The sequence below is a fragment of the Urocampus carinirostris genome, chromosome 8 (assembly GCF_059441175.1).
Source record: "Urocampus carinirostris isolate Australia breed hairy pipefish chromosome 8, RoL_Ucar_1.0, whole genome shotgun sequence".
Lineage (NCBI taxonomy): Eukaryota > Metazoa > Chordata > Actinopteri > Syngnathiformes > Syngnathidae > Urocampus > Urocampus carinirostris.
Window position 1 is genome coordinate 33,472,175 of NC_142356.1, and position 111,112 is coordinate 33,583,286.

The 111,112-nt window shown below is 39.4% G+C and overlaps 4 protein-coding genes and 2 pseudogenes across 8 annotated transcripts; 4 read left to right on the forward strand and 2 right to left on the reverse strand.

Annotated features, from left to right (window-relative positions):
* Window positions 1-437: 437 nt before the first annotated feature.
* Window positions 438-33,181, forward strand: mafgb (MAF bZIP transcription factor Gb). 5 transcript variants are annotated; one of them, XM_088342463.1, is made up of 4 exons: window positions 438-629; window positions 2,526-2,682; window positions 24,754-24,819; window positions 25,829-33,181. In XM_088342463.1, exons 3-4 carry the CDS (start codon window positions 24,784-24,786, stop codon window positions 26,297-26,299), a joined length of 507 nt encoding a protein of 168 aa, XP_088198589.1. In that variant the 5' UTR covers window positions 438-629; window positions 2,526-2,682; window positions 24,754-24,783; the 3' UTR covers window positions 26,300-33,181. The 5 variants fall into 5 exon arrangements, with proteins under 5 accessions (XP_088198589.1, XP_088198588.1, XP_088198590.1 ...); XM_088342464.1 differs by lacking the exon at window positions 438-629 and adding an exon at window positions 798-1,641; XM_088342462.1 differs by lacking the exon at window positions 2,526-2,682.
* A 4,771-nt stretch (window positions 33,182-37,952) lies between these two features.
* On the forward strand, window positions 37,953-61,029 carry cp110 (centriolar coiled-coil protein 110). The gene is given in 11 exon segments (XM_088342467.1): window positions 37,953-38,353; window positions 38,944-39,069; window positions 39,443-41,624; window positions 43,273-43,382; window positions 46,900-47,001; window positions 48,945-49,061; window positions 50,763-50,861; window positions 51,017-51,133; window positions 52,881-52,963; window positions 60,102-60,126; window positions 60,128-61,029. Coding segments are annotated over 11 exon segments (3,210 nt in total). The 5' UTR covers window positions 37,953-38,230; the 3' UTR covers window positions 60,254-61,029.
* A 3,311-nt stretch (window positions 61,030-64,340) lies between these two features.
* Window positions 64,341-76,214, forward strand: sirt7 (sirtuin 7). The gene is made up of 10 exons (XM_088342468.1): window positions 64,341-64,537; window positions 64,653-64,790; window positions 65,992-66,096; window positions 66,171-66,241; window positions 66,346-66,418; window positions 66,541-66,639; window positions 68,712-68,948; window positions 71,288-71,368; window positions 71,467-71,573; window positions 74,469-76,214. The coding sequence occupies exons 1-10, from the start codon at window positions 64,415-64,417 to the stop codon at window positions 74,656-74,658; spliced, it is 1,224 nt and encodes a 407-aa protein (XP_088198594.1). The 5' UTR covers window positions 64,341-64,414; the 3' UTR covers window positions 74,659-76,214.
* Window positions 76,215-79,855: 3,641 nt separating this feature from the next.
* Window positions 79,856-102,928, forward strand: pcyt2 (phosphate cytidylyltransferase 2, ethanolamine). The gene is made up of 12 exons (XM_088342470.1): window positions 79,856-80,457; window positions 84,511-84,599; window positions 84,683-84,844; window positions 84,917-85,068; window positions 91,969-92,010; window positions 92,840-92,978; window positions 94,090-94,172; window positions 94,255-94,332; window positions 96,901-96,966; window positions 97,159-97,224; window positions 98,119-98,207; window positions 100,749-102,928. The coding sequence occupies exons 1-12, from the start codon at window positions 80,324-80,326 to the stop codon at window positions 100,846-100,848; spliced, it is 1,200 nt and encodes a 399-aa protein (XP_088198596.1). The 5' UTR covers window positions 79,856-80,323; the 3' UTR covers window positions 100,849-102,928.
* On the reverse strand, window positions 87,606-87,695 carry LOC148361710 (U2 spliceosomal RNA; annotated as a pseudogene).
* Window positions 102,929-105,865: 2,937 nt separating the features above from the next.
* Window positions 105,866-105,999, reverse strand: LOC148361711 (U2 spliceosomal RNA; annotated as a pseudogene).
* Window positions 106,000-111,112: the final 5,113 nt, after the last annotated feature.

Consider the following 111,112-nt stretch of genomic DNA (forward strand, 5'->3'; position numbering starts at 1 on the left):
TGCGCCATTACATTCCCGAAAAGTAATATAAAAGTGAGATAAAACGAGGTAAAAGTGGTTATAGTAGCTACGGGGTGCAAATCTCGGCATTTCTTGGCATAACCCGGGCCACATGCAGCTCGCGGACTTTGGTTTGTTCGTCTCTGCCTCAAGTGAAATGAAAAAAATAAGAGCAAGACGCCCTCGTCCCGGCCCTCTATAAAAATAGAGCTTTTGCTATTTCATCCACTTTTTAAAATTCAATTTCTTGTATAGTAGGTCAGCCGTGTGAGACAGGATAGTGTCCCAGTAACCGAATTGAAATCTCGCACTTAATCCTCCACTTGTGACTAGAGTGTTGTTGTTGATAGTAAGTAGTGACTGAGCCGTGTCCCTTTAAAAGCGGGTTACGTAGCTCCTTCATGAATGAAACCACGTGACCCAAACATCACTTGACGTATCGCGCTCCAGTCCAGACCGAAAGCAGCGAGAAAAGAGGAAGACTGGATCCTAGATCTCACACGACGCAAACCACACACTTCCATAGCGAAGGACAGGGAACAAAACCTTGCTCCTAAACCACAAGACCACCTAACCGCCGGCCAGCGACGGTCGGCGGACGGACGGCGCCGGTTCCGTTCCCACTTCTGGTGAGTCAGCAGTCCATAACTTGAACCTCTCGTAAAGTGCTGATTTCAAGTGGCGTCGTTTTGCTGAGTCGAGCTGTATTTTCAAAGCCACACGGAGATTACGCTGAATCATCGCGACCCGGTCGGTCGTCGTGCGGTCGGGACCGGACAAAGGGGAGGGGGCACGCCGCCTACGATGTGTTGCCAACCTCGGGGAGAGGAAGCCATGTGTCGGAATGAAAGGGGCGAGGGCATGTTGACTGCAAAGGTCGGGGGTAACGGCGCTCGTCTGGCTGCCATTAGACGCGTTTAGCTCGGAGCGGGAAAAGTAACAAGTCGAGGAAAGATGGAGAGCGAGCGAAGCACTCGCCAAGCGGACTAAAAGCAACCGCGTGGCCGCGGCTTGTTCGCAGGTACGCGGCTGGCATGGTCGCGCAACCTCAGCTGTTTTGTTTGTTGTTGTTTGGTTTGTCAACATTTTGTCTTCGGCTTCACGCTTTTCGAGTTCAATTCGCCAAAACCGACGTTGACTTGTACAGGATTCGCTGCTTTAAGTGTGCGTTCGTGCGTGCATGTGTATGCGCGTGTTGTTTTTGACGTTTGCTTTGTGCCTTACAACGGGCCTTTACACCCCTCCTCTACCATTTGGGGGGATGTTTAGCGACACTCGTTAAAAAGACTACGTCTGTCTCGTCACGTTTCTGTTCCATTTTGACGCCGGTCGGTCACGTCGGAATTATTTGCAAGGCACGAGGGAGCCATGGCAACATAGCACCGGCGGGAGGCGGGCGGACAAAGGTTTGAAGCGAGGGAAAAACGTTCGCTTTCTATTGGGGAGGGGGGGACCTCGGGAATAAGCGCACCCGCCCACCGCGATGTGGACGGGGACGTTTTTTTTCATAGGTGGTGAGGATCGTCATCATTGTATCATGTATATTCGAGGGAAAAGATGAGTTGTCAATTACATTACAACGATTACATTATGTACCACCTGAAGCACGTTCACTTGTTCTACGTATAGTAGATTTTATGGGTGAGTAAAAGTAAAATAACTAAATGTACAGTGAACCCTTTATCATCACGGGGTTACGTTCAAAAAAGAATAGGCGTAATTTGTGAAAGCCAAACTTTATTTTTAAGTTCTACAAATTGTATAAAATTAATTCGTTTAACTCATTCATTGATATTAGATCTAAATACACTTTTAGAAGCATGGCAAGGGTACCAAAATCGTGTGATTATGTCACCAGAAACATCGGCGGCTGAAAAGTTCTTGCATCGTTCATGCACAAGTTCAGTGTTCTTGCAATCAAATGTTATTGTGCTTTCAAAGTGCTATTGTGTTTATGGAAACCAGCATTGTTTTGATATTGGAGATATCACAAATGCAAAAAAATAAGCAATGAAGTCAAAGTTCTGTTTCAAATGCATCCTTTCACGAAAAGCCCAGAAGATTTTTCAGATACGAGTATTTTCAAGAAACTTAGCAATGTTCAACTGTTGTTTACTAATCAATGGGAAACACTATGAACATACTTTTCTAATGAAAGATGAGGGTTCAAGCTTTCTTTTACATGTTCTATGCCTATATAGCTACTTAACTAAATGTTCTATAGTCCTTCAAAAATGAGTCAAGATGGCAACAATTGGCTGGTACCCAGCACTTCCCTTCTGAGAAAAACGTCTGGCATTGAATGAGTTCAATACTTGAAAAATTTGAGTGTAGTTACAAATTTATACGAAGTGCAAAGTCCTTTACTGGATACATGTTTTTTGAGCCTTTAATATGTCACAAAAGAAAAGCACGTAACATAATTGCCGCAAAGTTTGTTTTTCAAGAAAAATACAAAAGCCACAAGTGATGCAATACGTATTGTGTGATGTGTATAAGAAAAAACAGATCTACTCTCATTTCAGAATAAAAGACTTCCCCCAGTGAGGATCAAATATCAGTATAGTCACACACACGCTGCTGCCCGTCAGAGCCAAGATCCGGCTAATCTCTGAAGAGCAGCATGATGACTCTTTACACCGAAAAACAACAGCAACCAGAAGATGAAAGTGCTGCATCTGAGTCAGATTAGGAGGCTTCTTCTACTGTTAACTATGGAAACCAAATACTATCTGTTTCATTTGGGGAGCAAACCTCTACCCAAATAACCGGTCAGAGAAGGATGCGTGCCACCAGACCGGTCCTTTTCTAAGACACTCCAAAGGAAGTAGTACCTCGATGACCCTGGCAATAAAGAGACCTGTAAATTGGGATACCCTTAATACTAGTATTATACATTGAACTCAAAGAACAAACCCTTTTTACAAGCCCAAACATCCATTCAACAAATGAAAGGACGGTATATTGTACCTGTAAACATCAATTTATATTTTTACCAATACCTAGTCGCTTAGGAAGGGTAAAAAGAAAAGTGATTAGTTACTTTTTAAATGAAGTAGCTAGTAACTGTAATTTAGTTACCCCCAGATTGGTTGGTTAGATCCCTTAACCTCCAAGGTTGTAGGGGCGCAATTTCCTCGGTTGTGTCTTGGGCAAGTACAGCCTGGTAGAGCCCATCCCTCTCCAGGCCAACCTCCCAAATTTAATGACACTAAAAAGTGTGTTATTCTTATAGTAACTAGTTACAAATTGCCGTGTATACTTGCATTGAAGCTGACCTTCTTATTTACTTTATAAAAGCCGCGTAAGAAAAGAATTAGAAGAAATGTGTACACCAGGGGTCTCCAACGTGGTGCCCCCTAGTGACAGCTGAGGTGCCTGTGGACCTGTTCTGAAAATAGCTCACCAGTGCTGGGTCATTGTGATTGTCTGGTAAAATTATTATTTTTTTTAAGGTTGACTGTCTATTTAACCCAAGCATGTCCAAAGGCGGCAGCACGGCGGCGCAGTGGTTAGCGCGTGTGCGGCACAGTTCTAAGGTCTCGGGAACCTCTTGTGTGGGTTCAAATCCAGCTATCGGACTACCTGTGCGGAGTTTGTATGTTCTCCCCGTGTTTGCGAGGGTTTCCTCCGGGCACTCCGGTTTCCTCCCACATTCCAAAGACATGCATTTCAGGTGGATTGGCCCGTCCAAATTGTCCCTAGGTGTGCATTAGCGAGCGAGTTGTCTGTCCCTGTGTGCCCTGCGATTGGCTGGCAACCAGTTGAGGGTGTCCCCTGCCCTCTGCCCGGAGATGGCTGGGATGGGCTCCAGCTCTCCCGCGACCCTACTGAGGATAAGCGGTGCAGCTAATAAGATGAGATGAGAGATGTCCAAAGGCCAGAAACTTACCACAACCCCAAAAAGTCTTGTAAAGACAACCAAAAACAGTGTCATTTTTTTAAGAACTGTAAAAATTGGCTCTTTCCTACCAAACAACTCAGAAATTCGGATTAAATTAATTTCAGTTTTTGACCCAAGCTTTATTCTTTACTACCAACTACCCCCTAGTTATACATCTAAATGAATAATGAAAGATTCCACATTTAAAGCAACTATCTCTTGGGTGTTGCAAGTGAGTGCTTCCTCCTCATTGACTTATTATTTCATTACCTGCTGACTGGTTGCAACCTGTGCACATTGCAACTCAAGAGTAATAGGGAAGCTCTGTGGACCCAAGAAAACTGAAACTTCACCCCCTAATGAGTCCAAATCAGCAGCTTTAGTTAGAGTCAGCACTCTGCGGAGTGTATCAAAAGTATGTAGTAAGCAACTTGGCAAGTACTGTAATAGAGGGTCATAATGATGAAATAGTTGTATCAGTATTGGATAGAAACGCACCTCCCTCTCACTCTGTGTCTCTCGTTCTCCCGGCAACCTTTTTATACTTGGTATCAGTATTTAATCAGTGCTTGAAGTGCATTTCTCTGTCAAGTACTTTCCCCATCCTTCCCTGGTGTTCGCAGTAATTGAACGCTGACCAATGCTTATGTGTGCAACTTTGCTGATGGTGGCGGCAAAGGCGCATGGAGCAAGGGGGGGAGGATGAAGGAAGAATGAGAGATGGGATTTGCGGATAGATTGAGAACAAGGACCTTTTTGTCTTCAAGGCATTCCCTGAAAATGCTGAGGCGAAGCAAATGCTCCCTCGCTTGACAGATGGCGTTTTCACTTGTTACTTACCACAGCGAGTTTCTTTGACTTGTCTTGTGTGTGTTCGAGTTAAAACGTGTGAGTGAGAAGGTGAACAGAGTAAGTAGGAAATGCACTAATCTCACCGCCTCTAGATTATATGAGTGTTACTTTGTGTGCGGGCCATGCCCCTATAATTTACAGAGCAAGATGTAATTTTGGGGACCTGGACAAGGGCAGATTGCCTTTGTTACAAGGAAGAAAATGAATGCTAATTGTATCATTTATGTCAACTATCATAGTTTCCGGGCTATAAGGCACACCTACAAAACCCCAATATGGCCATAAATTTAAAAGTGCGCCTTGTAACCCTGTATAAACCACCGATATACCGCAAAAAAAACGGTGGATAAGATTGGAAATGCAAAACGTGTTTATACGTGTGCGTTACTACACAACGTTTTACAGAGATGTTTTGTGATTTTGGTCAGCGAAACTTAATTTAAGTGTATAAAGAAGGCAAAGGAAGTTCCTACTGTAGTTTTTTATTAAATGCGCCTTATAGTTAGGTGCACCTTTTATCTTTTGAAAATATATAACGATAGTCTATTTTTGGCGGGTTCGCCTTATAATTTGGTGCACTTTAGTGTGCGGAAAATACAGTAATAAAACATACAGAAAGCAACAAAAACAACTCTAATAAGGGTGTGGTATATTTCTTTTAAATCCCTCGTATTTGTAGTAATTGTTTTAAAAAACAAACTCTAGGGTGGGTTTTATTCATTCCAAACTCAAAATCAGTTCATTCTTACCCATTCAGATGACTTTTTTTTCTGAACATGCATATTTACTGCTGAAATAATAAAAAAATTAGATTCCACCTCAATAATAGACCTGTTTACGGCCATACTACCTTGAGAACCCAAATCTCGGGGAAACTAAGCAGGGTCAGGCCTGGTTAGTACTTGGATGAGAGACTGCATGGAAATACCGTGTGCTGTAAATCGGTCATTTGGTGAACACTACTGCGACAGAACTTACTCAAAATCTATCGAAAATGAGCACAATTAGAATTAGACATTTTTATAAAATTGAAAAATAAATTCTTACCCCATTGGCAAAAAAAAATTATAATTTCAAATTTCATCGTAGTGTATTTAAGATACTATTTTCATATTTTATCAAGTTGAGGAAAAATGTTCATTTTAAGTACGTCATTTAGTTAATGGTAGCTAAATGTGCTAATTTTAAGAATTGTTTTCTACCCACATGGGAAAAGAATACTTTAAATGTATATGAGATGCCCAATTTTGTGTATTTTTAAATGTACTTTTTCTTATTTTACTGGAAAAAAAAACAAGATCAAATACAATATGAGAAAAATATACCTAAAGCCCCAATGTGTAATTTTTGACCTCTAGATGGCACTGTGTATCCTGGTATGAGCGGGGCCCAATGATGGCACAGAGTGGTGGCATTCTGCCGGACAGACATAGCGCCGACTTAAGTGTAAAAAAAAAAAAAATGCTAATTTCTCGACCTAGGATTTTTTTAATAAGAATTAACATTCGTATGATAGTTCATGTATTTTTGCCTAGTATTTAAATCAATGTTTTTTACTGGATAAATGTTTTTTTGTACCACTAGGAGACACTAAATATTGAAAAATGTCCCTTTAAGTTGAGGAAATTCTTCTGCATTATTTTCACAGCTGTAGCTGCAATAAAGGTTTTATAATCATAAACTAATTGAGGGTTGGATTGATTCGGACTTGTAATGACTTAAAATATATTGGATAAATATTCTTTGTCTTTTAAAAAATGACATAATACTTAATATTATGATAATGATTTTATCTATTTCCCAATTTTATTTAAATGTTTTTACCTTTTGCAATATTACTAGCTTTTTTACAAATCTATATTTTTATCCGTCCCCCCTGTGTTTCAAGAAAGGAGAAAATGCACGAAGGAAGTAAATCGGCTATATTGCGGTCCCAACATAATCGATTTCTCATATCTTGTCTACTTGAAATGAGTGTTTGAGTATGTTTTAGTGGTTGTGTGTGTTGGGAATCTTTATTTATTGATTGAGTTTGCCACTATAAGGTTTAATTTAGAAAAAGTCTATTGTGAGTGAAATGAAAGTAACAGAAGAGAAATAAAAGACAAAAGTGCAGAGTATGTAAGGGGAAAGCAGTTGGGTGGATCAATAGTTGGGTGTTTCTTTTCTCCCTCCCTCAACGATAATGATGAAATATGGTGTAAGCAGATCTGGTGCATAATCGTCTGTGCTCCATAGTTTTTTTTTCTCTGTGTGTATGAGCCTGAGCTGCTCCTCCTTGATTTGTGTGTCGTATTGCAACGGTCCAAAGATGTTTACATACCCAAGGAAACAGAAAAGTTGAAAATAAAGACAAAACCAAAGAGAACTAGTAAATAGAAAGCTTGTTATTTCAGTTCCGTTTCAGCCACTTGTTTTATTGATCCAACATTTAGGGCTGAAATGATTGTAGCTAATTCAACAACCAATAATACAAAGTGGCTCGTATTTATCAGTATACTAGTCTGACTACAGTGTTTTGCGTCCTTGTATTTCTTTCAAGTGCCCCAGTGTTCGTGTTAAAGCTATTTGAAGTGACTTGTTCAGATGCAGAAGTGCTTGAAACTGCATGAGGTAATTTGCTATTCATTCCGTGTCGAAGTATTAGGACGGTGTTCAGCGTTTGAGATGCAAGGTGTTGGTCACAAGAGCATCTGTCTGAAGGGTTTGCAACCAGTTGCATCATCTTGCGCAGTTCTGACTGCACTGTGACGATAGGATACCAAAGTTGTGGTTGTGGTTATTTTCACAAACATTGTACCAAATTTAGAGAGAGAAGTGATGTATACATTTGTACACAAAGAATGTAACTGCTTGAAATAAATAAATAATTGAATTTAATTTGAAGGAAGGATTTACATGCATATCAATTAAAGCGACTCATCAGCCCCTTGCGTTGACAGTTTTTGGTGGCAGCTGCAGAATACTGTTGCAAGATTTTGTTTATTTGTTGAATTCTTGCAATGGGGTATGTGTATTTATTAATGTTAGTTTGGTCATTGACATCCATGTATAATGATTATGTTTACATTAGAATGACCTTTATTGTCGTAGTAAAAACCTGAGATGAAAGCTGAAAGAATGTCAGGATAAATAGGCAAAAATATTTACAAAGAGACTGGCCAAAGTTATAATAATAGTGCAATGAGATATACTGCATCGTTACAATATTTCTACGAAAAGTAGTTCAAAAACATCTTTCAGCATCAAACATTCGCAAATAAGTATACAGTATACGTTTACCCATTTTTCAAAGCAACTGGCAAAATACATATTTTTCACAGTTTTGCGCACTTGTTTAGGTTGGTGATGGCCATGGCGAAAGAAACAGTCTGTGAGCCTGTTAGTCCTTGTTTTAAGGGATCTGTAGCGCCTACGAGATGAAAACAGGTCAAAGCAGTGGTGGCCAGGGTGAGAAGAATCCCTTATAATGTTGTTTGAGTTCTTTATAATGTTGTTTGTTTGTTGTGGTATCACAAACTAGCAATCAATGTTTGCCATTTTGTGCTTGTACATAATTGGAGAAACACTTCACATATCTGCATAATGATTAGAGTAGAATAGAAATGTCTTTCATAAGTGCATCTGAAAATATTGCAAGGAAAATAGTACCCAATACTGTATAAGAATTTTATGCCGCAGATTGGACTATTGATCTACTGTATATATGTCAATGCCGGAGTGTGCCTGGCCATTGTTTTTGAATTTGTGAAAGCGATATATAGGATAGATGAATGTCTGTTTTTTTCAAGTCAGACATGTAAAGCGTTTTGCTTTCCACTGATTGTGTGCTGGCTCCGTGGCCGCCTCATGACCATGAACCTCCATAGTTTTACCTTCACTATGGCAGCTTTAAATTAAGCGCGTTCAGAAACGAGTATGTGCTCTAATTCTTAAGTGTTCACACACTCGTCAACAGAGAGCAAACAGTGACAGATGCACTTCACATTTCTACTGGGAGTACTCTACTACAGCAGTGTAATAACAGGATGCCATTATTGCTCGTTTGAGTGCGTGCACAAGCTTACATTACTAATGCAATCTGTGTAGACAGTTTTTACATTATTTCAGAAGCACAAACCTCGCTTTATTCAGGATGGCAATTTGCAGCTTGGGAGAATACTATGTCTCAACTCTCACTAGTACACTATTGCTAAATGTTGGTAATATTTCTGGTGATGTTCTCACTCTAAATGTTACTGTATTGCTGTACTCCGTTGTTTTGATCTGGGGGAGCATAAACACGGAGTGCCACTTGACATGGTTTCATTAGTGTTTTCCATGTAACACACTGATTGTAGATGCCAAATGAGAACCAGTTTGACCCAGGATGTTTTTTCCTATTAAAAAAAACAGAAGCAGAGCCAGGGCTCAACAGTCTGACGGTGCATTTTTTTCTGCTTGTGTGGGGAAAATAGTCATCACACTCCGACTTACTACCTGCAATAGGGAAAACGTGTTGACGCCAGGACTTTTCCTTCACTTTTAATAACTCACTTTGCACAATCACTGGCTCATAGAAATTAACTATTTTGCACATGTAGGTAAGCCAAAGAAAATTCTTGAGAAAGGTGATTACAGCGATCCCTCATTTATTGCTTGGGTTACATTACAAAAACAACCAGTGACAGTCAAAATCTGTAAAGTAGAAACCTTTATTTAATAGCCTTTTACAACTTCAATGGGGAATGTTTTTACTTTTAGGCTATTTGTGTAAAAAAAGTTCCCGACCCCTGGTATACATGTTACAATGCCAATTGTAAATTCTCTACTACATTGAAAAATAATGATATACAAAAGAACAATGCAAATGTTCCTCTACCTACAAAATGGTTTCTGAAAACTGCTATGTAAAAGAAAAAAATGGTAATTGGAAACACTTTTATCCTATAACTGGCCAGTCTAGTCCAAGGCGCCCAAAAGTCAGATATGTTTTTATAAATTATAAAGTAAAGAATTCATTTTTCATCCCGCCTTTATGCCTTCTGGGTGATTCATGGTTCACGGATCCCTTAACCGCATGGGTCGGCAGGGCACCAATGAGGAGCCAACTCTGGGCAGCCTTCTACACTGTTGACCTGTTCTTGGGTTGTGGCAAAGTTGGCACCCGTACGTTCCTTACTGTTGTCGGCCCAGTTTTTTTTTTTTTTTTTAGTCATCCTCTGCCCCTGCCCCTTGGACTTTGCCCTAGAGAATTATCTTGGCCAGTTCTGAAGATCTTGTGACGTGACCATACCACTGAAGTTTCTGTCTGAACACAGTTGACATCTGGGTAATTCTGGAAAGAGAGAGTAGTTTGGTTAGTGCAGTAGGAAAAGTATTATCCACAGATGTAATAACATCAATTTGTAAAGTTGCGAAAAACACTGACAAAAATGTTTTCCTGGGCTTCAAGAAATAAGAGTATGCTGGAAAAGCTTGGATGGACAAGCAACATTCCTAATCAATGTGATGCCAATAAGGCGCTGACCTCTGACAAATAGCAGTGCGTACGTCATTTTGGAAAATGTTTCGTTTTACGTAGTCTTTTTCAGAAGACTATAGGCCTTTCATTGGTTGGGAATTATATTTCAAAAAATGTATATACATTTGCTTGTTTTTAATCTTTCCCGAAGGACATAACCATATTACAATAGCAGCAAATAAATGTGTTGTAGTTATGTCAGTACGATTGCTGACAGACTTGCCACACTTTGTTCTTCTTAGTTTTTTTCTTCATACCGTGTTTTTATCCATTTAAACCACACCCTTTGAGTAAGACCCTGCCCTCGTGCAACACATTTGTCGCCTATAACACTACTTCTCAACTGGTTTGACTTCAGGACCCACCAATCAATATTCAATACTAATGACAAGCTCGACCCAAATTGAGGAAATAATTCCACTTTCCAAATGTATCCAATAAAAAGGTTTTGCCGTTTAAAGCTTAATGAGTAGAATACACCTTTTTTCACAAAAGCCCAGCTGAACCAAAATGACTTTAAATACTGTACTTGCATAAGAGCCTACATTGCATCTTAGTGACCCCCTAAAACAACTTTAATAAAGTGTGTACCTAAACATGTAGTTGTCTAGGTAATGAATATTAATGTACTGGTAAATGGCAAAAAAATATAACATTTTAAAAGCATTTACTGTACCTTCTAGCAGCGCTTTAATGGCGGACACTTGCACGCCATTTTCACATTTTGCAATTGTTTCCTTCTTCGACTCAATCACTGCTGTTATTGTTTTCCACTTTTCCTTCCCTTTATCACTAACCTTCTTGAGACCCATTATTATGGGCAGAAAAGGGAAATAAACACAAGAAATTTACAATGAATTAAGATGTGGTCCCTCATAAACGCACCGATTGACTGAACAGCTAGAAGAGATCGAGCTGGGCATAATCTCTATCTACTGTTTAGAAGTGTAATTGACCCTCCGTATTTTTCTTTTTCTTGGCATTTTTTCCCAAGGTAAAGGCCTCTAAAGGCGTTATTCTTTATAACTAATTACTTCCACCGTTACGTCATTATTGTTACTGACGGTCAAAAGCGGTGCGTTACTTTGAATAGAGCAATTTTCCGAGTTGCTCTTGTCTTTTGGGATCATGTCAACATAAAAATAGCGACTACCATGTAGTTAGTTCGCGATTACAGATACAGTAGAAAAGAAAAAAAGGTAAATGAGGGCAGAGTTTTTACAGCACCCGAGTCATGTCATATGCACTCGAAACGACTCTATGAGCCGGCTCTTGGAATGGGAGCAGGGTACCCACCAATCGAGAGCCAAGCCGGTTCCCTTCGAGACGCTATTTGTCTCTTGTGATTGGTCAAAAAAAAAAAAATCTGGAATTCTGTGCATTTGACTTTGTTGAATATAAAAAAGGTTAGAATTGTTTTGTATTTTATCTTTTTTTTGTACATTTATAAATATTTTAATTTAGTTTTCTCGTTAACTTTTAAGTGATATTTTTGCTTTACTTTGCCCTTTTTAAGTCATTCATAATAATGCATAATAAATGGTAATAAATTAATTAAACAACTAAAACAACTTGAGCCATTTGGGAGCCAAAAGAGCTGACTTTCTAGTGATCCAAGCCAAAAAAAGCTGGTTTTAGTCAAGACATTAATTTGTATAGCCCTAAATCAAAGGGCTGCACAGACCACAGATCATTGCAAACCACAGACTATTATTACACCATTCCCTGATCTAAAACCTACATGAGGGCAAGGAAAAACTCAAAAACCTTTAACATGAGGAAAATGAAGAAACCTTGAGAAGGGATCGCACATGAGGTAATCCCCCTTCCAGGATGACAGGCTGCAATGGATGTTGCAATAACAAATAATACACTGATATCGTCAAAAGAAAATATAGGTCATTCATAAGCTATAGAATAGAAGTGTGTTTTCAGCCTAGAGAGAGAGTGATATGACTTGACTAAAACCAGCTTTTTTTTGTCTTGGATCACTAGAAAGTTGCAGATCGAATCTCAGGGAGCAGAGCATTCCCCAACCGGGGCCAGGATAGGGAACGCTCTCGAACTTGCGGTTCTCTTCTTGGCTCTTGGGATCACTACTCGACCAAAAGAGTCAGGATTCCCTTCTTTTCAACGGACCATTCGAGTTAGATATATTAAACTCTGTATTCATTACTGCTGATATTTTATTACATCGTTTAACGTCCAAGCGGCTTGACAGATGAGTGGTTAGCGCGTCTGCGGTACAGGTCTGAGGTCATGGGTTCAAATCCAGCTACCAGCCTTCTTGTGTGAAGTTTGCATGTTCTACCCTTGATTGTGTAGGTTTCCTCCTGGCACTCTGTTTTTTTCCCCAAAATTATGAGTGTCAGGTTAATTGGCCGGTCCAAATGTCCCTAGTTGGAATGAGCAGGTGAGTTATCTGTCTCTGTGTGCCCTGCAATTGGGTGACCACTGCCCAAAGCTAGCGAGGATGTGCTCCGCTACCCTACTGAGGATAAGCTATTGGGACACACAAACTAAACGCTTATGATTAAGTGGCAGTCTGAGAATGAGGTTGTGGATATGTGCCCTAGAATAGTAGTTCTTAAACGCTTTTAGTGACGTGTCCTTGTAAAATATTACCCCTAACCAGAGCAAAAGCAGTTTGGTTTGTGATATTAAAAAAAAGGAAGTTATTTGATCTAATAGTTTTTGTTGAAGCATTTCTACTGTAGACTTCTTTTAATAATATGAAACAAAACAACATGACTTATAAAGAATGAAAGTTTTCTACATAAAAATATTGTACACTGCAAGAAGTCCAATTAGAATACTGAGTAAAACAAATTGTTAATTATTCATTCCAGGTCAAATATTGTTTTACTGCTTGCAAATATTTTTATTCCATTTAAATATGTTCTTCATTAAAAAAAAAAAAATTATTATATTTGCTCATGTTATCTTAATATAATGTTAAATCATTTTTATATAACAAAATAAGGAGTCAAATACTTATAATTTGCAAAATAAAATTGCTGAGCGAACAGGTTATTTAATTATTGCTATTATTTTTCACATACACAAAATGTATCACTACTGCATGTAATACATTTTTGGCAAAGAGGTGACTTCCGGGGATGAGAAAAGTACTTTATTATGTTGACGGCTCTGCTCCAGTATAGCAAGCCGGCAATGTATTCCAGACTGAGCCAATGATATTCTGCGCTGTGTTGATTACTTTGTATGTTTTTCTGGCTGCTCCCATGCTCCTAACACACCACCAGCTCTTTTTGGTGTGTCTTTATACAAAATGTAGTTTTCTTTGACATTTATACTGTAGTTGGTGTTTCCATTCATCCATCCATTATCTGCACCGCTTATCCTCAGTAGGGTGGCAGGGGTGCTGGAGCCCATCCCAGCCATCTTCGGGCAGTGGGCAGGGGACACCCTGAACTGGTTGCCAACCCGTCGCAGGGCACACAGACAACTCACTCGCTCATTCAGACCTCGGGACAATTTAGACCGACCAATTAACCTTACATGCATGATTTTGGAATGTGGGAGGAAACGGGAGTGCCCGGAGGAAACCAACACAAGCACGGGGAGAACATGCAAACTCCACACAGGGAGGTTCAATCTCTTGACCTCAGAACTGTGCCGCACATACGCTAACCACTGCGCTGCCGTACTGCTAGTTGGTATTCCCCAATATTGAGAATAATTCATCTTTAATAGCTCATTGATGGGCCAAGAGTTTTCGTTTGCTTTCTGTGTCCGATATGTTGGCATTGTCTTCCTCACTGTCTTCATTTCATTTCGCCTATTTCACGCTCTGCAAACTTCCCATTTAATAGCTTCTCGCTCTCGTCCCCCACATCCCACATGCACAGTAAGTCTACTTCCCTTGAATTTGCCTCCTCGCTTTGTGATCTTCACCGCAAAGACCGTTCTCTCACAGGTTGCCATCTCTGCTGATCTGATGCCTAAATCTCAATTAGCCTCACCACTAGAGTGCTCAACGTTAATTATTTACCGATGCTTCAGCCCACATGCAGTCGATCTATGAGGGCAAGTTTTGCTCTCAACATGTGTAGGTTGAGCTGTCAAAGTTGTAACTTCCTTTCTGTCATCTCCGGGTCTTGCTCAGCTCATGTCATTCCTTTCTGTAATTGCCCGCTCACTTGACAGCAGAGTTCAAATTGTTGTGTTGTAATGCGAGGATTACTCACTAAATATAGACTTGCCTGTGCACCACTTTACCAAGCTATTCTTAATCATTCTCTCTGTTTACTTGTTAGTGCTTGTGCACATCTACGCGCACAAGCCCTTGGGTTTGTATGTGTTTGTTTGTTAGCGGCAGAACCACAACACTAGCTGAGAATGGCTTTCTAGGAAATTCCTTTGTTGTTGTTGGCTCGCTGTAAAAGAAGTTTATTCTTAGAGGAGATTAATTTAAGTCAACAGAAGAAACACTCTGTACTTGTTGTATGCAGGGAATAGTTGGTCATAAGATCAAAATATTGCTGATTTTCTGGTTTTATTGGTTATTATGAGTTTGAGGGTTAAGTTAATCCTTTAAAAGAATATACAGTAATCCCTCGGTTAACACGGTTAATGGGGACCAGAAAACCCTTGCAAAAAGTAAAAATCCGCTAATTAGCCTCACACCCTCATAAAAGCCCCCACGGGTCAAATTTACATCAAGATGACATCCCTTCGGACTGAGAGAATACGACTGTAACAAAATAACAACTAGACAGTTTTTAAAGCCTTATGAGATTATTTCTGATTGAGGGATTTACAATTAAACACGACTTGACAAATAACACAGAATTGCAGTTGAATAAATTGTCTTTACTGTCACAATACAAAAAAAAATAAAAAAACCCATTTGGTTTATCCGATTCTTTATGCTCTAGATTTCTACTTAGGATATTTTGTCTTCTTCATTGGTGCCGCATTGAACTTTGATCCTGTTGGAATAAATCACTGCTCTGCAAAAAAACATTGGTTGTAAATGTTGCTTGGTTAGTTTTATGTTTTCTAAATAACAAGACATTTTAAATTGTTTTTTGTAAAATAAGACAATTTATACTTAACTGAAACCATCCTATCTATCCCATTGTAAATTATTTAAATTATCTACATGCTACTAGATAATTGCATATTTTAAGGATGATTTATCTTGTTTTATGAGAGAAAAAAGATATATCTTAAAAAAGGGACAAATATTCTGAATGGGCGAAACATTCAACAATTTTCTTTGTTTTTTGCAGTGTGAACTAGTCGGAATGGACTCTAACATTTGACCATTGGGAGTCGCTGTGTTGTGTAATACAACTGAAAATGAGTGCTATAACGCACAAGAAGGATTACAAACTACAAAGACCAAACTGCACAATCTTTCTAATCATTGGTTTGCCCAGCTTTTTTGGGGGGGGATACTCTTAGCATCAAGATTACGGACAATCATGCCAGCTGATGAAGAATTAATGCAAATATTTCACCCTACCCTAATGAAAAATAAATGCACGTTTATACGATCACGTATTTTTGCTATTATTAAAGATATTGTTTCTTTCAAATGGAGTTTCGTTTACCACCAGGAGGTACTAAATAATTACAATGTCCCTTTAAGTGTATTTTTCCATCTTTAAGATATTTTTAGGTAATTTATATTATATTTTTATGTTTTTATTCTTAAAGGAGCTGTACGAAATTTTGAACCTTTTTACTCACGGTTACCATTCCTTGGCTTGTGGCATCATTGCAGTCTCTGTCTGCTTGTTCTTGATGAGTGTTCAAGTGGGTGCATTTCTTAGACGTGCTCAAATAAACTTTTTTTTTTCATCTTAGGGTATGGGTTGGTGTTTGGACTGCATAATGAATTAACTCTTTTTTTTTTAATTTCCATTCTACACTAACAAATAAACACAAAAAAACCCATGGGGACGGGCATTACATCACTCAGAAGTACTCTCCTCTGCCCCCTTACGTGTTCCTCCTTGAACAGCTTTGCCAAAAGTAAGATCAAAGCAGATAGCCACAGTGGAAAAACATAGGGGCTCTTTGAACTCAGTTGGGCATTGTTAACTTTTTAAAGGACACCTCAAATGATGTTCCCAACCTCTAGATATTTAATCTTGTCCCATTTAGTTGTTTAAGTGCATTTTTAAAAATTGTACTTCTTTTAGTTTGTTAGTCTAGAAAAAAACAACCTTATAATTTGTAAAATGTTTTGCTGTAGGGGATAGTAGATGCGTATTTTTCTTATTTTACGATTTTTAGAATCCGCTATTTTCTATATCTACCAAATCAAAAAAAAAATCTTGACTTCCGAGTATTTACAAAAATGCACCTTCATATGATAGTTTATTTATTTTTGCTTATTATTCAAATCAATATTGTTTTCAATGAATGAAGTTTTTTTTAGGCGCTAGATATACAAAATGACTTTTCAAAGGAGCTGCAACAATTTTGAAGTTGGTAGTGGTGCGTTTAGGATTATTATCAGTGGAGTTTGCACGGACAGGAGTACTGTATTACACTTTTTTCATTCATTTTATCGAAAACTAAGGTCAGGGAAAGGAGAAAACGGGAAGTCGTCCTGAAAGATCTAACCGAACGCAAAAAAGCACAACAAGGGAAAAATAAATCCGGTATTTCCTCCTCACAGTTTTCACCTTTTTAAGCCCTGATCCATTATAATGCCTGAATAAAGCATAAAAAAGATGGACATTGTTAACACATACTTAATAGAGAAAACATTTAATGTTCAACTTTTTAAGGACACCCAAATGACACCCCACCTTGAAAGTTTGAAGTTCAAACACAACTAGTTTACAATGTCCCCGTGTGTATGCGCTTGTATCTGCTTGTGTGTGCTTGGATGGTCAGAGGTAGTTTCGTTGAATTGGATCATCATCAGAACTTTTCTAATTGGAGGTTATAGCCGTGATCTCTGCTGAGCTCAGTTCTTTGCGCCCCGACCCCAATCCCCCATCGTCGCACCCCTCTCCCACCACACTCTAACCTACCTCCACCCCACCTCCGTGCCCAACAGCTAAGCTCTTACAAATGTGTTGAGGATGCATTTTCACCCAAACACCCTCCCACCCTCTCTGCCTCCATCCCCACCTATGCAGCACCATCATACCCTCACTTGACCCCCCCTCCCCCCTGCTCAGGTTCTTATTCTTTGTCCCTTGTCATTTGCACCCCCGTCCTCCCTCCATACTCAGCATATTTTCTCAGCTGTGGGTGTGATGTCTCGGCCGTAGCGATAATCAGCTCTGGAGACGTCAGCGTTCTTTCCATCCTGCTTCACAACCTCCTCCAGCATCATCTCCTCTTTCCTTCTCGCAATCTTACCTCCTCTTGTGTTTTTACGCATCCCCGCAACCTGTCATCCAGTACGTGCGGGTTCGTGTTTGTGTGCGCTGTCTTCCAGCGTTAACAATAAGCTGCTCCGCTCTGAGTTGTCAGCGTTCTTTCTGTGGCTACATTAAAATACAGCGTAGCGCAGCAGAAAAGCTGTCTGTTTTAGCAAGAGTGGCCGCGGCATTGACCAAAGCACCGCGACCAACCCGCATGCACTTTGGGAAGGACGCCGCTGGCAAGCCCGAGATGAATGGCAATACCTTTGCTCAGCAGATGATCCCTAACCCGCCTGACTTACACGAGACCTGTGCTGTCCAGTATTTTTGGCCACGGTTTTTGTTTTACAAAGGCAAACTTTATATATGTGTGCAGTCCTTTCTAGAAACTCTGCACAGATGAACGTGTTGTAACGTAAACAACACCAATATTCCATGATGATAGAATAGTGCTGAGTGATATATATGATATATATATATATAATATATATATATATATATGATAACTATATTAAAAAAAATTTGTCTCACTTGCGGGTAAGGCCCACCCCTGTTCGAACTCTATCTTTCCTAAGGCATCTGATTATTATGGCCCTCGGGGAAAATGATTCAAGCAGCAAAGTCCATTGATTTATGTCCAGGTCAGGTGGCTGCCAGTGCCCAAGGGCTCTGCTTGGCATTGTCACATGCTCAAACTCAGAAAAATGGTGAGCTGTCAACTTTATCTGTAATCTGTGCTGTTAAATTATGCTTGTAATTATATAAGGAACTAGAATGGCTGTACGCCATTAGAGCATCACCCACATGATGGTATTGATATTCATTGTCGTTCTGGCCTAGGAGAGCAAAATGTCTCTTTGGGGGAAAAACGCTGAGTAAACAAAACCAAAAGTGCTGAGTCAGCTGTTTGTGGAAGATGGTGGTCATATCTAAACTTCCCCTTTTCTTGGGTGGACAGACGCATAAAGAGACAAACGGATAAACATACTTAGATAACAAAATAAAATATTGTCTTTGCGCACAGGTTTTAAATATAGTGCAGGACCTTTCGGTGCTCATTATTGTGTTAACAGAGGTCTTTTCACATTAATGATATACTTTTTACTTGACGTTGCTTGGATTGCGTCTAACTTGAAATTTGATTGCATTTGCATAGTTGGATACTTGCAGTGGAACATGTGGATATTATTGTGCCCCATTAGCATGGTGGCAAGGGAATGTGTTGGCATGCTTTTTGTTTGTATGTCGACGGGGTTTGTGGGGGTTGGGCACTGGGGAAATAAACCTGTGCCTGGCAGAAAAAAAGGCCTCTTTTTTGCCTCTCTGTTCTCACTTTGCCATCCATCTCTCATCCCCCACCCCAAAGGCACACTTAGTCTTCATGTCTTTGATCCTTCTATTGTGTGGTGATGATGCATCTCCAGCTGTGGGAGTGTACAATTTGTCCCAGCATATTGCATGCACAATATCAGAGAGCTATATTCAAAATTCTGCATTCACTAACACAGTTTTTCTTTGTTTTGATGGATAATCACAGATATAATAATACTATATGCTTAGTGCCGTGGGATCTTTGCCGAGCTTTTTTCTGCATGGTGGCGTGTGTATGCATCCCTAGCGGCTAAATACATAAATTGCAGGCGCTGGCAACCCTCACACAAAATATATTGCCTCCTGCCTTTATATCACTCTTTTTCATGTTTAAAGCCCTTGGGTGTAATATTTGACAACTAGATGGCACTGTATTGTCTAATGCAAACAGAAACCAATAACATAGAGAACAGCACAAGCTGCCAGACAGACATAGTGGCGAACTTAGCTAGGAATTCCATTATGTAAAAGAATACGATTATTTGGGCCTTTTTTTGTATAAAGTTTAGCCTTGGTATGATAGTTCAGGTATTTTTGACTGGTATTCAAATCATGTTTTTTTTAACTGATTTTTTTTTTTTTACCACTAGGAGGCACTAAATATTACACGCTGTCCCTCTAATCATTACTACGTTTTAATCGCCTGCCTATCTTTTCAATTATTTTGTTTGGCTGAAAAAAATAGTTAAATGCTGTCTGTGTCAATACCAAAATTGCTGGGGTTGCTCTTTCTGCTTGTTTTTTTCCGTAGTGTGACATCATCTAGACTTTAGATGACTCTAGATTCTAGAGCAATGGTTCTCAAACTTTTGCTGGCTGGCGACCCCTTGGCTCCCCAGTGAATTCAAATGTGTTGATATGTCATTCTTAACTATCCTTTGCAATTCACATCCATACTTAGCACACACTAAACTAAACTATAAACTTATCAAAAAATATTTGTTCACATTACATTATATTAAACTTTCCACAAAATTGGAGGGTACCTTTTTCTTCAAAATACAAACATTATGGTTTTTAAAACATGTCAGAACAATTAATTTTGTATGTGTGGGTGATACTATTTTCTCATTCTAACTTTTCCCCATCTCATTTTTATTCTGCTGGTCTGGAAAATTAATCTCCAGAGTACACATTATTAATGTAATTTGGAATTACAAATTTTGTGGTTTTACTTATGCAGACATTTTTAAGAAGTTGTGTCTTTTTTATTACTAGTTAAATATTACTTTGCAATATTGGTTTAAATAAGCAAAAAACTAAAAAGAAAAAGTTAAATACCAGTATGTGTTAAGTCGAAGGGTCTGCCGGGCAAAATGGCAGCCATGCTTCTGTCAGCCTGCCCCAGGGCAGCTGTGGCTATATATGTAGAGTACTGCCACCAACCGTGTAGAATTGTGAGTCAATAAATAATGCATTCATAGTAAGCGCTTTCAGTGTCTAGAAGAGCACAGTATAAATCAAATGCAATATTATAACCAAATGGGTTTACATCAATGATAATACCACTCGCACAGCATGGTAACTGTTTCATTCATTTTGCAGCGTTGAGGGTGATTGTTCCTTTAAGGTAGAAGCTGTTTTGCAATCTAAAAATACAACATACACGAAAAAAAAATCTCAAAATAAATACACATGAAATAGGTGGAAAAATAAACAAGTAAACAACGAAATAAATGAGAATACATAAATAAAAAAAAATCATTTATATCATATATGTTGGTTGGTTCCTTTAACCACTACGATCGTAGGGGCACCATTTCCTGTGGTGTGTCTTGGGCAAGTACAGCCTGGTGGCACCCATCATTCTCCAGGCCATTAAATGTCTCCAACCGGTCTTAAACCAGAGACATTTCGCGTGTTTGGTGAGCATGCTAACCACTGCACTACGGAAACACTATTTAGGTATTACGTATTTAATTTGTGTGTTCATTTATGTAAATGGCATATGTTTGTAGGTATTTATTCATTTGTACATTTATTTATGCATATGGCTGGATCAATCCTCCATACGCACAAACTCCAAATATCAGCAATATTGTGGTCCTGAGATTATTCCTTGCAGTTAATTGCTTGTCAACGGCAATACCGCATATTTGGCCCCTGTGTGTGTCACATAAAAACAGCATAACATGGGTTGGAACCTTTTTGACCCAAAGAGCCATAAAAACAAAATATTCTAGTTTTCTTTTTTGGGGGGAGAGAGAGAGTCGTGCCATATATTCTATGACAAAACCTGTTCTCCAGACAAAAACTAATTTTTCAGCAAATTTTATTTCATTGTGTGACGTGAGATGATTTGATGCAATTTAAGAAATAAGAATAATGCCAGAGCCTGTGTCCCATATCAAATCAAGTCACTTTAAACTTTAAACTCCATCCGACAATTAAGATCGATAAGGCTCTTTTTGCCCTTCATTTTTTCAATTAAATAATGGTTTCAAAACAAGGTGCGGGCAGAGTTCTTTTGTAAAAACGTTACAAAATATTGCAAACGAGGATAGTAACGTATTTACCTTGTAAAGTGTGCTGTATGCATAGTTTTGCTCAACCAATCAAATTGCTCTGTGTGCTTGGCTGGCATTTATGGCTGTTTACAGCTTTTCTGTGAGTTTTCATCATAAGATATCTCAACAGTGAACCTAAATTGTTTAATTAGATTTCATATAAAGTATTCCTTAGCCATGTAAAACCAAAACAAGGTCTATTGGTGTGACATCCTGACTGTAAACTGTAGTGGGGAGTATCCTATTTATATACTGGACCAAACCCAATAGATATTAGTGCTATGTCCACTATGCGTACTAGAATCAGTTTTGTGCTCACCAAATATTGAATGCTTTTGTTGAGATTCACATGAAAACAATTTTATTTCCAAGCCATATGTACTTATGAAACCAGCCATATATGTCTCACGAGCCGTAGATTCCTGACCCCTGCAGTATAAGGTGATCTTACAGAAAGTGACAAATGCAAAACCACATTTGTGGGGCAGGAGAGGAGAGAACGGGGAGGACGAGTGAGGCCAAGAATCTGCTGAGTCATCATGACTGCTCTCATGATGATCGCTTAGGTCAGAGCAGCAACAAGAGACACTTTTAAATGCAAACACACAAAAACAGACACACAAAGGTCTGCGAGATGAGAGACAGACTAGCACACCCAGACACAAAGTATCGCCTTGTGGAGAATTGCACTCTGAGGACTGATGTCATCTTTTGTACCCCTGTTTTGACTTCTCATTGCCATCCTTTTGTCTTTTGTTTCCACGTTGTGAGCATCCAAACACAACACACGCGTCCTGGGTACCGTATTTTCAGCACTATTAGCCGCACTTGACTATAACCGGGATATTGCACTTGAACCAGGATATTGCGCTTAATACCGTAAACGTTAAAACCGAAGAATCTTCCATTTCACAAAGTTATGGAAATGAAGCCAAATGTAAACATGTAAAAATATTGAGTAAACTAAATAAATTCAACTTTACACTTGCTGAACTCACCAGAATCATCACAAACAAACAACTTTATTTGGGTGCTTTAGAACAAAATTTTGAAAAATAAAATATAAGTTTTAACTGTGAACAGGCAATAACCTAACATAAAAACAAGATAAAACTGCTTGGCTGGGCCTTTTGAATCTGAAAAAATACTGCACAATATTATTTTTAAGATGAATAATAATAATAATAATAATAATTTCCTTGTATTGTCATTCTGTGTAACAATGTACACAGAACGAAATGTCGATTGCACCTGACCCGTTGTAGCGAGCCGATGCAGCCGCAGCCAACAGAGGGCGCCGCCGACCACTTTTTTAGTCTTAGGAATGACTCGGCCGGGGCGCGAATCACCGACCTCCCAGTCTCAAAGCGGGCGCCTTACCATCTAGGCTACTGAGAACCAGACTGAACACCAGCTCTTTTATGCCTTTATTGCTCTCTATCAGTGGGAAGAAGAATTTGGTTTGTATTTATTGAAAAAAACTTTTGCCAGACTTGCTTTTTTATTGACATACTCGGAAAAATTATGTCGGGCCGTATTAAATCATCCAACGGGCCGGATGTTTGACATGCCTGCTCTAATGCCTTTTTGTTTTTTTATTGATTTCTGTCAGCAATGATTATCGATTGATCATTCATCGCACAAATACAGTATAAAGAGATCCTTCAGTTCTCATGGTTAATGGAGACCCGATCCAGCTGCGAAGTAGCGTTGCACCTTCATTTAGAACAAAGAATCCTTGGTTTTCACGGTTGACGTGGACCAGAACCACCCGCCAAAAGTGAAAATCCGCGAAATAGCGTCGCACTTCCATAAAAGCCCCCAAGGGTTAAACTGACCTTGAGATGTCGTCCCTTCGGGGATGAATAAAGTATCTATCTATCTATCTATCTATCTATCTGTTAGACTTAGAGTATACAACCGTAACAAAAAAAAACAATTATAGACCTACAAATAACAATAAACAACATATAATTAGAGTTGAATGATTGGTTTTATATTTTTTATAAAGCAGTTAAACAAAATTGGAGGTCTTAAAAGTGTAAGAAACTAATTCAGAGACTGTCTGCCTAGCTCCGCGCTAGCACGAATTGAGCCACATCCCTGCAAAGATCAAAGTAAGAACCATTTCCGCTTTGTAGCTCCAGGACATTCATTTCAGGGCTAATGGACTGGGTGTTGGAAGGATAAAGGGTCCACAGCGATGGCTCAGCAGAGTTGTTAGCCTAGCCATTAGCAGTAGGCCAGACTAGCTAGGCTATTTCGTTCCCTTCCAACGCTGGTTCAGTTGATTCTCGGCCACGTTAACAATCCACATCGCACCTGCTGGCATTTGCGCTCTTCTGACTTTCCTTGAAGTCCGATTTAACTGTTGAATATATTCTCAATGTAACGAGCCGCTAAATGCTAGCAGTCGCTATGCTTCCTGCTTTGTTTACAGAGGCACAGCCAACCTATCATAGTCTCACACAGACGGTCACACCCACCCAAACACTAATCCGTTCCTGCTGTCTGCAGAACACAATATGTTGATATCGATAACAATAAAGACAAAATCAATCAATTCAAAATCTGTGAAGGAGTAAACCAGCATAACTGAAACGCTAAGAAGCGAGGGTTCTCTGTATTACTCTAAAACCTTGTGTAATAACACATCTATAAAGATACTCTAATTTCTAACTATATCCAGTGTATTCTGTGGTGTATATAAGGAGTACACTTTCAAATTTCTGACCAATTTGGTGTTTTTAGGTGCGCCTTAAGTTCAGCAAATACGATATTTTTTTGCTATGTTCATACATTTGTATTCCTGTCTGGTTGTAGCCTTGCTTTCTCGGATGCTGCTACAGGCTTGTTTGTGTGCGTGTGTGTGTGTGTATGTGTATGTGTATGAAAGGGCTGAAACAGTTGGGTTTCTCCTGGAAGCCTTCCCACAAATTCTATCACTTCCTCTTTTCTCAGTTGACATCTTAGCAATTGGCTTTAAGCCAGCCAATAACGCTTCAACTTGACAAAAGCAGTCAGCACTATCAGTCTAACGATCAAGAACCAGGAAGTCAGGGAAATATTGCGTGTCACTCTTACTCATACAACTTGATATTGATGCACAACATTTAACATTCAAACAATAGACCTCCATAACTACAACTGGATTTGGTTTTGCTTGTCCAGGTGTGTAGTGCTCTACAACTAAGTCTGAATTGTCAATTTAAACTGTGTTTTTAATGAAGCTATTATTTATATGCATGGTTGTTAAGTTTGCGTTCTGCATTTGTGCAGGTGTGTTCAGAAGAACAAGGCACCTGTGGCATGACGACGACAAACAAAGGAAATAAAGCCTTAAAGGTGAGGAAGAACATCCACCACCCACAGTAATGTTTGAATTAATCTATTTTGGGCTAGCCGTTGGACACCTAATCGATTTTGACATCACAATTACCGATCACGGCTTACTTTTTGTTTTCATTTTGATCATGTGATGTTTATAAGCAAAGCTGTGATTGTCCTGAACATTGCACTTTAAAAGCATGAGGTGGTAAAATGAGGCAACACCTTATATGGATTTTTATGCCGAAATTCTGGGCTTAATGGATATGCCTTACTAAAACTCACACCGTGGGAGTGAGGGCTGTCGGTTGGTATTTTTCTTATTTTTAATTGATAGCATTTAAATTTGAACTGTAATGCTTCATCGAAATAGATGAAACAGTAAATATCAATTAAAATGGACTTGCACCAGTAAAACACAATTTTGCTAATCGTAGGCATTGGTTATTTTATTTAAAAGTATTATTTTAAAAAATACAGAAAGATTGTATTTAAAAGGAGATTAATTATCTAATTTTTGATATCACATTTTGCTCATTCTGTTTTTTTTTCAGCAATGTATCCTAGTAAAATGACAAATCATGATCAAAAATTTCTGCTAATTTAAATGTAAATTTAGGGATTTTTTTTTATTCTTTGTCTGAGATAGAAGACTAATTATATTTTTGCTCCTTTATTCATTGTACTACGGCTAATTTTGCTCATTTAACGCATTGTTTTTATTTTTAGAAATATGTATTAACAATGATTCCTAGAACCATAAAACATCATTTGAACTGGGTACTGTATTTGCCTGTGGAATAAGAAAATGTGACTTGGAAATTGGATACTTTGGCCCTGTGACGTTAATTTTAGTATTCCTAAACACTCTTTAAAACTTCAATTTGACTCAATGTAAACAATCGTTTTAGAGTAAACTTTCCAAGATTTGTTGTGTGTTGAAAAAAAGCACATTGTATATTACTTATATTACTTAGTTTTATTTGTATTTGTTGACGGAGCTACATTTGATTGTTCCTTGATGAAGGTGAAGCGCGAGCCCGGTGAGAATGGCACCAGCTTGACGGATGACGAGCTAGTGACCATGTCAGTGCGGGAGCTCAACCAGCATCTCCGGGGCCTCACTAAGGAGGAGATCCTGCAACTAAAGCAACGGCGGCGCACCCTGAAGAACCGGGGCTACGCCGCCAGCTGCCGGGTAAAGCGAGTCACCCAGAAGGAAGAGCTGGAGAAGCAAAAGGCCACACTACAACAGGAAGTAGACAAACTGGCCAATGAGAACGCTTCCATGCGCCTGGAGCTGGACGCTCTCAGGTCCAAGTACGAAGCCTTACAGACCTTTGCCAGGACTGTGGCAAGAAGCCCCACGGTGGGTGTCGGAGTCAGGGGAGGAGGAGGGCTGGCGTCATCGGTTATTGGCCCGCTCATACCAGGAAAGGCGGCAACGGCGACGAGTGTCATTACGATAGTCAAGTCCAAAACGGATGCACGGTCTTGAGGGATTGTATAATTGGCCAATGAGTCTCCAGGACTGTAGAGGAAGAGAAGGGTAGCAAAGTACTGTATTTTCCGGACTATACCGCGCACCTAAGAACGGAAATTGGACCGTGAGCCTTTTAAATCCAGTGCGCTATATGTACAGAAAAAAATGGAAATGCATACCGGTTGATTCTTATATTTGCGCAATTATTGAACAGTCAATATTTATCACCGAACACAATTGCATAACAATGGTGGTATCAGGGATGAAACTAGGGGTGGGCGATGCTTGTGAATTTCCCTGCGGGGATGAATAAAGTATCTATCTGCTTTGGTATTTCGGCATTCATCCAAGTAAATACACGGTAGTATTGATTGATCCTGATCCGATCCGATACCTGGAAAAGTCATGATCATTGGATAATTAAACCCCTTGCCTTAGTTTGTATCTACGATAGCTAATAATATTTGATCGTTTATTAGATAACTACAATGCGAACTTCAACAGTATAAAAAAATCAATATTGACCGTTTCTGGACAAAAATCAAGAGAGTCAAACCAAAGAAACGATTAAAATACAAATATCACTGTCAACATGACAACTATACCATTGCTTGATATTTTGAAAATAAAGTCAGAAACTACAAATACTGTCAACAATACAAAGTTAAAAAATAGCTTAAACACTATAAGACATAAAACACTGATTCAGAACATAAGTCAAAAGAGTCTAGCCCCAACATTTTGGTACAAAATTACAAATACTGTATGACTCTGTCAACAAGTCAACTAGAATACTTTCAATTGCATAATATTTTGAAAATAAAGTCAGTGGTGCAAATAAGGTGTAAACGAAGTTGGATCAAATTTGAAAGTTATAACATATGTATAATCGTATGACCCACTAACAACATTATCATAGTGATAGTAATGAAGTGAAGACCGTATCAATACAAAGATAATGGATATTTGGATTCATCCGCCCACCCATTAAGCGAACCCGGATAGCGACTGAGCACCTAATCCTTACCACAAGGCAACTTGGGTCATAGATGATGCAGAAAATGCAATAGTTCTTATTTCAGTATCACACTATTTTTAGTCAGGGTACCAGATACAAATGGTATATTTATTAATAAATGTTAATAAAAGAGAAAACAAAAAGTGATTAAAAACCAGTATAGAATTTTATTTCACTTTTTCTTAGCCAACACAAAGCATTGTAAGTGCCGAATACATGCGGTCATGCGTTTATTTTTATTTTTCAGGGCGACTAAATTACTTCCCACAACGTGTTTATTTTCATTCAGTTCAGAATTTTGTGCGCTTTGTAGAGACTTTTAACGTCGGGAATACAATATTGTATTTCAGTCGTCCCCAACCTTTTCTGTTCTGATTTATTTGCCTTGAACACCTGTCTTTTTTTTTAGTTTTCAGAGAACTCATTTTCCTCTGAAATGAGTTTCCAGGAGTTTCGCCTTTGTGGGTTTCTGCTTCGGGAACTTTTTGGAGAAGTTGTACAGAAGGTGGCTACTGTGACTAAAAATAGTGTGATTATGACATAAAACCTAATGGTTTTTGTGTGGTTCCTGTTTCCTTAGTTGTTTAGTGGATAGGATCTATCACTTCTCCACTGCGATCCAGGTTCGAATACCATTACATCCAATATTTGCAATTGTGCTCAGCGATATATTTTGACTTATCAACCAATGCACAGAAATGTTACTTATTTATGTTTCGTACAACGCTAGCCCTTGCAGTAGTTTTTGATCTCTGCGCCTCAGTCCAGTGCGTTTTATATATTAAAATATTATCACAAAGGACACATTTTGGGGGGTGCGCCTTATAATAGTGCGGGAAATACGGTACTTGACCCAGGCAAGGTCCTAATCACAAAGAATCAGGCGACTGAAAGTTGATTGTTGAAACAGAACTATTTTAGTGGTGACCCAACGTTCCCATTCCATGTCTAAAACAGATGGTAATTGGATTTATTGGATAGTCTGTAAGATTATTTAAGTCTCGTGACGGGCAAAATTCAACGGCTGCAGATCAGTCCCATCTTGCTGCAACCTTTTCATATCAGTATGACAGGAAAAAAGTCCATATATATGAAACGCAATTGTGTTACCTGTATTTTTACTGTTTTGTACCGTGTTGTCATTCACATGAGGTTCAAAATGTGTTCTCGGTGTGTGAATTGTGATATAACAGGAATTCTGTGAAATTCGTGATCGCTTTGGTATTGTTTGGTTTGTTGCGTTGTTTTCTACCGACTCTTCTCATCGATGTTTGTCCTTCACTTCTTTTTAGTTCCATATGGCATCTACAGCCAGCAGATCAAGAAAAAGCCGGGAAAGTAGATATCCAATACTGATAAAAAAATCTCAACACATTATCTTGAGATTCTCTACAATTAGTCTACATGGTTTCCCCCAGTGTTTTATGAACCAGGCAGGACACCCAGCTTTTGTTTCCCCTCCCACCAGGCTACAAACAAATTTCCAATTGAAAAACCTTTGATTTTTCACCCAAACATAGTCATAAGCCATTCCACTAAAGGACAAATACAAAAAGACTTACTTCTGACGGCCACACCACGTACATCCCACTTCCTGTTGACCAATTTTTGACCAGGTTGAATACATTCCCAGCCCTGTCCCTGACTACCAGGCTTAGCAAGTTTAGAGAGTATTTGGTTTGAATTTATTTAAAAAAAATCATAACTTTTGACACAATAGACCGAGAGACTCGCTTCTTTTTTTTAAATAGTCAGAAATTTATAGTGGGCCGGATTAAATCATCCAATGGTTTGCCAGCCGTATGTTTGACATGCCTTGGCTAGAGCCTTGATCAGTTAATTATCATAACTATAAAGCTGTATCTGTGATCAACTAAAGTCTGTGAAACAAGTATCTGCTAGCCACTAATAACTAGAATAGTTACACCCATGCCATTTGATAATTCTAATGTACTGTATCCACTCATTTATTTGTTTTTCTACCATCACCCTAAAAAATGTTTCTTCACAAAAGCAAAGTATGTTCTCTGCACCCTCAATAAATAGTCTTCAGATGACATTCCTATTAATATTGTTTTTGTGGAATAAGGTTAGCATTGAAATCAAATTTTCTTAGATCTGGCTTTGTGGTAGCCATTTTGTGACTTTCAGTCTAGTTAAGATGGTATCGCAGTTGCGCAAGCCTATGGTTGCAGCAAATCAAAGTTCATAATATAAAACCATGTATATTTTGCTGCTTGAATATTCCACAATAATAATAATCACAGTCCTTGTTTGAAATAAAGAGGTCTTATAAAACATAAAAAGATGCCCCATCGTCTCAAGATAAGGAATTCTGAACATTAATAATGGTAATAATACTAAATAGCTATACAACTGCCTTTTATTCATGAATCGCATAAACGATGAGTCATTGACACAAGCATGACAAAGTAAATTTCCATTATGTTCTCTTAAAAATAATAATAATGTCGTCTTTGGTAGTATCTTACATTTTCTAAATAAAATTAGCTTTGTATAGTTTGTACTGACCTGAGAAGAGTAAGGTAACAGAATCAGTTTGATATACCAAAAGTGCTTTAAGAACTGAATAGCTTTGTTCTTTCTAGTGACTAGGCACATGTGTGTGTGTGTGTAGTCGTGAGCTAGCGTGTACCTTGAACGTGAGGGGAAAATACCATATATAACTTTTCACTGTGTTTGATGGGTATGGCTTTGATTCCAGTTGGATTTCAGGGCGGGTGATGATGACACAGCAGGCAACCAAGCTTGTTCTTTTAATCTAAAGTTTGATCATTTAAGATCCTGTGGCCATAATGACACTTAATTGTTTTCCTTTTTGTTTTAAAAGTTATGTCTATTTTATGTTCTCATTTCTCTAATGTTTTTGCGGCGTGCAAGGGTCGCTCGCTTCGAAGTTGTGATGCCTTTTAGTTTTACTTCAAGGGTAATCTGAGGTCAAGTTTCATTTGAATTCGCCCTTTTTGGTAACAGTTTCTAATGTGTAAAATTATTTTAGCATTAGTTAAGCATTTGTTTAAAAAAAAAAACCCAACCCTAATTGATTTAATCATTTTTTAACCATATTTTTGTCTGTTATGATTAATCATTAGGATGTAGAGTATTTTTCTAATTTTACTATATTAGTTTTTTGTTTTTTTATTACGATATTTAAACATATTATTAATGTGGAATCAATGAGCAATAAAAAAATGTCAGGTCATTTTTCTTATTTAAAAAATATTTTTTCAAACTAAGATAAGAAAAGCAATCCTTGAAAGCCACGGTAGATCATTATGTTGATGTAAGGATATTTTTTTAATTTCATGAATAAAAAGTGTTATGAATGAGAAACAATATTTAAACTGAGCAAAGTTTTCTTCAAGTGGAATAAGTTTATTAAGGATGATTCCTCCCAATAATATGTTAAAATGTATGTACGATGTTTAATTATCACGTTTAAAAGGCATCGTTACTTACTCCTAATTAATGTTGTTTTTGAAAAAGTGTGCTTTTAATCAAGTGTTCGTAATTCTTTGTATGAAATTTTCAGGAATGTGTTGTTCATTGCAAAAGGTTTTTTTTTTTTTTATTGCCAGACAGTTTTGCTCATGTTAAGTAATTCAAGTTTAAGGTTAAGTAATGTTTCCGTAATCGGAAACATCTTCTATGAAATGACCAAAACCGTCTTATCTAGCAGATGATAATTTTGCTCGTTTAAAAATCAATTAAAAAAAAATTGAAGATTAGAAGATACATAAAATGAGCAAAACTGCAACAAAAACAATATTTCTGTTTAAGTATATATTTAATTTTTCTAGGAGAGGCAGTTTGAATAGATTAAATTGAGAAAAATCTAAATAAATAAAAACCCGTTTAGAAAATTCTAATGAAATAAGCTTTTCCCCCCTGGTAGGGATATTTAGATGACATAAAAAGTATAACAAGTTCAGCTTTTTTGTGCTTCGCTTATAGGAAAAAGTGACTTTCAGCCTGTAGAAAATTGGTTAAAAGTGGGAAATCTCATTTTTATATAGATGTAATCTACAGGTATGAAAAAGTGCATACGATGCTCCCTTTATTCCGACCCTTAACCACTTGTTATGATTTTTCTTCAATTGTTGACATAGAACATACAGTTAAGCTGTGTTCAAAATAGGAAAAATTGGATGCCTGTTAGGGCAGCACGGTGTCGCAGTGGTTAATGCGTGTTCGGCACAGTTCTGAGGTCATGAGATCGAAACCTCCTGTGTGGAGTTTGCATGTTCTCCCTGTGCTTGCGTGGGTTTCCTCCGGGCACTCCGGTTTCCTCCCACATTCCAAAAACATGCATGTCAGGTTCATTGGCCGATCCAAATTGTCCCTAAGTGTGAATGAGCGAGTGAATTGTCTGTACCTGTGTGCCCTGCGACAGGATGGCAACCACTTCAGGGTGTCCCCTGCCCACTGCCTTAAGATGGCTGGGATGGGCTCCAGCACCCCGCGGCTCTACTGAGGATAAGCGGATAGGTGCCTGTTTTCATAGCTTGATTATGTCCGTACAATACTCAGTAATCCATGATGACAATGTGTCAGATTAAATAGAAAATTGATGTTATTCCCCACCCTGCCCCCAAATCCTGTGGAAAATACAATTGCAGTTTTTTTAAATGAATTTTTTCACCGTAATTTTGTGGTTTCCTCCCCTTGTCATGCCCCTTTTTCAATTCCTTCAATCAGCTTTTGACTGTTGTGTCTAATACAGTGATACTTTGTTTTGCTTTAAAAAAAAGGAAATATTTTGCTATTTATTTTTAATGTCAAACACACTTTCCTAACCTTCAGGGTGAATACAATTCATTGTGAGTAACAGTGTGAAAATGGTGTTTAGTTGTCTCTTAATATGCAAACAGTTTAAGGCATAAGTAGAACTCCTGTCACACAGGAGTCATACTACTGCTGTCGCTTGTGTCAAATTGTTCCAGTTCAGTGTGATGTGACAAGGTTAAAGAGTGTATATTCACGGTGTTTAGCTATATGTGACTGGAAAACAAATGTTTTTGAAATTTATTTGTGTATATTGACATTATGTGTTGTGACTTGACTGGCTTTCCTCCCTATGTAAGATTATATTTATTCATTTGCGTAGACATTATTTTTCTATGCACTTCTGTTTGAAAAACATCACTTTTCCTAATTGTGTTGTATCTTGACGGTCGTTCGCAATTCATGAAGTCTATGGAGGACCATCCCTGCCATATGTAGAAATGTATAAATAAATACATTCCATGTAAGTAAATGAACACTTTTACCATTAGGGCAACACACACATTTCACGCAGGGGTGCGTCGAGACGCAAAATCATTTTTGGGTGGCATTCACCTTTTTGGTAGGGACATTTGGCACATGAGATTGAAAAACCTAAACATTAAAACTGAGTGCAGATGGAGTCTACATAACGCTGAGTCAGCAAAACCAAAAGTGCAAAGCTGACTTTTGGGGGGGAATTCTTTCTACACACAGGTCAACTCTTGTAACTGTCTGAAAGACATTGTGTTAAAATTGAATGTCAGTATTCGGGGGCATTCATTTTCACCTCTATAGTGACTTACCTGATTGCTCTGGAAATATTGTGATCCTGGCCAAACTTGAAATTACAATGTAATTGTTGAAGTGTCCTTGGGCAAGACATTAAAACCCTAATGCCTCCGATATGCAAGTAGTTGCCTTGCTGACTCTGCTATTGGTGTGCCTGTGTGTGTGAGAGAATGGTAAAGAGGGTATTGTAAATTGCTTCGGAGCTCCTCAGTGACTGGTCAAGCGCTATATAAATGCAGTCCATTTACCATTTTCTGGGAAAGCTGCTTGGTCAGCACAACCCAAAATGCCAAGTCAGCTTTTTTTTTTTTTTGGGGGGGGGGGGGGGGGGGGTCTTTACATGACTGCCTGTAAAGACCAGTTGATATTCAATGTCGTTACGGCCTGGATGAGTTGAATATCTTTCTGGGACAACTGGTGGGTCAACAAAACCAAATTGCCAAGTCATTTTGGGGGCATTTTTCACATCGAACGTAACCGAGCCTGTGAAATATTGTGGTCATATCTAAACTCCACCTTCTCTTGAGTGCACAGACACAAAAACAAACAAGCAGACATAAAAACATACTTAGATCCCAAATGAAAACATCGCCAACCTTGCTTTGCTCGTGGGCGATAATCATGTGGGTAATTTCTAAATATATGACATGCAATATTTACATATAGTTATGCATTTTTTCATTTATTTCTGTATTGTATGTTAATTCTCATTTGTATTATCATGTATTTTGTCACAACAAAATGTTATTCAAATGAGGGAACAGTTTAAAGTGATCGAGCTTTTCGGCTATAGCTGATTTGTTTCTCACTGATCAACCAATAAGTGAAAAGCTCAGGCTACTGGACTGCCTCCTCGTTTGAATACTTTTTTTGTGACAAAATACATGACGATGCATGACAGATACAGGACAAAAATACAGAAATAAATCACAAAATGCATAAATAAATAAATTGCATTTTTTTTTTTTTTTAATGGCATGTATATATTATTTAGATATTTATTTATCGATCCATTTATTTCTACATATGGCAGTATTAGTCCTCTACATACAGCAAGTGTCCTGAAAATGCATTGGGACGTCTAGCCACTATTAAACAGGGTTTACCTTAACACATTTTATGAGCGATACATATTTTACCGTTTCCTGCACGGGCGGTTTCAATAACGACAAGATGTTTCATCACCAACCGAAGCAAGTAACTTCTAAATATTATACATGTTTTTACAGCATAGGAAATGTAAACAATGGTGACATATATGTTAGAACGCTCACGCTTTAAGGAACAACCTAACTGGGCCCTTGCGGAATACATCTGAAGATCGTGTAGCGAGCGTTTATCGATAACCTCTGATCATTCCTGACGAGCAGATCGATGTGTTGTCAATGGCGCCTCCAGGATAAAAGCCCTTCTTTCACCTCCAAAGTTGATCAATGGGAGTAAATGAAGCAAACATTCTTTGTTTGTTTGTTTGGTGTAAGGATCAATATTGATGTTTGCTTTGCTTCAGCTTGCCCTGCACCGGCATCGAATCATTTCAAAATATTTCTTGATGTTTTCTTTTCATCCCACTGTTGACAGTTTTCCCTTCAGACTACTGTTTGTGTATTCGTAGCTAATGGTGATGATCATGTGGTCAGATGATACATTTAAGATGAGATATTTTGGTCTCTGAAAGTTAATAATGGTCGATTTGAAGTTCTAGCCAAGTAGTGAGTTTGTTTAACCATGATGCAGCCTATTCCGAAAAGGTCCTGTAATAACGAATTGTGTGTTTTGTACTTTTTCTGTATGGGGTGTAATAAGTCATTATACTGTTCTTTCTATAAAGAAAAATGCTAAAAATGTGACTGTCTTTGTAAGTATGTTCAACTAAATTATTGTTTTTGTAGATACATAAGTGATGATGACGAGGTACTGGTACTTATGGAATAAATTGTTTCATCGTCAGTCTAATTTTTCATTTAATTTATTGATGTATATACTGTATGTTTGTCAATAAACAGTTTACTTTATTTTGTATATGACCAATAAACATGGTTTAAAATAAAAATCTCTTTTTTTTTACTGTAAGACTGTGAAATTTAATTTAATGGAATTGTCTAGATTGACGTCAATAACAACATACAATAGCAGAGGTGGGCCGATAATAGCAGAGTTGGGCCGATAATTCTAAACCCAATTCTTTACTAGTGCTACGTCTGAAACAATCCAACCCTCATCAACTATATAACTATTTTATTGCTTAGCGACTGGCCTAAGTTATTATATGGCTATAAAACAATTACTCCCAAGTTTTGTTATAGATTTAAGGTTAACATTTACGTTTGATAGAAACAGTGGACACTGGGATCATTTTCTTCACATTTTTGTTGCGATACTTCCATTACTACCGCCTAGTCATAGTTTGTGAAACCGGTGACGTTTCCCCAAGCCTGCTAGAAGGCGCTGGCTCGCCATCTCAGAAACTGATTGGCTAGGATCAATAGCTTTATTGTCACTTATTTTATGTCCCCAGGCCTGCAAAAATGATTGTAAAGACCTACGAGTAGATTTCTGGACAAGTAATAGCTGACATGTGATTGGTTAAATGCTAAATATAGAAAACACACATCTGGAAACAGCTCAACCAGATGGGGGGAAATCAATGAAGGAAAGCTGCCAATTTGGAATTATATAATAAATATTCATGGACAAAATATAATTAACATCACATGATTCAGATATATTTTACGTCAGCAGAGAAAGCCTTGCAGGGCCCGACAGCCTAACGCAACATAGTGAACGTTGTTTGCAACAAGTTTAGACATGGCAATCCAGGATAAACACAGAATAAAGACATACAGAGAAAAAAAAATATGAATCCCAGGAAAAATAGGCAGAAATATTTACAAAGTAGTGCTTGAAGACTGGCTTAATTTGTAATAATAGAGCAATGAAAAGCAGTGCATTGTAACAGTAGTGCAATTGCATTTACCAACAACAAGCATTCCCAAATAATTTGCAAGATAAGTATTAAGTATTTTTCACAGTTTTGTGCTCTTGTTTAGGGTGGTGACAGCCCTAGGGAAGAAACTGTCTCTCGTTAAATAGTGTTCCATTTCGGGCATAATTATGTTTCCACAATGAGTGAAGGATTAAAGAAACCTTTAGATGAAAATGCAAAGGCATGCTTGGTGGCTTGTGTGAGTTGTAACTGAGAACCACTTTTGATTCAAGTCTATTTCATTCCCACTTATGGGAATTCGAGAGGTAGATCTATCAAACTCCTTGAATAAATATTTTGAATGTAAAAGTAAATGTGTTTCACCGACTCAAATCAAACGTAAACCTCATCATGCAGCATATAGAGATACAGTGCCTCCCGACTGAATGCACAGTTTTACATTTGGCGCAAAAGTAATACTGCACACTACCCTGAAAACACTATCCCCACTGCCAAAAGTGGTTGTGGCAGCAGGGTTGCTTTTCTTCAGCATCAACTGGGAAGATGGATGGAGCCAAATACAGGGCAAATCTGGCAGAAAATCTGTTGGAGTCTGCAAGAGACCTCAGAATAAGATAAAGGTTCATATTCTAACAGGAAAATAACCATAAACTTGGCAAAATACACGGAAAATTAACAATAGAAAGGTGTAAGAAATGGCCAAACCGAAGTCCAGGTATCAATCCAATAGAGCATTTGTGGAAAGATCTGAAATAATGCTGTACAGAAACGATCACCATCAAACCTTAAGGAACATGAGCTGTTTTGTAAGGACAAATCTACAAATATTTCAGTTTCAAGATATGAAAAATTTATTGAGACATATACAAAAAGAGCACGGCGGCGCAGTGGTTAGAGCTTGTGCGGCACAGTTCATGTCATGGGAACCTGTCGTGGGTTCAAATCCAGCTCCAGACTTCCTGTGCTTGCGTGGGTTTCCTCCGGGCACTCCGGTTTCCTCCCACGTTCCAAAAACATGCATTTCAGGTGAATTGGCCGGTCCAAATTGTCCCTAGGTGTGAACGAGCGAATGACTTGTCTGTCCCTGTGTGCCCTGCGATTGGCTGGCAACCAGTTCAGGGTGTCCCCTGCCCACAGCCCTGCTTTACGTGTTTATCCTAGAGTGCAATGTCTGGTTTTGTTGAAAGCAATGCTCACTACGTTTTATCAATGGCAGTTAAGACTAGTGTAATTTATTCTATTCTTTTATATTCTATTTTATTCCTACCTGGTTTTATAGTTATAAAATATATTTGTTTTGCTTTTAACTTAGAAAATGTGCATCACATTAGGAAATTATTATTCAACTAAATTATTTGACTGGAAGAGGTAGAGAAAATAACTGAACAGTGTTTCAAAATAACTTACATTTAGTTATTGTAATTGGCCGGTCCGAATTGTCCCTAGGTGTGACTGAGCGAGCGAATTGTCTGTCCCTGTGTGCCCTGCGATTGGCTGGCAACCAGTTCAGGGTGTCCCCTGCCCACTGCCCGCACCCCCGTGACCCTACTGAGGATAAGCGGTGCAGATAATGGATGGATGGATGGATGGATGGATGGATGGATGGATGGATGGATGGATGGATGGATGGATGGATGGAGTGGATAATCGATAAAAGTTGTGTTTGATAAGTAAAACGTTTGCTACATGTTATTGCGTTTGGTGGATTTAATTTCATTTAAAAAGGAAGAATAAAACGTGTCTTCAGACAGTGGTAAAATTGTTGGGCGAGCGTTGATTTAACGTGAACGCAACACGCAAAGTGCGCTCTCTGGTAATCGAACTTTAATAAAAATAACACGTTCTGCCTTGTAGGGGGCAGTAGCGGATTTGTATTAATACCATCCTCCGCACCGTCCCTTTGGGAGCTTATGAAAATATGGGCTGGATTTTTTTCCTCAAAGTTAAGAGTGCGATTTAAAAAAATATATATTTTATAGTTTCGTAGCATTTATTGAGAAAAAACAATACATGAATGTAAATGTTATGATTTTGTCTGTTTTGGTTTATTTGTTTGGTACAGTGAATCCAATTCATCGTTAGATCTTTTCCGGGTCTTATCACTCTCCAAACTGTCACCGGTAGTTTATCCGGGAAGAAACGCGGGTAAAAGGGAAACACTTCATTAGCAACCATTTTTTCTACTTTTCTTTAGAAAGATAAACTGTTTCTGAGTGCTCCCTTGTGTTTAATTCTAGACTCAAAAGAACATTTTCTTTCTGAGTGACTATTCTATGAAACAGTGACTTGACTAGCTTCCTCGCTAGCTGGCTTGCTTGCTAATCATCGTAGCGTCATAGCTACCGTTGTCAAAGACAAAACAGCATCAGACCCAGATGTGACAAACAACAAGAGGATAAACCCAATGGAGGACTACGATACGTTTGTCCTGGATCGTTTGTTACTGCGGCGGATTGAGGACGAGGAGCCGAAAAAGTCTGTGTCCTCTGCAATTTGCTTCTATGGGGAGCCCATCCTTCCTCCTGTGGTATGAGCATTAGTTTCTAACATATATTTCATCCAACTCGAACCAAAGGTAGACAAACTTTTAGTTTAAAGTAAGACAGTCAGGTAGCTCTGGTGAGAGCATCCCAAAATCTTTCCTTGAGACTAAACTCTCATCTGAGGTCACTTTTTCTGGACGAAGTTGCAGGATAACCATATAGTACACCCCTGCGTAAACTTTCCTAATTGACTAATTTAACAAGGCTACAATTTGAATATGAAATTCAGATTTAAAAGAAACCGAACCAGTTATTCCGAGAATAGTTACAGTTCAACTTAGTGAGTGATTTCAATATTGTCACATGGGTAACCGCAAAATTACAAAACTATAGTGCCTACTCTCATCTCAGCATATACTGCATTTCAGGTAGTGCTTGTCCTGAACTTTCAACCATAAAAGGGATTCCTAAATTATTATAATTGGTTTGTACTGTAATCATTTTTGTTTACATAAATGTCCTATATTAAAAAACATTTCCTTTCTAATACAATAACTCAATACTTTATGATCATCTTCCATTATGCTTAAAAGGTGGTTTGTCATGTGTTGTGAGTTATTTATGTTTACTACAGCTTACAGATGCACAGAAAGAAGAGATGCAGCAGCACAAAGAGACTGCGCTAAAAGATGCTCGTAGTCGAAGGAATAAGTGCAATCATAGGCTGGCATATGTGCAAAAAGTTCTACAACGTGTTCAGGTTTGGTGTTTTCTTCTATGGCACACATTTTGATAAGGCTACCCTTGTTGAATGTATGATAATACCTGTAGATGGTCAGTTAGATGTAGTTTGATAAAGAGAATTTCAGAAAGATGGCTATCCAAGAATATGGTGCCCATGTATTTGAAAATAGCTGTTGTATGTAGGGTGCACGCTTATACAGTATTTATTCCATAAACGTTGCTATGTGATTCACAGATCATTAATGTATTTTAAGCGTTGTTGTTAAATAAAACATGTATTGTATTTTTATCAGTTGGCCTAAGGTGACCTCTTCCATGCAGCCCTTTGAGACTGTTTGTGATAAAGGGCTATACAAATAACCTTGACTTGACTTTTTTTTTAATTACAGATGCGAAATTCACCTACACTGGAGGACTTACTCAAGGAATTAGATGGCACCCCAAAATCTTTGGATTCCTCAAACTCCAGCGATTTTACTCATAAAAGTATAAACACCGTGGCAGAAGTGAATTGTGCACATGTTCAAACAACGTCATCAATAACAAATAGTGACTTTATCACATCTCACATGATGCCACAATCAAGTCACATGGAAGGGTGCCATGTTGAACAATATGAAAACCAACAATCTACTGAACCAAGCTTTAATGGCACAGACCACTGCTCTGCATCCATGAGTTGCATGACTAATGCAATCGTAGAAAACACATCTTGTGCTCCAGAAAGTTGTGACTCAAGGAATGTTTGTCCTGGTCCACAAGGAACTCCTAACACTACTGACTTTTTCCGTCCCAAAACCGCAAAGACAATTGGCAATATATCAGATATTATTAGTTACCCTCCTATTGATGGAGAAGAATTGGAGAGAAGTGGACAAGAGTCATCAGTTTGTCATAATTTTATGTCTATGAAAGACAGCTCTTGTTCTGAATTTACAGATGATTCAATATTCTACACAGAGAAATGTGTAAATGGTCAAATAAAAAGAACTGAGAGTCAAGATATTCTTCCATCTTCTCCTCCACCCAAGATAAGGGAAGGTCAAACAATTAAGCAAGTGGTGGTCCCAGTCCCATCTCTAGACATCTGTGCTTCTAATATTCCAATGTCCCCTCAAACACTAAGCGTTGATTGTTCATTAGCTACTCCGCATACTCAAATCAACCTAGAGAATACAGACTCTGTCAACACACAGGTGCCTCAAGCTCAATCACCATTTTCTAATCGGCCTAGCCTTCAGGACCTGCTGAAAAAATCTCAGGAGTACCGTGAGCAGCAGCGCTTGCTTAGAAACCAAGCCAAAAATGCTAATATCCAGGCAAAATTACAGGTGCAACAACAATCTGAGGAGAGGAGCCACTCTGATAAGGAGAATACTGAGTTTTGCTACAATGGTATGGAGGGAAGAAAATCTAAAGACAAGAGATTTGTCAAAACGGCGTCTTCTACTTGCAAAAAAAGAGAAAAAAATCAAATAGTTCTGGATGAATTGATCAGCAAAAAGGCAAACCGTAAGCCGGAAAAAGTATCTCAAGATCTCAATCTACCTCACCAACAGCCCTTCTCACAAGCCCAAAAGTTAAATCGCATGACCAATGATCAGGCAACCACAGACCCAGTTATATACCTGGAACCCCATTGTATCCCAGTTCCTAATTTTTGCAAAAGCCCTGTTCGTGATACGAGCTCAAAATGTTTACCATGTAAATTTAATAACTTGAGGAAGAAAGTTATGGTTAGCACAAGTTATAATGAAAGCATTGTGGCTGATGAAGAGTGTAACATGGTTTTACAAACCGATGTGCCAAGCAGCTTAATCCAGGGATCACAACACATAAACCAGCTTGAGTCAGGCCTATTCAGTTTAAAAGAATTGCTTTCTGATCTATGTTCATCCCTTATGCAAACTGACGGAAAATGGGACGAGAAGCCTAATGAGAACCACATAGAAAAGCAAGATGGAAATAACAAAGATGAACACAATCAACAATCACTTGACTCTCGCAGGGGCATGTTTGAAAACACGGACAAACAAAATGAAAACATCCTGTCAGTCTTGCAGGGTAAAGAAAAAACGGTCACCCTTCAGGACAAAATCAATGAAGAAGCATTCAATGTTGTTTGTCAACAGTTCAAGGGAAACCCAGAGCATCGGCTACCAGATAAAAATTTGCTCTGTGTGTCCAAGTGGATGCCAGTCTCAGATTTCTTCAGAAACGTTAAATCGGAACCCGCAAACCCTGGATTGGACAGCTATTCACATCATCCAGAAGGAAAGTGTGGATATTCAGAGTATAATCTTGGCTCCAATGTTATCAACCAATCATTCGACCGTGACACACAGTCTGAGCTGCAACTGTTTGATAGTTCAGATTCCGAACAGGACTCGGGCGACCAGCCGGTTCGGGCTAAGGGGCTGACTCCAGTGAATGTGGCAGGTTTTGGGGGTATGTCAACCAAGGTGAAACGAAGACTGCTCCTGAATGATGTGACAGACAACTTTGAGAGAGTAAAAGCACACAACATTGAGGACTTATCAGAGGTCCGATCCAGCTACACTACTTCCAGAGGTAAGACTTACGTGTCAAATGTTAAATCGTTGTCCTGTGCAAAGGGAAGACATTACATCCGCTGCAAATCTGAGAAACATGCAGATTTATTGGGCTTATATCTAAAATGGAAATAAATAATTCACACCCTATTCACAAAACATCGTTAATGTATTCGACCAGGGTTGGGTAAATTACGGCTGCGGGGCACATACAGCCTTTTTAATCCGGTCCGCTGAACAAAAATGTCAAAAATATAATGATAATATATGATACACAAATGTACCACTGATAAAAGCCCTAAGCCCTGCTGACTGGCATACTGAGAGAGCGAGGAAGAGAACAATTTGAAACCCAGTCCATATTTTAAATTGGTCTGTTTTGTTTATTTTTTGGGGGTGTTGGGGTGGGGGGTTTGTTCGATTTGTTTAAAGCACTGACTGGCCGACTTAAGAGAGAGAGCCAGAGATGGATGCATCGCTTCAGCGGCACGACTAAGGCACTGGACACAAGTTCTATTCAGCAAGATGAAGAAGAACGCAGTGCAGGTGTTTCGTGACGATATAGTATGAAAGAGATCTCAACTCAAGGAATGCTGTCTCATCGGCGTGAATCTTGGCTGTCCCAATTAGATGTTTTTTTTTTCTTGCAAAGGAGTGAACTAGTGATAACTGAAGTGAAAGTAGCGAGGGTTCTTAGTATGCCTTTATGGTTTGACATGGTCAGTCAAAAATGTTTATAATTTAAGGACTTTTATTTTATTTTAGAATTCCAGGTGCACCCAAAATCTGTTCTGTAACCGTTAATAAAGCTATTCTTTCTGTAATTTGGAACATATTTTGTTATTTCTTAATTCTTTTACACGGTAATTAGGATACAGTGTCCCTAATAGACAGTTCTTCGGTGTCCCTTTATGTCAATATTATCAATGTTTTTTTCTTCCTGCCCTTGCACTTCGGCAAAATTATTTAACCCAATGTGCCCCGTTACTGAATACTTTTGCCTAATCCGGTATTAGACCCATGTTGTACATGAAATGGTTAAAATACTTTAATGTAAATGTATTTGTTTATCGTTTCAACTCATTTAAAATATCAATACATCACTGGCATTTGAACATTTTGCAAAACTTCTATTTTTTAATTATTAACCCTTTAGTAAATTTTTGGGTGAAATACTTGAATTAAAATCATGATCATCCATAATGACTGAAAATTTAGCGATTACAATATTTGGGTACATCCCCTTGTCTTCGTTAACTGTGTAGGAAAATGTTAAACGAAACTGCAATTGGCTTTGTTTGGGGTGGAAATTATAAATAAATCACATGGTTTTTGTCACACTTTTGCCCCATTAACAAACATTTCAAACACCTGACAATTTTATTTCTTACATTATTTGATAAAGCTATTCTGATGTGTAAGGTAAGTTAAGAGTGATGTAACCCTATAATAAGAGTTGAACACATGGTGGAATATTGTATATTCTTTGATCGCTGGGAGGGGAGTTATGTCGAAGTTATCTGAACACCTCAGACAGTATACGGGCTATTTGTTATAGTCATCTTTTTATTGTTTTTTGCTCTGCCCCCCAAAAAAAAAAAAACATTTGAAAAATCTTTGTGAACCAAGGTTAATTCCCTTTTTTTATCCTCCTTTTGTGACGTCAGCGGCTTCACCGGAAATGGATCATTTTACCAAAAAATTGAAACAGGCCCAGGATGCTCAGGTCATAGCCTTGCAAGAAGAACACAGGAGACAACAAGAACAACTGCGACAGGTATGTTTGTCCATCTAAAATATTGATTTCTGTCTAAAATTGAATTAGCTTTCACTGCATCCGCTTGGTTGTTGTTCGAAATGTGTGGATGTATGTAGTTTCTCCATGTTGAAACTACATAAATATTTGTTCAACCCACCATAATACTGTCAAACAAAGCTCACCCTTCCCATCGGGCCACTCCTTGCATGATGTTGCATCACTTTTTATTCTGCAGATCTGAATTCCTTTTAGAGCTTCCATATTTCACTTACGCAAAGTCTGTGACTTTACCCAAAGTCAATGATACAGGACATTGAAGGATAAAAGTTTAGTCCATATTTACTTGGTAAATTAGATAAGTGTTGTATGAACTACAGCCCAGGACAATTGCATTCAATTTTCTGGTGCCCCCCACCAACAATATAATCAATATATCGGACTTAAAAATAAAATAATACTTTTTACTTCCTCCTCTTTTTTTGGACAGATATAAATTATCTTGCAAACCAACAGAATATTCTATAATATAAAACAATAACAAATCCAAGTGTTTGTCAAATAGCTTAACAGTAAACAAAAGTACTGTATTTTCATGACCACAAGGCGCACAAAAAAAGTCTCAGATTTTCTTAAAATTGTGTGACACCCACTATTCTGCAGTACGTCCTGTGTGTGATTGAAGTGGCGGTCTTGGCTAAGGACACCTAAGTGTGGGCGTCACCGCTAAATGGTGAGGTGTGGGCGTGTATATAAGCCTAGTTTCAAACTGCAGAGCTTAATATTCAAATTTGATGTTGGGGCGAAATCTGATGTTTTGTGAAATTGTTCGCGTTTTCAAATAAATGAAACTTGTAGGCAATCTCCTGTGATTTCTATGCATCTCCTGTGTGAATGCGTCAAGTCGCCCGCTTATGCAGACGAGGACGTGTGACGTCACGTCCATTGTTTGCGGCAGTACTCATGGATGCCATCCACGTAACAAATCTAGCAATTCGAAAGCTGTTGTGATACCCGGAGACTTAAAACGGAGTTGTCCCACACTTTCTCTTCATTGAATTCTTTCCGCTATTTAATAATGAATTGATGGTTCGCAAGTGGAGGATGCTGGAAAACGAACTCCGACAAATTTTTATCCATGTGTTTTACTTTGTAATCAATACTTAAATTCACAACAACTGACCTCTGTTTTTCTTCCAGTGTATTTTCAAATCCACACATTTGTATGGTTGTCTTTTTAAGGCGGCAACAGCAAAAGGCAGCTGGCCCCCTATCGTGCAATGCGCCCTGGTTATGTGTTTAATACAGAAATAGAACAAGCTAAGGAGACTGCGCCTTTTAACACGTTGGCCCTATGGTTTAAGAAAATACGGTATTCTACATAGAATTGTATGCTATACACCTGCAAATATTTGATTTTCTTTTTTAGAAAGTGAAAAATTGTAGATTGTGAGTATATTGTTGGATCAAGAGGACCATTTTGCACGTTTACCTTTTTAATTAGTTTTACTTGTACTAAAAGGAGGAGCCCTCAAATTTCATTATACTTGTATCAAGACAAAGGCCATTAATTCATTTATTCATGCATACAAATACCGTCTCGTCGCGCCCTTTACGATATTTTGTTGCAGCCCGAGGCACCTAACCAAATAACACATTTCTGAGGGACACTCAAAACCCAATCCGGGTTTTCTGCTGCAAAACATGCGATGATAACAGTGTTTCAGAAAACATGTGTAGTTTCCTGGAGGATCTGTGCCTTGTCACGTTTTCCTTGAAAATCTTTGTATTTGTGTATGCATAGAAAGGAGGGCGTTTTTTTGTATTTGTTTTTATGTACATTAAATGCGTTAATGCAGCATTTTAGATTGCATTTTGTTGGATGAAAAGTGTGTAGGAATATACTTAAAAGCAAATATCAACAATAAAAATGATTAGTAGGAATGCTAACAAAAAATTGTTGCGCTCTGACTTCGGCAATGGAAAGGGTGCTCGTGACTTGGGTCCAGATTATCATCTACAAGTACGTCTGTGTTCAACCCTCCCTAATAATTTTTTAAACCAGCCACATGTTTAAAGGAGCTGTACGGAATTTGGAACGTTTTTACCCCCTGCCGCCATCTCCTGTCTTGTGTCACCATTACAATCTTAGCTTGTTCATGATGCTCGTACAAGTATGTGCATTTCTTAAATGCGCTCGAAAAAACCTTTCTTTTTCATCTTTCTTGGGGTTTGGGTTGGCATTTCAACTCCACGTGATGCAGGCCTTTTCTTTCACCATTTTCATGCTACACGAACGAATAGAAAGAAAGAAAAACGCAGGGGGTGGGTGAGCATGACGTCAACTCCAGCACTTCCCCCTTTGCCCCCATATCTCCTACCTAATGTGTTCTGCCCGGAACAGCTTTGCTAAAGGTAATATAAAAGCAGATAAAGCATAAGGCCTCTTGGAACTCAGTTGGACATTGTTACCACATACTTAATATAAATAATATTCAACTTTATGAGGGACACTTCAAACAACACACCTCACCTTTAAAGTGGAGATAAATGCATGGGCAAAAGTCCAACAATTTTCAAATGTTTCGTTTTAGTAAATTTTCATAATCAATCATAATTTGGATATATATCAGATATGATTGTTATTATTTTTTTTGTCCGTAAGGACCCATGCATACCCAATTTGACCCACATGCTCTAACGATGCTGCAATACCTGGGTTCTCTGGGAAAGGTGGATTGTGGGCAGACTACAGACATCTGCTCATTACAAGAGACCTTCAATGTCCCCCTAGAATACCCACCCCTCCAGAAAAAACCTAAGAGTTTCTGACATGAATGTTTCATCACATCCCTAAGAGCTGAGATGCTTGCCTTTGAGTGTGTGTATATGCCTGTCAACCACTTTTTATAATCGCTATTGTGTATCTTTATCAAGTACACATCTCATTCTATTCAAGAGCGCTGTTCAGTTGATATGTCATTAACAACAATATAATGAACTTAAGCCAATAAATATAAACGCTCCCTTTCGCCTCCCCTCTGTGCCCTTTTTGTAATTTATGATGAGACTGAAGCCCAAGCTGGCTGGAGCCTTCTCTTGGAGGGAGGAGGGGAGCGAGGGCAACTGACACAGAAAAGGAAAGGATAATTTGTTTAATTCATGAGTGTCCATGGTTAACTGCCAGATTGTCCTGCCGTGTGCCACCGTTAATGGTCTTGCTCTTTTTTTTGTCTCTCATCCCTCTCTTTGTTTTGTCTCATGACTCCTCTACTGTTCTTTTCGCTCTCCAGCGGTATTATTTTTGCCGTCTGTCTTATCTCATTATGGGTGTTGCCCCCCTCCTATGCCACATCCCTCCAGTTTTCTCTCTTTCCTCCACCCTCAATTAATTCCTTCCTCTTTCCTTATTTTCTCTCCATTCCAATTTAATATTTGCCAAATTTGTCTTTTTTTTATTTTTTTTATAGAAGCTGGTACATGCACGCACACACGCCCGTATTGACTTTCCTTTTGTGACCTCTCCTGTGCTTCACAGGCACTTGCATTGCAGTATTGCCAGCTCCAGAGCTCACCCTTCCATCACACTCCGTCAGACTATCATTTTGGGAACATGGTGACACTCTCAAAGCTCTCTCAGGTATTATAGTTGCATGTGTTAATATGATAGATTCTGCTTTATATATGTTTATCTATTTTCAATTGCTTGATCATGTCAACCAAAAAATATTGGGAGTTCCATTAAACCAGTGTTGCCAAAGTACTGCACAGCTAACACTTGCGGCACACCCTGTTTCTTGGCTTACAACTTATACTAAAAATTGTGTTTAATGCAAGTATTTTTAATTTGTTTTGTTAATTTCCAAAATAACATTTTGTTTTCATAAAATGTGTGTGTATATATATATATATATATATATATATATATATATACACACACGTAAGCTACATTCTTTATTGTTGGACATTTTGTTTTCTGTTTAATGTTTGAAAACAAAATAAAAAATAAAAAGACAACAAATTTAGCTCTTTAAGCTTAAACAAACACTGTAAAATTTTACCACAAAATGGCATTGTGTTGTGTTGAGAAATTGAAATCAAGCGCTAAATAGCACAAAGAAAAATACAAACGACGGAGACTCAAAGTGACCAAACGGCACCATTTTTTTGCCGATCCTTTTATTAGGTTTTTGGGGTTACCTTTATTAGCAGGATGGCGGATAATCATGTCGGTTCCTTCCAAGTGAGCCTCATGTTATGTCAAATTAATACAAAATTCTCGTAGTACGAGTAGTTTTAAAAATGGACGTTTATATGATAGTTCTTGTTTTTTTGTTTGTGACTTTATTCAGGCACAGCACAAAAAACAACATTAAGCACTAAATCAAAAGGAGACACCTCAATATTTGTACGAAACAGCTCAACAATACAATTATATAATACATCACGGGTCTCCGATCTGGTTCCCGTGATCACCGGGTACCCCTCTACAAGCACCTTAGTAACCTGTGGTCTGGTTCTGAAAATGGCTCACCAGTGATGGGTCATAGTGAGTCTCTAGAACAGTGTTTTTCAACCTTTTTTGAGCCAGGGCATGTTTTTTACATTGGGAAAATTTTGCAGAACACCACTAACCAAATATGTTATAAAATGAAACTGAACAGTATGTTTAATTACAATATAATTTATAATACCCCCTGTTTTTAAAGCACATACACTTGACAATTACATAATATTTGCAGAAAATGATTCCTAAATGTTTTTTAACATTTTAAATTTTAAAAAGTGACATTGGATCATTTCTCACAGCACACCTGACGATCTCTCACGGCACAATAGTGTGTCGCGGCACAGTGGTTGAAAATCACTGCTCTAGAAAATTTGATTTCCAACTTTCATGAGAAATCATTGACCTAATCAGTGTCTTTAAAATTATGTAAAACTGGTTGAGGGTGCTTATTCCAACCCATCTTCTATTGATTACAAGCTGGTAATAATAATAATAATAACAATAATAACAAAAATAATAATAATAACAACAACATTGTAACTACATACTAATAACATGAGTTGCTATTTTAGAAATGCATTTCCAATCAAAACAAGAAAACCAAAAACAAAAGGGAAATTTGAAAAAAAAATAAGAAAAACAATTGAGACCTGCAATAATGCTACTAGAGACCCATATGACATATAATACCCAAACAAGGCGCTAAATAATAGAAGTCCCTCTAAAAGAGAAAATGGAAAAAAGAAAATACTTCATTTTTTGAGGATGTGACCCTAAGGAGGAACAGTTGAGAATTTCCCCACACTAACTATACTTTCTAGCTGTTAGTTTATTCTGTTGTGTTTTAAAGAAACGTTACCTTCAGAAGGCTGAACAATCAACAAGTGACAAGAACAGTTGTTTATGATTCTGAATGAAAGCATCGCACATGCACGGATGAGCTAAACTGATGTCAAGCAAAAGACCTTGAGAGTCTGGAAAATTAATTGGTTGTCACTGATGGAATTAGCATTCTCCTCTCCCCTCCTCTTTTCATTATTCACCCGGCTCATCATTCCTTCTCTCTTCATTAGCCCCCCGGCTCTCACTTAGACCGCTGGCGCCCCCTACTGTTAGCTGCCGTCAAAGGCTATCTGACGCGCCGTTTGCTCAGGACTGAAAGAGTGGCACAGCTGGTGCGCACCATTGGGGTGAGTCAAGCCTGACAGTTTGGCTTTTTCACATCTGCTCCAGCTAATCTGCCCATCTTTGCTTTGTTGAAATGTTCTTGTCACTTTTGCTGCTGTTGTTTAAAACTCGGTGCACACTACATACTTGAGCAGGGTTTGGGTACCCTAAATGTTAAAAGTGTAATGTATGTATCTATATTAGCCTTATCTCAATATCACTCATCCTGTGGAGAATGATGCACCAAGTAACTGTTCTGTTGTAGGATTCTCCTTCAGTTTTACTTCATGACAATATTTTTAAATTGCAGTATTGTTTCATTCATTTGATATAACTAAAATTGCAATAAAGATATCCATTTTTTGATGTCTTTCATTTTGAGGATTAAAATAAACAACAACATGATCGACCGTGCATACAGTATCCCTTAACTGTGGAACAAAAAGAGTACAATGAAACACAGCATGCATTTATGAAAAAAAAAGAAATAAAACAGCATTCCTTGAAAGAAGCAAAGTAAATAAAAGTAAATTAATACAGTTTAGGTTTGATTTCAGTGCAGATGTCAAACAAGTCAGTGTATGGTCAAAACGCAGCAGCAGCCTATTCTCACTCTCTTTGTAAATTAAAGGATGTACTGAGTTACATTGGGACGCTGCCCCTTTATGGGGTGAAGCTTCGGCCCCGCACAGCTCTGCTCCAACACAGGGAAAAGAGGAGAGAGGAAAACCAGCGGAAAAGAGATTCCCCAGAGTTTACATTACATTACAGTTAGATCCTACAGCCAGGAGTTCACGCCTGAAAGCTACAACTTCAAGTCACTATATATAACTTTGCTGCGATCGATGCGACATCCTGTATCCAGTGTTTTTATAATCCAGTATCACTGAGCGATCAGATTAAAAAAAATATTTCCCTCTCCAACCTTCTTTAATTGGTAAACATTTTTAGAAGGTGCCTGGGAGCCAGTATGAAATGAAATGATCTGAAATGATCTGCATTTATATAGCGCTTTTCAAGTCAATAACTTCCCAAAGCGCTTTACATTGCGCTTCACATTTCCCAATAGCGGCCGTGATCTGTGCAGCCATGTAAGGCGCTAACCTGCTTATTGGGGGTAATTGGGGGTTCAATGTCTTACCAAAGGACACTTCGACATGTAACACGGACAAGCCGGGATTCGAACTGGGATCCCTTAATCCTAAAACGATCGCTCTACCTCCTGAGCTACTGCCGCCCCAGTAGGCATCGCTAAGGAGCCGTATGAGGCTCCAGAGCCGGAGGTTGCCGACCCAAACAAGAGATAAGATCGAAGCCTAAAAAAATCTGACCCGACCCAAGCCGAGCCCGACCAATTTATTTAATTCATAGGACCGTTCCTGTAGCAAACCGGAAATTTCATGTTTTATGAGAGGTTATCATAACAAATTAAACCAGTCTTTTTTTTATGTGGACCACGGTCTATCGTCGCCAAAACTACTCCCGGCCTCGAAATGCCTCAGCCCATTGTGATGTTAGCGTAGCAACATCACAGTTAGGTAGAGAAAAACCCAACCCGAACGTAATGATTTACATTTTAGGTCAAACACTGGCCTGAATTTGGGTCCGACTAGGGCTTAGATCCTACCTCTACTACATACACACATTGATTTAGATATTTAGTTTATATTTAGAAAATAATTATTTCTGTGATTTGTGATTACCATTATGTATTTTTCTTTCAGGACACACAACAATTCCTGCAGGATTTCCTGCTGTCCCCTCACAGAGGGGATATCTGTAGCAAACAGGATCGTTTATTGCGACAGCGAGTCTCTCTGCAGGTATTAAGTCAGCCACATGTTATCACCATCTGTCGACTTGCCTCCTGCCAACATGCATTTATCCTTTAAATAGCAAATTACCCAGAACGGACAGCGAAATTTCACACTTTCCATTGAAAACAAGTGTCCCCTGTGTGATTATTTCTCTCTTGCAGTTGCGAGCGGCACGATACGAAATGCACGGTATCTTCTTCTGTCTGTCAGTTGAGGAAAGGATGCGAATGATTAGTTTCGACAGAAAGCTGTTAAGGGAAAAAGTCCTCAGACGACAGGTAATTCAAAGCTTTCAAACCATGTGCGAAACACTGCTGACACAGTCATTTTATGACCTTTCAAAAAGTTCTATCTTGATATTCGAGGGGAATGTAATGATAATGGCAATATGGTGAAATTGCATACTATATTTGCCACAATTTGTTGTCAATATTATCAGCAGCACTTATGCTTAAAAGGTGATTTCATTTTTAAAGTTGTAGCTCCCTCATGTGGCTGATTTATTAGTGTACTGTAGTTTGATTTTTATCTGTGCGACTATTTTCCCCGCATCAATAAGACTCCCAAATATAAATCATACCAGCAGTTTTTTTTTAACATAACCATTAAAAAACAACTCTTTTCTTCAGGATAACAGAACATGACATAGATCAGTAATTCCCAACAAATCAGACTTCAGGATCCACCCTAATTGCAATCCGCGACCCAAAAAAAACAAATACACTTCCTAGATGTATTAAAAGGATTGTGGAGTTCAAAGCAGAGATAGTAGAATATATTGATTTTGTTTAAAATCAAACAATATGACCAAAACCCCTTTTTCTCTTTGACTCTCAATTGGCTGTATATTGAAAGTTTTTAGAGTAACGTGTTTTTAGTGGGTAATATTTGACCACTCGATTCCGCTGTATTACGTGATGCAACCAAAAAAAGCGCAAAGAAGAATACAAACTACGGAGGCTCAAAGTGATCAATCGCACCATTTTTCTTCTCATTTTGTTACCTTTTTGTTATTGAGGGTAGCAGTAAGATGGCGGACAATCAAAAAAGAAAATAAAGAAAGAAAAAAGCAAGAAGAAGAAACAGAAAAATGACAGGTTTTTTGGTGGTTCCCGTAGCAGCAAGATGTCTGACAATCATGTCCGAGGTTCTCAAATAGTGGGGCAGCCCCCCCCCCTAGGTTAGCGCGAGGCTCCGTCGAGGGGGGCGCGGGCGTGTTGCCTTCTGGGAACTTTTTTTTTTGTTTTTGTCTTCCTAAGAATTGGACCTCCACTACACAAGGGAGCAGTGGGGCTCTCATTGGCAGTGTTTTGTTTACATTTAACCTCCTAAAGTATTGACTATTAAGTGTAGATACCCTCAAGTGTCGACTTGCAATTTCAGCGAACTATAGCCATCTTCATTTTAGTAGTTTAATTGACCCTCAGATGTTTTTTCCTTAGCATTATTCTGCCAAGGCAAAGGCCTACAACCCACTGAAAACAGGTTCGTGACCTACTTTTGGGTCCCGACCCACCAATTGAGAAACACTGACATACCATAATACTTGGCACAGGCTAACCAGTAATAACAGCGAGCAAGTGACATACCGTCACTTCTACTCTATAGCATATGAATAACCTATATTTTTTGTTGACAATATCTGTGCATTATTTGTTATTGCAACATCCATTGCAGCCTGGTCATCCTGGAAGGGGGATTACCACATGTGCCACATTTTCCTCATGTTGAGGTTTTTGAGTTTTTCCTTGCCCTCAGTAGGTTTTAGACCAGGGGATGGTGTAATAATAGTCTGTGGTTTGCAATAACTTGTGCAGCCCTTTGAGACTCTTTGTGATTAAGGGCTATACAAATAAAAATTACTTGACTTGACTTGAATTGACATAAAACTGGTAAATAGTACTCAACAGCACAAATGTGATTGTGTTTATTTTATTTTATTATTATTTTTTTTTAACTAATTTCTGTGTTGCATTCGAGGGAATTACACCAGGATAATTTGGACCGGTGTTTTTGTTTGTTCAGATGGTACAATCAAGCTGTCCAAAAGGAAGGAGCTCTCTTTCGGCCGAAACACGGAAGTCACTCATGAGGAAAAGAGAGATTTTGTGAGTATTCTGCTGTGGATATTTGAAAGAGAACACAAATACTCATTTCATAAGACTTAAAAGGCCAGCAAATACAAATATTGCCCTAATTATCCAAGAAACTGGACATTCCATAGCCACTGAATACTAAAAGTCTTCCGTAGTTTACTGCAGCAGTTTATAGCAAGTTACGAAATAATAATTTTCTGTTAAAACTAAAAAGTCTAGAAAAATCAAGCAGTGTTCATTTAAGTACAAAGATCCCTCGGTTTTCACGGGGACAAGAACCACCTGTGAAAAGTGAAAATAGCGGAGCACCTTCATAAAAACCCCAAAGGTATGAACTTAACTCGAGATGCCAACATTACCGACTGAGAGTGTATGACTGTAACAAAAAACAAATATAGATCTACAAATAATAACACACAACAAATAATAGCAATCGAATGAATAGTTTTATTGTCATTATACAAAGGTGAAACAAAGTTGGGGGACATTCGTCAAAAGCACCCGCAGCTTCCGGTATGAGGCGAAGAGCGTCCACTTACTTCAACATGCACGGCATGTCCACCCCTGTGTGGTTCGGACTTTATTTCCCCCCGACCTCCACGCAAAAATCAAAGGCTCGGACTGTTGGTTTTATTTTCATTATACAAAAGTAAAACGAAATTGGCTTTTGAAGAGTTGTTAGCCTAGTCATTAGCAGTAGGCCGGACCAGCAGCACAACTCTTGCCCTCTCCCAGACATCACCCGTGTCACATTTTGAACCCGATAATAATCCTACGGAGCACCTGCTGGTGACAGCATTTTTTGCGTTCTGCTGACATTCCTTAGAGTCCCATTTAATTTATTAATTTTTTTTTCACTTAACAAGCCGCTAAAAGCTTGATGTAGCCGTGCGCCGAGTTTGTTTTTAATCGGAGATGTAGCCTGCACAAACCCACTCTGGCTGTTTGACTGACAGCATACACGAGCCTATCACAGTTGCGCACACAGTCAGTCACACCCAACAAAACAGGGCGCCAACCTTAATTTGTCCCCGCTGAACACAATGCAAGATACAATGATATTAACGACAACAAAGTCAAAATCAATTCATTTAAAAATCCTAGAAAGAGTGGGCTAGCAATAACCGAAGCGCGAAGTAGCAGGGCATCTCTGTATTGATGATGTTTATTGTTAACAAAATGTTGATTGTTACTGAGTTGGTCTTGATGACCGTTCATTTACTGTATTTCTTTGGTTGTTTATCGTGCATTAATGCCATCTGCTGGACACTTGCAGTAACAGCAGGTTTGATGTGCGATTTCTTTTTCCTGTTTGTGATTGTTCTCGTGTTCAGGTCAAAGAGCGAGCTACACTCCATGTTGTACAATTTCTTTAAACCAATGCAGTCAAGTTTTCCATTAGGGCAATGTAGGTTCGTAACGCCACGTGGAAAATAAGATGTACTTCACTAAACGTTTTGTTTAAGGTGGTGTCTATAACTTCAAAATACTGTACTGGCTGATGCCATCTTCTGGCTGAAGTCATCATTGCGGCTTTTTCTTTTGTGTGTGTGAAGCACATTGTAAAGCGCTTTGGGAGGTCTTCATTGACTTGAAAAGCGCTATATAAATGCAGACCATTTACCATTACAGTAGACTCGTTCAAATAAGATAGATAGATAGATAGATACTTTATTCATCCCCTAAGGGAAATTCACATTTCCAGCAGCATCCCTGAGCTGAGAACAATACAATAATAAAGCCAAATAAACTCATTTTCATCTCTTTGAGGGTTTGGGTCGGCATTTGGGCTGTATTTGAAACAGTCCTTTTGTTACTTTCAACATTTCCATAGTAGATTTAAAGAAAACAGCCAGCACGCGCAAAATCACTCTCCTCCCCCATTGTCCCCTTTCCTCCAAGGTAATGCGCTCCATGGCTGAAACACAGATGATAAAAGTAAGATAAAAGCAGATAGGCGCTGTGGAAGAAAATATGTAAAGGCTCTTTGAACTCGGTTGGGCATCGTCAACATATGGAGAAAGCGTTTAATTTATAACTTTTCAAGAACACGTCAAATTATGCACCCCACCTTTGTGTTTCAGAAGTAATGTGTTGATATAAAAGTTAGATTCCTCTCTTATTTCATGACAAATTATGCACAGTTGCATTTGGAGATGAGCTAATAGGAATTTTTATTTATGTTTACAGTTATACAGATTATTTTTGTGCTCCATTTGGAAAATAAAGGGAGGAAAATACTTTGCTGAAACGCAACATTTCTTTATTTTGTTTACCTCACCTAACTTTATACAGGTTGGATCGCTAAATATGCACAACATTTAGTGAGGCTTGTACAGTTATTATTAAACTGTTGTCGTAATATCTACCTACCTACCCTGGTCATATCCCTCGAGAGGGGTGACCGACAGCAAGACAAACATACAACTTACTTACTTACTTATTGCTCCAGCGAAGGTCGGGGGGTCCCGTCCCTGTGCGTTGAGCCGACCAGATGAACCAGGTTTTTCCAATGCTGGCGGTCTTGTGCCAGCTGTTCTGCATCCTCTACGGCAACTCCGTGTTGTTGGAGGTCGCCCGCAACGACGTCGAGCCATCGAGTGCGGGGTTTCCCTCGTGGTCGTCTCCAGCCTGCGGCCTTTGGGTCAAACTGGAGAATGGCTCGTGTCGGATGGTCTGGTGGTAGACGAAGGACATGGCCAAACCAGCGGGTGCGGCGTTGTGCGACCAAGGAAGATGCTTGGGGCTGGCACGTGCGGGCTCTGAGCTCTTTATTGGAGACTCGCTGGGGCCACCTGATGTTCTCGATGGTTCTGAGAGCCCTGCTATCAAAACCATCGATTCTTGTGGCCAGGGTGTCGTTCAGGGGCCATGTTTCTGAGCCATAAAGCAGGATAGGGAGTACGGCGAGGTTGTAAATGCGGAGCTTCGTCTTGCGTGCGATGGTCTGGTGCCGCCAGAGTGGTTTCCAGAGAGACTGCAGAGCAGATGCTGCCAGGGCTCTTCTGCGGAGAATCTCTGGTTTTAGGTCCCCATTGTCTGTCACCATGGACCCCAGATATACAAAGCTCTTGACAGGCTCTACGATGTCGCTACCAATTTGGATGGGAGGTGGATCTGGTCCATCACCGACATACATGAACTTGGTTTTCGTCCAACTCACTTGCAGGCCAAGCCGCGCTGCCTCTTCGTTGTAAATGCCCAGAGCGTCTCTCAGCTGGCTGTAGGAAGTGCTGAGAATGATGGTGTCGTCAGCATACTCCAGGTCAGTCAGGTGGTAGTTGCCGAAAGACACTCCGGGGATGCGCTCACTAACCCTGAACATCAGATGGTCGATGATGCAATTAAAAAGGTCGGGAGCAGCCACACAGCCTTGGCGAACGCCGCTGGAGATAGCAAACCAGTCGGAGTCAATGCCGTTGATACGGACACAGCTCTCTGTGTTGCTGTAGAGCAGCTTGAACAGGGCTATGATCTTGGGTGGTGCTCTGAGAGCTTGGAGGATGTTCCACAGTGAAGAGTGGCAGACGGTGTCAAAGGCGGCCTTCAGATCAATGAATCCGATATATAGATGGCGATCTTTACGGAATTCACGGGTCTTTTCTATCAGCAAACGGACGGCAGAGATGTGGTCCGTTGTGGAGCGGTTGGGCATAAAGCCAGCCTGCTGGGGACGGCGGCAGCTTCTGATTGCTGGAAGGGCACGGCTGAGCAAGATCCTGGTAAAGACCTTGCCCGGGATGGAGAGTAAGGTTATGCCTCTGTGGTTTCCACAGACAAGCCTGTCGCCCTTGCATTTCCAGAAGGGCAAGATGACTCCTCTGGTCCAGTCGGTGGGCAGCTGCTCCGATTCCCACACCTGGTTGAATAGGCGGGTTAGCCACTCCACCATGCCATCACCGCCGGCCTTGAGCATCTCGCCGGTAATGGCACAGATGCCGGGGGCTTTCTTGGTGTTCAGCTTCTTCAGAGCAGCTCTCACTTCCTCGGGTGTTACGGGGTCTGTGCAGCAGGTGTCGTTAGGAGGTGCTGTGCTCGCAGCCCGTAGGAGGGTGGGATCAGCCGGGATGGTGCTGTGCTGCAAGAGGAGGCTAAAGTGCTCCTTCCAGCGCTCGAGGCAGTTGGCTTCTGTCATGATGAGGTTGCCGTCTGAGTCCTTTACCAGGGCTGTCTTTATGTGTGGGCCGCTACGGGCTTGGCGTAGTAGACTGAATACGCGGCTCATGTTGTTGTTGTTGGCCGCGGACTCAAGCTGTTGGGCTTCTGCCTGCCAAAACCTCTCCCTATCTTCAGCAATGGCCACATTGCGCAGGCGATTCAGTCTCCGATACTCTGTGAGGTCGCCTCGGAGTCGGGCCTCACGCCGCTGGTCTATGATGTTTAGTGTCCTCTCTGATATCCAGGGCTTTCTCGGGGAGGATCGCGGGCGTCCGAGGACATTGTGAGCAGACTGGAGGACACTTTCCTTGAAGGCCGCCCAGTCTGTCAGCTTGTCAGGAGCCAGGGTATCAAGAGAGCGGCGGATGGAGCAACTGAAGTCTCTGGCGATGTTGGGGTCGCTGAGTCGGGAGGAGTCGGGGCGAGGCAGAGTCTTGTGCTGGTTGGCTCGGAGCTTTAGCTTGAGCTGGGCCACCAGCAGACGATGGTCTGTGTTGCCAAGCTGTGCTCCTCTGAACACCCGGCAGTTGGTTACAAACGACTTCCAGCGTCGTGATATCAGGATGTGGTCCAATCCCTTCCTGGTTCTGCCATCTGGGCTGTACCACGTCCAGTGATGGATGCATTTCCGGGGAAACCAGGTGTCAGCAACACAAAGGTTGTTTTGGTGGCAGAGGAGGAGGAGGCGGTTGCCATTGTCGTTTGTTGTGCTGTCAACGAAGGTGGTGCCGACAGGTGAGCCGGGGGACCGATCAATGCTGGATAGAGTGGCGTTGGCATCAGTGAGGATGATGGTGACGTCGTGTGGTGGGGCTTGGTTGACAGCCTGGTGGAGTTGGTCAAAGAACGCGTCCTTCGCATCCTCATCAGCGACATCGGTGGGGGCGTAGGCGACGATCACTGTCATCTTGCCGTGATGGTGGAGGAATCGAGCAGACAGTAGTCTGTCACTTATTGGTGTCCAGCTGATGAGGGACCTCCGGAGGGCTTTTGGAATGGCAAGAGCCACACCGTAAAGGCCGGTCCGACTCTCGGGGCCACTCCAGATGTAGCAATGGTTGCCAGCTGTTGTTTCACCATTGCCTTGCCATCGTACTTCACAGAGCCCTGCCATGGTGATGTTATAGCGACAGAGCTCTCGGGACAGCAGGGTGGCAGCTCCGGGGCGAAGGAGTGTCTGGACATTCCAGGTGGCGACACGGGTCTTATGACGAAGATCGATCCGTACTCGTTGGTCGGGGGCAGGCTGGGGTCCGTTACCGTGTTGGTCAGTCCGGCTTCTTTCTCTGGTCAGTTTCGTAACAAAGTGTGTTTCTCCTGGGTGAGTTGTTAGCCCTCCGCAGGATAGTCGGTTGGTGGGGCTGCCACCTCACAGCGTACCGACACGCTGGGGTCTTTGTTTGTCTGGAACCTACCCCGGAGACCGGCCCGCCATGGGTGACCCTACCAGGAGCAAGCTCCCGACGGTATCGCTCTCCAGGGTCACTGGAACACGCAAGCTCCCTCGCCGCATCAAGGCCAGACCCATCCGAGGGGGACAAACATACAAAAACAAAGAAAATAAAAAGGGAAAAAAGTAGCATGGACCATGGCCAACCTAAACACCCAAACAAGTTAAGCCCCTCGGCACCCAAGTCGGTCATGCTTTCGTCCCTCCAGATGAAACGGGACACGAGAAAGCGGCCATGTCACTCGGGTCAGGGTGACACAACACACTCTTCTGTTCAACAACGGGGCCCGACAGCCTTCACTGCTTTACCCTTGCCGCATCATACGGGTGCCCTACTCATCCCTTAAAACGCGTCTAAACATCCCACTGTCCTTTTACAACCCCTCTCCACTCATTCCTATCACCAACAAGAGCTCTAGATTCCACGACCTCTTTCCTGTAATGCACTCATAACACCATCCATCCACGTCAATCGCGGCCTTCCTCTTGGTCTCCTTCCATTTACTTTTGCTCTGTAGATCCTCTTCAACATTCGCTCCTCATCTATCATCTCCATGCGTCCAAACCAACCGAGTACTCTCTTATCCACATGCTGGCCCAGGTACATCACTACTCTAGCTCTGTCCCTCACAATTTCCTTTTCTCAATCTATCCAATCTTGTTAGTCCTAACATATTCCTCAAACACTTCATCTCAAAAACATTTAATTTCCTTCTCAAATCTATGTTCAGGCTCCAAGTCATACAGTCCCCTTTTAACAACCATACTCATACTCCTGTTGCTCATCACTCTCCTCAGAGCACCCAAAACCTTGCTTCCTTGATTCACTCTGTGCAATACCTCGCACCCCATTCCACCAACTGCAGCCACATCACAACCCAAGTACCTAAAGCTTTCAACTTCTTCCACCACCTGTCCATGCAACCTTATTTCCAACGCCATGCCCACTCCATCACGTGAACACCTCATCCCCTTACTCTCGCAACATTCACACATAACTTACACCTATCACACACTCATCCAAACTCCATTACCACCCTTCTCAATTTTTCCTCAGAATCGGCCACAAGTGCTGTGTCATCTGCAAACAACAACTGACATACCTGCCACACCGTTCCACTGTTATCCATCATCTCTACACCTTTGCCAAACACTCTTGCATTCACCCCTCTCACCACACCTTCCATGTACTAGTAGTAATATAAGTTTAGTATAATAAGGTTAATAATCTACTTTGTTGTTTGGAGTTATTTAGCATTGTCAAAGAACCACTTATAGCCTAAAAATAGTGCTCTTACTTTCTACTGGGAACCAAATTTTCTTTCATTTTTGAAATATTTGTTTGGCAGCAGGACTACAAATGTACACTAATAGTGCTACGTGAACTACAAATTGACTACTGTAGCAAAGTATCCTTTTTTTCAGCGTTGACTCATAAGTATTAAGCTAGATACACTTATGCAATTTACATGATTACAAAATAAAATGTTTTGCAGAGATTTGTCAGCGGGCAAACAATTACTGTTTTTATGTACCTTCAAGGATTCAGAAGAAGGCGTCAGAAAAATCACAGAGGAGTCGACACACCTAAATACAAGACCGGATTCTCAAGCAAGCAGCACCTTGGAAACCAGGGAGAGCGATTGTGCCCAAAGCTAGCAAGCTCTCAGAGCTTTTACTACTGCAAACCCTGATGACATGAGCTTCACTGAAAACTCGAGTTTCCTTTTCCCATAATGGATCTTTTGATCTACTTCAATGACTTATAAGCTATTTACGTCAGAGTTTTGCTAAAGGTCAATTTTTTGTTTTAAATTGAGGAGGGTAAACCCATTCAGCTAAATTTTTTGGGTTAATTTTATTTTAATATTTTTTACAGTTTATTAAAATTTCAAAGTTAAAAGGCTTAGCACGACAAAATGTTTATCCTATAAGCCCCAGTGCGTAATATTTGAACTCTAAATGGCCACAAAGCACAGCGTAGCAGCAAGATCCCAGACAATCATGATGGCGACCTCAATTTAAAAGAAACACAAATTTCTCAACCTGTAGTTTTTTTAAATATAAAAATTAACATTGATATGCTGGGATGGGCTCCAGCCCCCCCGCGACCCTAATGAGGATAAGCGGTACGGCTAATGAGATGAGATGAACATTGATATGATAGTTCATGTATTTTTGCTGAGTATTTTTTGGACCACTAAGGAGCACTAAACATTACACACTGTCCCTTTAAGAGTTTTGGAAATTCTTAGTCAATTATTATATCTTTAGGCCTTTATTTGGACAATTGTGCTTTTTAAATATTCTCATGAAGCGTTGCCATCAGGCCTTGGTTATTGCTTTTTATTGCTCCAAAAATTAGCCTCTACCTTTGTTTGGCTGAGAGCATATTTTATGTGTTATTTATATTTGTACAAATGCCTTTTTCCCCTTTTTGAGTGTTAATAAACATTTTTACAACATGGTACCTGCGAGTCCTCTGCAGCCATTGCCTTTCTTTTGCATTTTGATAAACATTTTTAAAATCCGTAACTGGTAAGTATTTTGTTTCCATCTGTCTTTAATATTGGACCCCTGCAAAGGAAATTGCATCAGATGCCACAGTTGTTTGTTTTTTGTCTATTATTCTTTACTGTTGTTATTTTGACTATCATGCGTATTTTACATCATGGTCACATTTCGCCAATTATCTCGCTTACACCCTTTTGTGGCAAATTTGCTATTTGTAACCTAAATCAATAAAGAGAACAGGCTCACGGGGGCACCTTTAGAACAGCTGGAATTTTCTTCAGAATTGTTGTACAGCCCTTTCCTGTTCTCCTTGCAAGTTAAAAATTAAAAACAAACCAGCAGAATAAACTTATTCGTAATTGTGTACTGGAAGCGGACAGCTTACCATACAGACTCGTTACATTTATTAAGGTGACTTGAGATTGCTACCATTGAACGATGTTTGCACACAAGAATTTAAAGAAAAAAAACACAGAAGGCACGCTTTGTTAGATCTTTATTTTGTGGGTAGAAGTGGTAATCATTTATCTAGGGTGATTACAGAAAGTACCTTGCCCAGCAGTGTGAGACGGTGACCACAGGAAGACACGAGAACTTTTTATACGTTTGTTTTAGGGTATTGTGCTCATCATTACAGCAAGTAGTCTGATTTTTAGACCAAAAATTTCTACTAGTGATCCAAGAGCCAAAAAGAGATCCGCAGGTTTGAGAACGTTCTCCATTCGGGCCCCAGTGCTGTGGAATGCTCCTCCCCCTGAGATTTGATCTGCAACCTCAGTGGAAATGTTTAAATCTAAGCTTAAAACACACGTCAATTTAATAGCATATGAATAACTTATATTTTAAATTGACAATATATGTGTATTATTTGTTATTGGAACATCCATTGCAGCCTGGTCATCCTGGAAGGGGGATTACCTCATGTGCGGTCCCTTCTCAAAGTTTTTTCATTTTCCTCATGTTGAGGTTTTTGCTTGGCCTCATGTAGGTTTTAGATCAGGGCATGGTCTAATAATAGTCTGTGGTTTGCAATAATCTGTGGTCTGTGCAGCCCTTTGTTACTCTTTGTGATTAAGGGCTATACAAATAAACATGACTTGGTTTATGAAAACGTATAAATGAAGGAGGTTATGGGATAAAGCCCTCTTACATCCCCTTTCAATATTTTGGAATTTATAGGAGAATTTAATTATACCGAACGAAAAGTAAGTGTATTGTTTTGTGTTGTGTGTCAGAATTACATTTTTCCAAAGTAAAATGTCAAAAAGTATTTTTCTGACAAGAGTTGTAATCGTTGATACCAATTATACTAATAATACTAAATTTGTTGATTTAGAGAAGGATATTCAAGTATCTATAGATGTGATGACACAGATAAGCACTTATTAGAGACTGATACAAGGCAATTTTAGGCAAACTACGGTCTGCGGGCCACATATGGCCCGTCAGGCATTTTAATTTGGGCTGCCAAACAAAAATGGTAAAAATCTCATGATATGATACATTAGGGTAAAAAAATACTACTAATAAAAATAATGTTGTTTGGTTCCACTCTTGTTGACGGTGTGCTTTTTAGAAAAATATTTTCAATGAAGCATTAACTTGTACTATGTTCAAGGCCAATATTCAAATAGCTGGTTGTGTTTTCTGTACTTGCTATTTTTTTAAAACCATTTGGTTATTTGGCAAGATATGTATCAAATTCTTCTGCATTTTAAATTTATTGAATATTATCCAATTGACTTCTTGAAATGGTACATCATATATTATTTAGCTTTAATTCAGAGTCTTTAAAGCAAATTTGATTAAATGGTTTATTTATAGATAAATAAACAATGAATTATGACATTAATATGCAGATACTGTACCTGCATGCATATTTATTTGTAAATCCCATATGAAACTAATGGCTGTGTGTCAATAATCAGCCGCTTTGAGACGCAAAACCATTTTTTACCCCCATTTCAGGATTTCAGTCACCATCTGGACTCAGTCTTACTCTTTTTGTTTTTCATTCTGGCCTAGGAGAGTAGAATGTCTTTCTGGGAAATAATTTAGGTCAGCAAAACTAAAAATGCAGAGTCAGCTTTTTAGGGGGCAGTTTTTGCATCTGGGGTGACCTACCTGACTACCTGTAAAAGACTGTTGATATTCAATGTTGTGCTGGCCCAGGAGAGTCGAATGTCTTTTAGGGAAAAAATGCCAAGTAGTTGTAAGATCTGGCCTAGGACAATTAAGCCCAAGCTTGCCAAATTTACTTGGTTTGAGGGACGGAGCCTGAAGCAAATCCGAATTTTCAATCTTATTTGTAAGGGCTCTGGAGGCGGAAGGGTGATCCGACGAGTGCAAGCATCAAACAGCGCACGCGCCAATAAGCATAGAGAACAACTGACAGGTTGATGATTGGTTAAAACAAAAACAAAAAATCAGCCAGCGAGAAGCCTGGCCTGGCCTGAACTGAAATGTACTGTACGTTTGACATTTCAGGCTGGACTTCGGTTTCAGCTTTTTGAGGCTTTTCACATCTAGGGGAACATACCTAATTGGCTGTGAACAATGGTGGTCATATAAAAAATCCATCCCCTTGGGTGGACGGACACACAAACAGAAAAAAACATATTTATTCTTACTTAAATCACAAAAGAAAAAATCAGCACCCTTGCTACACTCGCGGGTGATAAGAAAAAATTCTTTAGGGCTTCATTATCTTTCATCCTCATGTATGGTATCAGTTTCAAGACTCTATCGGCAATTACAAAAGATCATCCATTATCTGCACCGGTTATCCTCATTAGGGTCGCGGGGGTGGTTGAGCCCATCCCAGCTATCTTCGGGCAGTGGGCAGGAGACACCCAGACAGCTCACTCGATCATTCACACCTAGGGACAATTCGGATCGGCCAATTATCCTGACATGCATGTTTTTGGAATTCAGAGGAAACATAAGTGCCCGGAGGAAACCCACACAAACACGGGGAGCACATGCAAACGCCGCACAGGAAGGCTGGTAGCTGGATTTGATTCCATGACCTCAGAACTGTGCCGCCGCCTAACAAAAGAGCAAATCAATTATTTTTTTCCCTCCTGGTCCTTATGCTACGTTTTTAACCCCACACACATAAAAAGTCTGCCCCCCTCTAGTAGAGAAGGAAAAAATATTTTTTTTATTATTTATTTTCATTGTTTTTACGACACTATTGTAAACTATTGAATAGTTGCGACAAATTGTGTTCATATGCGCCTTCCGAAGCACAGGAGGCGCTAGCCATTTCTTGTACAACTCAGATCGGCATCCGTCCGGTTGTGGTTGAAGGGAGCTTTGTTTTGAAAACGGAGGCACTTATGCTAGTGAAACCGGTAATGGCGAACGAAACATACTGTGGTCTCTCTTCCCGGGCGGAGAGAAAAGCTCTACAAAAGGCTAATATACTACAACGAGAGAACGAAAGGGAGATCATAAGACTGGTAAGATAAATAACAAATAAAATCGGACAGGCAAGCTATCAACGAACAAATTGAATTGGCGCTCAACGTTACTGAGTTATCCCTAAACCGAGGTTTGCCGTCTCTTCGAAACTAGGTTGGACGAATCTTGAAAAAGCCTGAGGCTGAGAGGTCCGAGGAGGATGCTTCCATGCTTGTGCTGCATAGAGATACAGTGGAGGAGCTGTGTAAGAGAAAGATGCGCAGGAATGAAGTCAAGAGGAAGCAAGAGGAGGTTAGTCAATTAAAAGGTTGACACATTGAATGAAATGATCTTTCTTCCGGGCACTCCGGTTTCCTCCCACATTCCAAAAACATGCATTTCAGGTGAATTGGCCGGTCCAAATTGTCCCTAGGTGTGAATGAGCGAGTGAGTTGTCTCTCCCTGTGTGCCCTGCGATTGGCTGGCAACCAGTTCAGGGTATCCCTTGCCCACTGCCCGATGATTGCTGGGATGGGCTCCAGCACCCCTGCGACCCTACTGAGGATAAGCGGCGCAGCTGATGAGATGAGATCTTTATTGTCGTTGATAATGTAGTAAACATTGTTTGCAACGAGATTAGACATAGCACTCTAGGGTAATGCCATGACCTGACCTAAGTTATAACAAAAGCGAAAGTAAATGAAAATGAAATGACCAGCATTTATATAGCGCTTTTCAAGTCAAGACTTCCCAAAGCGCTTTACACTGTGCTTCACATTTCCCAATAGCGGCCATGCAGCCATGTAAGGCGCTAACCTGCTTATTAGGGGTTCAGTGTCTTACCCAAGGACACTTCGACATGTAACACGGAGGAGCCGGGATTCGAACTGCGATCTCGTGATCCCAAGGCGAGCGCTCTACCTCCTGAGCACACTGCCGCCCCCTCTTTCGCAATGTCTATGAATGAGAAAAGAATATTGCATCGTAAAAATTGTGCAATAACATTGCTCATGTTTGTCCTAAAGCAGATCGAGACGCAATGTTCTCAGGATGGCCGGATGAGTAAAAAAAATTGTCAATGCCATATATTTAGCTCTGTTTTTCAGTACTAAGCATTCCCATTCAGCCCATGTTTGTAGCCTACCCATCACAGAGAACACCTGTTCACAAATTAAGTAGTTTCAAACACGGATAGAACCTTTGCTGGACGTCAGCTCTTTTACACCTTTTCTTCCCTCTAGCGGCGAGAAGGAGCATTTGGTTTGTACAGTATTTGTTTACAAAATATATTTTTTCCTTGACCTAAAGCAAGAATGGCCTATTGTGTTTTTTTTTTTACCATGACTATCAAACACATGCAGTCATGATGTACGTTTCCCTATGAAGATTCAAAAACCTCAAATCAAGTGTGATGAACTCTCAGCTCTCCTATTATTCTAATTTCACAGTTTGACTGTTAGATCATTAGTTTTGTATGGATTTTTTATCATTAGTTTTATTTTTTTCCTTGCAGGTGTTTGATACTGCCGGAGAGCTAAAAAGCAAAGTGCAGCAACTGGCTCTGGCAGTCAAACAAGCAAATAACTTGGTGGTTTACACTGGAGCCGGAATAAGTACCGTAAGAAACTCATTGTTCCTTTGACATTTTGTTTCTCCATCTTTCGCATTGCTTATTTTAGCGTGTACTGATAGGCAGCTTCCATCCCCGACTACCGAGGGCCCAATGGTGTGTGGACCCGACTACAGAAAGGCCACACTCTCAGGTGTCATGCCTAGTCCCAACTATTTTAACATTCTGATATTATGAAGTACAAAATGCTTGATATTACCATCCACTGTTTCCCTTTATTCCCTCTTTCCTAAAAAGCTTATCGGATCTGAGCAAAGCAGAGCCGACGCTCACACACATGTGCATCAAACTGCTTCATAAAGAAATGCTGGTATGTTTAGGCCGTGTGTAGAAACTCAATCTGAGATTGCTAATGTTTTTTTTCCCTTTTTCTTATTTTTTCCTTTTTTTCTTTCTCTTACCACTGTTTCAAAACATCCTTGTTATTTAAAGGTAAAGCATGTTGTGTCTCAAAACTGTGATGGTCTTCATCTACGCAGTGGTCTTCCTCGACACGCCTTGTCTGAACTTCATGGAAACATGTTCATTGAGGTGAAGCATCCACACAAGCACTAGGGTTGGGCGTCTATTTTTTTGTAGTTGATGTAACCCCGATGTTTCCCATATATAGGAAGATTCTGTCCCGCTGTCAGGGTTTAATTGGTCCTGACAGAGTCTCATTAACTTGTATTATTAGGAAATATAATATAATAATATATTTATAATATATACAAATATACAGTGGTTCCTCTACATACGAAAGTTTCAGGTTACAGAGTAACTGAACGGGAAAATATTGTCTCTGTTTAAAAATACGGTATGCGCTACTAGTCGCCGGTTCCAGACTTTCCTGAACATAAACAAACGGGCTATTGCTTCAAATCTGCCTGGCAACCAGTGTGCATGCATGTTCCCAGCATACTCTTAATGTCACAGTCACTGTTCAGAGTTCACAAACGAGGAGGAGGAGGGTTTCCGGCAAGACGCGGCCATTATTCAATAAGCCCAAATCAAAGACATTTTAGTAAATTTCCATGACGTCTCGCAATTTGTGGGAAGGAACCACCCGGGAAATAATTATTTCTAGTAGTTCCTTTATTCTTTGTTTTTTTACATTATGTTAATTGTGCAGTAATCTAATTTTAACATGTATTTGTTTAATGTTCTGGTGCTCCTTTATGATGTTTTAGAAAAATATCATTCTGTGCTTTTGCTGGGCTTGATTCAGATTAGCGCATTTACATAAAAAAATGTGTCTCAGGTTACAAATCTACTCCCAGAACAGATTACATTCGTAAATAGAGGTACCACTTTATAAATGTGAAAATAATCAAAATAACATTAAAATTTCTCATCATATGCATGATCGCAAACGGCATTGTGTGTATCGTGTCAGTCAGAAGGAATCTTGGTCCCCTCCCCCTGTGCACTCTCACTGACTGTTGCGGTGTTTGTCCCGCCCCGGTTGCACTGTGATTAAACGGCCGGGTGAAACCTGACATTGACTAGTGTCCCAGTTTCCCCAAGTTGAACGTTCTTTAACACTCTGCCACCAGAAGAAATGGTTCCATGCAGAAAACTGCCCTGTTCTTTGTTACACTGCCAGCGGTTTCAACAGAGAGTATAAACGCAGCGCTGTCATTGCAAGCGATTGGAAAAAATTAGCTCAGAGTAGCTTTGTTGGACACTGGCTATAAATGAAGCTCATAAGTTGAGCGCTACAATAACCTTTGGAGAAGAACCGGCATCCTTTAATAACAGCAATCACAAAGGCAGCTGTACCGACACCTCTCATCTCATTTCATTCGCTGCACCGCTTATCCTCAGTAGGGTCGCGGGAGTGCTGGAGCCCATCCCAGCAATCATCGGGCAGTGGACAGGGGACACCCTGAACTGGTTGCCAGCCAATCGCAGGGCACACGGGGACAGACAACTCACTCGCTCAGTCACACCTAGGGACAACTTTGGACCGGCCAATTCACCTGAAATGCATGTCTTTGGAATGTGGGAGGAAACCGGAGTGCCCGGAGGAAACCCACGCAAGCACGGGGAGAACATACAAACTCTGCACAGTAAGGCCGGGAGCTGGATTTGAACCCACGCAGGAGGTTCCCACGACCTCAGAACTGTGCCGCGCACGCGCTAACCACTGCGCCGCCGTGCTGCCCTGTACCGACACATTATACTGTATTTTACCAAAATCACCGATATGAGTATTTGCATTTAATTCAACTTAAATATATTGATGATACTCGCCAACATAACACCTCTGAATAGTACACGAGCAGATTTTTTTTTTTGCATTAAACTCCTATCTATTTTTCCAAGTTTTGTGGGTGTGATTTGTTTGCCGTGTCATTGCCTTTAATAACTAGTGTATTTATGATTCATTAGTTTATAAGGGCACACATTTATCATAGATCTAGCCTCTTGATTTTGCTCTAGTAGTGCACCAGAACGATGCGTTTAAAATCAACATGTATAACATTTTCTTCAAGGGGAGCATGCCCCCATACTGTTAGGGTGCTCTGGTCTGCCCACTCAATTGGTAGTCCTAGAATTAACCCCATGTAGACTTGTTTCACTTAATTTCTGGGCATGTTGGGTTTGCCTCCATCTTTTAGGTGTGCACTTCCTGTTCTCCAGTCAGGGAATACGTGCGTTTGTTTGATGTGACAGAGCGGACCTCCCTCCACAGGCATTGCACAGGTCGTAGGTGCTGCCACTGCGGCAGTGAACTGCGGGACACAATAGTTCACTTCGGGGAACGAGGAACATTGGAGCATCCTCTCAACTGGAAGGGAGCTGCCGAGGCGGCCAAAGCGGCTGACGTTATCCTCTGCTTAGGTTCCAGTCTCAAGGTAGCTCTGAGCACAACAATGGTATTTTTATGTGAATTCTGCAGTGTTTAAAACACTATTTCTTAATATTGTTTGGTTCAGGTCGCGCTTTTTTCATTGAAAATAATATCATGGTTCACGGATACTTGAACTTCCTGGGTTGTAGGGGCACCACTTCCTGTAGTGTGTCTTGGGAAAGTACAGCCTGGCGGCGACCATGCCTCTCTGTGCCGTTTTTTTGGTAGGGGTTTGCTTCCCCACATGAAACCGATTGTACTGGCTTCCACTGTTACCAGTAGCAAGAGAAGCATCCTGATCGGATTCAAGTACAACACCTTCAGCATCTGGTCGCTGTTGTTTTTCGGTGTAAAGCGCCATCCCGATTTACACCGGATTTTAGTCGGACCTTGGCATAGATACACAGAAGCGTGTGTGTTACAATACTCAGACTAGATTCTAAATCACCGGGGGGAAAGAGTAGGCCGGTTTTGTTTATATTCACGTCATTCAATACGCATTGCATGACTTGTGGCTCTCGTATTTCTCTTGAAAAATAAACTTTGTTGCGATGACATTACGTATTTTGCTTTTGTGACATATTAAAGGCTCAAAGGCTTTTTCCAGTAAAGGACATTGCGTTTTTATATCTTTGTATCTATCTTCAAATTATTTGTGTACTGAAATGAATAAATAACTATATGGATAAAAAATGAAATTGTTAATTTAAAAATAAAAAAAAAGAAATAATTGTAAATAAGGTACATGAATAAAAATTCAATAAAAAGGTCCCAATAAGAATACTCAAATGAATAAATACATAAACATCTAAATGAATAGATGAAGACATACTCACCGAGTGACTATACAGTACAGTTTTGAAATGTGTACAGTGAAGATGAGCTTTTGTCTTTAATGCACCAGCTGTTTCTAAATCATTAATGAAAAATGTGTGTTTTTTTTATTTATTTTTTTATTAGCATAAGCATAAAATGTCATCTTGGAACTATATTAGTTACCAAAATTAATTCACTGATACCAGCGCCTTGAATTCACAATTATAAAAAAAGCCTATGCTTACATTTAATAATTTGTAAAAATATTATTTACTTTGATGCAAACTGTAAAGATACACAACAACAGCACACTTTTCGCTTCCATTTTTTTGTCACCAATTCGATCAAATTAGAAAATTTACTGTGGCACACAGTTTTATAAGATTGCAGGTACAGGGATCCCTTGGTTTTCACATTTAATGGGGACTCGAACCACCCGCGAGAAGTGAAAATCCGCGATCTAGCGTCGCTCCTTCAAAAAAGCCTTGGGGGCTTAAACATGCCAATGTGATGATGTCATTACCGACTGCGAGTATACAACTTAAACAAAAAAAACAATTATTGATCTACAAATAATAACACACAACACATAGTTGCAGTTAAATTAATAGATTAATTGTTATTATATTAAAGTAGAACAGAATTGGAGGACTTCTCCTTTCAGTGTAAAATAGCAAGTTAGAGAGTGGCTGTCTAGCTGAGCGCTATCATCATTTGTCCTCGAATTGAGACCGTTCTCTGTGATGATTATAATAAAATCGTCCCAAATGTAGCAGGTCCCCCACGAGTTGCAGATCCAGGCCATCCGTTTCAAGGCTAGTGTTGACAAAATACATTGTCTGTGGCGGTGGCTTAGGAGAAAAGTTAGCCTAGCCGTAGCATTAGGCTGGACCAGCTCGCATTCTCCTTGACGTCGCTCCAGCTGTTTCTGGAACCCTATAATTATCCTCTGAGCACCATTTTGTTGCGCTCTTCATACATATCTCAGAATCCGGTTTAATTGATTAATTTCTTTTCAACGTAACGAGTCGCTTAAAACCATATGGCACTATGCTGCAGTTTGTTTTGGGAGGTAGCCACTTTAGCACCCAACCCGTTTTACTGACAGCATACACCGGCCTATCACGGTCACGCACACAGTCACACCCACCCAACACAGCGCCCTCCCGAATCTGTCCTCGCAGTGTGCTGTCTATCAGAACACAATGCACAATACAATCATATCAATGACAATAAAGACAAAATCAATGCAAAACCTGCAAAGGAGTGAACCAGGGATAAGCTAAGTAGCAAGGGGTCTCTGTACTTTAAATTTTCTCCTTCAAGTGTTAAGTGTTGACCATTGGTGTGAAAATTATGTTGTATTTTGTCCCGTCTGATCGCCAGAGGCAATGCTTTAAGCACTAAATGTTACCTCCGTGCATGTGCAGGTAACATTTAGTGTTTTAAGCACCGCCTTTTGCGGTCGTACGGAACTCGTAGAACCATAGTTACATTCATAATTTTGGTTTTTCTCTTTCTACAAAGGTGCTGAAAAAATATGCTTGTCTGTGGTGCATGAACAAGCCAGCCAACAAAAGACCCAAACTGTATATCATTAACCTCCAGGTATAGTATTGTTAATAAAATTAATTATTCTGTCTTTTTTTCTTGAGCTGCAAGTGCTTCAAGTGTATTGATGTTGCTATTGTGCTCTTTGGCGTTAGTGGACGCCAAAAGACGACTTGGCTGTATTAAAAATCAACGCCAAATGTGACGATGTCATGAGTCTTCTCATGGAAGAGCTTCATCTCCAGATTCCAGTTTATGACCGGTAGGTTTGTCAAGAAGGCATCCCTTAAATGGCCTGACTGATATGGGCAAATTCCAATGGTACTATTTATCGCAATCAATCCTTTAAGTTGAGGTGAGACTTTTATATGTTTTATCCTTCTTATTCATGCATAATTTCGGCTGGTGCGATTTATGATCCGGAGCAAATTAGTCTGGAAAATACAATAATGTAATTTGATCAAAATCAGTTCATTCAGAAGAATTTTGTTCCCAGCATGTTGTTAATAATTTGTCAAGACACAATAATTTGCCTTTGCTTTTCTCAACATCAATAATTTCTCCAAAATGTTACTAAATATTTGACAGGGATCTCAAACTCTATTTACTTGGGATCCGACGGAGCTATGGGTCTAGGCCAAAGCGGGTTTTCTACAAGAAAATCTTTCACTGTTCTCAAATATCTTTTATAAAATTTGCTACAAAAAATGAAATCTAAAATTTAAAAAAACACACCATATGATTGGTTTATTTTGACATTCATTTTATCAGTCATAAATGAATCCATAATTTGTGTGGGCTGCACTGACATTAAAGGGACATTGTGTATAATTTGACCGCTAGCTGTTGCTGTATCATGTAGTGCAACCGAAAACGGGTTTTAAAAAGCACAAAGAAAAATACAAATACGGCGACTCACAGTGACCAAGATGCATCATTTTACTACTCATTAGATTCAAATTAAATAAAATCTACATTTTTATCCCAGCCCATCCCGAGGTATTTGTTTTTGGGGGTAAACCGTAGCAGCAGAATGATGGATAATTAGCTCAATGCAAATTTCTCCACCTATCACATGTGTTTTTTTTATTGCCAAATACATCACTTTGTTTTCCAGTAAACGCTTAATAATTCAGCCTACATTTGTAACGTACCCTACAAATTGTGATCACGAATGAAAAGGGATATTTTCCAAGCACAACTCATTTATTCACAAACAATGAAAAAAAAAAGATTTTCAAGGTTTCCATTGATTGTGTTAACAAATTGTTTATTTTAATAGTTGAATAAACACAGCTTTACATCTGACTTACCACACTAAACAACTCAAGTGGGAGCTGTCAATAACAATGTGCTTGCCTCAATTGTCATACTGCGGAAAAATACATGAAAGAGAAATGCCAAACAAGCTGTGAACGGACAGTAACTTCAGATAAAACTACCAGGCTGGGCCTACCTACTACTTCTGAGAAAATACTTTCTCAATATTATCTTTATCATGAAGCCATATAAATCTTATTTTTAATGATCTGTACAAACAAAGGTTGTACCATCGTAGGTTTTCACTCTCTCTTTCATGTAAATCCTGCAGTCTACTTACTGCTGCTGGTTCTTGAAACTTGGCATCTATTTGCCTTTACAAGTGCATCAATATCAAGTGTCAAATCCTGAGAATCCGCACATTTAACAATGTAATTCAAGTGTTTGTTCATTAGCCTGCTTTGTTGTATTATTGTTCATCTCACAAAGATAAGTACAGTGGAACCTCGGTTCTCGACCATAATCCGTTCCAGAACCCTGTTCGAAAACCGATTTGTTCGGTCACCAAAATCATTTTTCCCATTAAAAATAATGTATATCGTTTTAATCCGTTCCAACACCCTGAATGTTTACTTTGAATGTTTAACATAAACCTAAAGCTAACCCAGGATAAAGAAAAGAATTATGAGTAGGATTTCTTACCTTTGTGGTGGTCAGCAGAAGGCGCTTGCACAACTCCTTCATATTTTGCTATTATTTCTTTCTTAAATGCAATAGTTGTATACACTACTTTTCTTTTTTCACCTGTAGCAACTTTGCTGCTTGCACTTACTTTCTTCGGAGGCATAATTAGGGGCTAAAACACTTCGTACACCTATATTAAAAGCGAAAGCAAAACGAAGCACGTCCGCACGCGATAACAGTTGGTCACGAAAAGAGCGATATACACCCATACGCCGCTCAGCATCGCACCCTAGCGTACGCACTCGCGCATTGCCGGCGCTCGAACTCCGATTTTTTGACCGAACAACGAAGCAAGAATTTCTCGAAATTTTTGGTCGGACTCCGATTTGTTCGAACTGAGAGGCGTTCGAAAACCGAGGTTCCACTGTAATCCCAAAATTGATAAAACCTTTGCTGGACGTCAGCTTTTACACCTCTACTGCTTTCTAGAGGCGAGGAGGAGTATTTGTTTGTATTTATTTAAAGAAAAAGCTGAACTTTTGATAGACATGAGCTACAGCAGAGGTCTGGAACCTATGGCTCTTTTCATGAGTACATATGGCTCGGAGATAAAATTCAATTCACAATTCAAGCAGAGCCGACTATAGTGCACTTTGCTTTAGTAACGATACCTATCTGGTATCCAGTTTATAAAGAGCATACTCGCCACTACAGTTTACATTTAAGGTGTCACACCAACAGCCCGGTGAAAGCTCATTAAAAATTCATCTTCACTGTTGAGACGCTAAAAACCCACAGAAAATATTTAATCAGCAAGAAATGCCAGCCAAGTACATGGAGCAATTTGATTGGGTGAGCGGTAGGGGTAGGTCGAGCTATGCATATACAGAGCACTTCTGTCCGGAAATAGTCAGTATCTTCGTTTGTGACATTTTTTACAAAAGGACTCTGCTTACACCTTGTTTTGGAACCATTATATATGGGAAAAAATGGTCAAGATGAGATTCGTCAATCTTAAGTAATTACGGGATAGAGACCAGTTTAAAGTGGTTTATTATCGGTTAATTATTGGAAGACTCAGTTAACACCTAAAAATAATTTTACTAGAAGATCTTAGCTTCAGAACCGCTAAGGAGGCTACTCAGGCGGCCCCTGGACTTAATTGTTTCTTTTGTGTGTGTGTGCGTGTGTGTGTGTGTGTGTGTGTCTTTAGGGCCGAAGACCCCATCTTCAGCCTTGCTGCACCTCTGCAGCCAGAAGATGAGGAGACCCACACTCGTGCCGTTATAGTTCCCCACGCTGGTCCTGGGGATCCCGCACAGGCCAGAAAAACCTCAGCCGTGCAGGGAGGTTGGTTTGGAAGAGGCTACAGCAAAGGGAGGAAGAAGAAAAAAGCAGCCTAAAGGTGATTAGGTGACTAAACATTGTACGCAACGGCTGGATTCATAATTTGATGGACAAATTGGGATTGAGATGCTTATTCATGTCTGTAGCAGATTTGGGGTTTGAATGTTGAGAAGTATTTATTTATGAGACTTAACAATGTTACAATGACCAAGCAAGCACTGTCTATTTTGAAGGGATCATAACTTTAATGTGTTAAATGCTAATTTCAGCATGTTTACCTAACAAATCGGGTTGGTGAGGAGTTTGTTTGCCAGTAGAACCTCTAGGACAGGGATGTCAAACTCAGTTTGGCTTTGGGGCTGGATCCAGACTTTGTTCTCAGGCAGTCCCGGATCAGTAAAAGAATGTCAACTCCAAATTTTTAGCGCACTGTAGTTTTTAGGTTTTCTGCTTTATCATTCAGCCTACCTTAATAGCCTACCCTACATATCAATCATGGATGACAAGGGATTCTTTCTAAGTCTAACATATTTATTCGCAAACAATAGTTAAAAAGATTTTCATGTTTGCATTGAATGTGATGATTGGTTTATTTTACACCTGAACCAACTCACCACACTATAAAAATTTACTTGTTTGAAATGAAGAAAAAAATATATGCAAAAGAAGTTTTGGCACAGCATGGGCAATAGAAAGACTACCCAAAATCAAAGTACTAGACTGGGCCGAATAAAGCTAAGAGTATATCCTTTACTGCCCTCTAGCAGCTAGAGGGAGAATATGGTTTACATTAATCTAAAAATTATTATTATTATTTTTTTTTGATGGAAATGACCGAGACTCGTTCCTTTCTTTGACATACTCAGAAAAGTATTGCAATCCCGATTAAATCATCCAATGGGCCAGGGGCGTCCCATGGGCCTTATATTTGACATGTCTGTTCTAGTGGTTCAAAGTAGTATTTCTGGGACCATTCGTATCCACTGCCATAAGGGTCGACACAATATTGTACTGTATTATTGAAGCTGTCGTGGATGTTTATATGTTTTGTACTTAAGGTTTTTGTACAACTGCTTTGTAAACAAATCCATGCAAAGGCAACGTTAAACTAAAATTGAATACCATGTGAAATGATAATGGTTAAATTTTAGTAAGTCATATTTTCTTTTTGAGTGATCAATTAGTGAAGCAAAGTGTCGACAGAAATGTATCTACTCCGCATTCATTTCCATTGCCACTCAGCTTTTTGGTTTACTTATTTTGTGACTTGTCATTCCTATTTTATTGAAGTCTTTCACCTTTGCTGTTTACATTCTATTTGTTTTAAAGAAAAATCAGTTAGGCTGGTTTGTTGAGCGATGTTTGTGCATATAGGTTTATTTGGTTTTAAGTTGAAATGCATTATGTCGCATTTTTTTGTCTCAGGAAGTTTTGTGCACCATTTATTTCTAGGGTTACATGGGCCAAAGTAACCATATTGATTGTTGTATTATCATGACTAACACTTGTGCCAGAGTGAGGGTTACATTCCTTCTGTGTTTTGAAAAATGAAATGGCGTTGCTTCATGTGAGTAAATAAACCTTGCTCTATTTTGACGATTTGTCATTCAGATATCTAATCAAATTTATTTGTAAAGCACTGTTTTTATTTATAAATCACACCTGTCCACTTGTACATTTCCCCTTTAATACAATTATTGATCATTTCAAATCATGTACACTATTTAACAATTTTTGTACATTTTTGTTTTTTAAACTAATTCTTTTGTTGGACCGTACTCATCTTGCCCATTTTGGCTCAGCGTCATTGTAGATTGCTAATGTTGTCGCAGTACTCTGGCAAATGTTCTCGATCCAGCATTTATTTTTGTCCATATTGATAAGAGCAATTTCCAAATTTTTGCCCTGCCTTTGCCACTAATGTCGACAAGAGTTTTCAGCCATGTGAGGAAATATAGAGTATAAGAAGACAATGGGACAACTTTGTAGCAAATTAAACTAAATTTGACAGTTTCTGTTACAGAGTGAAACCATGTGTAGAACGGATGATTGAAATCTTGCACTTCTACGTACAATGAAGAAAATAAGTATTTGAACACCCGTCTATTTTGCTATTTCTCCCACTTAGATATCTTAGATATGATCCTCCACACAAAACTTTTATAGATCAGTCAGGTTTCTGGGCTTTCGCTGAGAAACACGGAGTTTGAGCTCCCTCCAAAGATTTTCGATTGGGTTCAGGTCTGGAGACTGGCTGGGCCATTCTAGAACCTTGATATGCTTCTTATGGAGCCACTCCTTGGTTTTCCTGCTTCTGTGCTTCGGGTCGTTGTCGTTTTGGAAGGTCCAGCCACGACGCATCTTCAATGCTCTGACTCCGAGAAGGAGGTTGTTTCCTAAAACCTCACAATACACAGCCCCAGTCATCCTCTCTTTGATGCAGTGCACTCGTCCTGTCCCATGTGCATCAAAACACCCCCATGGCATGATCCTACCACCCCCACACTTCACAGTAGGGATGGTGTTCTTCGGATTGTACTCTTCATTCTTCTTCCTCCAAACACGCGTCGTGGATTTATGACCAAAAGGTTTTATTTTGGTCTCATCTGACCACAAAACTTTCTCCCATGACTCATCCAAATGGTCATATGCAAACTTAAGAAGGGCCTTGACATGTGCTGGTTTAAGCAGGTGAACCTTTCGTGGCATGCATGATTTGAAATCATGGCGTTTTAGTGTATTACCTACAGTAACCCCCGAAACGGTGGTCCCAGCTCTTTTCAAGTAATTGACCAACTCTTGTTGTGTAGTTCCGGGCTGATTCCTCGCCTTTTTTAGTATCATTGAGACCCCACGAAGTAATATATTGCTTGGGGCACCACTCCAATTGAGATTGTTATGTTTCGCTTTTTTCATTTCCTAATGATTGCTCCAGCAGTGGACATTTTTTCACAAAGTTGCTGGGAAATTGCTTTGTAGCCATTTCCAGCCTTGTGGAAGTGTACAATGTTGTCCCTGGTGTCTTTGGACAGCTCTTTGGTTTTTGCCATGTTACACGTTAAAGTCTTACTGATTGTATGGGGTGGACAGGTGTCTTTATGTAGCTAACGACTTCAAACGAGTGCATCTGATTCAGGATGATACATGGAGTGCAGGTGGACTTCTAATGGGCGAACTGACAGGTCTTTCAGGGTCAGAATTCTAGATGATACATAGGTGTTCAAATATGTATTTGCAGCTGTATCACACAAATAGTTAAAAAAAAATCATGCATTGTGATTTCTGGATTTTTCTTTTTAGTTTATCTCTTTCACAGTTGACATGCACCTACGATGAAAATTTCAGACCCCTCCATGATTTCTAAGTGGCAGAAATAGCAAATTATCAGGGTGTTCAAATACTTATTTTCTTCACTGTATTCAAGCCAGTAGTTTGTAACTTTTTCTGTACCATGGACCGGTTTAATGTCTGACTATATTCTCGCGGCCTGGCCCAATAATAATTATAATAAACCCAAATTCACTTTGTAATTATTAGACAGGAAAAGACATATCTCATCATCACACTATTTTTACTCACGGTACCACATTTTGTTTGAACTCTTTCACAACATGCTTCATTCATTATAATGTAGGACAATGTGGCAACATGATCACAAATACTGTGATGATGTGATCATATAAAACATAATGCATTTTCTTTTGTGGTCTACAATCTTGATGGTTAGAATTGGATGCTCTCAACACCGCGATCTGGGATCGATTTCCGTTGCATCCAATGCCGAGCAAATGTCAGCAAAACATTTTGACTGATAAATTATTGCTCTAATACAGTAATATGCTTCCGTAAAACCGACTGTATAACGCACACAAACACTTTCGAGTTCTGTTATAGGTAAAAAAGAAAAGAAAAAAGTGTTTTATACACAAATAAATATGGAATCAGCGATAAGAAGTCAACTTATTTTTCTTTCTGTGGGGCCCTGTACCGGTTCGCGTCCCGGTGGTTGCTGACCACTGAAATAAGCAACACTGAATTTACTGCAAGTGGGAAAAGAACTCAGAAAAATACGGAAAGAGTTGTGTTATGAATTTAGTAAATGAAATAATGTTGTTTACATGAATTATCTTTCTATTATGACACATATCCTTTGAGTAACTAGTTGCCGTTTTGTGTTTGTCAAGTTTCCCGGTTCACGGATCCCTTAACCGCATGGGATGTTGGGGCACTAATGAGGACGGAACTCTGGACAGCTTTCTCCAATATTGACGGTTCCTGGCTTGTTCTTGGGTCGTGCCAATGTTGACACCAGTCCATTTCTTTAATGTCGTTGGCTCAGTTATTTTTTTGGTCTTTTTCTTCTCCTGCCCCCTTGGACTGTGCCCTTGAGAATGATCTTGGTCAGTCCTGATGATCTTGTGACGTGACCATACCACTGAAGTTTCTGTCTGCGCACAGTTAACAGTTCTTGGTAGGGTTCAATGCGCCCTCTGATGGTGTTGGGCACCATTTTGTTTGTCACATGGGCTTAGAAGCTGATGCCTAGAAGTTTCTTGTAGCATCGCATGTCCGTGGCCTGGATTTTCTTTTCTAGTTTTGCCGTGAAAGTCCATGTCTGGCAAAAGTGGAGGAAGATGGAAGTAACCACGGCTTGCATGATCTTTGATTTCACTGCTATTTTCTTGACCCTCCGCGTGGGTTAAAGTCTGACAAAAGCGGCTATGGTTTAAACTATCCAGGCCATGATTTCTAATTCTGACCCCTCTTCTAGTATGACAGCTCCAAGTTATTTAAATTTGGTGACAGGTTCCAGCTCTCTGCAGTTGACGGTGATGTTTTCTAGTTATACCTTGGGGATTGTTGGTCATTACCTTTTATTTTGCTGTGCTGATTTCCATCCCTTACTGGCTTGATGATTTGTCCAGGCTGAGTTACGGTTTGTCTACTGCCAATCTAGCAATATTATCAGCAAAACGGAGGTTAGGGATGTTGTAAGGTTTATTGTTGCTTAATAAGGTGAAATTAAATTGAGGTTGACTGCCTGACACGTTTTTTTTGTTTGAACAATTTTATTGACACTATTAACAGCAATGATAATTATAGTCATTGACAATTTTAAAACCCACTCACACCTATTCAATGGTGTCACAAACGCAGCATTCACATGACGATTGTAATAAAGTGGAACGTACGCAAACCTGAATTTCCGAGGCCGCGACTCGTGCTCAAATGTGACATGTAATTAGCGATGCGGTGGCAGTACTTCTCTGTTCACGTGATAGATGGGCTGATGCCTTGTTTGACTAACGTCGGAAACTGGCACTTTCCAGTGCATATTCGTTAGCTTTTTTTTCTCCAAATCGTATCGTCACTTTCTAATCACATTGGCGTCACTAAACCCTGTGGGAAAAACAAACGGGTGCCCGTCGGTGAAGGCGTTTTTTGACTTCCTGTTTAATTTCCTAACTTATTTACTGGCGCAGCACTGCTCTTTTCAACGTCGGAGTTAGATAGTTGACCGATTTCCTACGTTCCTAGAACGCAGCACCGAGTTGGAGGCGTCGGCTGACTCTGTGACATTATTTGCTCACTACCCTTGTAGAAGCGAATGACTAGAGGGCGTACCCGCACCCTACTTGTAATCCCTTTTTACTAACGCTGGTGACCGTTTCAGGTATTGCACATTTTTACCGCAATCGAAGTCCTGAAAATACAGCCGACATGATTAAAAACGGACACCACGACAGCGACACTGAGGAGAAACTCAAGGAATGCAGCCGTAGTGCCCAGCCGGCAGGTTCAGGGTGCAGCCCGGAGAAAAACAAACGTGTCGTACGGCTTTGGTGCGACGGTTGGTAAGTACACAGTTTTCATGTTTTAATGAGCATAATGACAGAAGAATGTCAGGTTTGTAGGATTCCCACGGTTGTAGGCATGGCGGACAGACATCACTTGATAGCATGCTAAGAGTAGCTGCTCGGCTATGCCAGTACTATCATGTGCCAAGCGCTAAAACAATTTTTTGGGTAAGAAGAAGAAGCTTTCTCCGTGTTACCTTATTGACAGTCCTATTTTTCAAAAACAAAGTTCTTAAGAATGAACGTTTTGCTGCCCTGATTGGATTAGCGCGAGGTTGTGTTACGTCATTACTAGTTCGGTGGGAAAAGGGACGTATGGACAGGACTAGACCAAGGTCTCCAAGGTTGTGTCCGCGGAAAATAGGTAGCCTCTTAAGACCACCCGATTAGCCTGAAGGTATATCATGGGTCATTTTGATTTTCTAGGAAATTTAATTTTTAACTGGCTTGATGTTCAGTGGTCGACTGAACCTCTTTTAACCTGTAATAACTGCAACCTGGTAGTAACATAATAAGATGGTAACAACATATTAATAACATGGTATGTTAGAAACGCACATCAAACTAGTAGCCCTTTGTGCTAATCAGTAACAAAAAGGCATCGCTCAGCTTCATAAAGGTTGGTGAACTTTAGACTTGACAGTTTTTAAATTACTGTGTGTGTGTGTGTGTGTGTGTGTGTAGGTTGACAGTGTTGTGGTTATTACTGTGATATATGACAGATAATTATAGTGCACAAGAACAGGTCTATTACATCAGTGTTTTTCACCTTTTTTTGAGCCAGGGCATTTTTTTTACATTGGAAAAATTTCGTGGCACACCACTAACCAAAAATGTCATAAAATGACACTGAACAGTATGTTTAATTGCAATATAATTTATAATACCCCCAGTTTTTACAGCACATACACTTGACAATGACATAAAATTTGCAGAAAATGATTCATAAATGTTTTATAAAATTTTAAATTTTAAAAAGTGACATTGGATAAATTCTCACGGCACACCTGACGAGCTCTCACGGCACACTAGTGTGCCGCTGCACAGAGGTTGAAAATCACTGTATTACATGATGATGTGTCTTTTTTTTTTTTTAGAGAGAAAAAAAAATCCAAAAACGATGTAAGCGGTTTTTTGTTTTGTTTTTTTGTCGTAACATGCTATTTAGAGTGTACCTACCAATCGATGCAGTATTTGCAGAAAGATACGTGGTTGAAGTAAGATTTTAAACGGAGGTTCTCATGTTTGGGATTTCCAATAAATACATTTAAATCCAAACAAAGATTGGTAATGTTCAAATAGAGTAATTTTCTCAGTGTTTTTTTTCTACGATATTAGTTGGATACTCAATATAAATTGTACTGTATACTATCCAAATTAGCAAAGAGCATTGCAATAACGAGTAGATACAGACATATATTTGACGCCCCTAAAAAACCTACAAAATTACAAAGTTCAATATCTTTTTTAAAGGGACATTGTGTATTATTTAGGGGCTGGTGGTTGTATAAATGCTTGGGCCATTATTTAAACAGGCAGTTTTTTTAACACTCGTAGGTGGAGGAATTAGTATTTATTTTACAGAACATGGGGCTCCACTAGAGGATGACTGTCTGCCATCTTGTTGCTACAGGTACCCCCAAAAACCTTACACAAGGCTGGGCAAAAATAATGAGAAGAAAAATGGTGCGCTTTGCGCTCTGTCCCTTTAAAAGGGTTCTGTGTAATATTTGGCCGCTAGATGTTGCTGTATTGTGTAGTGCAACTGCAAACGAGTGCTACAAAGAAGAATACAAACTACAGAGACACAACATGCCCTGTTGAAATGAATGAGGAACCATATAACATAATATTGCTAGGGTTTCGTTTGGGTTTACTTCAGCTGATATTACCTTTTGTGTTTCAACCACGTGAAGCACTTTTGGATGGTGTGTGCAAAAACAAATGATTTTAACTTTCCTTAGAGTAAGTGGAGCACCAGTTTCTGCTCAAAGGCAGCATGCACTTTCAGGTCACCTGATTCACAATCTAGTGTGATGTAATGGATCCATATCAGGATACTTATCAATATTTTAAGTATCCTTTATCACTAGAGAAGCCATTTAAGTGAATGATTAAAGTTCAAACTGAGTTTTGGGGAGATAGGTGAACTATGTTCAACAGTGTTGTATGTATTGTGGCTTTATTTTATAATATTTTTCGGCGCCTTTTACTGTTAAATATTTTGAAAAACGGAACAATACTGATCTTTATGGTTGGTTGGGTGGATCCCTTAACCACTTGGGCGGTAGGGGCACCATTTCCTGTGGTGTGTCTTGGGCAAGTACAGCCTGGCGGTGCCCATCCCTATTCAGGCCAACATGTTTCCATTATAAGCAAAAAAAACATGAACTATTATATAAATGGGCAGTTTTGAAATAGACGCTGCCTTACTTACAAATGACATAGGTCCAGGACGAACATTTGTAAGTTGAATTTGTTCATAAGTTGCTTCAGTGCTATATTTTGTATAGAATGTATGTTTATGGTTTACATAAGAAGGTTTAGGGCTTGTATACGTAACCTGTATTGTTTTGAAACTGAAGAATAAACGTTTGATTAAATAATATGCTCTATAATGTTACAGAGCAGGCTGAATGGTAAAGCATAGTACTGAAAAAAAAAATATATTTGAGCACATTTATTATCCATTAAGGTCATGTCTTCATACAGCTTAAATTGCATTACCAGTATTGCAGTAAACATTTACTCCTCACAGATAAAAAGATAGGGTAAGGAAAAATTGGAGGTATGACATAGAATGTGAGAGAATATGGCATGTTGGAAAAAGACTGTTCACAGAGAGAACAAAAGGATTCAAACACAACTTCAAGCAATGATATCGTAATAGCATCCCCTTCTGTTTGCATGATAATACATCTCTTCTCCATCACTACAGTACTCATATTTACAAGGCCAAACTCAAAAGAAACTGCTCGCCTCTTCTTTACACTTTACACCAAACATATCAAATGGATGCACGAGATATTAAACAATATAAACGTCAAAGTTCTTAGTACGCTAGAGATAAAGTGCAGTGTGTTTACACATTAACAAGGATTTCTTCTTCGGGGTGGATGTTGGGTGACCTCTTATAGCGCCTTGTGGCGGAAACAAGCACTAGAGTAATGTCCTCTACTCAGAAAAAGGTGCACACAATACAAAATCTAACTTGCAGCAATGTTCGGATATTTTTCGACATGCCCAAAAAAATGACCGGATCTACCGTTTTGCGTAAGTCAAATGGTCGTAAGTAGGGGAGCATCTGTAATCGTAGATTGATAAATTTGGATTCATTTGACATAAAATTAGTCCTACCTAGAGGGACTTGACGTAATTATCCGTCCTCTTTCTGCTATTAGTACCTGAGGGGGAAAAAAAGCTTGAGATAGGCTTGTCGAAAAATGAGGACTCAGTTTAGTTTGCTCTTTTAAATGTTAATGCATCATCGAGGTACTTCAATGATACGCAAGGTCTGTTTCGAAAACTTTTCAAGTAGTCTTTTAAGCCGTTGAATCCAGGCTAAATTGCTCCTTGAACTTTAGAATTTTTGGTACCCGTACTTGATGTTGACATTGTAATTTCTGTATGTTACCGCTCGAAACTCTGACACAATTGCAGAACAGAGATTATATTCATGTTGAGATGCTTCACTCTGTTGGCAACAAACGTCGACAATGGGATTCATTGTTGAGTATGTCATGGATTTTTGATGACAATGTTTTCTAATCTTTAAAGCCCTAGTTTTGTGTCATATTTTTGAAAAGCAAATCTACCAACTGACCGACTGCATTCTTGCGCTCATGACAATTTCTTTTGATTGAAATGTAGCCACTCCAATTGTCTGTAAAAAAAGAATTATGAGTTGTCATCTGTCACATAACCACATTAGAATGTACGCTTGTAAATTTACTTCTGAGTTGTAAAGAAGAACAAGCACATATTTTCTGTCTTGATTATCAAATGGAGTTTTCTGTGCTCACAATGTTTCTGCGTTACTGTACTTTGCAGTTACGACATGGTCCATTATGGTCACTCAAATCAACTGCGGCAAGCTAAAGGCATGGGGGATTACCTTGTTGTTGGCGTGCATACAGATGGTAGGGACCTCATTTAGAGATTTCTCAATTTCCTGGTTGTAACATAGCTATAACTATTATTCATTGGTGTCTTACATCAAAAGCTGAAATCGCCAAGCACAAAGGCCCTCCAGTCTTCACTCAGGAAGAGCGCTACAAGATGGTGCGGGCCATCAAGTGGGTGGATGAGATCGTAGAAGGGGCACCATACGTCACAACACTGGAGACCCTAGACAAGTTCAAGTGTGACTTCTGTGTGCATGGAGGTACGAGGCCATTGTTAAAAATCCTGCACTATAAATGAAATATTCTTAATCTTAATTGTACTTTTTAAACAGATGACATCACACTGACTGTTGATGGCAAGGACACATACGACGAGGTTAAGAGAGCCGGGCGCTATAAAGAATGCAAACGCACACAGGGGGTCTCCACCACGGACCTTGTGGGACGGATGCTTCTAATGACCAAATCGCATCATAGCAACATTGTGAGTTTGCCATTCTGTTTGCATAACTGCTCCAATTTTATACTTCTTTTCTATACTAGGTGTAATTAAACTTTACAACAATGACCAGACAGCTGTGGTTGTGAGCACGATAGGGAATCAACTGATAAAACTGAATACATCAGAGGATTAGTGGTTTAATTTTCTATGATTCAGGATCCCAGTACTTGAAAATTTGCAAGATTTTACTGACGTTTTTAGTGTTTTCTCTCGTTATCCGCTAAAGTTGTCCACTTTAATATCCCGTTGCTCACGCAAAAGATTTGTTAGTAGGAAAAATAGTAGCCTTTTGGCCTTCCATATCCCAACTCTTAAGGCACACGTTTAAGCTGCATTTTATGAGATTTTATGAGTAAATTATTACACACTTTCACTTTAACCTACAGAGGTACCTCTTCTTACGAATTTGATTCGTTCTGGGAGTAGCTTTGTAACCTAAAAACTTAAGTTAACTTAAGTAGAGACGCATTTTGAATGTAAACGCGCTAATCCGTTCCAAGCACTGCAAATGTACAGCATGATATTTTATTAAACAAATCATGAAAGAGCATAAGAACATTAAACAAATACATGTTAAAGTTAGATAACCACACAATAGACAAGAAACAAGAGGTCTATAATGTAATAAAAATATTAATTTACCTTTTTGCCCTGCGTTTCTTGATAAATTGATCCAATGACTTCTGCTTTTGTCTGCTTTTGACAATCCGTCAAAAATGTGCAACGCAGGCATAATGAGCGATAGCCCGACTTTTCAACCCTTTTTCTGGGTGATTCCTTTTCACAAATTCCGAGACTTCAAGGAAATTTGCAAAAATGTTTTTAATTTGAGCTGTTTGAATGATAGCTGCAAAACCCTACCCGCCATCTTGCCGGAACTCCTCTTCGTCATCTTCTCTGAACTATGAACTCTGAAGGTGAAGCGAAGAGCATGCTGGGATACACGCAGCCTCTTTGTTTACGCTTGAGAAACTCTGGGAGCGGCTAATAGCAGTGCTTACTATAAGGTATTTTTGACTTCATATCTTGAAAAGCCTTTGTAACTAGAGGCAATATTTTCTCCTTCAGGTACTTCGTAACCTGAAACTTTCATATGTATAGACATTCGTAAGTAGAGGTACCACTGTAAGTGATTTTTTTTCCCAACAGTGAAACTTTTCTCATCATTTTCTTTTAATGCAATGTTATTGTTTTATTGATCTTTGGTTTCAAGATTGAAATACACACACACTTTAAGAGGCTGGGGAGGGTAATTATAAAATGTAATACGAATACTATAGCATTGCAGTCATGTAACTTGATTACTGTACTTTCAATTACCTTTGGGATTACTCCAATACCAAATATGTTAATAAAAGACACACAAAAAAACACAATAAAACAAAAAATTACTCATTTTCGTTTATGATTGATGAACAATGTAACCTTGAAAAAGAACTAGTGGATACCAAGGTTATGTAGTGGCTTGCAGTCCTACAGAAAAGTGCTCAAATTTTAACCATGTAGTATAGTGTATTAAGCAAAAATATAACTTTCGGGAGGCAGACAAGATATGCTCTTTTTTAGTTTACATTAGGAGGACATTAAGAAGCCAATATTGTTTCAACACACAAGTGTTACCTTCTAAATTTCTTAACAAACTGAAGTGGGGATGCCAAACCTCTTAACAATAGTTAAATGTACTAGGCTAAGTAAAACATTCTCACAACACAACAATTCAGGGATTGTATAGTATATTTTGAACAACTATTACCTGAAGAATGAGAAAAGAGGACCATCAAATTTACCGTGAATTCCGGACTATAGAGCGCACCTGATTATAAGCCGCACCCATCATTTTTTGAGTGATCTGATACTTTTATACTTATACAAGCCGCACCCATGTATAAGCCGCGGGCGCCCGCAGTAAAAGCTTGCGACACAATCAAAAGTTTAACCCGTGCCAGGCTGTTAGTTCAACAACTGTAAAATTTTTTTTCGGTTTTAACAAATTTATAGACACTAATAACAGCAAACAAATAATAATGTGAGGTTTGAACAACCCTTCTCGACAATCTTAACAGCAATCAAGCATATTCACAATTTCGTTATGTAACATCTTTGTTAGTGTCAATAGATCCGTCCGGTTTGAACACATTTATTGACACTAATAACAGCAAACAAGCAATGTGAGGTTTGAACAACCCTTCTCGACAATCTTAACAGCAATCAAGCATATTCACAATTTCGTTTTATAACATCTTTGTTAGTGTCAATAGATCCGTCCAGGCCAAAGTCGATTGTTTTTTGGTCTGAACAAATCCACCGACACCAACAGCAGCAAACAAACACGACAATCTCACCAGCAAACAACTGTAGGGGGGGGATTTTGTAAGGTTTATTGTTCTATATTCTTTATCAATTATCCGTTATCGGTCAAATCATAATACGCTACAAAGCCAAGGGGCCGAGACACTTGCTCTCAGCCAAGAGGCTGAGTCAAGGTCCTAGCCACAGAGCCGGCAGCAATCATTGCGAATGCACCGTTCCCGGAGGTATTGCAATATCGGGCCGATGCGTGGCGTGGACAGAGCAAGCTCTTATTCCATCTCCCGATTGCAAAAATCAAACGTAGCACACATGGTCAGAGCCACAGTTGAAGTACCAAGTCTAAAAACAAGTCACATGTCGACACATTTTGATTCTTATGGTTTGAACAAATTTATTGACTTCATAGTGCGCATATCCAGAACCACAGTTGACATCACAGATGGATAATGATACCCGTAATTAAGGTATGATGCAGACTTGTAAAGTCGGGGTCCCGATGAAAGTAATCCAAGGAAACAAAATGTATATTTCCAAAGTTAAGGGTGGGAAAATATATATATCCACTATTGTCCGCTGCGACAACAGACAGATCTACCGGTAACTCAGCTTTACCACATTTCCCATCAGCCCGCGTTTGCTCCGCCCCTTATTTTTGATTCGTTTGTAGAACACATAACAGAATAAATCTCTAAAATAAATACATTACAAAAATATACCGTTGCAAATACATATTATACATGGTTACACATATTTACGAAGAAAGACGGTACACCGAGAGAGTTTTCAAAGCTTTAATGATAATAATATAACTTTCATCCCAAACCGTGCCTTTGAAAGGTACCAACACGCTAGTAGGATTACACTCGCAATGTATCAAACATACCTGTGAAAAAAAAGCATCCCGTAAATTTAAAATTCACGGTCAATCGTCTACAACTTCTATCTCATGACTATTGCCATCAAGGGCATCTTTCTCAGTATAGGAATGCACCCTAACTTAGCAGAAAATATACGCCAAAACCTAGAAATTGCAGTCTTTCCTGGCGCACATATTCTACTGGTCTTAATTTTACCCTTTAAACTCCTGCGCCGCTGGTGGCGGTTAGAAAAATTCCATAAATTAGCAGCTTCACTGAATAAACCGCAGGGCTGAACATTTGGGAAAAAAGTAGCGGCTTATAGTCCGGAATTTACGGTACTAAATGTCCCTGAACGCATCACTAGCTTGCAACCCAGCGTGCTGCCCAGCGTCCAATTCGCAGACACGTAAACCAGGGGTGCCCACTCCTTTTACGTGTGTGAGCTACTTAATAGCCATGTCAATATAATCTACCTACTATAAAATGCAAAACATATACTATAAATATAGCATAAAGAGTATTGTTCATTTGTATGTACTGCATGAGCCCATATTTTACAGTACAATACAGTACATTTCATTTTTGTCATTGCCTTTTTCTGATGACTTGCACTGAATGCAATCAGCCAGGGCGCACGCCTTCAGTTACGTCTCCAGCTCTGGAGGTTTTTGAAATTTCCCAAATCACGACGCTGAAGCTTTGAGGAGAGAATCTGCATTTTTTTGTCTGATACAATTATTGGAGCTGATCATAACGACCACTTTTTTTTCCTTCCCTTGCAGCTCTATGTTAAGAGCATTAAGCATGTTAGTCAGATCTTTTAGAAATGTTAAGTCAAGCAGCCACTAATTGGTTGTATTCTGCATGTTTAGACTCACGGAAAAACACCTTCATGTCCTGACAGAGCTCCCGGAATATTTGTAGGAATTTTTACTCTACTCAGCCATCTCATGTCAGTGTGTAGCAACAGCTCCAAGTGCTCGGAATCAGCCTTCTACAGAGGCCCACGAAATAACCGTCTTTGAAGAGATCTGGCACGAATGGAACTAGGGATTTTTGTTGACACATACATTGTCTCTTTCATGTTGAGCATTTTTGCGCTTAACGCCTGCTGGTGAAGCATACATTGCTCGGTGACTCGGATCGTTTTTACCGGGTTTTTTATGTGCATGCGTGGGGAGCCATGCATCAAAAATGATCAGATGTCAGACGGGCTACCCTGTATGGAGATCAAGTGACATTTTTTTATAGTGAGGAGATGATAGGCTAACGTTTATGTTGTTAATTTTGAGTGAAGTGCTTAAATGTTTGAAATTGTTGCCATTGCCGCATTTCTTGGCAGTCTGACTAGAGACCATGCAATAAATGTAAAATAGAAATAGGCTGTGAAAATGACGCCGACACACCTGCTCTGGTGGCTTGTCATTATGGTTTAGTTATGTGAAGCATCACTGTCCCCTACGGGTCGCACCCAATAGGACAGCTCTCTTTAGAAAACTGGCTCTTTTTGATCCTAAAAGGCTCGCGATCAACTGGTAGATCCTGATCGACGTATTGGACACCCCTGACATAAACAGTCTCACGAACTTTCAGGCTTGAGCTAATTCAACAAAATTGAGTCCTACATTGAAGGAGAAATAGAATACAGACAAAAATTGTTTTTCCCTGCAACACAGTGTGAAAAACATGCAGTGATGAGTTGGCTGTCTTTACAATTTGCGGACAGATACGGCTCGTGCACGTGGTGTGTAATCTCTCTCTAGTACCAGTGATTAAAATGATGATAGACAGTTTGTTTATCGGCGCATTATGTATATGTAAATATACTTTCAAATAAAATGTAAGCCTGCAAACCAATCTCTATTGTATATAAATGTACCTGTGATTCGATTGTCGTTTTTCTGCAACTGTAACGGAATGAATTACAATGTCTTTAGTATTCTACTTACGTAACGCCGTAACGTGTATTCTGTTACTCCCCAAGCATAGTCTTAAATCCTTTCCAAAAATTACTTGCACTTTTCTGAAGCCTTATTTGTTGAGTGAAAATGTACCAATAAATGCATACTCTGGTTGAGAAAACTATAAATAAGTCATAACTAAGCCCACTACTGTTTTAAAGCAGAAGACAACAATAGTTTTCTGTGTAGAAGAAGCTCGTATTAAGATAGATGTTCACAAGGATAGTTTTTTAGAATCTGCCAGTTTATATTGGGGATGCTTAACACAATGATTTTACTTTTTTTGATTAGTAGATTGCCGTAAAATACTTGAAATGCAATCAGTCAATATTTGAAAAAGATGCTAGTTTTAGTGCAAAAAATACAATAGGGTCTTTTATTTTGTGGTTGCAGCGGTAAGTGTGGTATAGCATGCATTTTTGTTTCAATTCCATTTGTTTTTTTGAGTTTCCTCGCTCCATGACAAGAAATTCTAAAGACCAGGATCGTTGTCAAGCTCCCATAGAGGCTGATAACAAGCTGATCGTTTTTAATCACTGAAATCGCCAAAACATGCAGGTATGCGGCCCTCTGGGACCCAGGTCGCTCAATCCTCTACACAGCTGAAAACAAATTGAGCTGATAAAATCACTCGTTTCCTTTTACATGTGGTTTAGGGCTGTCCACGAATAATGTATTTCAGAATCACAGGTAGACAATCACTCTTCCCATTTTAAAGTAATTCTGATTTCACTAGTAATTTGCAGTGGTAATTGCAGTGTCTGAAACTAATGCGAAAAAGTTACTGGACACCAGGGCAGACAACCCTGAAAAGTTGCCTGCCCAGCGATAAAGTTGCCTGCCCCTTTTTTCATTTAAAACACAATAATGCAACGAATCGCATAAAAAAATAAAAAAATAAAAAAAATGTTGTAAAGTATTAAGGATTGATAATCAGAATATAGAACAGAACAACATTTTAAAATTAAGTTTATCACAAATCTACCTATAACATTAATTGCATGTATATGACATTGCTGTTCTCCATCTGCCATCAGTATGTACCTGTATTTACTCATCTTCATTCACGCAATGTTTGCGTTGCGTCGTCTGATACAAGCCACGTGAACTCTTTCCATGATACTTTTAATGTACGTTTACGTTTTGTAGCGTCATAAATTTTGTTAGCTTCTTTGGAATATTTCTTCTGGGGCTGAGGTTTTGGCTTGATTCCTAACCACTTATCCATTTTTCTTGTGTTCTCTGTGCGTCTACTTTTGAAAATAATATGCAAATGCACGACCTTATAACGCTCGGGGAAGTCCGGAAGCACGAAGTTATTTGATGCAGGCTTCTGATTGGCTGCCAATTATATAAATAAAACAAACTGAAATTTCCAAATCGAACTAAGAATTCGAAATCTGAATAAAGCAAATGTTTGATTTGAAAAAATAAAAAATAAAATTCTTTCTTGAAAAAAGTTGTCGGCCACCCGGGCAGAGACGTTGTGTAAGTTGTACGTCCGTTGTAAAAGATGCACGCCCTGGGCCTCTGGGCAGACGTTATTTCAAACACTGGTAATTGTATCCTAATTGTATCTCAAAATTAGATAGCTGTCATTAAGTCAAGAGTAATAAAAAACATTGAAAACTAACAGTCTTGTATAAAAAAAAACTAAACTGTTTTCAGTTCTTTGTTTATAACTTTGAAAACGTCCTTTTTGTGGTCCTTTTGTTAATAAAGTCAAATGTTCCTATAATCTTTTTCTGCAGGACAACCCCGATTATCAGCAGCATACAGATAATTTTGGAAAGGTGAGCAAGTCTTCCCTTGAGCCATCACCACCCTAAACAAGCACACAAAACTGTGATAGCATTTCTTGCCCAATGTATAGAAAACAATATTTATATCTTATTCTTTATTATTTTTGGCACACTGTTGCTTCTAAATGTAGTTGCAGTATCTTCATTGCATTATTTTTATGATGCACTGCAAGCTCAGCCAATCTTGTAAATATTTGCCTATTCACCCTGACATTATTTTTTTACCTTATTTTTTTATTTATCCTGGAGTGCCACATCTTATCTAATAGTGAACAATGTAAGATTGGGCCTATAAAATCCAGCCCGAGCCCGATAAATTAACTTGATCTGAGGGCCGAGCTCAAAGCAAACCCAAATTTCTATATTTTATTTGTGAGGAGTCGGTTGAAGGAGGACTTCTTTCTCACTGACTTTTTCCCTAAATTATCCACCCCTCAGTTTTTTTCTTTGTGCGGGAACCGTGCAATGGATTCTGTCACCTTCCCTGTCCAGAGAGCGCGTGGGCTCTTTGGCGCAAGAGGAGAGGGGGACGGAATCAATCGTGCGGATCCTCCACGCAAAAAAAGAAACAAAGAACAATGACGAGTGGATAATTGCAGAATAATGTCAGCAAGAGAAATGCCCGTAATGGTTGACATTTGAGGCCCAGCCCGAATTTCAGGTTGGGCTCCGGTTTAAGATCTTACCTCTAATATAGACTGTTGAAATCAACACCAGTGAAAACATTTCTAAATCTTTTTAATTCACCCCTAAGTGTGAAGGGTTTTTATCTTGTTTTTTTTTTATGGTTGTGATCTTTTGTGGTGTTGCTGTTTTGAAGGGTCCTAAAGGCCACAGTCCATGGACAGGAGTATCTCAGTTCTTACAAACGTCACAGAAGATCATCCAGTTTGCCTCAGGCAAGGAACCTCAGCCCGGGGACACTATCATCTACGTGGCTGGGGCCTTTGACCTCTTCCGTATCCTTGCATTGACTAACAGACCTTGACATTTCCACTTTTGGTGTGCACAGTTTTCACAATTGCTATGTGAAACCACTAACTTGTGTCTTAAAGTCAATTCTTTGTGTTCCATCTTGTTCATGTGTAAATGCTAAACGTATGTCACATAATTTTGAGAATGGCAGTACAAACACTGCCTGAATTTAATTTTGACACTGTGATACTCTTAAAACTCAAATATGAAACTTTAAATGGGCAAAGAAACAATCTAAAACTGGTCCTTTCGATCAGTGTTGAGAAATTATCATCTTGCCTTGATTGAGTTTTTCTTATTTTTTCTGGTCACCATTGCTCAAGAAGAAATACCTGTTACTCATTTTGGCTAAGGATGTTGCTGCAATTTATTTTACTAAGCTTTACTTAATTGAATCCTGTCTTCTAGAAAACTGACATAAATACTGAGCAAGCATTATCTACTAGTGTTAAAAATCATTTTTTTCGACATTCTAAACTTTCTTTTTTAGTAAAGCAAGAAAATTTTGCAAGTGTATTTGCAAGATTTTTACTTAATTATTTTTTTAAGTGCAATATTAAACAATTTAAATAAAAGTGTAAATAAAACAAGTACATTATTCATTTTGTTAGTAATATAATTAACTTTGGTTATTACTATATTTTGAACCTGTTTATACACACAAATATATACAGTGGCTTGCAAAACTATTTGGCCTCCTTGAACTTGAAATCTTTTTCCACAGTTCAGGCTTCAAACATAAAGATATAAAACTGTTACATACACCTCTAATCAGTGCTAACTCGTTTTTTATTTGTTAAAAAAGTTGAAAATATCCAAAAAGTGTGTTCCACTTCATGATTGTGTCCCACTTACTGTTGATGCTCAACAATAAATTAGTTTTATATCTTTATGTTTGAAATCTGAAATGTGGCAAAAGGTCACAAAGTTCAAGGGGGGCAAATAGTTTCTCAAGCAACTGTGTATGTGTGTGTATATATATATATATATATATATATATATAAAGAGAGAGAGAGCTTCAGATTTGATGTATTTTCACAACCTTCCACCCAGGCAGTCCATTGTTTTACTGTTGCCTTGACATACTCTTGGCAGATATTGGCCATGTTGACTTCCTAGCAAAAGTCTACAAACTGGCTGAGAGACCGTACGTCATTGTAGGTCTGCATTTCGACCAGGTAGAGCAAATGAGATGCCTCTCTCCAAACATAAAACAATAGAGTAAAATCCTTGCTGATAAAGCATTTTTTTTCTATTCAGGAAGTGAATCGCTACAAGGGAAAGAACTACCCAATAATGAATGTCCACGAGAGGACCCTGAGCGTTCTGGCCTGTCGGGTAATAAATATAACCAAGTGTCTAGATCAGTGGCCTTATGTTTAACTATGCACAGTTCAAGTTGTCATCTGCATTCACGTCACATCAGTTTAGCTTAAAGGGACAGTGTTTATTATTTAGTTAGCCTCCTAGTGGTACAAAAAATACATTATTAATTAAGAAAGAAAACCTTTGAAAAGAAAAATACATAAACCATCACATAATGATGCATTTTTTAAAATGGTCGAGAAATGTTTATGTATTTTACATAATATGAGCCTCACTTGGAGAGCTGACTTTATTGACGGGGAACAGAACACCAAAAAAAGGATGGGTAAAAAAAGGAAGATGGTGCATTTTTGTCACTTTTAAGCTCCATAGTTTGTTTAGTTTGTTTTTTGTTTTTCAGCAATCATTTTCAGTTGCACTACACCATACAGCATCATCTAGTAGTCAAATAATACACAGTGTCCCTTTAAGCACTACTCAAATCATCTCATATTGGAAGGGTGGGCAAACTATGGGCCGCAGGCCACATGCAGACAATTAGGGTTTTTAATCCGGCCAACCAAACGAAAATGTTTAAAATATGATGAGTAACAAAAAAATGGGTCTAATTAGAATGTTGTTGTTTCGGTTCCGCCCTTGTTCCTTCCTTTGTACTGAGCTCAAGACCAACGAGCAAAAAGCACAATACATTTTTATGTCCTTTTTTATTTTTATCATGTATTTTATTCATCAATAAATTTATCAAATATTGTGCAAGAAAAAAAAACTTTGAGCCCTATTACTTTATGGGTTTTTGAATGCACTCTCTCCATTGATATTTGTAAGACCCTGGTGGGTTGACAGTCTAGGGAGGTTAAAAAGAAAATGTACATTTTAAATTGAAATGCATTGATGAAACGCAAAATCAAGGAACTAAATCTTATAAATGTGTGCCTTGCAAACTATTGAATTATAAATACACTAGTTATGAACGCAATGACACAGCTCACAAAAAAGTGAGTGAAAAGACAAAAATTAGCATGGAGTTTGCGATTTTATATATATATATATATATATATATATATATATATAAAATAAGGGATCTAAAAGATATTCTGATTAACTTCACATATCTATTTTTTTAAGAATACAAATTTATGAAATTCTAGCAGGACCAATTAAACCCTGGCGGCCCGCCAGGGACACTGCAATGTCTATATACCGAAGCCATATCCCCCTAGTGGGAGGTGGCTAGATTAAAGGACACACTCGCATTTACCAAACATTCATTCCCCTTCGCTTTTCCCGAACTGACATCGAACATTAAGCCTACAGCACAAAAGGGGTGAGTTGCTGTGCCATGCAACACTTCACAAGCAGAAAGGCCTGACAGCATACATTAGTTTACCCCCTCCGCATCATATGCGTCAATATCGGTCGTTATTAACTATCCCTTTCCATTTACATCCTTCCTTTGTACACAATCTTGCATCCATTAAATGACCTCACCTCACATTCAGAGCATGTTACACCCCATCTATCCCACCCTATTTGGGCCTTTCTCTCATTCCATATCTAACAACTTCTACACTAAATTTTCTTTAGTCAAACGACCTCATCCATTCTTTCCATATGTCCAAACCATCTCAGAACATTTTCATCAACCCTCACCAGACCATTCCTTCCCTTTACTTCCTCGTTCCTTACCCTACACAGTCGTGTCACTCCACAAAATGTATATTTTAAAACTGAATGCTCAAAAAAAGGGACGCCATATAATTGCGCCATATATATTAGTGTTTCAAATTCAATTTGATGAAATGGTTGACAAATATTAGATGAAATAACATGTACATGTCTGCCATATATCAATAGATGTGCATAGTTTTTTTGCGCCCCACTATTTGAGAACTACTACAAAAACTAGTCAATTTATACAGATTAGGAAAGCCAAGTTACAATATACAAATAAAATCGACATAAAATATTACAAAATCTCAAATTTGGTTTAAGTGTAATAATGATATGTAGTGCAGTGGTTTGCACATTTGTCTAACATTTGTCGGAGAGGGATGGGCACTACAACTTGCCCAAGACACACCACAGGAATTGCCCCTCCGACCTTAGTGGTTAAGGGAGTCACACACCCACTCACCAAACTGTCATGGGAAACATTCAAAACTAACCATAACTCGTCTAGATCAGGTTTTCTGTTCTTTATGAATCACACAGTCACTGGTGGAGTCAATGGAGAAAAGGAAAGATACGGGTTTCCAATTCCAAGCAATGTCATGCTAACGATTGCTATCATAATCGCAGGTTGCCGTCTACTCAGGAATGCATTTTCTGCCCTTAGTGAGTAATGACGAAGACTAGTTCTGATGTCAATGATGCCTTTCATTAATTTCTAACTCACTTTTTAAAGGGAGGTACAACTCACTTTTTCATGACATACTCAGAAACTTCGGGCCGGCTGGATCTATTCATCCTACGGCCCGGATCAGGCCCACAGGCCGTATTTGTGACTTGCCTGGTTTAAAAGGACAAAGTACATTTCTCAAAAGTGCCTAATGATGACTGTTGTGTTTTCAATATGTGCAGTATGTGTCAGAGGTAGTGATTGGTGCACCTTATGCAGTGACCAAAGACCTGCTAGATCATTTTAAGGTAAGTTGCTAATGAGGACAATGTTTGTTTTTTTTCAGGAAATTCTTCCCTATTGTTTTTCCTATTAAAAAAAACAGATATGCTCAATAAATGTATAATATCTAAATATTACTGTGTGACATCATCATCTTTTTTGTATGTTTTTTTTCTTTTGGAACGTTGAAAGCTTCAGTTTATTGTGTGTGTTTACAGGTGGATCTGGTTTGTCATGGCATGACAAAAGTATTTCCTGACAAGGATGGCTCCGACCCCTATGCTGTGAGTGTAGATTTGTTTTGCAGTAGATCCAGGCGTAGCTGGTGGAGTGTTATTTGTCATTTGGTACAGTCTGTGAAACTGATTCAAATATAGGAACATGGCCTCAGTCATTGAATTCTATATTTAGATGAAATTTTAAAAAACAACATTCAAAATCCCTGTCATCTATTCATTTAAACCATCAAAATCAGGGGGGAAAACATGAATAGGATAACATTTAATAAATCAAGAAATCCTGTTTTTAGCAGTGGGTTAGGTTCCAAAAGGAACCTGTAAATCCGTGTAGGAGAAGCCTCATGTTTGTTTTTTTACAACTATTACACAATTAAATACTGTATTATACAGTGAAACCAAAAAACAAACCCTTTTTACAAGATCAAGCATTTGTTTAACAAATTGCTACCCAATAAAAAACTCCCTGGAGAGGGATGGTCGCCGCCCGGCTCTACTTGCCCAAGACACACCACAGGAAGTGGTGTACCTACGGGCCTACAGGTTAAGGGATCAGTAAACCATAATTATTGTTTCATTCATTTATTTTTCTTACAAATCAATACTGTCTCGTCAAATAATACGTCTGTTAAGCCAATTAGGATGAAGTACACAATGCAAATCCAGGAAGTAGTAATACAGAGAAAAGTAAATCATGTTACATAGTGTGGGATTGCTCTATCTGGATTTTAAATATAAAAAAAAAATCTGTGGTTGCTATACTGAAATTATGCAACTGTCAAGATCACTTTTTAACTTCAATTTGCTTTGTAATTCTGAATATAATGCGATTTATTTATTCATTCTGACAGCTTTGAAATCATATTCAGGATAACATTTTTGTACCCGAATCATTACCAAAATTGAGTTACAGTATGTGAATTATGTGTGATTACTCCTCAGGAGCCGCAGAGACGAGGAATATTTCGGACCATTGACAGTGCAAACAGTCTCACCACCGACGATATCGTTCAGAGGATCATTGCAAACAGGTGCTCTCATTATTACAGGGTTCGTACGGTTGCTTGAAATCATAGAAAATGATTGAATTTGAATGCTGTGTTTTCAAGGACTGAAAAGTGCTCGACTTTTGGGTGAAGGGCTGGTAAATGCTTGAAATTGTTACCATGTTTCTCAACAAGTCTGCTTAAAATGACACTGTGACTGATCTTTGAAGGCTTCGCCTTGCCAGTGCAATTCTTCTACCCTTATGAATAACTGCAGCTGGCATTAGATTGCATAGCATTGTCCTATGAAGCGACATCGCCCCCTACTGGTCAGGCCCATGCATGCTACATCCAAACAGGGCTTGATGAAATGTGTAGTAGTGCGAGGATTATTTATTAATTATAGACATTTGGGGGCAGCATGGCGGCGCAGTGGTTAACGCGCGTGGGCCACGGTTCTGAAGTCATGAGATTAAACCTCCTGTGTGGAGTTGCATGTTCTCCCCGTGCTTGCAAGGATTTCCTCTGGGCACTCCGGTTTCCTCCCACATTCCAAAAAAACAGCATGTTAGGTTAATTGGCCGTTCCAAATTGTCCATAGGTGTGAATGGTCGAGCGAATTGTCTGTCCCTGTGTGCCCTGCGACTGGCTGGCAACCAGTTCAGGGTGTCCCCTACCCACTGCCCGAAGATAGCGGGGATTGGCTTCAGCACCCCGTGACCCTACTGAGGATAAGCGGTGCAGATAATTGATGGATGGATATAGATATTTGTAATGGGCTATGCAAAAAAAAAAAATAAAGTAGTGTTTACCGGTGGTAAATTGTAATGGAAAGAACTTCTTGCAACTGAAAATGTACGATACATGTTACTGGCATTTTAACCGATACCTTTATCCGGATAGATTTGTCTGAAAAACAAATATATTTCCAATTGACCTGAGGTCTAAAAATCATGTCTTGATAAATGCACACGCAAGATTAAAAATTGCACATGTAAATCACATATTTGTGGCTTGAAAATACATGATTAACAGTTCTTATTAAAAGTCCTTAGAAAGTGCTTGAATTTGGCCATGAAAAAAGTGTATGAATCCGGTTATTAAGTGTTTTTTGATGTTCCTAGCGAATATTGATTTTCAGTTTATTGCAACAAAACATTAAAACAGAACATAACTTAATAAAGTTTAAAAAAAACTTCCAAATCATATCACATTCATTTAAATGTGTTCGCATTCTTTCCACTGCCATCCATTGGTTCTATTGTACCGTAAATTCTGGACTACAAGTCTACTTTTTTGCTACATTTTAAACTCTGTGGCTTATTCTTCTTTTTTGAAGCAAGGAAAATATATTCCAAGCAACAGTTGACTAATAAATGAAAAATAAATGAGTAGTTCAAACAGCTCCAATTGACTAGTATAATTGATTACAACTTGCATTGTTTTACATCAGTCAGTTGCGCGTGGAGACTTATTGAAGGAAAACGCTGAGGTGAGCATCAAGCATGTTTATAATTTTGAAGCTCTGTGGCTGAATTTGTGTGTGAGGTAAGAGGAAAACGGCGAGCTGCCCTTTTCCACAACACATGTGTCTAAATACAAAACACCAACAGCAGTCTGAAAACATTTATGACGTAGGAGAAATTAGTCGATGTTTTTGCCAACATCATTCATATAACAGGAGCAAAACGGGGGGTTTTCAGTACTTGATTCAATATTGACTATGTACTCACTGCAGTGTCATTGATATGACACTGGGCTAAACCACCAAAGAATGACCGTAACAACACAAGGGACGCGTCATTGGAACTTTAATCTCCTCTGGATGTTGAAAACTGCAACAATAAAATACAGTGCATTGAGACCCTGTTCTAATAAAATCGCAAAAATTAAGTGCATATGTTTTACATCTGTCTGAACTGTCACAAGATATATCCATCCATCCATTATCTGCATCGCTTATCCTCAGTAGGGTCGTAGGGGTGCTGGAGCCCATCCCAGTTATCTTCAGGCAGTGGGCAGGGGACACCCTGAACTGGTTGCCAGCCAGTCGCAGGGCACACAGGGACAGACAATTCGCTCGCTCATTCACATCTAGGGACAATTTGGACTGGCCAATTGACCTAACATGTATGTTTTTTGGAATGTGGGAGGAAACCGGAGTGCCAGAGGAAATCCACTCAAGCAAGGGGAGAACATGCAAACTCCACACAGGAGGTTCGATCTCATGACCTCAGAACTGTGCCGCTCACGCGCTAACCACTGCGCCGCCGTGCTGCCTGTTACAAGATATAGTTGTTTATAAATCATATCAACAATCATAAACTCACTGAACTCCCTTGTTAATCCTTTCACATGGATGGAGATGGATTGGACATTCAACAGCCATTGTGAGTTTTTGTTTACAACAAGATCGCGGAACCGTTAGCCTGACTGCTCACTGCGTGTATTTTGGTCGGCTGGTCTCACGTTTTTCTGCTGCGGCTTTTAATCAGGGCACTTTGTCGTCCCTAATTAACAGTAATCCATCCGCTTTACTTCGCTTTACCTGCCGTCCTTAATAGTCATGTCTGTCTTTCCGCGCAGGCTACAGTTTGAAGCCAGGAACCAGAAGAAGGAGGCCAAGGAGATGGCGGTGATAGAGGCCATGAAGAAGAGAGAGGAACAGACAGAAAGTGCTCTCTAGAGAAATGGGACTCAAGAACTTTTATTTTTCTCCTGTATAGGATGCACTTGTTGTAGTGCATGTGTGAGCGGAAGAACCAAAGGGTTTAAAGAGTCTACAGCTGCATTCAGACGGATGGTTACAAGATGCAAATTCCCGGCTGGTGTCTCTTCTTGCTGTGGCCTGGACTTGGGATGACCTCTTTTTGCCGCGATATTTTTTAACCACTACCACAGATTGCGATTTTATTTTAATACCAACAGCACATGCTTTGAAAAAGGGGGAAATGTATCATGTAATAGCTCTCCCAATTATTGCTAAATTAGATTTAATATTGCAATTTTTAATCTGTTTTTGTGAAAATATTTTAGACTTGTTGCCTGTATTATTTTCATTTGAATTCTAAAATTTAAATCCATACCATAATTGTTGGTCGTAAGCGTATTTGGAAAGACACTTTTATAGTTTAATAGTTAGAGATTTTATTGCAACTGGATCTTTCAATACTTACTGGAATTTTGGGTGCCTGATCTATAAATTCAAAAGTTGATATGGCTTGTTTAATATAATACCTCATTTACGACGCTATAAATAATATCAGGGTTATAACTTTAAAACTAATTTCAATGTTGACGGCATGTCTCCACAGTTTCTCTTCATTTATAGATGGTAAAAACATTTTTGTTCCGGTTTCTTCAAGTGCAGTTTCAATTACCTAATGATAGGTGTAATCTGCTTCTTCTTTTTTGTTTTCATTTTGAACTTGGCAGGAGAACAGGAGGAGTGAACATACAATCTCCTACTACAAGTCTATAAACTTATCAAGTTCAGTAGACACCTAAAATAAGGAGAAAAGACATGATTGGATTTTGAACATGCAAGGAGAACAGTAGTGGACCAAACCAGACCCTCAGATTGAAAAAAAAAAAAAAAATATCATAGGTTACAAAAAGCACATTCGCCCAGAAGGGTGTGGAAATGAAAGAACAGCAACATTATTGGCCAATAATGACGATGATGTAAACTGTGCATAATTGTCCAAATAAAAAACCCTTGTACTCAATGCAATCTCCATTACCGTAGAACCGTAGAAGCAAAGATAATAAACATGGCTCATTAGAATTATGAATTTTCACTAAACTGGTGTGATAAGATTTGTTTAATTTAATCTATTATTCTTACTATTGGTCACCTGCAAAGGAGGTTGCATAGCATTCCGGTTGATTATTTTAAAAATTATATTTCACTTTTGTTCGCTACTTTGACTTTTATGCACTGTTGACTGAACTGTAATATTATCATGTTTATAAACCTAAAGCACAAGCACCGTAAAGGCAGTGTCTGAAATAACGTCTGCCTGGACGCTGTTACATATTCTAATTATCAATCCTTAATAGTTTGAAACAATGGGTTTTTTCCTATTGCGGTTAGTCTTCTTATTGTGTGGTGTGAAAAATGGGGCAGGCAACTTTTCAGAGTTGTCTGCCCTGGTGTCCTGTAACTTTTTGTCATGAGTTTCAGACACTGATAACGGGTGTGAAAATTAAGGAATGGTGTCATTATTGGCCAATAGACACCAAGATATAAACAATCATAAGTCAAAATGACGAACAACCTGGCATCCAATGCAATCTCCTTTTCATGTTTCCAAGATTAAAAACAGAAGCAAGCAGAACAAACTTGTGGCTTGTTCTGCATTGATTTTCACTCAACGGGTGTGATACTTTTGTGTGTGTGTTTTTATGTTGGTCAATGGCAAATATTATTCCATAGGATGCCGGTTATTTTGACTATTGTACCTCACTGTTGTTTGTCATTTTGACTTATGTACAGTCTACAGAACCATAGACTTACCAAGTTTACAAACTTCTCAAGTTCAGTAGATCTGGCATTCTATGCAATTTCCATTACATGTGTCCGATATTAAAAATATAGGAAGCAGAATAAACATATCACCTAACATTGCATTAATTAATAATTATTGTCAGAGGATGTCATGTATTTCTGTGGGATGAAAATTAAAGGGTTTTGGAATTGCCTGCAAGTTTTCAAAAACTAGTTAGCAGATTATAACATGTAATAAACCTATGTTGAAAAAGTGTATTGGTATTGTTTTTTTCCCACGTGAAGAAAATAACTTCCGTATTATGCAAGATATAATAAATGCATCAGATTATAATGTTAATCTTTAAAATATTCCTCTGTGAGCTACAGTATTTGTTTCATAAATAAAGCTCACCAGAATATAAGGCAAATTAAATTAAAACTACAGTTAGCGTGAGGGTTGCAGTTAAAACACTAGTGAATAATAAAACATAAATATAAGAAAAACCTGCATTTCATTCTTATTATGCATTTCAACTATTATTAATTGAATTTCTGGCAATTTTTTAGGTGCGACTTTAACAGGGTTTGTGCACCTCTTTCATGGCCAAATTTGAGCAATTTCTAAGCACTTTTGAGGCCATTTTTTGTAGTGCCATTAAATATATATATCAGTTGTGAATCATGTATTTTGCAGATCCACAAATATATTTGAAATTTAAAAATGATTTTTAATGTTTGTGCATTTATATAATCTCATCTCATTAGCTGCACCGCTTATCCTCAGTAGGGTCACGGGGTCACTGGAGCCCATCCCAGCAATCATCGGGCAGTGGGCAGGGAACACCCTGAATTGGTTGCCAGCTAATCGCAGGGCACACAGGGACAGACAACTCGCCCGCTCATTCACACCTAGGGACAATTTCGACCAGCCAATCCACCTGAAATGCATGTCTTTGGAATGTGGGAGGAAACATACAAACTCCGCACAGTAAGTCCGGTAGCTGGATTTGAACCCACACCGGAGGTTCCCAAAACCTTAGAACTGTGCCGCACACGCGCTAACCACTGTGCCGCCGTTCTGCGTATTTATATTATATAGTAAATAAATATATAACTTAATAATACGAACATGTGATTTTTAGATTTTAAGTAAATTGTGAATATACTCTGGAGATCAAAATTAGAAATCAACTTGTTAAAACAATTGATGATTGAATGATTTTGAAATACAGTAATACCATCTTCACTGCTCAAGAGTTTAAGGACATTTTGTTGGGGCTATAGCATGCTACTACAACACTTTCTCAAAATGGATAAGACATTTCAACAAACACGTATTTTGCCAAAATGCACTGACCAAATTTAGATAACATGTTCAGGTGCCTCCCACTTAATGGTGCTAATTTCCTTGATTATCGGTCAACCCCTATTTGACTGGCATTCTGACTACCAGTTTCACTGACTTTGCACGATGGTGGGGCAATTTAAAGTGACTGAAAGCCCCCGGGAGCGGGATGTCCGGATGAAAACTAAAGAGATGACCAGATGATCAGCCATAGCGAGACAAATTGATCGTTTCAAATGTGATTTCAAAAGTATCTGCAAGAATGCAAGAGAGTACAGTTCACCGCGAAGGATGTCAATGGGTAATTGTTTCCCACACTGCAGCTGGAATTGCTTGCCAGTTCAGGGCTGAACATGGTAAGGATTTGTCTCGCCATATGTTGTCTCACCATTTAAGAGCATTAGGACTGAAGGCCCACACTGCAGTGACCTAAACTCAAGCAAAATACATAAAAAGGATTTGAGTTTTGCTAAAGAGCATGTTGTGTTTACAGGGGAGAAATGGTCAAGAGTTCACTAGAGTGATAAAAGCAAATTTAACAAATTAAAAATGGGTCTGACTGGAAGCATTATGTTCAGAAACTCATTGGAGAAAGACTAAACCAAAAGTGGGTAAACAAGTCAGTGAAAGGTGGTAGTGGAAGTGTCATGGTTTGGGGCATGTTTTCTGCAGCAGGGGTTGGGCTTCTTGTACAGCTACATGGCCGAGCAAATGCAAAAGGGTATCAGAATCTACTTTATCAGCACATAGTTACTTACTTGCGGTCATTGCCCGACCAGCCTGCAGTCTCCATGCAGGACAATGCTCCATTCCACACACCAAAACAGGTAAAGAATTTCTTTGAAGGCCAAAACTTTGAGTGGGCTGCTCAAAGTCCTGATCTCAACCCAATAAAGAATCTCTGGAAAATCCTTCGTGACTAAGTTCTGGTCAAGAAACACTCTACAATCACCAAACTGCGGAGGAGACTGGAAGAATGAACCAATATCACACTTGAGTAGTGTGAGACACTAATGCTATCCTGTAGCCGCAGATGTGCTGAATTCATTAACAGCAGATGCCTGTACACTTCTTACTAATTGCTAACTGTTGTAACCTTCAGATTTCATTATTGTTCTCTAATTTTGATCAGTGAGTTCTATAATTTTGATCAGTGCATTTTCTGAAAATGTTGGTGAAATACCTTTAAATGTAAATTGTCTGCATTTGTGTAGCGCTTTTCAAGTCAATGAAGACCTCCCAAAACGCTTTACAATGTGCTTTTCCCTTTTACACACTAACCGATAGCAGCATGCAAGGCAACTACCTGTTATCCAACGAATCGAACCTGCGATCTCTTAATGCTAAAATGAGCGCTCTACCTACTGACCTAATGCCGCCCTGAACCAGAAATCTCTGTTGGCATCATTTTGAAAATATTCCTCTTTTTGATGAGTTAACAAAGAACAAACATAGAAGAAAAACATTACGGAAGGCATTAAGTTTGAAGTATAAAAAAAAACATGAATGACAAAGTTATAACATTGCAAAGGACATTCTATGTTCAAAATACCTCCCGAGTACATAAATTCATTTTTAACCCCAAAGCTTAAACAGATTTGTTAAGAAGCATGGCAACAAATTCAAGCGTCTACAAGCACTTTACTCAAAAATTCAAGCACTTTTCAATCCTTGAAAACATCAAAATTTAAGCATTTTCAAGGGGTTTTGGGGTTTTTAAGGGTTATTGTTCTATCTTTGTTATTCATTATCCATTATCCGTTATCGGTCAGTTCATAATACGCTACAAAGCCTAAGAGCCGGGACACTTACTCTCAGCCAAAAGGCCAAGCTAAGGTCCTAGCCCTAAAGCCTTGCTGCGATCATTGCGAATGCACCGTTCCCGGAGGTACTGCAATACCGGGCCGATGCGTGGAGTGGACAGAGCAAGCTCTTATTCCATCTCCGAAATGCAAAAATCAAAGATCATGGTAAGAGGTACGGCCATAAGGCCAAGCTAGCCCTAAAGCCTGGCCAAGCTAAGGAACTAGCATCATAGGCCAAGCTAAGGACCTAGCATCAAATTCCAAACACCCATACAAACCCCGCTTATAGTCCAGAAAATATGGTAATGTTGAGGGGCCTTGCAAGCCCACCTATGACAGAGCTCTTTGTTACACAAGTTTGCATCACGGCTCACTGAGTCAGGGAAATGAGGTCACGACCGCTCTGAAGCTGCCAAAAGTGACGGCTGCCGAAAAGTTTCAACCCGAGCAAAAGTATTCTCGATAAGTTTTAGAAATCTTGAAAGATAATTATGTACCTATTTTTCTATACAAAGCATCTTAAGTTCCTAAAGGTTTATGGTAATCATTTGTGCACAGCATGGCCATTCTAACACCTACAGGCGATCCCCCACTTACGACCATTCGACTTATGAAAAACGGTAGATACGAACATTTTTTGGGGGTGTCGAAAAATATCCAAATATTGCTGTAAGTTAGACTTTGTATTGTGTCCACCTTTTTCCGAGTACAGGACATTGGGGGACTGTAGCGCTTCTTTCCGCCACGTGGCGCTGTGGGAGGTCACCCAGCATCCACCCCGAAGAAGAAATCCGCTTCCTCTTACTAGTTCGTGTGTAAACAGTCTGTACTATGTCTCCAGTGTGTTAAGAACTTTAACATTTTTATTGTTTAATATCTCGTGCATCCATTCAAAAAAGAGGCGAGCCGTTTCTTTTCAGATTAAAGTGGAATATGAGAAAATGGTTGGGTTGGCCACTTTTTTCCAGAAGTAAGTTAAACCTAACTTTATTTATCTTTATAGAGCATATTATTTTGTAAAATGGTTATTTTTTAGTACAAAACAATACAGGCTACCTATACAAGCCAAAAACATACTTGTATAAACCTTACAAAATATAGCACTGAAGCAACTTACGAACAAATTCAACTTACGATCATCCGGAACCCATCTCGTTCGTTAGTACAGCAGCGTCTGTATATGGTTACTTTTAAACCATTCCATTTACAGTGGCTTGCAAAACTATTTGCCCCCCTTGAACATTGTGACCTTTTGCAACATTTCAGACTTCAAACATAAAGATATAAAACTGTAATTTATTGTGAAGCATCAACAATAACTGGGACACAATCATGAAGTGGAACACACTTTATTGGATGTTTTAAACTTATTTAACAAATAAAAAACAAAAACGCGGGTGTGCAAAATTATTCAGCCCTATTGAGTTAATACTTTGTAGCGCCATCTTTTGCAGCGATTACAGCTGCAAGTGACTTGGGGTATGTATCAGTTTTGCACATAGAGAAACTGATATTTTTGCCCATTCCTCCTTGTAAAACAGCTCGAGCTCAGTGAGGTTGGATGGAAAGCGTTTGTGAACAGCAGTTTTCAGTTCTTTCCACGGATTCTCAATTGGATTGAGATCTGGACTTTGACTTGGCCATTCTAACACCTCGATATGTTTTTTAGTGAACCATTGCATTGTAGCTTTTGCTTTATATTTTGGATCATTGTCTTGTTGGAAGACAAATTTCCATCCCAGTCTCAGGTCTTTTGCAGACTCCATCAAGTTTTCTTCCAGAATGGTCTTGTATTTGGCTTCATCCATCTTCCCATCGATTTTAACCATTTTCCCTGTACCTGCTGAAGAAAAGCAGGCCCAAACCATGATGCTGCCACCACCATGTTTGACTGTGGGGATGGTGTGTTGAGGGTGATAGATAGATAGATACTTTATTCATCCCCGCAGGGAAATTCACATTTCCAGCTGCATCCCCGAGCTGAGAACAATACAATAATAAAGCAAAAAGAATACAATATACAAATACCCAATTTGACGTGCAAATGCCCACTATAGCGTGTTTCAGATTCAGATCTACTTTATTGTCATTCTAGTACACGTTTATACAGAACGAAATGTCAATACATCTGACCCGCACAGTTTCCTTGAATGTACAGTTATAAATAAAAGTTGTATTGTATTATGGCTACGTATAGTATTTTACCATAGTGCCGATAGTGCAAGAGGAGTAGCTAACCAGATGTGCAAAATGGGCAGTCAGGTTAACAAGTCAGGTCAACAGTAACAATAACACTGTAACAATAACGCTGTAAGTACAATAGTGCAGAGAGCAGATGTGCAAGGAGTGGCTAACTACAAAGAACTGCCAGTAGTGCAAAAAGTCAAACAAAACCCACAGATGTACAGATTAGCAGCCGTTTAGATTTAGGTTTACTATATGTTAGATTGACCATTTAACAGTCTAATGGCCAGGGGGACAAGACTATTGCGGAACCTGGTGGTCCTGCACCGCACACTGCAGTACCTCTTCCCAGAGGCTAGCATGGTGAACAGTCCATGATGGGGGTGAGAGGGGTCCCCGATAATGTTCTTAGCTTGGGATAGGCAGCGCTTCTGGCCAATGTCCTGAATGGAGGGAATTGAAGTCCCGATTATTTTCTCTGCTGTCCTCGTCACCCTCCTCACACTACCCCAGTCGGTAGCGCTGCAGCCTCCACACCACACAGAGATACAGCTGGTCAGGATACTCTCTATGGTGCCCCTGTAGAATGCGATGAGGGAGGGTCGGGGCAGGTGGGCTCTCCTCATCAGGCGCTGCTGTGCCCTCTTAACCAGTGATGCAGTGTTCACGGACTAGGTGAGTTTGTTTGTGATGTGCACCCCTAGGAACTTGATACTGCTGACAACCTCCACAGCCTTGTTGTTGATGCAAAGTGGGGCATGGTTGGGCTGGTTTTTCCTTAAGTCGACAATGATCTCTTTAGTTTTGTCAACATTCAGGACCAGGCTGTTGTCCCTGCACCAGCCCACCAACTGCTCCACCTCCTCTCTGTAGGCCAGGTCGTTGTCGTCCCTGATGAGGCCTACCACTGTTGTGTCGTCAGCATACTTCACGATGTGGTTTGTGGCGGACCTAGGGACGCAGTCGTGTGTCATCAAGGTGAACAGCAAGGGGATCAGGACACAGCCTTGGGGGGAGCCCGTGCTGAGGTTGATGACATCTGAGATGTTCTGACCTATCCGCACTGACCGGGGTCTGTCACTGAGGAAGTCCAGCAGCCAGTTCCGCAGGGGGGTGTTGAAACCCAGGAGTCTCATTTTGTCTACCAGATGTTGTGGGATGATGGTGTTGAATGCTGAACTGAAGTCCAGGAACAGCATCCGCACATGGGTGTTCTTCTCCTCTAGGTGTGTCAGGCTCAGGTGAAACGCAGAGGAGATGGCATCCCTGGTGGAGCGGTATGTCCGGTAGGCAAACTGAAAGGGGTCGAATGAGGAGGGGAGACTGGAGGTGATGTGCTCTTTACCCAGTCTCTCAAAGCACTTCATTATGATAGGAGTCAGTGCAACGGGCCAGTAATCGTTGAATGATAAGATCTGGGGTTTCTTTGGCACTGGGATGATGTTGGCAATTTGGCTTGGTCTATAGAATATTTAAATAGTGCTACACAGAATACATATTGCAATAAAATTTGGTAATATGCAATGTAGGTGGTGTGGTTTACTGTGGGCTTTTACTCTGCCGGGTAGAGTTAAAGAGTCTCATGGCATGAGGAAGAAAAGATCTCTTCAGTCTGTCCGTAGTACAAGACAGTGACAGCAGTCTGTCGCTGAAACTGCTCTTCTGTCTGGAGATAATGCTGTGTAGTGGATGCGATGGATTGTCCATGATTGACCGCAGCTTTTCCAGTGCCCGTCTCTCAGCTACTGTTGTCAGGCTGTCCAGCTCTGTGCCCACAACAGAGCTCGCTTTCCTCGCCAGTTTATTGAGAAGAGAGGCATCCTTCTTCTTGACGCTGCCTCCCCAACACGCTGCCGCATAGAAGAGGGCGCTTCTATGAGCGGGTTAGACGCTGCTTTTATGCCAAACATAACGTCTCGCTCGCATTGTTGCCAAAAAGTTCGATTTTGGTCTCATCTGACCAAAGTACCTTCTTCCACATGTTGGGTGTGTCTCCCAGGTGGCTTGTGGCAAACTTTAAACAACACGTTTTATGAATATCTTTAAGAAATGGCTTCCTTCTTGCCACTCTTCCATAAAGGCCAGATTTGTACAGTATACGACTGATTGTTGTCCTTTGGACAGATGGCCCCACCTCAGCTGTAGACCTCTGCAGTTAATCCAGAGAGATCGTGGGCCTTTTGGCTCAGTCTCTGATCAGTTTTCTCCTTGTATGAGCTGAAAGTTTAGGGGGATGGCCGGATCTTGGTAGATTTGCATTGGTCTGATACTCTTTCCATTTAAATATTATTGGTTGCACTGTGATCCTTGGGATGTTTAAAACTTTGGGAATCTTTTTCGTATCCAAATCCAGCTTTAAACTTCTCTACAACAGTATCTTGGACCTGCCTGGTGTGTTCCTCGTTCTTCATGATGCTCTCTGCGCTTTAAACAGACTTCTGAGACTATTACAGTGAAGATGCATATATACAGAGACTTGATTACACACAGGTGGATTCCATTTATCGTCGTTAGTCATTTAAATCAACATTGAATCAATCAGAGATCCCCATGGAACTTCTGGACAGAGTTTGCTGCACTGAAAGTAAAGGGGCTGAATAATTTTGCACACCCGCGTTTTCGTTTTTTATTTGTTAAATAAGTTTAAAATATCCAATAAAGTGTGTTCCACTTCATGATTGTGTCCCAGTTATTGTTGATGCTTCACAATAAATTACAGTTTTATATCTTGATGTTTGAAGTCTGAAATGTGGCAAAAGGTCACAAAGTTCAAGGGGGCCAAATAGTTTTGCAAGTCACTGTATGTTCAGGGCCAGTGTCCTGTTGAAAGGTGAACCTGCGCCCCATTCTCAAGTCTCTTGCAGACATCAACAGATTTTCTGCCAGGTTTGTATTTGGCTCCATTCATCCTCCCATCATTGCCAACAATCTTCCTGCTCGAGAAAACCAACCCAAGAGAATGATGCTGCCACCACCTTGTTTGACAGTGGCAATGGTGTTTTTACACGTTATTTGTATCTCCCATGTGGCATCTTGCAAAGGCCAAATGGATCTTTTTGTGGTATTCTTTCATAAAAGTATTTCTTCTAACCACTCTCGAAAAAAAAATAAAGAGTATATTTAT

What these genes read in the sequence shown, in the direction of transcription:
- mafgb (XM_088342463.1), top strand. Translation starts at nt 24,784, where the DNA reads ATGACGACGACAAACAAAGGAAATAAAGCCTTAAAG. An exon ending in AAGGAAATAAAGCCTTAAAG is followed by an intron (nt 24,820 to 25,828) that starts GTGAGGAAGAAC and finishes TCCTTGATGAAG; the next exon opens with GTGAAGCGCGAGCCCGGTGA.
- sirt7 (XM_088342468.1), top strand. Translation starts at nt 64,415, where the DNA reads ATGCTAGTGAAACCGGTAATGGCGAACGAAACATACTGTGGTCTCTCT. An exon ending in TCAAGAGGAAGCAAGAGGAG is followed by an intron (nt 64,791 to 65,991) that starts GTTAGTCAATTA and finishes TTTTCCTTGCAG; the next exon opens with GTGTTTGATACTGCCGGAGA. An exon ending in CTGGAGCCGGAATAAGTACC is followed by an intron (nt 66,097 to 66,170) that starts GTAAGAAACTCA and finishes GTGTACTGATAG; the next exon opens with GCAGCTTCCATCCCCGACTA.
- pcyt2 (XM_088342470.1), top strand. Translation starts at nt 80,324, where the DNA reads ATGATTAAAAACGGACACCACGACAGCGACACTGAGGAGAAACTCAAG. An exon ending in CGGCTTTGGTGCGACGGTTG is followed by an intron (nt 80,458 to 84,510) that starts GTAAGTACACAG and finishes TGTACTTTGCAG; the next exon opens with TTACGACATGGTCCATTATG. An exon ending in ATACAGATAATTTTGGAAAG is followed by an intron (nt 92,011 to 92,839) that starts GTGAGCAAGTCT and finishes GCTGTTTTGAAG; the next exon opens with GGTCCTAAAGGCCACAGTCC.